Genomic DNA, 144,179 nt, shown 5'->3' with positions numbered 1-144,179 from the left:
CAGAGCTGGGGGTGAGGTGAGGGGAGAGTTAAAAGTTTGAGAAGAAAGGAAAAGGTTAAAAAAAAGGATAGGAATGAAAAACCTAGGGAAATAGAGTATGATTTCCAGGCAGTGTTAAACATTCCACTTCACGTTAAAGATCATTTGGATGTAGGATCAGTCAGCTTGCTTATACTTTTTCTTCAGCCTCATGAACTCTGTGGGCACAGGTCTTGATTATGTGAAGAAATAGATCAGGTTTGAGAGTTTGCCAAATGAGTACCATATAGAAGGGCAGGGAAGTTGAGGGCATGTGGACCAAGTATTGACTATGGTAATTAAGCTGAGTAAGAAGAAAAGTAACTCCCAGTGTTAGGGGAGTGTGGGAGACAGTAAAGTAGTATAGGATTAATGGATTGTAGGTCTCCATGGGGTCGGGGGAATGTTAGAGTGGGGATTAATAGAGGACATGATGGGTAGAAAGAGTAGTTGTCAAAGTAGGATACTTGGAAATTAGTTTTTGGGTAAATACCAAAGGCAAGGAATGCTCAATCACAAGAGTAAGTAGCAGAGGTAGGGGACAGGGATAAGATCATTAGAGAAGAGGAAATCGAGGAACTGAGTTTAAGGAAGGGTTATCTAGCCTGACCTGTGGTGGCACAGTGGTTAAAGTGTCAACCTGGAACACTGAGGTTGCTGGTTCAAAACCCTGGGCTTGCCCGGTCAGGGCACATATGGGAGTTGATGCTTCCTGCTCCTCCATGCTTCTTTAACTCTCTCTCTCTCTCTCTCTCTCTCTCTCGTACTCTCCCCCCCCCTTTGTAAAATGAATAAACTTAAAAAAAATTTTTAGAGGAAGGATTATGTACATGGATAATGATTTTAGGGGGCCTTCGTAGAAATGCAGCATAAAATAATGGTGGCTTGGACCAGAATGTTAGTTGTTAAAATGGTGAGAAGTGGTGGGATTATGGGTGTAGTTGGAAAGTGAAGGTAGAGCCAAACGGGACTTGTGGTGTGTTGGACATAAGATGTGAGACAGACAGGAGTCTAGGGTGGTGTTTAGCCTGAGCAACCAGAAGGATGAAATTGTTTTCTGCTGACATAGGGAAGGAAGGCTGTGGAAGGACAGTTTCGGTGAAGGAGTTCATTGTGGCATTATGGACAGGTTAAATTGAGGTACTCATTAGGCATCTACGTGGAGATGCCAAGTAGACAGTTGACTATTTCAGTCTGTAGTTCAGAGGAGACGACTGGGCTGGAATGTAAATTGGTAGTCACCAGTATATAACTGTACTTGCAGCCATGAGATCAAATAAGATCACCAACGGAGTGAGTAGAGAATAAAGTAGAGGAGGGTGACTCAAGGGCTGAGTTGTTGAGAATCCAAGACACTCACCTATAAAATCTTTGAACATCTCTGTGCTGAAATTTAGTCTTGTCACAGCAGGGCCTGCTGGAGGCTTGCTCAGAGTTCTCCCCTTCCTCCTTCCTAAGGGAATTCTGATTGGAAGAGAGCAGTAATGTAACTAATGGCGTGGATGTGACCATGTGATACAATTCTGGCCAGTGAGTATAAGCAAAAGCCATGGGATGGAAGTCCAGCCACGTTGTCAGGGAAGAGAGGGCAGGCTCAGCGCTCATGTTGCTCCCATCCGTGGCCCTTGCACCCTTCCTGCTGCGGTGCAGATAGGATGCCGGGAGTGCAGGCAGACAGTGACAAGCACTCGATCGTGCCTGCTGAGCAGGTACAAAGTTCGGGAAGCCATCTTGGCATTGTGGAGTCACGAAAAGGCCCTGAACTGCCTATGCCAGACTTCATATTATGTGTAACAGAAGCTTCATTTACTTAAAAGCTATGGAGGATGGAGAGTGCTAATTTCTTTTTTTTTTTTTTTTTTTTTTTAAATGAAGCTAGAAACGGGGAGAGACAGACAGACTCCCGCATGCACCCGACCGGGATCACCCGGCACGCCCACCAGGGGGCAATGCTCTGCCCCTTGGGGGCGTCGCTCTGTTGCCACCAGAGCCACTCTAGCGCCTGGGGCAGAGGCCAAGGAGCCATCCCCAGTGCCCGGGCCATCTTTACTCCAATGGAGCCTCAGCTGCGGGAGGGGAAGAAGAGAGACAGAGAGGAAGGAGAGGGGGAGGGGTAGAGAAACAGATGGGCGCTTCTCCTATGTGCCCTGGCCGGGAATCAAACCCAGGACTTCTGCACGCCAGGCTGACGCTCTACCACTGAGCCAACCGGCCAGGGCCTGAGAGTGCTAATTTCTTAATAACATTTGTCTGGTGCCTGACTGCCCCCCACCCACCCATAGAAAAATGCCTAGCATGTGATAGGTACTCAATACATGTTGATTGATTAAATGAATAAATATAAGAGTTCCATAAAATGTTTGACTATAAAATAAATTTTCCAAAAACCCACAGTTTTTCTTTAATAATGTTAGACAATATGATGGGATAAAGGTTCCTATTTATTACAATATACTATAAATATCTAGAAACAACCTAACAAGCAATGTACAATATCAATATGAAGAAGTTTTATAAAACTTAGCTAGTGAAGATTAAAATAACAACAATGCATTAATGAATACCATGTTCCTGGATTGGAGACATGGTATCATGGAAAGATCAGTCCTTCAATAATTATGTGTATCTAGTTTTGCCAAAATTCCAATTTTTCAAATTAGTTTTGCCTTTGGTTTCTATGTTTGTTTGTTTTAAAAGTTAAAAATAAAAATTATTTAGAAGAGTATGTGAATAAAATCAAAACCTTAAAAGAATGATTTAGTTGGATGGTATGGGGGGATGTGTCCTACCAGATAACAAGTTACACTCAAAAGCTGCCATCATTTCAATAGTCTAGTTAATAGGAATAGACAAACAGAAGAGTGAAATAATAGAATTCAAAATCAGTGGGAATTTAATGTACGTTAAAAGGGGTCAAGTCATATCGCCACACTACGCACAAAAATTCCAGGTGGACTAAATATAAATAAAACTTTAAAAGAACAACAGGCAAACAGAAGGGCTTTGAGATGTGATCGGCTAGGCCTGGCATGGAATTGATGGAAAAATAGAGGAAACACAGGCCTACAGACCAAATCCTCACTCAGAAGACATTTATTTGGCACCTACCATGAGACCCGGTGCCAGCTGCAGGGGAGGAAAGAGGAATATGATATAAGGATGTCTGTAGCCTAGAGAAATTGGAATTTAAGCTGTAGCAAAGAATATTTGAAGTTAAACATCATGGACATTCTGGGGTTAAACCTGGCTGCTGTCTACTTGGGAATATGGTGTCATCCCATCTCACTTAATGCCACAAGACCCCTTGGAACGCTTGGTTTGGGATTAACGGAGTGCTGGTGCTGAGGGTCTATTCATCTAACCCTGACCTTAGAATTAGCACTTGTGTTAAAATTGGAGATAGAAAGAAGGGACAGGATGGAAAACCAAAAAGATACTTAGTCAATCTTTTCACCTTGGCGTCCTGCCTAAAATCAGTCATAATGAGTTGGATTTAAAGAGCAGATCATGGAGAACTCCTGAATGACTGGGCTCATTGCCAAAGCTGTCTGTTCCACAGGAAGAAAGGTATAGATTTCTTCCCATTTGTTTTATACGGTGAGAATGATTCTGTGCATAAAGGCTGGGTGGGCTATCTGGGGGGAGAGTGGGATAAGCAGACTCATCCCATCAGCACTAAAAATTACCTTTTCATAAATTAATTTAAAAACCATCCCCAGCTCTGGCTGGTTGGCTCAACATTAGAGCGTCGGCCTGGCGGATGGAAGTCCCAGGTTCGATTCCCGGTCAGGGCACACAGGAGAAGTGCCCATCTGCTTCTCCACCCTTCCCCCTCTCCTTCCTCTCTATTTCTCTCTTCTGCTCTTGCAGCCAAGGCTCCACTGGAGCAAAGTTGGCCTGGGCGCTGAGGCTCCATGACCTTTGCCTCAGATGCTAGAATGGCTGATTGCAGCAGAGCAACACCCCAGATGGGCAGAGCATCGCCCCCTGATGGGCATGCCCAGTGGATCCTGGTAGGGCGCATGCAAGAGTCTGACTGCTTCCCCGTTTCTCACTTGAGAAAAATACAAAACAAACAAACAAAAAACCCATCCCCAGAAAAGAGATTCTATTCTCTTACCTCATATCAAGAATCAAAATAAAGATTACAATATCCCCCCCCAAAAAAAAAAACTTTATTTTTAAGGAGAAAAGTCTAACCCTAAAGAAAGGAAATAAATTCATAATCTAAACACTACAGGTAAACCTCTCAGATAGCAGAGAATTTGTCACAACTATGTAGCTCATCTAATGTGGCGTGTCTGAAGTATTATGTAGCTAAGTCCTAGCAGAAGAATCTAAAGACAGAATGATGAAGGGAGAGATGAGGGAGGGAGAGAGAGCAATGGAAGAGCCCGTGTTGTTGGAGCACCACATTTTGAGAGTCTTGTTTTATCCAAGCAATTAGGCCTAATATAATTCTCCCAACATATTGCAGTATTTTGCAAAAATAACATGAAATCCTGATACTGATAGCTTCCCAGTTCTGTCAGACTTTCCACTTCCTCATGGGCAGGACCTCCTAAGGGAGCAAGCCTTGAGCTGTCTCCCTGGTCCCCAGTGACTGATTCTTGGATCATTGGGCATTTGCCCACCTGTGTCCCAGGCTAGAGTCTCCTGGAACTGAAGGAGAACATGACAGTGAAAGTCAAACCTAATGTTTGTACAAATTCTTTGTTTCACAGGGTTAAAATGATTCCATGAAGCTAAAACTCAAAATGCCAGGTTAGTCCGATTTGGTATAATTTACATCAGTAACCAAAAAAAACCCCACTGAATTTCTGGTTAGATAGACTGTCCCATCTGAAATGACACCTAGATCGTAAAAACTACAAATAATGAAATATAGAAGTCGGAAAAGAAAAGTCCTGTGTAATTTGAGAAGTAGTCACCTTTTAATAGTTTTTCTATACATATAACTCCTTCATAAATAAAGGTTTTTTAACAAATTGGGATCAGATTAGATAAATTGTTCTACCTTTTCCCCTTACAGTATAGCATGTATATTTTTACTACCGGCACCTTCCTATCCGCCTTAGTATGTTTCATCGCGTGTGTATAAACCATGGCACAGAGCTGCCAGGAAAGCCGTGGAGCAGTGTTCTGGTGGTATTACTCTGTCAGTGTGTATGCACCTTTAAATGTTCACAGCAATTATGAAAAGCCCTGCAGAATAAGGATAAATGTTGTCATGAAACTTTGTTTCATTTGTGTGTGTCTGCGTGTGTTGGTGCTGAGTTCAGATGTAAAATACATTCTTTGTTATGGGTTGAGATTTTTAAAGAAAGTGAGAGCCAAGGCCAGGAGGCACCTTTCTCTGTGGAAGCAGTCCTTTCTATTCCCAGCCTGAGCGTGTTCCCTCCCTCTCACTCAGAGCCTTTGTAGGTACCAGGTCATTCCTTTTGCCTGGAAACAGCATGTCCCCCCCCACCGCCATCTCCACCCTTTGTTGGGTCCCAGTGACTAGATCTTACCCCGCCAGGCATTTTCTCAGAAAAGTTGCTGAACTCCCAGGCTAAAGGAAGTTCTCTGTTACAGGCTCCTTGCACTATGTACTGTATTTCCCCATGTATAAGACGCTCCCATGAATAAGACGCACCTTAATTTGGAGGCCCGAAATTGGGGGGGGGGATATTACATAAAGTTATTGAATTCAAGTTTTATTCATCATAAAATTCATAGAACCCCTCACCACTGTCAAAACTCCCATCCATTAGCTTGTCCTCATCTGATGGATGAGGACGAATCACTGTCTTTTCAACAATGAGCGCAAAAACAAGCACGAAAAAGTGGGAAATGCAATTTTAAAAAATTCTACAACCACTGTAGAAGATGCACTCAGTTTTTAGACCCCAAGTTTTTCAGAAAAGGGTGCGCGTTATACATGGGGAAATAGATAACTTCACTTCCGGCACATAGTTTATGACTGTCCATTTCCAAGTATGACAACAGCATTTAATCTGTCTTCCTCTGCAGATTGGAAAGTTCACAGGGACGGCCACCGTGAGGGCTCACCACTACTTGTGGTGATCAGGAACATCATGCCCCTTTTATTCATTCCTTACCTCCTGATTTGGACCCTGTCTTCACCAGACCTGAATCTTTCATTGTTTTACCTTGATTCCCCCAGATACAGCGTCTAGCTTTGGTCCTAGCTCAGGTTCTCTAGAAAACAGACTGTGAGAAAAAGTTTACGTACTCCGATTTCTTGGGGTTTATAATCCCAGGGAGGGAAGAGTAAGGGGGGAACGGTTGGTGGATCCAGGAAGATGAGAAAGCAGCAAAGTGCTGTGTGCAGCCACATAAGGAAACACTGCCAGTCTCTTAGTCATCAGGTTGTCCTTGAAGAAACTACAGAACGATGGTGACTCAGGGTGACTCAGAGAGAGGAGGGAAGGCAGGGAAGAAAAGTTTTATCTGCTGTCTCCTTCCTGTCTCCAGTTTCTTTCTGGTCACGCTTCACCCTACCAGACATTGATTTCCCATTCTCCCAGGTTTAATTACTTGACTTTTGTGGACAACTGTTAAGGACGTGGGTCCAGTTGGATCAGACCCTTGTGCGGTGCTACTTTGGACCCACTGCAAAGGTGTGACAGAGGCCACACTGAATTCTGGACCTTCTCCCCAAGCCCCAGCAAGGAGCAGGGACTGAGAAGCAGCCAGGCTTGGAGCTGCTGGCTGAAGGTGGAGGTGGGGGTGACAGTGAGGCGGGGAATCCGGGAGACTCAGGTTCAGTGCAGCCTCTGCGGCACTAGAACTGAGGTTCTGCCCAACCGAGTCAGCTTGCTCACTAGATCGTAAAGGCCCCCGCACCCCCGTTATCCTTACTTCTCTTCTGTACTTGTGGAAGTCAACTCTGACCCAGGCTACCCAACCAGCTCTCAGGGAAACCAGCCCCAGAACCTGTCTGTGCTTCCCTGGCCTCACCATTTCTAGCAGCACTGGGGGACCTCGATGCTAAAACCTTTCTATTTCTTCATTGTTTACAAGTTCTCTCGGATCACTTCCCTCCCGCTAGACCTCTAAGGACATGGAGCAGAGGCTGCACACTCATTAAAGAATGAAAATTAGAAATTCAGAGCAGTGGGGCGATCTCTCTGCCTCATGGGGAATTTGGCTCCTGTATGATTGATACTGGAAGCTGTTGGAGTTGAAAATGGACATGAGTCAAGGGCCAAGAAAACTAAAACTGACAATTAATTGGCCCTTAACCCATTACATCTTTCAAAGAGGAAAACATACCCTCCATGCTCCACCCTTATCCCCAAGATAAAAACATCAAAAACCCTAGGAGAGGGTAGGCAAAACCAGACTGTGTCTGATTTGACAAAGGCTTGTTTGAAAATAAATTGCTCAAGGCAAAGCACAGATGAGGAGCATTCCTTTGGGCTTTGGCCAACTCTTCACTAATACAGTCTGCTGGCCCCGGTGACTAGAGCCAGGACCAAAGAAAACAGTCTGCAATCAAACATTTTGCCTCTGGAAACTATATCTTGCTCTTTGGGTTTGGGTTTTGGTAATAACTTTATTGAGATATAATTCACCATTTAAAAGGTACAAATCAGTGATTTTGAGTGTATTCAAACTTCTACAACCATCACCACAAGAGATTTTAGAGCGTTTTCGTTATCCCTACAAGAAACCCTGGACACATTAGCAGCTGCTCCACACACCCAGCCCTGGACAACCGCTAACCTACTGAATGGATTTGCCTCTTCTAGAATGTTCGTATAAATGGAACAATACACTATGTGGTCTTTTGTGACTGACTTCTTTCACAGAGCATGGTGTTTTCAAAGTTCATCCACTTGTAGCATATGTCAGTACATCATTTCTTATCGCTGAGTAATCTGTTGATGGATATTTAGATTCTTTTCCACTTTTGACTATTATAAATTATTTCTGTCATGAACATTCATGTGCAAATTTTTGTGTAGATATATGTTTTCATTTCTCTTGGGTATATATTTATACTTAGGAATGGAATTGCTAGGTCAAGTGATAACTCTGTGTTTAACCTTTTGAGAAAATGCCACAATGTTTTCCAAAGTGGCTGCACCATTTTACATTCTCACCAGCAGTGTATGAGAGTAACTGTTTTTCCACATGCCTCATCAACACTTGTTATCTGTGTTTTTTATTACAGCCATCCTCATGGGTAAGAAGTGGTTTCACATTGTGCTTTTAACTTGTATTTCCCTCATGGATGATAATGTTGAGCATCTTTTCATGTGCTTATTGGCCATTTGTAGATCTTCTTTAAAGAAATGTCTGTTCAGACTCTAACCACTTTTTAATTAGGTTCTTTTTCTAAATGTAGTAGTTCTTTATTTTAGATATAAGCCCCTTACTGGATATATGACTTAAAAAACTTTCTCCCATTCTATGTGGGCTTTCTTTTCACTTTCTTAACATTGTTCTTTGAAGCACAAAATTTTTAACGTATGCTATCCAATTTATCTGGGTTTTTTTTCTTATACTGCTTATGACATTAGTGTTATATTTAAGAAACTATTGCCTAATCCAAAGTCATAAAGATTTACACCTATGTTTTCTTCTAAGAGTTTGATAATTTTAGCTCTTACATTTAGCTCTTTGATCCATTTTAAAGAAATTTGTATATGGAGTGAGGAAGCATTCCAAATGATTCTTTTGAATGAGGATATCTAGTTATCCTAGAACTCTTTTTTGAAAAGACAATTCTCTTCACATTTAATTATCCTGGCATCCTTGTCAATAACCAGTTGACTACAGACAGATAGATAAATCCTATTCCTTTGACCTTTATGTCTATTCTTATGCCAGTACCATACAGTCTTGAGCACTGTAGCTTTGTAGTAAGTTTTGAAATTGTGTGAGTCTTCCAACTCGGTTCTACTTTTTCAAGATTGTTTTGGCTCTCGTGGATCCCTTGCATTTGCATATGGATTTTAGGATCAGCTGCAAAGAAGCCAGCTGAGGTTTTGATGGGGATTGCATTGAATCTGTGGATCAATCTGGGGAATATTGCCATCTTAGCAATATGCAGTGTTCCAGTCCATAAACATGGGATTTCTTTCCATTTATTTAAATCATCTTTAGTTTCTTTCAGCAATGTTTGGTTGTTTTTAGAGTTTAAGTTTTGCATTTCTTTTTGTTAAATTTATTCCTAAATATTTTATTCTTTTTGATGCAAGTATACATGGAATTTTCTTATATTCATTTTTTGACTGTTCACTACAATTGCATAAAGATACAATTGATTTTTAAAATATTGATCTTGTATCCTACAACATTACTAAACTCATTTAATAGCTCTAATAATTTTTAGTGGGTTCCTAGAATTTATACACACACACACACACACACACACACACACATACGTTATGCCATCTGTGAATGGAGATAGTTTTTCTTTTGAATCTGAATAGCTTTTATCTAATTTTCTTGCTTCGCTGCTGACTAGAACCTTCAGTACAATGTTGAATAGAAGTGGTGAGAGTGGGCATTCTTATTTTGTTCCTGATCTTAAGAGGAATGTGTTCAGTTTCATCATTATGATTTAGCTGTGGAGTTTTTGTACATGCTCTTTGTCAGGTTGAAAAAAATTTCTTCTATTTCTAGTTTTGTTTTGTTTTTTAGTGTATTTTATCATGAAGGGGTATTGAATTTTGTCAAACTGTTTTTCAGCATATATTGTATATGCTGAAACCCATATGATCATGTAGGTTTTGCCTTTTATTCTATTAATATGGTATATTACATTAATTAATTTTCAGGTGATACACCAACTTTTCATTCCTGGGATAAATTATTCTTAGCCGTGGTATATGTTTTGGGTTGAATTCTGTCCCCAAAAGATTCATATGTTGAAGTTCTCCCCCAGTACCTCAGAATGGGACCTTTTTTTGCAAATGGGTTTATGGCAGCTATAAGTGTTTAAAATGAAGTCATACTGAACTCAGGTCCCTAATCCAATATGTGTGATGTCCTTATAAAAAGGAGACACTTGGGCACACACTCACACAGGGAGAATGTTATCTGAGGATTGGAGTTATACTACCATAAGCCAACCAACTACCAAAAGGTAGGAGAGAGGCCTGGAACAGATTGTTTCCTAGCGCCCTCAGAAGGAACCAACCCTACCAACACATTGATCTCGGACTTTGAGCCTCCCAAACTATGTGAGACAATAAACTTTTGTTAAGCCGCCCACTGATACTGTTACAAGAGCCCTAGCAAACTTATACAATGTATACTTTTTTGTATGATTATTTTTATATGTTATTGGATTTGATTTGATAGTGTTTTGTTGAGAGTTTTTGCATTTGTATTCATAATAGATGTTGATCTGTAGGTTTTCTTTACTTGTGATGTTTTTGTCTGGAGTTACTTGCATAGTGTTTCTCCAGGCTTACCAGATATGTCTTAACCAGGACCTACTTCAGATTTATAGTTACTTTTCCCAGTGAGATTTGGAAACATGATTCCTATATAACTCTATTCCCGCTCCCTCTTTTCATACTTATTGATATGTTATATCATATATCAAATTATAGTAATGTTACATCATGTCTATTACAAACCCAAGAATGTATTGGTGTAATTACCACTTTACATAATTTTATCTTTATTAAAGAAGCTGATAAAAAAATTAAAATAAGTATATATTTATAGAGTTTGTTGTGGTTAGCCTTTTCATTCACTATTCCTAGTTCTCTTCATTTGTACTTTATTTTCTAAGGAAAGAGGATTCACTGAAAATTGTTGGTGGAGGGAAGGGGATGGCCAGCATTTAAATATGTACAGTGATATTTGAGGATAGTTGCTCTGGCAGACGTGTAAATGCACTGGGGTGGTGTGAGGGATAGAAATCAAGGATATAAAAGACAGTTGCACAGCCGAGGTCCAAATTCATGGAAGGCTGGGCCTGGCTTGATTTTGGCTCTGTTGCCTTGCATTTTGCCTTCTGAACTGGGAATGTCTGCATCAGTGTGAATAGTCACGGACTCAGAGTCCACCATGGATAGGTACATTCATCAGGACTTGTTGATAAACTGAGGTCAATCTAAGGATGAAGCCTACATGGGGAAAAATGCCTTGTCTGGCGATTTGAGGCGGCTCAGAAGGAGAGATTTTTCCCAGGGCAAACCTCTGTGGAGAGCACGATGCCTAGCAAGTAAACCCCACCCAAGCTGTCACACAGTTGTGTGTGAATGCAAGGGTGGAGGAGAAGGGGGAGAGAGATTCTTCCCTTGCACGTGTCCCCGCAGCTGTCAGGGATGAGGTTACAGACCCTAGAAGAGAATGCAGAATTCCTTTTCCCTTTCCCAGGGCAGATGACCTTTCAGAAATTAAACAAATCAATTCTGTGTCCCCCAAGGAAGCATGTTTGACTGCCTTGATCAATGGGCTCTATTGTTTCAGGTGAAGCCAGGTGATTCAATTCATCGTTGATATCCTCTCTAAGAGGTTTTGTCTGTGAATCTTCCTCTGGAATAATTCTGTAAGATGTGGATTAGATAGGCCTCTGCATAGTTCAAAAAACAAAGGACAAAAAGCATGCTACCCTGAGTACAGAGACAACACTGGTGCAATTGATAGTGCATAGTGGTTATTCCAGTACAAGCCAGAATAAGTTAGTAATGGCCAAGGTTCACTTGCAAAATGCTCATCACGGTCATCAGGGGTTGCAAAAAGCAGTAATAACAAATCTTTGGAAGTTTAAACATGTTCCTAAATAATCCATGAATCAAAGGAGAAATCAAAGTGGAAGTCAGAAAATACTTAGAACTACAAAAGAAGAAAAATACCACCAATTAAAAATAAAAATGCTCCTTAGCACTGCTGCACTCACACTACCTGCACGCTCCCCAAACCCTCAAATCAAAAATATTTTGTTTAAAAGGACTTTGGCCCTTTGGCAGCTGCTGAAGGGAATGCAAGTCTTTTCTGAAGGAGAATTTTCTCAGAAAAATTCAAGAAATATGATATCACAGTCAAAAATTTAAAAACAAACAAGCAAAATGAAACCAAAGCAAGAAACAAGCCATTATGAGTAAGAGACAGTAGGAGAAAACAGCTGACTGAGAGCCACAAAGCCTTTCCATATTGGAATTGTTAGACACAGATTATAAAATAAGTATATATCATACTTAAATGAAAGAAGGGATTGGGCACATAAATAAGGAGAAAGAATATTTTTAAATGATCAAGTCGGTCCAATAAAAAAACTAAATGAGTATTTGGAAATGCAAAATAGTAAAATTAGAATATTTTGTCACAAAATAAAAATTTTTATAAAGTCCAATACATCATTTCTGTTACCTGTATGTTTATTTTTTTTAAACATTTTATCTAGAATTTAATTTAGTGTGAGAATCCAATTTCATCTTTTCCAGATGGCTACCTTCTTAATACTATTTATTAAATATATCATTTTACCCCAATGATTTGAAATGCCGACTTTATCAGGAACTAATCTCTGTATATATTTGCGTCTATTTCTGGGTTATCCTGTTCAACAGATCTTTCTGCTCATGTGTTGACACTAAACAGTTTTAATTACTATACTGTTTTTTCCTCTCTGCTTCACTCTGAACATTTTCTATTGACCCATCTTATAATTAACTAATAATCCCTTATTCTCTGTCTAGTCAGTTTTTAATTTCTATTCAATTTTTAATTTTAGTGATTTATGTTTTTTAGTTTGAGAATTTACATTTGATTCTCTTTTTATTATTATTGATTCTAGTAAAAGTCTCCGTGTTGCCCTCTATTGTTTTGAACATAGTAATCACAGTTATTTTAAAGTCAAGCCTGATAATACCAATCTCTCTGTATCATCTATGAGTCTATTCTAGAGTCTGTTTTCTTTTTTGGTTTTAGTCAGTTGGTCCTATCTCTTGGCATGTCTTATAATTCTTTTTTTTTTTTTTTTTTTTTTTTTTTTTTTCTGAAGCTGGAAATGGGGAGAGACAGTTAGACTCCCGCATGTGCCCGACCGGGATCCACCCGGCACGCCCACCAGGGGCGATGCTCTGCCCACCAGGGGGCGATGCTCTGCCCCTCCGGGGCGTCGCTCTGTCATGACCAGAGCCACTCTAGTGCCTGGGGCAGAGGCCAAGGAGCCATCCCCAGCGCCCGGGCCATCTTTGCTCCAATGGAGCCTCAGCTGCGGGAGGGGAAGAGAGAGACAGAGGAATGAAGGGGAGGGGGTGGAGAAGCAAATGGGCACTTCTCCTATGTGCCCTGGCCGGGAATCGAACCCGGGTCCCCCGCACGCCAGGCTGACGCTCTACCGCTGAGCCAACCAGCCAGGGCCTAATTCTTTGATTGAATGAACGCTAGGCATTATATATAAAAATTGTAGATGTAAATTTTTATTTACAGGCTCTGGCTAATGTTTTCTTCTTCCAGAGAAGATTTACCTGCCACTTGGCAGGCAGAGCAGAGCCAGATCACTTTAATACAATCTTGGATGAGCTCATTTGAAGTTGGGTTTCAGGATTTTTTATATACTGTTCTATTTCCAACTTAGCTATATCCCTACAGTGATACTCTTCCACAGTCTTAACTATCTGAGATGTATACAAGGGCTCCTCCCCACCAGTGGGTACTGATCTCTGATTTCTGTCACCCAGCTTGAGAGGTTGCCCCAAGATCGGGTTGGCCTCTCAGGTTCTTACCTGCTACTCTCTGTTTTGTTGCTTTACCTCTTAGACCAAGATCATTTAAAAATTAGCCAGTTTATTGAAAAGAAATGTTTACAAAAAGGATCACCTTCTCTTTGGGATTCTTTCACCTCAATCTTGTCAATGGTTGCAGCTTCTACCTTAAGAAACTAAAAAAAGAAGAGCAAATGAAACCCAAAGTAAGCAGAAGAAAGAAAAGAATACCACAAGGACAAAACTAGATGAAACAGAAAACAGGAAAAAAATGTAGAAAAAGTCAATAAATCCAAAAACTGATTTAGGGGATGAGAGGTGGGAGAGGGGTAGGTCAACCTCTACCCAAAATGATCAGGAAAAGTAAAACCAAAAAACAAGTTACCGTAATTAGGAATGAGAGAAGTAACTACAGAGCTATTCATATGAAAAATAATAGAAGAACAACTTTATGCCAAATCAATTCAACAGCTTAGATGAAATGGACAAATTTTTCTAAAAGCACAAACCACCAAAGCTAAAGATAATTTGAATTATGCTAATCTATTGGAGAAATTACATTTATAGTTTAAAATCTGCCTGCAAAGGAGACTTCGGGCCAAGATGGCTTCACTTGGGAATTTAGGCAAACATTTAATCAAGAAATAATACCAATTCTTCATAAACATTTCCAGAATACTGAAGAGGGTAATACTTCCCAACTTATTCTATAGTCTAGCACTACCCTGATACTGAGACCATTTTAAAAAAGGATAAATATTGACAATGTAAAACACATATTATCTTGAGGTGTTTAAAATATGTAGAAATAAAATTCATGACAGTAATAGCACAAAAGGCAGGAGCAGAATAAAGGAAATTAAAGGGTGCTGTAATTCTTGCATCGGTGAAAATACAAATTTATGAGCGATTCTAGCAAATCATAATGATTGTTGTAACATCTAGGTTAACCATGAAAAGAAAAGTAATGTACAACTAAAAGAAACTCATCAAAAGAGAAATGGAATCATAAGAAGTATTCGATTAATTTTCTTCTAAAATGCAAGAAAGAAGAATGAAAGAAGCAAAGAAGATAGGACAGGGAGAAAACAAATAATAAGTCGGTAGATGTAAAGCCTAATAAATACAGCAGTCATAACACTAAATATGAGGACTATGATTAAAAGGCAAAGACGATTCCTTCCGGCTGAAGGCTGTGGAGCTCCAGCAGGGGAGCAGGCGGAAAGCAGGGGCATTCACTGCCTGCAGATTGCAGGACAGCCTGCCTCCTGTGTCTCAGAGTTGAGGGACGCATCCAGAAGTGTAGGACCTAATCCTATGTGCTCAACAACAGAGGGAAATGCATCGGCTGGTAGCAGAAGTTTCCCCGAATCTGGCTTTGAGAATCTGAAGGAGATGCACTACACATGGAATCACATATTTCAGTCGGACAGAGTGTGCTGCTGATGGATGTTTAGCAGTTGGCTCTCCAGCTGTAGCTCCGACGTGAATTCTGCTTGATATTTTTGTAAACACTAACAAGTCAGATGAAACTGAAACAATGAAGAGGAACTGGAACTTCCCTCATTCACCATTTGTGAATGGCATGTGAGACAGATATCCTTGCTGGATGAGATAATAGTTTTTGAATACTGGAAGGATAGTTTTTTGTTTGTTTTGCTTTTCACAATGCAGTGGCTACAGATATGACATTTTTAAAAGTTTCATCTGCATTATTAATATTTTCTCCATCACTTTCTTAAGTCTAGACCAGGTTCAGAAAACTAAAACCCAAGAGTCACATTAAACTTAGTTCACATAACTCTTTTCAATAATCCGTTCATATCTAAAAATCATATTCACATCTCAAATACTATCACAATGCTTTGATGTGCACCAAATGTATGAATAAACTCTTTTTAATAGTCAAATATTAGATGTCATTTTTTCCTTGAACTTTTCTTTCTACTTCATATGCTAGTGCAATATCATTATAGTGACTTTTTTGTTGATTATCATATTTCTGCAAAAAAAATATACAAATTACAATTTAATTAGTTTTAATATCCTATGTCCATAAGGTTTATAAATATTACTTTTTACACTAATGGAGTTATGGCAAGTATTAGAAGTATACAATTAAACAAGATAAATCTTACAAATTGTGATAAGTAGTGAGTAAATTTTAAAATGTATTAGGAAATTATCACTTATTGATACTGGATGTTAGTTTATATAGCTACAGGTAAATATTTCAGTATGATTTATTTTCAGAATGAGACAGGCTTAGCATTGATTTTACTCTTCCTTTTAGTATTTATAATCTTTATGGAAGTAAAAGCAATTTTATTTTTTAAAATGTCACTTGAGGCTAGGAAATCCTTTTCAGTTATATGTCCAAATCATGTAATCAGAAATTATTTTTAATGACCTAGCACTGATAACTTGATTAGATTTTTCCTTAATTTTGTTGAAGTCTAGAAATTAGAAACCATCCAATTTGCAAAATAATAATAATAATAATAATTGTTTCCTAGTCTCTGAAGCCATTCACCTTCTCAGTTTCTGATAATTTTGCCACAAAGCCTTTCTAAATTTCCCAAATTACTATTATTACCATTTTTAGAGAAATGTCATTTTTGTAGCTTCAGTTAGTTAAACTGAGATTTGCAAAAAGAATAATATAATATTGAAAATTGTACACCCTTTGTGAACAGAATATAATTGACTTTCAGTTTACTAGGAAAGGCAGGGCAGGTGGACTGGGTTGATGATACTTGTAACTAGAGATAAGTTAGTAATTTAATGACTGAAAAGGAGCATGTTTATAATTATATGTTTGATATTATTAGAAAGGCACATCAAAATTGGAGGAATTACCCCTAATTAAATAAGTTGGCTTTGTAAAGTTCAGGATATTATGTTCCAGGTTATATTTTAGGGACATTTTATCTCACACACCTGTACAGAGGTATATGTTCTATGTTTTTAATAGGCTTTATTTGTTAGAGCTGTTTTAAGTTCACAACAAAATTGAGCATAAGGTACAGAGATTCTCCATAATACCTCTTGCTCCCAGAAATGCATCGCCTCTCCCGGTATCGACATCCCACACCAGAGGGGCGCATTTGTCCCCATTGAAAGAACCTGCACTAACACATCAATCACTATTACCCAAAGTCTATAGTTCTTGGTGTTACACATTCTTTAGGTTTGGATGAATAATGTAACATGTACCCACCACTACAGTATCGTACCGAGCAGTTTCCCTGACCTAAAACTCCTCTGTCCTATGCCAGTTCATCTCTCCCTCCCCTTTAATCCCTGGCAACTGCTGATCTTGTTACTGTCTCCATGGTGTTACTTTTTCCAGAATATGAGAGACCTGGAATCATAGTACACAGCTGTTTCACATTGGCTTCTTTTACTTAGCAATACCCATTTGTTTCCCCCATGTGTTTTCATGGCTTGACAGTTACTTCTTTTTAGTGCTGAATAATATTCCGTTGTCTGGATATATCAGTTTATCCACTCACCTACTGAAAGACATTTTCCTTGCATCCAAGTTTGGGCAATTATGAATAAATCTGTTATAAACACCCGTGTGCAGGTTTTTGCATGGACATGAGTTTTCAATTTCTTCAGGTAAATAGTAAAGCATGGGATCGTTGTATTCTATTGTAAGAGCGTGTTTAGTTTTCTAAGAAATTGCCAAACTGCCTTCCAAAGCACTGTACTGTTTCACGTTTGCACCAGCACTGAGTGAGAGTTCCTGCCACACATCTTGGCCAGCATTTTATGTTGTCAGTGTTCTGGATTTTAGCCATTCAAATAGGTGTGAAGTGGCACCCCGTTTTAATTTCTATTTCCTGATGGAAATAATGGGCATCTTTCTGTATGCTTATTTCATACACTTATTTTGCCATCTGTCTATCTTCGGCTTCTTTGGCTAAGTATCTGTTAAGGTCTTTGTCCCATTTTTTAGTTGGGTTGTTTATTTCCTTATTGTTGAGATTTAAGTGTTCTTTGTTTATTTTGGATAATGGCACTTTATCAGATTTGTGTTTTGCAAATATTTTCTCCCTGCTTGTGACTTGTCTTTTCATTTTCCTGAAAGATGTTCTATTTTAAAATTTTTATTTACTTATAATTTTAAGATTTTACTTATTGATTTTTAGAGAGAGAGAGAGAAGGTGGGGTAAGAGCAGGAAACATCAACTCAGAGTAGTTGCTTCTCCTGTGTGCCTTGACTGGGCAAGCTCAGAGAGAGGAAGAAAGAGAGAGAGAAACATAGATTTGTTGTTCTACTTGTACATGTTGTTCTGCTTTCATTCATTGATTCTTTTATGTGCCCTGATGGAGAATCAACCTGCAACCTTGGCATAGTCAATGATACTCTAACCAAAAGAGCTACCTGACCAGGGCCTAGATGTTCTACTTTTAAGAATGCAATTTAAACTACTTTGTGGAAATAGTAAAAGGAAAGTGTTAAACCATCAGTAAGTGAAGGACTTACCAAAGTTTATTAATAATTGTTGCTTGTGTGTTATTTACAGTGGGACCTACCTACAACATATTCCTGTTCAAACATAACAGTAATATAAATATATAAATAAAAACAAATATAAATATGCACAAATATATTTTATATAATAATATAAATCTAAAAACTACATAATGAAAAAGAATAATTGATCAGCAAGTAGATATATACTCAAATAAAAAATAAATATTAGCTTATAGTACCCCATTGCAGGAATATGCTATGAAGACATGCAGAGTTAGGAAGACAATTAGAGAGAGTGAGGCCCCCCAGGGTGAAAGCCCTGAGTGGACGAGAGTCCAGGGCCTCTCTGACCCGAACTGAAAACAGCAAAACAGCCGATAACATTCAGCAACAAGAAATGTTTAGGCTCTCAGAACAGAGATTAGGAGTCAGCATGTTTCTTGTCTTTTACTTCACCCCCTGAAAATTTCTGCTGTCTGTTTCCTTGAGTTATTTGTACTGGCTAATAAGTACCTGAGCAAGGCTGGGGATGAGGCCTCTGTCCTTGGATCTGCTGACTGGGGCCGTTGCCTCCCTTTGGCACCTGGAGCAATTTCATTTGGTTTCTGAGTTCATTGTTGCCATGACACCCCATTATCATTTGGCAAGAGTTAATGAAAATATTTCCCCCATCAGTCTGAATAAATGTTCAAGAAAATGTAAAACCCTAACTTAGATGGATGTTCCATTTCTAGATGTAACACTAATCTGCTGGAACCATTGGAAATTAGTGTTGAACTTTTCACCTTCTTCTCAAAATCATATAGATCAGTGGTTTTCAACATTTTCATCTCATAGCAGACAAACTAATTATTAAAATTCTGTGGCACACCAAAGAATGTATTTTTTGCCAATCTGACACAAAAAAATAAGTATAATTTTGATTGACTTATACAAAAGAATATTAGTAATTACTTACACTTTTTGATCCAAAGTGACTTTTTTGAGAGAGAGAAGCATCAACTCATTGTTCCACATAGCTGTGCATCCATTGATTGCTTCTCATACATATCCTAATCATAACTCCAAGTGCAAATTTTGGGGTTGAGCCAGCACCCTCCAGAACCAACAGGCAACCCTGGGATTAAGTTGGCAAGCTCGGTGTTCACTGGACAATGTTCTATCCACTGCACTACCAGCCAGGGTCCAAAGTGAATTTTTTAAAAAACCAGGTACTACCTTGGCCAAGTACCTCAGTTGGTTAGAGTATCATCTTGATATGCCAAGGTTGTGGTTTGATCCCTGGTCAGGGCACATACAAGAATCAACCAATGAATGCATTGAATGAGTGGAACAACAAATCAATGTTTCTCTCTTCCTTCTTCTCTCTAGAATCAATAAATTAAAAAAAATTTTTTTTTAGTCAGGTGCCTATACTTGTATATAAGGATTTTTGCTACCAAGAATTAATCAAATGCAACCTTATTATGTGACATGACCAATTAGATGCAACTCTGTTATATGACCTATATATTTATGGTTCAAGACAGGACATTCACACTAGATGGCTATTGTTGTGTTGTCTGTTGTCATTTTTTTTTTACTTGACAATCTAAGGAAAAAGAGGTCAGTGTCCCTGACTAATAAACAGTCAGGTATTGCATATTTGAAAATCTTTTTATGGCACATGGTTGAAAATTGCTGATGTGGATAGATGGGCCAAAGCATGGTCCATACCTTGAATGAGAGTATTCTCCAAATGTCATCACCAAGAATAAATGGGAATTCAGAAAGAAGGATTTATGGCAGATTGATATATCGTTTTGAAACATACTAATACTAAGATTCTTAGATTAATGGATATGTAGATAAGATAGATAAGAGCCAGATCTTGTCATGAGTTTGTCACTTGCATGCTCTCACAAGACTACCCCTTAGGGGCAATGTATTCTTGACAATGGTTATGGATGGGAAGGAATAATAATAAACAAAATTTGTCTTCCCTTCTGCTGCCTCACTTTATAATAAATTCAAAACATGCCAACACAGGCAAAATACACAGTTTCTAATTCTTACTTCAAGCTTAACATAAATGTATTCAAGAGAAAAAAAGACAAAAAGCCCTACCGAGGGGTAATGGTTCCTTGATTAAAGGAAGTTTCACTTACATCAGTGATGTTGAGTGATTGTGAAAGGGATGATGGGGATAAAAAGCACCTCAACCTCAGTTGTGTTTTCTGGCAAATCAAATTTTGGAAAGAGTACATATGGAAATTGAGAATATGGAAGTTGCTGCTCTTAAAACTACATATGCTTGTATATCCCTTAGAAAGTCTTTGCCCAGGGGTATACATTTTTAAGACAACACAGAGACTAGAAATAAGAAAAGATAGTAAGATGAATTGAAAACAAGTGACTGAGTTGAGGCTTAGAGGGGAAATAATAGGTATGGTAGACAAGCCTTCAGAGATGACAATGGAAGCAATAGACAGAAGAAATATTTAAATATATGCTTCAACAAATTTTTCCCTGAACAAGAAGAAAAGTATGAACCTATATATGGAAATGGCACAGTGGGTAAAACTGAGCAAGAATAATCAATTGAGAGAGAAATTGTAAAATTACTGATACTCAAAGAATTCTTTGGGAAAGTGAGCACAACAAAACAGAACAAAATGAGTATCTAATAGGAGTGAAGTCAAACAAGCCTCAGAGTGATTAAAAGACAGAACATACTGTATTTTTCGCTCTATAAGACACACCTGACTATAAGACACACCTAGGGTTTTAAGGAGGAAAATAAGAAAAAAAAATATTCTGAACCAAATGGTGTGTTAAAATATTTAATAAGATACTGTATTTTTTGCTCCATAAGACACGGGCATTTTCTCCTCCACTTTTAGGGGAGAAAAGTGTGTCTTATGGAGTGAAAAATATGGTACTTTCTTTTCCTGAGGAAAAGAAATTTATTCCCAGCCAGACTATCATCCTAACACTATATTATATAGCATACAACAAATGGTTTTAAACATGCATGAACATGATGGATGGGGCATTGTTTCATTGTCCTTTTTGATGAATAAGAATATGTACTTCAGTTACCAAAAAGAAGACGGGAAACTACATTGAAGCAATCTAATGGTAAGTATTGAATCTGTTTAACAGTAGGGTCCAAATTGAAACAAATCTGAGGGTTTTTTAAAATTAAACAGAGAGTATAAATATTCTAAACCAAGATATTGTGAAAAAAATAAAGTAACAGAAGTTAGGAGGAGAAGGGATAAAGAGATGTTAGTGTAAGTATAGCAAAATCCTTAAAAGGTAGGTCAAAATATATCATTTAATAATAGAAAATAAATATCTTTTCTATAATGATAGTCTTTGACAGAGAGAGAGTCAGAGAGAGGGATAGATAGAGACAGACAGGAAGGGAGAGAGATGAGAAGCATCAGTTTTATTTTTCATTGTGGCATTTTAGTTGTTCATTGATTGCTTTCTCATATGTGCCTTGACTGTGGGGCTACAGCAGACCGAGTAACCCCTTGCTCAAACCAGCGACCTTGGGCCCAAACTGGTGAGCCTTGCTCAAACCATGTGAACCTGCGCTCAAGCTGGCGACCTTGGGGTCTTGAATCCAGGTCCTCTGCGTCCCAGTCCGACACTCTATCCACTGTGCCGCTGCCTGGTCAGACTAAGTAAACTTTTTAGTGGAAGTAAAACATACTGATAGAAAAATACAAAATTTTAAGTGTACATACTGTTGAATTTCTCAAAGTAAACATTGAATATACCCATATTAAAAGGACTTATATAGAGAAATAGAACATTATCAGCACCCAGTGCCTTCCCTGTCTCCTTATAACCACTCAAGGGCATCCACAATCCTAATTTCTAACTGAACATATTAATTTTGTCGGTTGGATGTAATTGGATTCACATACTATAATGTGTCTGGGTTTTTTTGTTCAATATTATGTGTTTGAGAGTCATTGATGTTGTTGCATGTAACAATAGTTCATTCATTGTTATATATATAATACATAAAGTACTCAGTTATGCAAGTATATCACTATTTATCGACTCTACTGTTGATAGACATTTGGATAGGTTTAGTAGGCTATTATGAATAATTTTGCTGTGAACATTCTTGTACTTGTCTTTTTATTGAACATATGCTTGCTTTTCTGTTGGGAATAATTATTTGAAGGGGAAAATATATTAATTTAATATTTGCAAAAACATTACCCTTGTCATATAAAATGTAGACTCTATTGATTTAACCAAAAATTCAAAGAGAATTATAAAACTTATTTAAGGTAATTTTCCTGTCCACAAGATTTTTTACTTAAAAATTGAAGTATTAAGATATTGTTTTAAAATATGATGGGAATGCAGCATAATCAAATGTCAAAATAGCCTAGAGATGTTTTCTCTGAATATATATACCCTGATTTATCAATGTCACTCCATTAAAATTAATTTTTTTTCCATTAAAATTAATTTTTAAAATATGGAGATAAATGTCAAAGGACATTGCCAAAATAATTGGAAGTAGTTATCTGGGACTTCTTTTTGTTGTAACTCTTGTAATATTATTCAGCTTTTCTCTAAGCGCCCTGAACTGTTTGATTTGTTACCATGTACATATATGTATATTATTCTAGTAAAATTAAAGGTTTTGTTGATTTGGTTGGGTTTGGTTTTGCACAAGGACAATCAGTGATAACTTAACCTGACATAGAAGTGATTGTGACTCATATAAACATATCTGACCAAACCCAAACTAAACATATCTTCAACTCAACCTCCTTATAGCCAGACCATAAAAGTGCCCTAGGCTGCTCAGGGCCACCCAAAATGAAATAAATGAGTGAGAGGAAAATTGGAACGAACAGAGACAGTGGTTTTTAACTTCGTTCAGCATCTTCCTTCTGCAGATTTTACAGAAATGCATGGCCATATGGACATAATGTGAGGGCCCTTCCAGAGTCCTGGAAGAAAAGCAAGCATGGGCCTCAGGCTACAGCTCCTGGGAGCAAAGGCAAGAATATAAACGAAAAGGCCCAGATTCAAGCTCAAATCTGCCTTTCAGGAATTATAGAACATCAAGTACTTACTCAACTTCTCTATACCTCAGTTTCCCAATCTGTAAAATGGTGACAATAGAATTTCACATGTTGTGTTTGGATGCTAATGAGATATTGATGACATCATGTTACTGAAATACCACTAGCTTCAAAGTCAAAAACAGTTGTCTCTCCCCCCCACCCCCGCCCCCAAAAAGCAGTTGTCCAGATCCCACAGAGACTCCCGGATCCTCATATCTGTGGTGCCATATAAATTTGGAAACCTCTGGTTATCACTGAGGTATATCCTTCCTAGTCCTGATCCAAATTGTTTTAGAGATGAAAATATAAAATTCCAAATTATAGCAATTTTTTTTTCATGTTTGGAAAAACATATCGAGCCAGTCAGATTACTGGAAAATTGTGTTCCAAAAATCAGGCCCATCTAGGCCATGATGTTCTAGCTATCTCCCACAAATCACAGTGAAAGGAGCAACTTCTCTTTCTTCCTCCCGTTTGTTACCTCTAGCAGTAAGAAGGCAAAGCTGACCTATCCATAGCCGGTCTCTTAGAACAAGCTGTGAATTCAGCGACGCTCTATAAAGTCAAGGTGTAGGCAAAGGGATGAAAACCCAAGGCTGTGCGCCGATTATTTGGAATTCCTGAAGCAGCTTTACCAGGTCTGTTTCACTGACCACTTTGTAATAAAACCATTTTGTATTGTTGTCTTTCATGCTTATGGCTCTGTGATTTCAGGATGTGTATTGTATCTTTTTCATTAATTCATGTTCACACCATATACAGGAGTTTGAGACTCTGCTAGGCCAAGGACAAGAAAGACGATAACTCATTTCTCTATTCCGAAGGAGCTTAAAATCTAGTTGAGGCATAAATTCCAGTGCTAGGAATTGACCCTACACATCTACTCTCAAAATTTCACCAAGTTATGTTACAAGGACGTTCACTGCAGCATTGATTGAATTGGGGGAAGTGTATGTATGGTGGTGGCGGGGGGGGTGCAACCTCAATGTCCGTGTAACACCCTATCAGCCTTTCTTAAGCAGGATCCTCACCCAACCTCCAGAAAACAAAGCGCTTTGAATGGCTATTTTCTACAAGACTAGTAGCATTTTGGATGCATAGGAGAGAAGTTAATTCATGACACACTTTGTGGCTTTGGGGCATTAGGACTGAATTCTTTCATGAGAACAAAATAATAGGGAAAAATATCTGCAAGATGTAGGATAAAGTGGGGAAAGCTATAAAGTGAGAAAAGCAGGATGAACAACAAAGTGCTTAGCTAACCCCTTTTGTGTATATAAAAAAAGGCATCTACCTGGTTGCTTATATATGCAGAGAGTTAGGTGAGCAAAGGCTGGCCACTGGGCTCCATCCAGAGTGCTGAGATGGGCACCAGGCATGGCCTCAGTTTCAGGAAGTCCAGTGGATGTAGGCCAAAGAAGCAGGTCTTCTGTCCTTGGCACAAGCCTGTTCTGGCCTTCTTTCTTGCCTTAGACCCTTTTCCATGTCTTAGAATGGGGCCCCTCAAATTTTTCAGTTTGAGGATGGATTTAGCGCATGTTCCACAGGAATGATATCAGTAGGAAAATAAAACTGAGAGAATTTCCATTTGGTCCTGACTCCTGCTCCACATGTCCCCTGACCCAGTGGCCTGGCTCTGGGATTGTGTTTCAGGCTGTTCCTGTGCATTCACAAATAAAACCAGGCTGCTCTGGGCTCGCTTTCTGAGGTGATGCCTGCAGCTTGCACGCTGGGGCCAGAGATTGATACGGTGTGTGCATGCCTGGCCTGATACAACTCTTTTGATCTATTTCTGAAGGAGGCTTTTTACCTCCTGAATCGGGTGATTGATTAAGTTAGGATCTCTTTTAGGAATTCTGTCCGCTCAGGCCTCCTCGCCGGCTCACAGCGAGCCCTGCCAAATTTGACTTTCCTTTTATGCTACAGATTGTTCTGTTCCAAGTGAGTAAATGGAAACTGTGTTCTTAATATGCAGCCAGGTCCCCAGCCCTTTACATGCAATCAGTTACCTTGGAATTCCTGGTTTGCATTCAGTGTTGTACGGGCACCCTCTTATCACATCATCAGTCATGTCTCTAGCAGAGTTTGGCCTTATCTGAGGGAGTAGCTTGCTTCAGAGCCCTCCTTCTCTAGTGTGTCCCCGCCCCCCATTTGGGTGTAAGAATCACTGGGGGGTCAAGGTGACACCATTTGTTTTACAACAAGCCCACGCACATGTTTGTAGACTTTTAAAGACCATGGGGCGTAAGTGGACGCATGTGATGGTCTTCAGGCCTCAGCCAGAGAAGGGGGTCTTGGGGCAGTGGGTACTGGTGGGATGGAGGCTTGAGGTGTTTCCAAAGCACCAGCTTTCCAGTCGTCCAGACCTGGTTGCAGCCCTGCTCCAACTGCAGGGGTGCTTGCGAAATGAGCTGTGCTTTTTCTCGCGCGGGAGTGATGAGGGAGACTGAGGGACAGGGTAAAGCATGAGTGCGTCCCCATCCCCGTTTCTCAGACCTGCTTCTGCCACGTGGACCTTACCGACACGGTCTTTTCCAGAGTGGCTCGTCCTGTCGTTGGCGAGCCTGGCCGTCGTGGAATGTCCTATCTGGAGCGCTTCTTGCTTCTTTTCTGTGGGCCCCGCTCACTATACTCCGAGCCTTTCCTTCAGCTTGTCCAGGCCCTGGCTAAACCTTGTTTAAATAATCCAGTCTGGTCTACCTCTGCTTTGCGAAGTTTGAGCTGGGATGAAAATAGTAGTGGTTCAGAGCCCTCCCGAGGGAGGAAGGTCCAACCATCCTTTTCTGATCTCTCATAATCTGGATTTTGCCTTATTAAGGGAGCTAGAGGTTCTCTATGCTCTGCGCAGTCCAGGGATCAACCCCAGTATTTTTCTTTCTTTTGGGGACCATTCCCCCCCCCAAAGAAATCCAGTTTTAAAAAAATTACTCCATGACAGTGATTGTGTACAATGATCATGGAGACAATAATGTTGCATTAGTTTATTATTTATTTATTCATTCACTCATTTACTCAACACATATTTATTGAGTGCCTTTATTGTGCCAAGTACTGCTCAGGCACTGAGGATATAACAGCGAACAAGAGACAAAATCCCTCCCCGTCATGGAGCTTGTATCCATGACATCAACAACAACAAAATGCGTCGTTTCAGGCAGTTAATGTGGAGATGAGTGAAGCAGGGAAGGGGGCTCCGGGGAAAGGGTTGGGGACAGGAAGGATGTTCTTAAGAAGGTCGTTCGGTGGAGGCTAGCGTGGAGCGGGCAGGGAGCTACACCAAGACTCCAGAGAAGGACACCAAGGACGCGGAAGGACACAGGATGGGGGTTCCAGGAAGAGCAGGAAGCCCCAGGCGGCTGGCGCCCGAGGAGGGCTCGTAGGAAACGAGGCCACCTCAGGTAGGGCGTTGTAGACCCTGGCAGGGATGTTGGATCCTACCGTAGGCGCAAGGGAAAGCCAGGAGGGGGTTTTGAGTAGTGGAGCGACGCGGTTTTGATTTATGACTTGGAAACATCACCGTGACTGCTGCGTGGAGAACAGAGTGGGGAGCAGACGGAAGCAGGAGGACCAGCTTGACGGCTGCAGCAGTTCAGGCAAAAGAGGCTGGCTGGCTTAGAGCGCCAGTGTAGTGATGGAGGTGGTGAGACGCCATCAAACTCAGGGTATCTTTTGGCCAGAGCCAACAGAACTCGCTGAGGGATGGCGTGTGGGGTGTGTGGGAAAGTGAGGACTCAAAAAGGACTCCCAGGCCTTGGGCCTGAGCAGTTGGGTAGACAGTCGTGCTAGTTACTGGGAAGGGGAGAGGCGGGGGCCGAGCTGACTCGGTACAGGAATCAAGAGATGTGTTGGGGACACGTGAACTTTGGGACACTGATCAGACGTCCAAGCATCTGGAGCTCAGGAGGAGGTTGAGATGTTCATACGGGCATCATCAGCACATTGACAACATTAGGGCCTTGGGACTGGATGGAATTGAGGTGTGAGTGTGGCTGGAGAAGAGAAGAGGTCCAAGGACTGAGCCGTGAGACACTCCAACACTTAGAGGAGGAAAGCTACCCTGAGCTCACCCATCCAGGTCTGGAAGTTTTGTGGTTATCTCCACCTGGTTCCCTGGGCCTCCCAGGCCAGAACCAACTCTTATACATCGGTGGCTAAGGCTTCTGTCTCACAGCGACCTTGGGGATCTCATGGATCTAGTCCTGGTTCAGGTCCTGGTGGCCTCCTCCTCTCCCAGGCGGGTTTCAGGACTGCAAGCAGCCTTCTCAGCCCCCTTCACCAGCAGGCAGCGCAGAAAGAGCAAACTGAGCGGCACCCCCGCTTGTTTCCATTTTGTGTCTGAGGCAGAGTTGGTTATTTTGTCTTAGAGAGAGAGTATGAATATGTTGCCATTTTACATTTTATCTGTCATGCATGTGTTTTGGGGATGTGGGGCAGGCCACATAGGAGACAAGAAACATTGCTTTTCTAACTGGGGCAGAAGGGAAGTATGGCAGGCGGGGGAAGAAGGGAAATGCATGCAGGATAGAACCCTGCTCAGGAGGAGACGTGATCAGCCTGCGAGGGAGGGCGATGCGTTAGGGGGCAGCGGGTTCACTCGATGTTGCTCTTCAAAGCCAATTTAGGGCCCAGAGGGGAGGACTTCCCCTGCCACTGCTTTCCTCTACTGAGGTCATAATTCGTGAGGAAGGGAAATCTTAATGTCCTTCAAGGTGGAGTGAGAAGAGGTTCAGTGTTTGAAAGACCTCACAGGCGCAGCAGACTGGAAGATAGAAATATGGTGTGGGGAAACCCTGTGCCTCATGGGGCCACGGCCCATCCCTAGAGCTCTCTGGTGTGAGTGGAGCACTATGTCCTTCCTGGTGGCCTAGCTGATGGCCCCTCAAGAGCAAAGCAAGCAGCCAAAGCAACGGTCGCCTTCACACTCTTGTCATGAATGGTCATTCAAAGGTTTGCTAGTATTATTAATAGTAAAATAGCTCTTACTTTGACAGCATGTTCCAGACTACAGCTTAAAAGAGCTTCCATTTACTTCTGTCTCTCAGTTCTCGCAACTCTGCTATAGGCGTCTGATTCCCACCCAGCAGAAGGAGACGGACATTTTGAGAGTGGCCCCAGGACCACTAATTGGCAAGGCCCCAGCAGTGTGTGCCTCAGGGCTCTGAAGCATCCACCTGGGGTGACTCGGGCAGTCCAAGCACTTGGGTGACCCGTGCTCTTGTTAGCCTTTCCTGGTGGAAGGCACAACAAGAGGGAGGGAGGTGTGACAATCTCTAGGACTAGGACCCAAATGGAAATAGAGGGAAAGGGAACTGATGGAGTTCTAAGGTGTCTGTGGTTAGCAGAGACATGAACCCATCATGCAAGACTGGATGGTGTCAAGCTGTGTCCTTTAGACCTCAGATTCTGTGCCTCGTGGGCTGCCACCGAGGGGCAGACACAGATGTTCACAGTGCAGAATGGAGGATGGTGCCAAGGCTATTCTTGACCGTGGGGCAGAGCAGGGACCTGGACATTGAGAGAGAATTGCACTTCAACAGTTTACACGCCCGTCCTGCAGCCACAGGGACCTTGGCTCCCGATCAGCTTATTTCCTACCTCACAGGAACACAATCCCAATTCCAAACAAATGCTCAGTTTACCAAACAGAAACGGAAAACAGTAGATGACAAGAAAACAAAACAATAAGAAGCCTGCTCTGAGCCATCTTTGTTCTAGTATCATATTTTCATTCCGAAAGAAGCATCTTTACATGCAAATCCATTTTTGTATATTTTGACTGATTGCTGGCAAGATAGAGAGACATAAATATTTCTGGAAATGGACATGGTGTAAACATATCATTAGCCGGGCTGCAACGCCGTGCGTGTGTGCGTGTGTGTGTGTGTGTGTGTGTGTGTGTGTGTGTGGTTTGAAAAGATTTTATGGCTAGTTCAGTCAACAGACCCTCCTCATCTCTCTCTCATCAAGTCACGAAGGACTGGGAGCGTCAGGCCTGGAGAGGGTAGACAGGAAAGTTTCTGGGCACTAGAGGAACATTCCAAATTTTAAGCATTAATTAAATTAAAAACCATCTGCACGCTTGCTCATAACCCTTCTGATTATCTTTCTTAATTTTTAAATGTCTAAAGCGTGTTTAGTTGTCCCCTATGACACTGATGTTGCTTTAGAAATTCCAGCTGTTGCGAAGCTCTTCTTAATGACATTACTGGGCAGCTCAGTCACTGTGAGGGGGAAGGTATTTGTGACCTCAAACTCCAGCAGAGAGCTCAGGCCTGTAAAAAGCCATGTAAAGAGGCAACTGTAACTCTTTCTTTAAAAAAAGAAAGAAAGAAACAGAAACAGACCTGGTTACAGTGAGGCCCCACTCCAACACTGGAGGATTGAGTGTAAAGACGTTAGCAGCTGAGTTGAGATGGCAGCGTTTTCTCGTCTGGGATATATTGCTTTGTCTAACAAGGCGCCCCAGCAGGCTTCCAATTGTGGTCTCTCTGCAGACCCTCCCAGCTGCACGGGCTGATTGACAGACTGTGGGCAGATGCGGTGCCAGACTCTAATAAAGAGAGGGCCTTGGGAAAATATAAGGCAATTATTGATGGGCAGCAATCCACTAATCAGCCAATTTCAAAATTAATCCCATATTCCCTTACTGTATTAGCTTTCTTTCTTGTTTGTATTTATATAGCAAATTCATGACTTCAGTGAAAATTCTTCCCTCCAGCCCAATTATATCTCTCCGAGGGCATTAAATTAAAAAACAAGAGATATTGAAAGTGGCTTGCAATTAGTTTCTTTAGTTAAAGGTGCTGTGCGCACTCAGCGACAGTGTGGTTCATAACAGGATGCATAGTAATAAAAGTAAACACTCATCTATTTCTTTTCCTGTCTTGACAGGGTGAGGGCTGGTAAGAATAATGTGCCCCGCATTACTCTGGATCAGTGATAATGAGTTAAATAATTGTGATTTGATTTTGGAGCTGATAAGATTTGCATAAAATCTTACTCAAATGTCTTGACAGGCTCCACACAGCTCAGGACACTCCGCCCTCCTCCTGTGCTGTGGCCCATCCTGGGGCCTCGTTAAGAATGTGCATTTTTGACAATGCACCTATTCAGAGGAAGACGGCCAGTTTCTGTTACAGGTTCACATTGCAGGACTACTATCCAAGCACTAATATGAGACTTTTAAATTTCCACAAAGAAATTTCAAATATTTTACCAGTTACTGTGATAGATGTCCACCCCTCTTATTACTATTTCCATCCTCATTTCATCTCTCTTCCCCACCCCAACCCCCAACCCCACTTTTTTTTTTTTTTTTTTTACCTGAAACAGATGATATTTTCTTTTTGATCATGGTAAAAATGGCCTCTGCAGAATGCTTCCTGAATGTGTAATATTACCACCTAAACTGAGCAAAGTCAAGTATCTGCAGGATTTGTGGGACTTCAATGGCTCCAGCCTCCTGCTGGGGGCCTGAAGACTGTGCTGTCCCAGCCCTCCTGCCTCCCAGCCTTGGCATCTCTGTCCCCCACAGCTGTACAGGCTCAGCCACACTGCTGTCTGCTCCGTACGTCTTGTGCTCTGGTGGAAGGCGTTGAAGCAGCTCTGGTCCAACAGCTTCAAGTACCATTTGATGCTCTCCCCATTCTGGCCCAGACCAGTTTCAGCAACTGACCTTGTGGCTAGTTTGGGAATACTCTGCATTCATGCCCCAACTCTTTCCTCCTATTCCTGGGGCGACATTGGTAATCAACCTTGAAACTCTTTCCTTAGAATCAGGATGAACCAGGTGTTCGGGCATCCAACCAGCTGGGCCAAGAAGAAAAGCCAAGATGCGAAGAAGCTGAGAAAAGAGGGCAGTGCTTTCCATTCCATATTGTTGGGATGTGGAGTGAGAGAAAAGGAAGAATAGGAAACCAAGGAATAGAGTGTGTGAAGGGAATCCTGAGGAGGCTAGCCAGCCCGGAGCAAAAAGGGCAGCGAGGTGGCTGGACACACAGATGGGAACCGGAATCTTGTTCAACACAGTGCCCTTGGAGTCACTCCCAAGCAGTCAGAGCCAGTATGCAGCCTGGCCAAGACCAAGCCCCCCACCCAGACCCAGACCTGGAGCTCAGCTCTCTGTGCCTGTGTTCTGTACCGATGGCCTTCACAGAAAACCAGTCTCCTTAAGACAAGGATCCTGGGCCTGAAGCTTGGCCACCTGCTGCAAAACTTCCCTAGTGCTGTCTGCTGGCTTTCGGGGTATTGCTGGTTCCTGGATACCCATCTGTAGACCTGTGAGTAGCTCTTCCTGGACCTTCACTGTTGGACCAACTCCTTGGCAGCCACTGCTCATTGTTTCCACACCTTTCAGATGTGACATTCTGCTCCTCTACCTGATTTTCTCCCAGAACCTACTATCTCCAGCTGATGGGTGCAGTGTTGGGTCCTCATTGCCACTTTCATCCATGCATGGTTGCCACTAGATCTAACACTTGAGGGCGGGCGGTCAGGAGCAGGTAAAAGCATGCCTGTACTAAAGTTTTCTATGCAATGCTAACCTATGGAAGGGAAGTTTAGAAGTATCTTAAAGGAAATAAAAATTGTTAACTTTTTCTTTTCTAAAACGTAAGAAATGAGAAAAGAGCAAAATGACTAGGATGATTTAGATCCTCAAATTAGTATCGTGTAAGAAATACAAAGAAGAAAGGAATCGTTGAGCGGGTGTTGAGAATATGGTAGATGGCTCAGCCTTAACATATTGAAGGGTTGTCATGCAGAGAAGGGACAGATGTGTTTTCTGAGTTGCCCTCTGAGGTGGAAGGCAGTCAACAAATAGAGGCCTCAGGAAGTCAAATTTTGACTTTATCTGAGACATACGTTTCTAAAAACCAGACATTTCTAAAGTCTTAGAGGCTTGTCGACAGTTTGGCAAGGATATTACTTCAGAACTTCCACTGCACATGGAAGTGTCAACAACTTCAAGGTCACTTTCAGCCCTAAGAAGAAACGATTTGGTGTGACTACAGGAAAAAGTGATGAGGCCATTATCTTTGCACCTATTGAATCTAACCAGTGCTGAAGGGAATCAGCTCCTATATCCAATGAGGCATTGTGGGTGGGGGGTCAAATGAAGACAAGAGCATTGGGATTTCATGACCTTTCCCCAGCATCTCAGAGTTAGTTTCTGTTCAAACGTTTCACACTCCGTTAGTTCCATTCCTCAGAAAGCAACCTCCAGCTTGATTACGTAAACCTTCTTGGCCACCCACAGAAACTGCATTTGAAGCCTATAAGCAGGTGTTTTCTTTTTAATGGCTTTTTCATATGGACAATTTATACTGTGGAGACTTATACAAACTCTCATATCAGGCCCCACTCCAGAAGTTCCAATGGCCCCCCCTGACTGCTAGAGCGGCCTTCCTCCTGAGCCTGGTGGCCTTGGCCTTTAAGTCTGGTCTCCACCTGCTTGCTCAACCACATTTCTGATCTTTTTTGCTTTGGGCAGGCTGTGCTCCTCAGGGTTCCCTCCACACACTGCACATTCTCCACTCTATTCCTTGGTTTCTCTTTCTCCCTTCCACTCACTCCCCATCCCGACGATCTGGAATAAAATGCCCTTCTTCCTCCTCCCAGCCTCTTCACGTCCAGCCTTTTCTTCACGGCCCAGTGATTGGATCTCCTAACTCTTGATTCACCTCTGTTTGCAACAGCCTCTGAACTGTGTGAGAAACCTTGCAAATGGCATAGGATTTCCATGGGGCAAAGAGGAAACAGAAACAACTGAAAGCAAGGACTTCCTTACCACCCCTTGTCGGTTTGAACTGTTCACTGTCGACAGCAATGGGATCCTGGGAGTCTGCCTTTGTGTGCTAAGCAATAATGAGAAGCGACTTTTCATCCAGATGGCAGCTGGATAAGTGGCGGTGCTGTGGGTCAACACCACCAGGAATTGGGGGACAGACCTGATTCACAGGTCCCATTGCGAGAGTCTGTCTCTCTGACCTGTGGAATTTACAATGTGGAGGCCTGGAACGTGATAGAGTCAGGACTGCCACACAGTTGAGGCAGAGGGCTGAAGTCATAGTTAAGTCAGGACTGTGTGGAAGTGGCTCACCATCACAAAGATCTAAAAGCATTGTCAGCCTGACCAGGAGGTGGCGCAGTGGATAGAGTGTCGCACTGGGATGCAGAGGACCCAGGTTTGAAACCCCGAGGTTGCTGGCTTGAGTGCGGGCTCACCAGCTTCAGTGTGGGGTCGCTGGCCTCAGTGTGGGATCATGGACATGACCCCATGGTCTCTGGCTTAAGCCCAAGGGTTGCTGGCTTAAGTTCAAGGTTGTTGGCTTGAGCAAGGGGTCACTCACTCTGCTGTAGGTCAAGGCACATATGAGAAAGCAATCAATGAACAACTAAGGTTCCACAACAAAAAATTGATGCTTCTCATCTCTCTCTCTTCCTGTCTGCCCCTACTCCCTCCTCTTGCTCTCTCTTGCTAAAAGTAAATAAATAAAAAACAAAAGCACTGTTGGTCAAATTGTGTATCATCAGGGAAAACAGAAGGTTTTAGAGTTTGAAAACTTGACTGAGTTCACTTCCAAATCTTCCACTTTTAAGCTGAGGAATCTTTGCCAAGCTGCTTCATGTGTCTGAATTTCAGTTTCCACATCTGTATGACACCCTTGAGAATTCCTATCTTCACGTCTTCAGATGTAATGTTAAAGTGAAAAGGTATAAGGATCAGATTAAAAGTAATTTGGAACTAGTAAAGTGTTAGAAAAAGTGTCATACTAGAGAGGCTTCCCCTTGAAAACAGTTGTGGTGTCAGACAACAGGTGATGATGATGAAGCCTCCTGCCAGGTACCTACTGATGAACGCAGTGGGAGCGAGTGCTGGGTATAGCCCATTGGGGCCCTCGTACAGTCTGTTGTGGTTTTTATTGAGATATAGTTTACAGCATATAATATTCACCACTTTAAAGTATACAATTCCGTGGCCTTTCATATACTCTATGATGGGCAACCATCATCACTGTCTAATTCCAAAATATTTCCATCACCCCCCCAAAAGAAACCTGTACCCATTAGCTCTCTCTCCCTATACCCCACAGCTGTGTAAAGTGGGTAGCCATAGCAACGACTAATGTACTTTCTGTCTCTATGGAGTTCTCTGATCTGGATATTTCATTTAAATAGAATCATATGAAATATGGCCTTTTACGTCTGGTGTCTTTCACTTAGTATAATGCTTTTAGGGTTCATCTATGTTGTAAATTTCATTCCTTTTTATGGCTGAATAATATTCCATTGTATAGATATATCTTATTTTGTTTTTATTTATTAGGTGATAGACATTTAGGTGGTTTCTACTCTTTGGCTATTGTGAATAATGCTGCTATAAACATTGGTATAGAGTATCTGTTTTGAGTCCCTATTTTCAATTCTTTGGGGTATATGCCTAGGAATCAAATTGCTGGATCATATGGTAACTCTATGTTTAACTTGTTAAAGAGCCACCAGACTATTTTCCATGGTGGCTGTGGCACTAAACATACCTACCAGCAGCAATGTCTGAGGGTTCCAATTATTTTCTGGGTTTTTAAAAAATTATTATTATAGCCATCCTAGTGAGTGTGAAGTGGTACCTCATTGTGGTTGTGATTTTCATTCCTTTAATGCGGGAGCCTAATGCAGTCTTAACAGAATTGAACAGTCTATAGAACAAGATAGCTTAAAAGCTTCCCAGGAGACCTTCCTACAGAAATAGAAGCTCTGAGGATTATCACCTTCACCTTCACTACCACCATCTCTGCTCCTAGTAGCCAATGCTAAAAGTGCTTCTAGGCCAAAAAGTATGCTATAGGCTTTAAGAATAACTGCTCTATAAATGAGGTGCTTTTGTCCCATTTTACAGCCATGGAAACTGAGGCTTGGAGGGCGCCATTCACTCACAGGCATAACTTGCCCAAAGTTGGGCAGCTAAGTGGTGAGACCACTAAGACTCAATTCCAGATCTGTCCAACTCCTTAACCAAGCTCTTAACCCCAATGCCATAGTGATCCCTGCCAAAGAAGAAAACCAGCAGACAGACTTTCCACTCTTTCAAAATCCAACAAATGTTTTCCGAGCGCCCGCCATGTGCCAAAATCCGTGCTGGGCAACGTGGCCACGAGCAAAGCTGCTCTGCGGGACACCTCACAGACTGGGGAGTTCTGTCTGAGTTCGCTGCTGATTTTTGTAGAGTGGAGAAATGAGTTTTACAATTTTTATTTGATTTAGCCCCCACGTGGTTAATACCTCCAGTACAGGGGCTGGGAAGAGGGTTGTCTATAAATATTAGCTCCCAAAGTAAAAATGACTCTTTCATCCCAGTAGACCTAATGAAGCTGTTGATTAGAGAGGGATCAACACCTCCGTCTGTAACAAAAGCCAATGTCTGTCAACGGGAGGTTCTGTCGGGGCCACTGCTCCTGCAATTTAGAACATTGGGAAGGACAGAACCCAGGCAACCCAGAGTGTCAAAAGGGACAGGTCTTGCTTCACTAAACTCCCTCCCTGAACAAACACACACACACGCACACACGTGCACACACATGCACTGCCCTACTCGAAACTCTGCAGCCTGCCACCTGGGAGGCATTTAACGTCTCTTTTACAGAAATAGAAGTTTCAAGCAATAGAAAAACTTACTGACAGAATCAGTACAGCTTATGGGGCACAAAGGGAGCCTGCAGCTCTGGAATATCTGCGTATGTTTGGAGGACCGAGGTCCGCCCTGGAGGTGAGTGGGAAACCAGGCTCTGCTTGTCCCGGCGGGGTGGCCAGAGAAGCCAGCCTTCCCCTTCCCCTTCCCCTTCCCCTTCCTTGAAGCTCACTGGTTATCCGCGAGGATCATGCAGATGTGAATACCCTCTCATGGAAATAGTTGTGAGAAATTAACTTCCCTTAAGTTCTTCATTGCAAAGAACAGGTTTTTTCTGTGGGGATCCCAGGAGTGGACCTTTGTGTAACGAACAGGAGTGGAGACATCTCGCAAGGAAGCCTGTCTCCCCAAGCGTGTTGATCTGCCGAGCCAGCCAGCAGCAAGGCCTTACCGCCCTCCATCCCTCCGCACTCCAAGGCCAGTCATTTTCACTGAATGGGCCTCCCTGGGTCAACAGCACTTGACAACAGCCATCCAAGGGAGCAGCATAGTGTGTGTTCAGGGGTGGCGGCAGCGAGGGAAGGGACAACAACTGTCTCTGTGGGAAATGGAGAAGGCCACTCTGAACTTATAATAATAGTGGTTGCGATTTATGGAGTAGTTACTATGGGCCAGGTTCTGTTCTAGCCACTTTTCGCATATTAACTCATTTAATCTTCATAACAACCCTGTGAAGTAGGTTTTGCTCACTCCAAATTACAGGTGAACAGACTGAAGCACAGAAAGATTTAGGAAGTTGCCTGAGGCACACAGCTGACAAGTGGGCATAGGCTGCTTCCAGAGCCTGTGTCCCCAACCACCAAGTTGTAGATGGTGGGCAGTAGTCTGGGCATTGTCCAGTCACGTACATGGCTCAGATGAATCCTTTGTCTGTTTATCAGTCTCCCCTAGATGATGTGAGATGGAAGGGTGCTGAATGTGGAGACATTCTCCTCAGGGAAAGGGAGGAAGCTAATGGGATAATTCACCCCTTCATTAACCATGTTTTTATTGAGCAACTACTATATGCCAGTTACAGTCTCTGAGCTCATCAAGGAAACCAAATCAACGAAGATGTTTGGAAAATTTTACACTGGGATCCATGGAGGTAACGAAGGGGACTGAGATAGAGGAGGGTGGGGCTGGAAGGAGAAACCACTGTTAGAGCATCAGGGCAGGCTCTCTTCGGGGGGGACAAAGAAAGCAGAGACAGCATTAGCCCTGTGAGGAGCAGTGGGAAGGGCATCCCAGGGGCGCTGGTAATGCAGGCTCTGCGGGGGAGAAGGCTGGTAAATGGAGTCTCTGACAGACCTGCAAGCAAGCCAGAGAACTGAGCTGGGGAGCGGCTGTGTGGAGAAGCTGGAGAGCCGGGGGGGGGGGGGGGCCCTGACCGTGCGAAGGTGAAGACTTTGGATTTGGTGCTGAGAGCAGTAAAAATCCACTGATGGGCTTTAATCAGGAAAGTGATATAAAAGGACTGTGGCCTTTGTGAGAAGCATGGATTGGAGGCGGCAAAGGGAGCAGGTGAGACCAGTGAAGAGGCCGGGACAGCAGTGTGACCTCAGGGCACAGAGAGTCTAGAACAGTGGGCCCCAACCCCTGGGCCGCGGACTGGTACTGGTCCGTGGGCCATTTGGTACTGGTCCGCAGAGAAAGAATAAATAACTTACATTATTTCCGTTTTATTTATATTTAAGTCTGAACGATGTTTTATTTTTAAAAAATGACCAGATTCCTTCTGTTACATCCGTCTAAGACTCACTCTTGACGCTTGTCTCAGTCACATGATACATTTATCTGTCCCAACCTAAAGTCCAGTCCATGAAAATATTTTCTGACATTAAACCAGTCCGTGGCCCAAAAAAGGTTGGGGACCTCTGGTCTAGAAGGATGGGAGGCCTGGGAGCAGCAATAGAGGAGTTAGCTTTGGAGGCTAGAGCTCCTGAAGACAGGGCAGCCACCATACGAGGTGGTCTCTCCTCTAAAAGGCGTAACTCTGTTGCCAAGATGAACAATGAACATAAGTCCTGGAGTTGCCTGCAGTTACCAGCGACAGCAAACACCTTTGAGACTAGAAGGGCTTTGCAAGCTATTTTCTGAGATAGCAAAATGCAGGCAAAATCAGGAGGCATGTGCCATGCCCCTCCGGGAAACCAGAAGGGAGATTGGGGTGGTGTCAGGGAAGGCCAGGGAATCTATGCTGGAAGTGACCAGAAGGGCTAAGAGGGCGCCATTCACTCACAGACATACTGAGATATACAGGCTTTTGGGAAGCAGGGGAGGCTTCCTGCTGGAGGTGACCTTGGGGGTAAACCTGGAAGGCTGTGTAGGGGCCCTGCAGGTGGAGGACAGAGCACAGGCTTTCCGGACCAGTCCCTGCAGAACAGAATGATGCTTTCCAGAACCCAGCGGACAGTGCACAGGAGACAGTTCCCTGTGTCTGCAGCCCAGCTAGGGAGGAAGGAGGGTTGGCTGTGGAACAGACTGTCAAGAGCTTGAGCAGAGAGTTTTCCGCTGACTGAGTCCTGAGCCACCCTGCCCACCGTGAAGCAGTCATCAATGGGGAAGGTGTCTCAACCTGGCCTGTTGATGTAAGCTCCATACCTCCCCCGACCACATGCCCAGGGCAGAGATCTATGCTGCCCACTCTCCACAGCCTGCCCACGTGGCCACCTCATGCACTATGTAGCCAGGAAGAGAAGCAGTCACGTTGCATCTAAATGTTAATAAAAATGAAATCCCTGAGCAGTCACTGAAATTAGCCTGGGTATGATTGAAATGCCAAGGCAGGTCTTGTTATTTTTATGAAGCTGTGAATAATATAAGTATCCAATTGATAAAATGTTATTAAAGCTGACAGCCCTTAAGTGATCTAAGTGGTAAATATTGAAATGAGGTCTCTGGCACACAGTGCCCTGGGGCCCGCAGCGGTAATAAGCATTGAACAATGGTTCCCTGGGCTCTGGGGAGCTGCAGAGTTTGGGGGAAGCAAAAGCACTCTTCCTAAATAATTAAACCAGGATTCTGGGGATGGATCGCAGACCCTTGTAGTGGTTTGTTCAAGTCCAAAGGAGCTGGCTTCAGGCAAAGCCCCTGTTGGGCCATCCCTCTCCCAACTGAGGTGGGAGGGACTGGCTCCATGCTGCCTGGATCCCTAAGGAGCCTGCAATGAGCAAGCAGCTTATTTCAGCCTTTATTTATAATATCAACAGACTGGTGCCGCCTGAGGGCAGCTACAGCTGAAGAGCAGTGGGGCTGCCAGGTGGGTTAGAGATTTTATTAGCACTGTTTAGGGAAGAAAAAAACAAAACCCACCTGGAGAGAAATTTAAAATGCAGTGCCTTCCTGATAATCAGATCATTTAATATGTGGCTGGGAGCATCTTTCTTTTCCTTGCTCTTGGAAAGAGGAACCCGAGGATCGCTAAAAGCTGGTATCTATTCCATCACTAGCTAAAGGCCAGCTGTGTGGGGAAAATCTGGACCTCCCTAAGTTTGTCTAGGGAGGAATGAGACCATTCACAGCCTCTTCTGGGGCTTTGGGAGGAGGATGCTTCTTTGGTGGCCGGTAGGGACTCCAGTGCCATCCATCTATCCCAAACGCCTGTCAGGTGCTGGTGTGCCCGTGGGAACGGGGAGGGCAGCCTGGCTGTAGACCTGTGGAGCTGGCCCATGCCTCTTCGCCTCTGGAGTCAATCCCAATGTGACAGCGGGAGACATGCCTCGAGGCTTGTCCTGCTCGCTTGGTGCCGGCAGCAAGAACAGTGAGAGTCGGGGCACAGGTGGAGGAAAGCTCTCTGGCGATCAGGGAGGTCAAGAAGCTGTTCCTGGAGGAGATGCCCTTTAAGGTGGTCCGTGAGAGACAGACAGGGCAAAGGAGGGAGGTGGGGCTGCGGCTAGCGCTCTGTGTGACTCCTACTATGACAGAAGGGCAAGCAGAGGTGACAGAGCTGCAGGCTCTGGTGCTGGCCTGGCTGTGTCAAGCATTGGCCAGGGTCTGTCTGGGAACTCAACAGGACTGGGAAGGAAGGAGTTAGTCAGCAGTCTGGAAAAAGGGACATGAGGCCCCTCTGATCCCAGGAGCCATGCCGGAGGTGGTGGCAGTGCCGGCTGTCAGGATTTGGGGCAGGTAGGGAGACAGACTATCCTTTAATTCATCCCTTATGAGTCTAGACATTCACACCAAGAGCTTGGGGTCTTCAAGTTGAAAAAAACGGGCCCAGTCTGCCCCGGGGACGCAGGGTTGAGAGCCTGGCAGGGTTTGTCCTGTCTCTGGGACGGCTCCAGACTTCCCTTTCTTCACATCCCTCCTTAAGGCCAGAGCGAGAACACTGGAACCCCTTCATTCATTAAAGGCTTAAGCTTTTAGGTGAAAAAGAACAGAAACAATAATGGTGTGATAATGGGTTACACAAGAAGTTGCACTTTAGAGAGTTTTGTACCTTATTCAGACTCTGTATTATGGATAAGGAAGCTGTGGTTCAGAGAGGTTGAGCAACGCGTCCTGGTGAGACAGCAATGCGGACGCCTGGCTCTACAAAGGAACACTGCTGACTTTTGGCCCAGGGAAGAAAAGCTTTTTAAAAATTGAAACTCTGCTCCCCCATCGGGATTTTGCTCTTCATTTGCAACCAAGTGCTGCTTTTGTAGCTTCTTCTGGGGTGGGCTGGCTCTGCTTCCTGCAAGGCCTTGGAGGAGAGGGCAGAGCATGCTGGTTCTGCTGGGAGCTGGCCGGCTCCTGCCCAGCTCACCCCGCAGTCTCTGCTCGGCCGGCCCCTTCTCTCCATCCTCAGTGTGCTGCTTGCTCACAGCTTCCATCTCCAAGGTCTGCGAATATAGAAATTGCTCCTTCCCTGCCCTCTGGCCCTCCAACTCCGGGCAATAAGCTACTGTCACATGTATTAATCTGCAAGTGTACCACCTCCTTACATTGGCCCAGGTTTCTCACACCCATCAGCACATTTAGGCTTGCTGCAACCACAAGATGAGACGGGCAGGTTTTCTCATGTAATTGGGAGAATTGAAAATGAGAGCAACAGAGGTGAATTTAGCCTAGCTCACCAAAACTTCCTGGTGCCAAAATACCCCTTCTGTCAGGACCTGTTGATGGCTGATGCTGCAGGAGATAAAAGGCAGACTGGATGTCGATCAACAGGCACGAAGGCCCAGAAAACACGCTTTTCCCGGGAGAGAAGAGCCTTCTGATGAGGATGAGCTGATGGCATGGGCCTTGCCTTAGCATCCATTTGGAAAGGAGAGATTATGGGATACTTTTTAGAAACAGATGCAAGAGCTCTTGGCAGTGGGCAGTGGCTTTGACTCTAGCTGAGGAAGAGGGAGCGGTTGACAACTGCATTAGAGATTACTGAAACTTCCAAAAGCTTCACTTGTACGTCTCGGCGCCTCGTTGGGCCTCTGTAAACAGCAAATCGATTGAGTGTCAGGCTTGTTTCCATAGCTGTCCTGCACACTGGGAGTATTAGATGAAGCAAGCCTTTTATTTAGTTCCTGACAGGTAATTAAATTTGCCTCTGCATTGGTTTGTGATCCAGCCAGGGAGCCAGGGGTAGCATTCTGAATGGCTGTAGCGATTTGCTGGAATAGTACAACTTAATTTTCCTCTCAAGTTGCAAGTAGAGATCTTGATTCAGTGGAAAGTTTGACTCAGGGTCGGGGCTCCAGGTTGCAGATTTCATTTTTTCCAACAGGAGTTTGCTCTCTGTCTCAAACATGTGAAAGCCCTATTTCCACATTTTTTCCAGAGTGACATACTGTGGGAAAAACTGGAAGTCACAAAGTAGAGAAGGGAGGGAATCCAGTGCCTTCCAAAAGACCCGTTTCTCTGGGAACCAGGAAAGACATTATTGCAGCAACAGAATGTTCTGGATTCCATGTTCCTCAAAAAATGCCAGAAAGAGCTACTGAGGTTCAGAAAGTTTTTATAAAGAACTTGTGGGACTGGATGCACAGGAGGAAGCTGATAGTCTCAGTGTCCCTGGAGCAGCCGGCGAGCAGAGGCATCTCTGTGCACCGGGCTGGCCGCCGGGGAGGAGGGCAGCAGCTCCTTCTTAGTGCTGGGGCCAATCTTGCTCCTTATTCTGGAGAAGTTACCGCTTCTAGGCCTGAGCCTTCTGCAGTTTTCCTTCTCTGAGTTCTAGTGGGGCAGGAAATAATTTCCCCCTTACTGTGCTGCAGTTTCACTATGCTATGTCCAGGCATTTTGCTCTATCCTGAGCATCCTGGACTCAGCGACAGCTTTCCATCTGAGGAGTTGTATCTCTTTGATTTTGGAAAATTCCTATCATCATCTCTTGAGTGTTCCTTCTGTTATTCCTTCTAGTCTTTTTTTTTAAATGGAGATTCTATCAAATATGTGTTTGAGCCTCTAAACCTATTCTCAGGTCTCTTAAACTGCATATCTATCTATCATCTATCTATCTATCTATCTATCTATCTATCTATCTATCTATCTCTCCCTATGCTGCATTCTGTGAAACATGCCTCAATACTATCTTCCAATTTATTATATCTCTCAATAACTGAATTCCATGCAGAATTTGTTCTATTAAATTTTTTATTTCCTTGATTTCATTTTTGTTCGTTTTATTTCTCTCTTCTTCTGTTTTATCATTTAAACAATATAATTGCTATTTTCCTCTATTTCTTTTAGCTCCTTTAACCAAACATACTTATTCTAAACTTCTTTTCAGATTTTTTTATTATTTTCATTTCATTTGGAGTAAATTCGTTTCCTGATTTTTTTTTTTTTTTACAGAGACAGAGAGAGAGTCAGAGAGTGGGATAGACAGGGACAGACAGACAGGAATGGAGAGAGATGAGAAGCATCAATCATCAGTTTTTTGTTGTGACACCTTAGTTGTTCATTGATTGCTTTCTCATATGTGCCTTGACCGCGGGCCTTCAGCAGACGAGTAACCCCTTGCTCAAGCCAGTGACCTTGGGTCCAAGCTGGTGAGCTTTGCTCAAACCAAATGAGCCCGCGCTCAAGCAGGTGACCTTGGGGTCTCGAACCTGGGTCCTCCGCATCCCAGTCTGACGTTCCATCCACTGCGCCACTGCCTGGTCAGGCCGTTTCCTGATTGTTGATTTTTTTTTTTTTTTTTTTTTTTTTTTAGACTTTTCCTCAGATGGTTAGTTTTCCTCTTGTGTTTTGGAATTTTTCTTTGCAAGCTTATCTGGAATGGAGTTTTGCTCTTTCTCTTTCTACCAGTTAAACAGTTTGTTTGTTTCTTTATAGTTTCAACAGTTTTTCAGAAATCCTGACAGTGTCCAGTAATCACATCTAGGTCCAGGCCTAGTGTTTGTAGTTCAGGTCTCCTATCCTGAGCCAGTGGGCCTCGGGGCCCAGCCCTGGCTGCAAGGCTGCACTGTTTCACCCTGCCCCTCCAAATATACCAGAGCCTTAAGCAGCACTGAGTTCTTCTCCATATCGTTTCATAGGCAGGGAAACCCCTCCTGACCCCTAGTTTCAGCCCAAGAGTCTGTATCCACCTCTGTGGACGCTTCTAGGCCCTGCCCTCCTTCAAGGGCCGAGCTTCCTCCTGTCTGCTAGCTCTCTATTTGGCTTCATATCCTCAGAGGTGCTTATCTGGTTTTGACTGTGTCCGTGTAACTTTCTCATTTTATGTTTTAGCTACTGTTGCTATGATTTGGGGTGCAGGAAGTCCTACACTAGCAGAAACTAATGACGTCATGTCGATGGGAAGTTCTAGGGCATGGTCTTGAACCTTTGCGGGGAGGTGTAGAGGAGCTTCGGGGGCACAGCATTCCCCAAGAAAAGCTGGTAAAGGTCAGCAGGTGCTTGGTTTGAAGGGTGGAAGAAAGGAGGCATGTGACTAAAAAAATGAAATCAGAATCATAGAAACCTCTTCGTTGAGAAGGGTATTAAAAATCTTCAGGTCTGGCCCTTTGCTCCTCTGTTCCATGGTTCTGTCTCTCTCACCACCACAAGAGGCTGTCCACCCTAGGTTTGAGCAGCTCCAGTAGTAAGGAGCCACGGTGCAGCGAGGCAGGCGTTTGCTTCTCTGCATAGCTCTGTTCTTCCCTTTACAACCAGAGATCTGTCTCCCGTTAGCTTCTCCCAGTGGGTCTCATCCCTTCCCTGGGAAACAAAGAAAAGGTCAGTCACCCTTCCGCCTGGCACATGTAAATGCTCAGTAACTGCTGACCACAATTATTATTCAGAGCACCAGTATTTCAGCCAGGCTCCATGAGCACTCTGTGCCCTGTGGATCATAGCTCACCCCCAGGCACGATACGGTTAGGCAATCTAGTTCTGCTGCCTGGAGTTTCCTGACACTATAGTAATACCACTACTGAGTTTCTCAGAGTGAAGACTCTGTATCCACCTCTGTGGACGCTTCTAGGCCCTGCCATCCTTCAAGGGCCGAGCTTCCTCCTGTCTGCTAGCTCTCTATTTGGCTTCATATCCTCAGGCCCACTCCCTCCAGCCTGCACAATGGCATGTGCTCCTTGCTCACAGAGGGTACGATAGGCCCCTAAATCTATGGGCTGAGGCACCTAACATTTCTTTCTCTGAGCCAGTGCAGGTAGGGAATCCTGGGCTTCAGGAAGAAAGCAAATAGAGCCTACAGTTCAAGAGAAGATGGCTTGACATTATGCAAGTAACAGTGTCCCCAAAACCCTGAATTCCAGCCTCAGGGATGAGTTGGACTGCTGTAGGTCATCGGGAACTATATTCAGGGTGTTTGGACTTCAGATTGGGGCATTCTGGGTTTTTCCTGGTCCATCCCACTGCTTCTGAAAATAATTTCTGAGCTCTAGGCTATCAACCAACCAGGAAAGCTCATATATCTTTAAGAAATATGCCTCTACCATACTTTGGGTCATAAAACTATAGTGGAAATGTTTTGAGGATATAGAGTCAGAAGTCCTGGGTTGAAATCCTAGTTGATTCCATCACTTGCCATGTGAACCTTGGTATGTCTTGCAGCCTCTTTGATTCTTTTTCTGTTTTGAGCCTTAATTCCTTATCTACAATGGGGGGGGGCTAATTATATCTGCATCCTACATTCTTCAGGATTGTTCTAAAGAATAAATGATTTCACATTTGAAGCGCTTCCTTAGCATGCTGCCATGCACATCACTCATTAAATATTTTTTCCCCTTGGTCCCCTTTCAGTTGCTTCATCGGTATTGGTAAGAATAATGTTTAGTGAACAAGATTTTTAGGACCAAATGAATTCACCTATAAATCATCTATAAAACAGCAGTACATGCTGTTTATCACCATCATTATTATTTGCAGAGGAACATATTAAGTGATTCTAGTTGGGACCAGAGATAGCGGTTGGGCTATCTTTCTGCCCCAATTCGGGGCCAAAGCTCAATGACCACCACTTTCCTCCAGAGGCTAGTGAGGGAGATATCACCAGACAATGGTTCAGGTTGTCCTATAAGGAGGAGAGGTGGCTTTGATGCTTCTCCAAGTGGACAGACTTAGAAATGAGTTCTTTTTTGCTCATATATTTATTCAGAATATATTTACTGAGTGCCTCTGAAATCCTTTTAGGCATGTCTCGTACCAGCATTTTGGCAAAGTCTTTTGGATACTGAGAAAGTAAATTCACCCCAGAAGTCAGCTCAATGTGGGTGGGTGAGTATAGAAGTTCCATAGATCTGGTCATTGCCTGACCATGCTATAGGGAAAAGATATTTCTCCTTTAGTGTTTGAATGCAAGAAGGAAGGAAGGAAGGAAGGAAGGAAGGAAGGAAGGAAGGAAGGAAGGAAGGAAGGAAGGAAGGAAGGAAGGAGAAAGGGAGGAAAAAAGGAAAGCAGGCAGAAGGGCAGGAAGAAAAAAAAGAAAGGAAGGAGGAAATGGCTATTTTGGAAGGTCTTTAAAAAAATTCAAGGATTGATACAGTCTCACAGAATTGTAGCATGACTGGTTGTTAGGGCCATAAAAAAGGAAAAGAAAAAAAAGTCTCAAAGCCAGCCCTCAGTGTGGATATCAGCAGGACTCAGCATTCCTGGCAAGGGGATTTGAGGGACACTGGGTATGGGGCCCTAGGTCTTCTGGGGCTCTTGTAAGAGTAGTGCTTTACTGGGTGGTGCCAATCTGCGAGTCACCACAGGCAGGAGTGACTGGCGCTGCCATTTCTCTAGGGCTGGAGGTGCTGGGGCTGCTTATTGCATTTGCAGATTCATAAGGGACTGTATGTGCTTTATAAATGGAGCAAATACCTTATGTTTCTGATTGATGGACCATCAGTTGCACAGTTGTTGGGCAGTGATTGATTTTCCAACTCAGCTGCTCCAGCTGTGCCACAGATGGTCCTTGTCTGAAGTCAAAGGGCTGGTGTTGTAAGCCATGGAGAAGATCCTAATTGGAGTGATCCCTGAGAAATCGGCCATCATAATGGCTAGCAGCCACTAATTTGGGGCTTTACGGGATGGGTGCCATTTTGAAACTCACAATGACGCTGGTGAGACCTAGCTGAAACTTATTCTTTGACAGTTTGCCAAACCAAAATTCTCTTTCAAAAACTATCTGTTAAAAAAAATTTATTTATAAAATTAAATTTAACAAGGTGACAGTGATCAATAAGAGTACATTGGTTTCAGGTAAACATCTCTATAGCATATGAACTGTTGATTATGTTGTGTGCCCTTCACCCAAAGTCCAATCATTTTCCGCCACTGTGTGTTTGTCCCTTTACTCCCTTCCCTGCACCCCTCCCTCACATCAGCCTTCCCCTAGTAACTACTTCACTTTTATAATTCAAAAGTAACACGGGCTCGTTTTAGAAGTCTTAAAAATGTATGGAAAGGTACAATGAAAAAATGTTAAACCACATTCTCACTGTCCATAGATAACCATGGTTAATATTTTGATGTATTTTATTTTGGTTGTTTTAGTCTGTGTGAATGTGATACACATGCTTTTTAAAAGTTGGAACATACTTTAAACAGAATTTTATATCATGCTTTTTATCTTTATGTTATAATTAGAAACACAATGTATGCTTTTAAATTAAAAACAAAATTAATGAATAAACTAATGGTATAAATTTGATTACAGCCGGGGAGAGAACTGTTTAATAGCAATGGTGTGGGAATGAGACCATGGCAGATACTCAGAAGACATGGTTTACAGAACTTTCTGCCCGGGTACTACTTACACAGGTGCCTTATCTGTGAAACAGTGACATTATACCTGCCTCTCTTATCTCGGGGGGTCGTGAAGGGCCCTACTGTGCACACACACTGACTCAAGCATGTGATGAAGAGAATGCATTGTTATTATTATTTAAGAAAGGGAAAAACTCCCCAAGCCGGTCAGCTGCACGCATTCGCACAGAGTCTGGTAACTAGAAATGGCTCTATTTTGTGAGAGCAGACCAATGGACAACACATCAGTTCTTCCTGTGGGATTTTACTGCAGAGGTAACATGGGGATAAGAGCACCTTTCCTGCCTGCAGTGAGGGCTTGGACCAGGTGCTCCCTGGAGGCCTCTGCCAGCTCCTACTCCTGCCATTTGTTATTCTTGAAAGTGTTAGTATAGGATTTTTTTTTAAACACTGTGATGGAAAACCTTTCGCTGCTCCCCAAGTTCTTCTCCCTCCTGTCCATAGAGGAGTGACTTTCTGGAGTTTCTGGAGGAGTTCTCTCATCTACCTATGGATGGGGCAAACTAATTCAAAGCTCTTAGTTGCCCTTGAGGCCTGGAGGGATGGTTGACCACACACACAGGTGCTCCCCTGTCAGGGAGGCTGCCTGGGTGGTATGGGTCCCCTCCAACTTGGAGCTCTGGGTAAGGCAGCCTTTCTGGTTGCTGCCTCTGCTGCCCAGGAGGCCCCCTAAGGATGTTCGATTATTTCTGTGGCAGATGAACTCATCCAACAACCAGGCAAATACTGGGCCCACTTCTATAAAGAAGCAGACCTATGTAAGACTGGTGATAACCTACCTGTAGCCTATACTTTAGTGCCATTTAATTTTAAGAGACTCCCCCCCCCAAATCACTTTCAGGGTTTTACTTTCTTAAACTTTTTATTTCAGGGGAGGAAATGAAACTCTCAGGAGCTACCTCTTGAAGTTCTGGGTTCTGGTCCCTGAGTCACTGCAGGGACTTGTTTGCTTAATAAAATGCTCACAACAACTGGGTCAGGGGTTCCCAACCTTGTCCACACATTAGAGTCACCTGAGGTTCTATCTCAGTCCAATTAGATGGGAACTTCTGGGGGTGGCCCAGGTCATGGTTTCAAACTTCCTCAGAGGACTCAAATGTGCGGCCAAGGTTAAGAACCATTGCAAGAATGGGATAGCGTCAGAGAACGCAACCCAGTGCCCTCATTTTCAAAGTGACAAGACTGAGGAGGTACCATGACATGTTTATTTGAGGCCATAGTTAGATGGAGAGACATATAGGTCTGGGACTAGAGGCAGCTGTGAAACCAATGAGCAGGACTACTGAGCAAACCACTTAGTTGTACAAAGAGGAGACCATCTTGCTGTCTCTATGCCCTGGTGCTGTGGTTGAGAAGGCTGGTAGAGTGACCCTGGGAAGGAGCCACGACTTGGCAGAGACACTTAGGGAAGAACCGGGGGGAGGAGGGGAGCAGGTCTCCTGACCTGCAGGATGGGCGGCTGGCTGGACAGCAAAGAAGGTGGGAGAGCACCTTCCCCCAACTCCTTCTACTGGGGGCAGGTAGGGGTGCAATGCTCCCAGCCCCCCCTTTCCCAACTGCAATATTGATCTCATTTATAATCTGAAGTTTACAGCGTGCTCTGGGGAAACCTCCCCTCTGGTCCACCTGTGCTCTGTGGACTCCTCCTGTGCACCTCTACTTTGCAGGTGGAGCACAAATGCTGAGAAACGTCACAGCCTTCACCACAGGGTGAGAACATCTTACAGCCCACCTCTACCCCTCTAGTGTTTTCTGGAAGTTTCCAAGAGGAACCTTGTGTGAGCCCATAAACCAGATTGTTGGTTTCAGACGCCAAGGGTAATTCACTGTCCTTCCCGCCCAGCTTCGGTGCAGGTGGGCCTCAGCCCCCAGGGCCAACGCCTGCAGTGTCAGCGCTGAGGGCTCCTCCCCGCGTGGGCCCAGGATGCCCAAGCCCCGCAGCCCACCCAGCCTTGCAGACCTCTGTTTGGTCCTGTTTTCTCAGTTTCTTCTGACGCCCTGTAGCCACCCGCCCTCAGCGGTTGGGTGTTCCTTCCAACCCCAGCCTTGTCTCCTCCTGGGCTCCCCGTGGCCCTGAGCTGGTAAGTGAGGGGAAGGTGCGTGTGGGGCGGGACCGCGGCAGCCACTGCCCACCACCGCCTCCTGCTCAGCGGCTGGGGAACCTGGGCGCTCCGTCCCCCGGGAAGTGAGCTGCGCTGGGACGAAGGACACCTCCACGTTCTGAACTCAGGCCGGTGCCAGTGGCGGATGGTAGCTGCCCACTGACGGTCCGGGCCGGCGGGCAGGGAAGGCCCGCGTCCAAGGCCGGGGTGCCTGCAGGCGGAGGGTGAGGGTGAGGGCGCCCCGCAGGCCGCTGCCCCGGCTCCAGGCCCGTCGCGCGCCGGTGCGGTGGTTCGTTTACTGGGCCCCGCGCCCCGCCGCCTCCCGGAGGCGGGAGGCCTTTGAAGCGCACAGCCTGGATTATTTAATATAATGGAACAGTGTTAAACTCGACCCATCAGAGACATAAATTTCCAGGTGTTTTAAATTTGTTTTCCCGTCAGAATGGTAAACGGTGGATAGTAAAAATTGGCACCGGGTTGTGGCTGTCGGCGCAGAGTGGGCAGGTCTGCGCTGGGTGGGCAGGCGGCCCGGGTGGGGTCCGTGGGAGACGGCCCAGCCCGTGGCTTCCCGGGACGGGTCCCGGAGCGGTGAGGGATTCCAGGCCAGGGCTGGCTCAGGGTCCTGGGCCTTTGGATTACGGAAGGGTCTCAGGGCACCTAAATCTCCTGCCCACGAGGGTCTGTCGCCCAGACATCTGTGCATAGAAACCCACAGTCCCTCCACCCCCCAGGTTAATTGGGGTGCGAGGGCCTGTAACACCTATAACGAGGTTTCTGTTGCCCTTGCCAAGTTCAATTATGGGTGCATCTGCTTTCTGATTTTTCCAAGATGGTTTGATTTAAAGGGGGAAAAGAAAAACAAACCCGAACTACAAAGGAACAGACTGCACAGTAGCTTTTTGCAGAAGGTAAGAAATTCTGACCACTTTTTCCAGACTCCTGCTTTTTGAGATGTGTCAGAATTCATAGGGTGGCTGCTGAGGACAGATATTACTCTGAGTAATTCTAGAGAAATCCGACCCTTCAGCCCACTCCGCACGAGGACCTTCACCCTTTTCCCTTCAAAGTAATAAAGGACGTCTACGTTTTATAAGGCGGGCTGGGCTCCCCTGCCTGCTACCCAGAAACCTACTGTGATCCGTCACTTTGAATGGAGAAATCATTTGACATTTATTTCCCAAACAGGAAGCACTGGCTTAGAGAAGGTGGAAACCCCAGAAATTAGTTCAATTTAGGAGATGAAAGTGGGGAAGGCAGTTGCTCTTTACCAATAAAGAGATTATCAGTCTCTATTTGCTTATGGGCAGGGCCTTAAGGGTCTGGGGGAGGCAGAAGCCCTGATGAAAGTTATTGTTGGACCGGGCAGAGTACCCTCTGTCTGTCAGCACTGCATGTGTAAGGTGTGAGTGTTGGTGGGGGAGGGGGCCGAGGAGAGAGGATTCGGAACTGTGGAGACGTTTGAGGTTGGCTTCTCCTCAGAGAGCTTACACAGTGGTTTCTAGCAGACATGCATAGTTCACAAAGCCGTGTATGAAAGGTGCCAACGGAACAGAGCAGAGACGATCATTGGGACTGAAGAGTTCAAAAGCCAGAGATGGGACATGTTCATTCTGTGGCTTACTTGATGAGGGGGAGGCTTTCTGGAGGGGCTTGAAAAGCTGGGGCTAGGAAAAGGCAGTGGGAGGGGAGAGCCTGAGCCAGGTGAGCAGATGGGGGTCAGGGGACAGACAATGAGGGATGGCTGGGAATTCAGCTGGGACAGGACCCCAGGTGTCCTCCGAGAGCTGGGACTCCCCTTATGTGCCCTGCTGCTGTGTTCTCAGCCCTTAGCTTCTTCCTGATGGCATTCCCTCAAGAGCAGGAGGGTCCTTCAGGGGTCAACTTCTGGAAACAGGAGGTGGTGATTAGCGAATCAATTAATTAAGGGTCAGTGATCCATTGGATTCCAAAGAGCAGTTTTTTGCTAACTGAAGACAGACCCTGGCCCCTGACGAGAGCTCTGATTCTTTGAGAAGGCTGACCAAGACAACATACCAAAGATGCACACAGCCTTACCTATGTGTGAAATTCCAGCAGCCCAGCTCTGCTGGTGACAGAAATGACCGTAATAAACCAGGGAGGCCGCAAGTCAAACAAATAATTTGGTTGACAAATAGGAGTATAAACAAGACCTTGATTAATGAATTTCCTAATAGTTCTCTGTTTATTGACATTAGCTCAGCTTGGTCATTAGCCCTGACATTGCCCATATATGTTATATGGTATAATATGTTCCCTTTGTTTTCTAAGACTGCTTTGTAGCTTTTTTGTTTGATGTTTGATGTCTGTAAGTCCTGTCTCTGTGACTGGACCACGAGCTCCTAGTTCTGAGGACCCATGTATCTATTGAATGAAGAGTAAGGTCACAGAACTTCCTATGAGCGATAAGTAGAAAAGCGAGACGAGTGAGAAGAGCCTCAATTTCAGCATCTTAAGCCCTTGTCGTTGGGTTGGGAACTGGGTTCTAAAGCCCTTTCACTGTAACTTTTGCTGCCTTTTTAACTAGTCCCTTGATCCTGTTCTGCTTTGATTGCTCTGTCCTTTGAGGGAGAGAGTCATTCCAGACGACTTATCCTTCTCCAGATGTTTCAGGTCTTAAAAAGAGAGCACAGAAAGAGGCAGTGGATGAGAGAACACACTAAATAGAATGGAAGAATCCCATACAACAGGAGCGCCCCCACTGGCTCATCTAGGCCATCACTTCTGACAGAGCTCACCTTACTACAGTGTTTTAGGAGACTTCAGCCATGGCCTCTGGCGGCCAGAGCCCAAGACAGGGTTGTCCTGGGAAGGTGCCAGGGTGCCTGCAGTTAATTGCCAATCCCTAGCCAATGCGTGCCAGCAGCCACTGTCCTTGTCAACATTCCAGCCCTGGCGACCCTGGCTGCCGTTTTAGAAACTTGGTGAAAAGTGAAGGCAGGAGGACTTGAAGTTGTAAATGCCAGCTGTATTTTTATTGGTCATCTGCAACTTCAAAGGTTTGCTTGCTTTAAAGGAGGCGCAAGCAGGTATCCAGTTGGCTCTCCAAGCTCCCAGCCTTGATGCCTTATTGATTTTCAATGTGGCTTGACTCCCAGGTGGGCAGACTTCAAAACGGTCTATATTTTTCTGCTGTCATGTTTCCATCCCTGTTAGTTTCCATCTCCAGCAAGATTCCGGATATGTTTGAGGGCAGCTTTTCCTTCTTCAGCTTTCTCTCAATAATTTTCTTCTGGGCAGGATTTCAGACAGCCAGGGCCACTTCTGCTGGGGTGTGTCTCGCGTTGTTTGTACAGAGCTGGACCAGCTGCTGGCAAGTGTGAGGGAGAAGACGCAGTCCTTGCCCTTAAGGGGGTCAGTCTTATCAGTCCACCTAACACACTGAAAGTCTCAGTGTGTTCTGCATGTGGCATAATGGAAGGTGTGGCCGATGATGGAAGGTGGGACCTCCTAGTTTAATACATGTTCTTCATAACTGAGCTCTAGCCAGCTCACTGGTTTATTGAGCTATTGTGTGCCTGTCCCCAGGACCTGAACCACAAGCCAGGCTGTGAACTTCACTAATATTTTCTGGTAACTTTCCTTAAATTTCATTAAATTCCATACTGCTCTGGGAAGCATGTTGTTCTTAGCTCCTCTTATAAATAAGGCAGCTGTTTTTCAGGGGTTTGATAACTTGCCCAAGTTCACTTAGCAAACAACAGGCCGAGCAGGATCTGACCCCTGGGCTGCTCTTGCTACCACTGCAGGCCGAGCTGGGCGTGAGCCTGTGTGTCCAGGTATGTTGTGGGGAGAAGGAAAACCCCCGGGCAGCTCATCCTCTCATTGGCTAACAAATACATTCATGCGGAACAAACGAGCAGGATGAGGTTTATGTGTGGTGATGACAGTAACAAACACTTCTATAGCATCTACCGAGTACAGGGACTAGTCAAGTATTTCACCAGTATTAACCAACCTCTATGAGAAACCTGAGGCACAGAGAAGTTGGGTAGCTCTCGAGGTAACACAACTGAAAATATCTGAGTTGAGGTTCAAACCCAAAACCCGGAGTCTGTCTTATACTTTATCAAGTCTCGGGACAGCCAGAGAGGGATGCCACCCCTGTGGACTCAGCAATAGGAGGATGTTTCTGCCTGCTCCCCATATGTGACCTCTTCTAAGCCCCCAAAGGACAGTAAGGCAGGCAGCCAGACTTCATGTCTCCCCCCTGAATAGATGAGGCACAGACATATCAAGCAGATGCCCAGGGTGACTCAGGCCTCAGCTCAGCCTCATGTCTTGTCATTGGGGTTTTCTATAGGAAAAAATGTTGGGACATTGAATAGATATTTGATCACAAGTGTCATTCTTGCAAACTAGGACATACATACAGGTTCACGAACACAGTCTCCTAAACAAGCAGCTCCTCCCCATCTGCTCTGGTCACAGAGCGAGGTGGGAAAGTGATATTCATGAATACAAAAGAAAGAGGTAGGGCAGGCTGAGGAGAGGCTAGGTCTGGGTCCAGGGGGATTCCCTGTGCCCTGGGCACAAGGCCTTCTGCTTTGCAGCTTGCCTGGCTCAGCCATGCAGGAAGAGAGGCCTTTGAAGTCACAGACCACCAATAAAACTGCAGCTGGCACCAGGGCTTACCGGGCTCCAGGCGTGAGATTTTACACCACTGAGGGGCTGAGCCAGTGCTGACAGGACTGGAATGTGCCCCGGACTCCCCTTTCCTCAGCAAGAGCCACCAGGGTGCCTCAGACCCTGGCCACCCTGTCACCCAATCAATCAAGGCTGCAGTGAGAGCCCATTAGCCACCACAGGGAAGTGAGAGAAGGAGCAGTTGTAGTGGAAGAGTGGCCCCAGGACCGACGTACACGCAGCAGATGGCCGTCATGCAGGCAGGCTGGGAATCCAGGCTGGTTGTGAGCACACAGGCAGTTCTCTGCTCAGGGAAGGTGGCGGCCTGAGAGGCCACGGGCAGGGAGAGGGATGAGGGCTGGAGTGGTCGTGGGGCACCCTCGTACGTTTCAGCGTGGACAAAGGCATGGGTGCTGGAATAAAAGGGCGCTCATCCTCTTCCCCCTCTTCCTCCCTCTTTCCTTGGTCACCTTTAACGTACTGTTTATGTCTGGTCCTGTGCTGGGAGTGGTCCCCTCCCTCCCCTCAGGAGTTCATAGTCCGGGGTGGGCAGCATCCTTGGGAATGCATTTTGGATCAGGACCTGGAGGAAGAAGGTAAGGATAGGGGAACCTGGCCAGACACGGTGGTGTCTCTCGTAGCCATGAGTGCAGTGGGGGCATTGTCCTTGCCCCTGCTCAGAGTTTTCTGGTGCCCTGCACCCTTCTTCTTGGGAAGCAGCCGCTGATTCAGCCTCTCTGAGGTGTTTGGTGATGAGTAGGTTAACTCCCCTCAAGGATGGTGAATGGAGGGGTCCCAGGGATTGGGCTGAGTAGGGAGAGCCATTACTTGGAAGTTGTAGCCAGGGACAGATGCTGAAATAGCGAGCACACGCACATAGGGAATGGGCAAAGGATGAGCAGGGGAGGCTGGCGGAGGAACGAGGAGATGCCATAACTTCAGTGTAGGTACTCCCAGAACATGGCAGCTGTCCCGCTTGGGCATCCGTACTTCAAAGAAGAAACTGATTAATCCAAGGAACAGAAACCTTAATGGGAGACCATAGAGTGTGCAGGAATGAGAGACTTGAGCCGAGAGCAAGAAGCATTCGGGTGTCCCCGCGCTCCACGGGCGGCGGGCTTGTCTGCTCTCCTCCTCACCTGCCCCACCCCCTTGGTCTTTCAGGAAGGTCCAGACCGGGGAGATGACAGTGCCGAAGGAACTCTGGGTATTAGGGGTGGGGTTGGCTCCTCCAACATTTCCAGGCTTTTGTCACCACTGTTATCACTTGTCGTAGAGACATAGACTCATTTCTGCGGCTGTGTGACGAGCGAGGCCCAGCACCAATAAAGAAAGGGAGGAGCCCTGGCCAGTTGGCTCAGTGGTAGAGTGTCGGCCTGGCGTGCAGGAGTCCCGGGTTCGATTCCAGCCAGGGCACACAGGAGAAGCGCCCATCTGCTTCTCCACCCCTCCCCCTCTCCTTCCTCTCTGTCTGTCTCTTCCCCTCCCGCAGCCAAGGCTCCATTGGAGCAAAGATGGCCCAGGCGCTGGGGATGGCTCCATGGCCTCTGCCTCAGGAGCTAGAATGGCTCTGGTTGCACAGAGCATCGCCCCCTGGTGGGCGTGCTGGGTGGATCCCGGTTGGGCGCATGCAGGAGTCTGTCTGACTGCCTCCCCGTTTCCAGCTTCTAAAAAATGAAGGAAAAAAAAAAAAAAAAAAAAGGAAGGGAGGGTGTAGTGTGGAAGGGCTGGTAGAGCCGACTGGCCACAGACACCCATCACCTCTGCATCATCCACGACGGTTGCTGTACCTGACTTGCCACATCCTGTCTGGGGCCCTGAGGAAGACATCATCATTCTGGTCAGACCATAGGAAAATGGAGAATTGGGGGACATTTTTTTTACTTTGTGCTGAGTGTTGAGCTTCTATACTCGCCATCCAATCAGCCTTAGACATTTCACTAGAACCTCATGAGAAATGGATGGACCTACCTGCTGTGTGTAGGCACCTTAATACACGATATAGGTAATCTAGCTAAGTCCATCCACCTTTTGTTAATTGTTGAGAGAAAAATCTCTCTCTAGGAACATTGAACAGGAAATTAACAAGTGTGACTAATGCGATCACGAGGCAGGCAGTTTAAACTTTTACAGAACGTGCACAGTCAGGTGAGGCTCGTCGCCTGCAATGCAGTCACCTGGCAAAGCCAGCCTTCATTGGGATGTGTGTGCTTCACTACATACCCTGCCTCATTCCAAAAGGAAGTCGAGGTCCCAGTCAGTGAGGATGCAGATATTGCTGAGTGACCCTTGTTGTATGTGGCAAAACATTCTGTAAAACCATGTCTGATTTCAGAAGGGAACTGCGCTGCCTGAGGTTGGAGCACTGGGAGGGAAGTTGAGAGAGGCTCAGAGTGTCAGTGTGTGTTGGGTTGCGTCTGGTTGCTTTAACTGCATCTCAGAAGGGTGGGCTGAAACAGGCTAGCACTAGCTTGTCTGCAGGAACAGTTGGGAGGGTACGTGGCTTTGCTAAGGTGCCGCTCCACTGCTCGCAGCTTGAAATTGAAATTGACCGAGAGTTCAGTAATTTGGAGCCTTGCTGGGTTGAAAAAGTGTGATATTGTGATTTATAATAAGAAATACATATTTCTTGGCACAGAGCTCCTAAAACTCTTGGAATTTCCTAAGTGGTGAGAGCTATGAAGGTGTCTTTTATGCTAATGAGTGACTTTAGGAATGCCCTTAGGTCACCCAAGGGGAACCGGCCAACTGATTAGAGGGTTGAACTTTCATTCTCAGCCCCCTCCCCCACCTCTGGGGGGGGGGGGAGAAGGGCTGGAGGTTGAATCTGTTGCCAATCTATCAAGCATACTGGTGTAAACAAAGCTTTCATAAACCGCAGAAGGACAGTTTGGAAAGCTTCCGGTTGGTGAACAGGTGGAGGAGTCCCTGGAGAGTGGTGTGCTTGCAGAGGGCCTGGACCCTCTGTGCCCTTTCCTCATACCTCGCCCCATCTGTCTTTTCATTTGGCTGTTGATTCATCTCCTTTAATATCCTTTATAATAAACTGGCGATCTAGGGAGTAACTGGCTTTCGTGAGCTGCTCTAACAAATTAACCAAACCCAAGGAAGGGGTCATGGGAACCTCTGATTTATAGCTGGTTGGTCAGAAGGCTGAGTGATAACCGGCACTGGCCGTTGGCCTCCGAAATGGGGCGGGTGTGTGTTTGTGTGTGTGCAGTCTGATGGGACTGAGCCCTCAATCTGGGTTATTTGATGCTGTCTGTAGATAGATAGTGTCAGAAAAGAGTTGAATTGGGTAATTAGTGTTGGAGAAGTCCTTGGATGTGTGGAAAAAATCCCAAAATACATTGGCGTTGGTGATCAGAAGCATTAAAAAGCCAATTGCTTCTGTGCCTCAGACTGAAGCAGAGGGTGAGTGGCATTTGAGAAGCTGAGGAGCTGGCAAAGGATGAAGTCCGTGTTCTGCTGCACAGCGTGGTCAGCCTGCCGATCCAGGAGGATACAGGGATGTTGCCTTCCCACCCAAGCCTGCTGCTTCCAATGGACAGTTGCCATTGAACTTAGAGCTCTGGCAGAGCCCAGCAATCTCTAAGTGAAAGAAGAGCATATAGGCTGTAAAATTATGCATAGGCAAGAGTTTTAGTGGTGGTTCTTACACATGGAATGAAGAGAAGCAAAAGTATTTGAAGAAGTGATTTTACCAAAGGAACCATAATTCTGGCTTTAAATACCTATTCAGTACTTAAAAACTATGTTTTGATACCTAGTCCTGAACTAGCAGGAAGGAGCCTGCAAAACTTGTGTAGCCATCTGAGAGATCTTACTCTCCAAAGACCGTATGGGTATGGCCATGAAGGACAGGATGAAGGAGTCCTTTTCAGGAAGCACAGGGCTCTATCAGAAGACTCTACTCTGGAGTGACAATTCTGGAAGCAAAAGCCCTCTGTTCAGAGTAACACACACTTAATGCAGAAAATCTAAAATGAAGATAAATATCTTTCCATGGTAACGTCCCTCCAACCTTGTGTTATTCTATCACATTATATGATTTATGTGTGAGTCAGGTATTTTTCTAGGAACATCTATTTTTATATTTACTTGATTATATAAATATGTATGAAATCGGGTTATGCTGGGTATTCACTGTTTTATATTCTCCTTTTTAAACTTAGCACTATGTTATATCATCTACTTTTCTTATTCTCAAACATCTTTTAATGGCTGCATAATATTCTACTGTGCAAAGTTCATAAAGTCAGACATTTAGGTTATTTGTCCTACCTGAGGATAAATTCTTTCACAGGGAAATACCTGGGCCACTAAATATAGACTTTTACAATTTAATACAAACTGCGTATCACCTTCTAGCATGTTTTTGTTTGTTTGTTGTACCAGTTTGCACTTCCTCTAGCGGGGCTGGAATGTGCTGTTTCCTACTTGCTCTACCACACTGGCTGTCAGTCATTTTCATGTTGGGGATGGTAAGGTTTCAGACCAGCACTGCTTCTATACTTCCTTTCCTTTTCCTTTTCCCTTCCCTTCCCTTCCCTTCCCTTCCCTTCCCTTCCCTTCCCTTCCCTTCCTTTCCCTTCCCTTCCCTTTTCCCTTCCCTTTTCCCTTCCCTTTTCCCTTCCCTTTTCCCTTCTCTTCCCTTTACCCTTCCCCTACCTTCCCTTTTCCCTTCCCTTCCCTTCCCTTCCTTTCCCTTCCCTTCCCTTTTCCCTTCCCTTCCCTTCTCTTCCCTTCCCTTCCCTTCCCTTCTCTTTTCCCTTCCCCTCCCTTCCCTTCTCTTCCCTTTTCCCTTCCCCTCCCTTCCCTTTTCCCTTCCTTTCCCTTCCCTTTTCTCTTCCCTTCCCTTTTCCCTTCCCTTCCCTTCCCTTCCCTTTTCCCTTCCCTTCCTTTCCCTTCCCTTCCCTTTCCTTTCCTTTTCCCTTCCCTTTTCCCTTCCCTTCCTTTCCCTTCCCTTCCCTTCCCCTTTCCCTTCCCCCTTCCCTTCCTTTCTTTTCCCTTCCTTTCCTTTCCTTTCCCTTTCTTTCTCTTTCCCTTCCCTTCCCTTTTCTCTTCCCTTCCCGTTCCCTTCCCTTTTCCCTTCCCTTCCCTTCCTTTCCCTTCCCTTTTCCCTTCCCTTCCCTTCCCCTTTCCCTTCTCCCTTCCCTTCCTTTCTTTTCCCTTCCTTTCCTTTCCCTTCCTTTCTCTTTCCCTTCCTTTCCCTTCCTTTCCCTTCCCTTCCCTTCCTTTCCCTTCTCTTTTCCCTTCCCTTCCCTTCCCTTCCCTTCCCCTTCCCCTTCTCTTCCTTTCCTTTCCTTTCCTTTCCTTTCCTTTCCTTTCCTTTCCTTTCCTTTCCTTTCCTTTCCTTTCCTTTCCCTTCCTTTCCTTTCCTTTCCCTCCCCTCCCCTCCCCTCCCCTCCCCTCCCCTCCCCTCCCCTCCCCTCCCCTTCCCTTCCCTTCCCTTCCCTCCCTTTCTTTTTTTAACCATGGTTTTAGCCACATGGGAAACAGTGTACTTTTTCATATTCTCACTGAACACCTTCCTCTGGTCCTCTTGCTGGGCCTGTGGGTATCCATTCATGTGATCTCTCTACCCTGTACCTCATCATCCAGGATAGTTCTGTGGGTCTCTGTACCTTCTGCAGAAATCCTAGCTGCTCCCTCAAGGCAGATACCCCCCAAAATGCCTATGGATCAGAACACATGGAAGCAGGAGTCACCCAGCAACACACCCTCAAGTGCCCACAGAGAGGCGAGTGCCATTTCTCAGGAGTGCTGGTTCTCCAGGACTGCCAAATCATGTTTGTCCAGGCCGGTGGTGTCTGGTATCACCAGCAGAGATTTCTGATCATACAAGTAGTCCTTGTTCTTTGTGGATGTTTTTTTAAGAAAGAACAAAATAAGTCATACATGACCTCCAAAAACAAAAAACAGCCCAAAAGCACTGACGACATTTGTTGTATACATTTCCAGAGTTTTCTTCTCTACATGTTTTTCTCAGAATTGAGATTATGTAAATGCACAACTTGCTTTAAACATTATAGTTTCAAAGTTATTAGAACTTGTCATAAACATTTTTAATGGCTGCGTAACAGCCAAATGTGTGGTGTTCCCTAGCTCCTTAGCACATTCCCTACTGGTACACCTTTAGGTGTTTCCAGTTCTTTTATAACAAAATCTGCAATGCCTCCTAAATAGTTTTCTGTATAAAGTTTATCACTGTTTGGATTATTTCTCCATAATTAGTCCCCATACATGGGACGGTATGTGTTCAGAGGAAAAGATGTACAGCCATAGGCGAAATGGAGGAATATTACTGGGGAAGGCCATCTGCTGCCAACCCAACCCCACCAGGTTGGGACAAAGGATCAGCCATATAAGCAAATGTGTTGTTCACTGTGAAAGGCTGAATAATGGACCCCAAAAGATGTCCACGATGTATTTCCCTGAACCTGTGAATGTGTTATCTTATATGATAAAAAGGAATTTTGAAGATGTGGTTTAGTTAAGCATTTTGAGATGGGAGATTGACCTGGATTATTTGGCTTGGATAATATAACCACTAAGGGGGAGGCAGGAGGGTCAGAGTTATAGAAGGAGGTGTGATGATAGAAGCAGAGGTCAGAAGTAGAGAGAGACCTGAAGATGCTACAATGTTGGCTTTGAGGAAGGAGGAAGGGGCCATGAGACAAAGAATGCAGCTGGCCTCAGGAAGCTTGAAAAGGTTAAAGAAAAGATTCTCTCTTGGGCCCTTCAGAAGAAACAAGTCCTGCCAACACCTTGATTTTTTTTTTAAGATTTCTTTTTTTTTTATTATTTTTTTATTCATTTTAGAGAGGAGAGAGAAAGGGAGAGACAGAGACAGAGAGGGAGAGCGAGACAGAGAGAGAAGGTAGGGAGGAGCTGGAAGCATCAACTCCCATATGTGCCTTGACCAGGCAAGCCCAGGGTTTTGAACCGGCGACCTCAGCATTTCCAGGTCAACGCTTTATCCACTGCGCCACCACAGGTCAGGCCCAACACCTTGATTTTTAACCCAGTGAGACTGAATTAGGGTTTCCCACCTCTGGAACTGTGAGATAAGTTGTACTGTGTTAAGAATAACAAGTGTGTGGTAATTTGTTAGAGCAGCAATAGGAAATTAATATAGTCACTAATGTATTATAGGAGCTAAAATGTCACAGAAATAAATGAAAAAAATGTGGTATGGGTCACATTTTCACACACGGTCTTCAACCATCAGCGGTTAACACACAAGGTTTACTTCTCACTCATACTAGTCCCGGCAGTTCTGCAAAGCAAACATCTTCTATGGATCCTCAGGGATCCATGAGGGTTGTGTGTCTGCAATATATGGCCTCCTTAATCAATGAGGTAGAAGAAAGAGGGAAACCCACGCGTGAGCTTTGCGCTACCTCAGTCTGGGAGTTACTTTCTCTCACAGCTTCACCCTGTCCCTTGACTTCCCATCCAATCATCCCCTAGATCCTGCTGCTTCTCTTTGATTGGCCTCTGATCACAGCCCCTCCTCTTCCTGCCTCCACACCACCACCCTCCTCCTTTCCCTCCTGAATAATTGTAGCTGCCTCCTACCTGATCATCCCACCCCAACATGGCAAACCAATGAACACTTAATGATTATTATTAAGTGTAGCTCTCATTGGCCACTTTTCTGCCCATAGCCCTCCCACATCTCCCTACTGATTTATGAACTTACTTCAAACTCTTGAGTGGCATTCCCAGATCTCTTGCTGTGACCCAGTCCACCTCTCCAGCTTCATCTCTTTCTCAGTATCTTCCATGGCAGCCGAGCTAGATCCTAGACACTCCTCCACCATGTCCCATGCTTCTCCATCGCTGGGCCTTTAATGTCACTGCATTGATTAGATTCCCTCTTCTTTCCCCCACCTTTTGGCCTCTTGAAGTCCTATCTGTTCCAAGGTTTGTCCAAATGGCCTTTCTTCCACAAAGCCTTCTCAGTCTCACTTGAAAGTTGGTTCTTCTATGCATTCTCTTGTCCTTTTAAATTATCTTGAGGCTTTACCAAACTTGCCTTGTGTTGTGCTCATTTATGTAGAAGTCTTACCTTAACACACTTAACTACAAAGTCCCTTTGTGGTTTTCATCTCTGCAGGTACCAAGGGACCTGGCAGAGGCCTTTTGCACACGGTGCCAGCTCAGTATGTTTGCTGAATTGAGTTGGTTTCCCATCCAGCATGCACACAAGCTGAGAGGCAGAGAAATTAAACCAGGTCAGACACTATGCCCACAGCCTCAACTGACAATGCAGTCTTTCTTTCCATGACTCCAATATTGACTAGAGACTTGGAAGTTCCGTTGCGGGCATTCAACAAACATTCGTTGGTGGTAACTCTGTGTCTGGCCTTGGGTGCTGGGGATACACCGGTGAACAGGACAGTGCTAGACCCTGCCCTCATTGAAGCTGAGCCCAGCTAGGGAAGTCAAACTTAAATACGTGTAATTAAGTGCTAGAGGGGAGAAGCAGAAGGTGCTAGAATAGCATAGAAAAGGGGGCTCTGCCTAGACTAGAGGGTAGTGAGGAAAAGCTGTCCTGATGTACTGCTGTTTAAATTAGCCAGTTGAGGACCTTTCAAGCAGGGACAACAGAATATGTAAAGGCCCTGGGGGCAGGAAGTATCAAAGACTAAAAGAAGGCCAGGTGGCCTAGTATAGAGAGGAAGGGAAATGCTGGCAAGAAATAAGCCTGGTTAGGGAAGGGTGTCTGATGGCAGAGAGACTCAGAGGCCATTTAAAGGCCACTTATAAGAGTACTTGAAATGTTGAGGGTGGGGGGGGGAGAATAATTCTGTAAAGTATATTATTTTCTATCCACTATGCTGCACACCTGAAACTAGTACAAAATAATAAATGTCAACTCTAATTGAAAAATTAAATAGGCCCTGGCTGATGGCTCAGTGGATAGAGTGTCAGCCTGGCGTACAGACATCCTGGATTTGATTCCCTGTTAGGGCAAACAGGAGAAGCGAACACCTGCTTCTCTCCCCCTCCCTCTCCCATTTCTCTCCCTGCTCCCCTCCTGCAGCCAGTGGTTTGGTTTGAGCTTGGCCCTGGGCACTGAGGCTAGCTTGGTTAGTCTGAGCCCATCAGCCTCAGGTGCTAAAAATACCTCTGCTGACTTAAGCATTGGCCCAGACAGGGTTGCCAGGTGGATCCAGTTGGGGTGCATGTAGGAGTCTGCCTCACTCATTCCCCTGAACTCACCTAAAGAAAGGGATCATTTAAAAGAGGGGCTGGTTGGAAGTGGGGTGTGGAGAAGAGGGAAGACACGAGTGCAGGAAGGAGGTGAGTGGGAAGATCGCTGGAGCTTCTGGCTGTCATTTTCTGAACCATATAGTGAAATCTGTTATGCCTCTCAGCTGATGCCAGTAAAGCACTTTAGATTCTTGAACAGAATGGCTCTCCAGACATCTTCTAAAGAGAGACTGTCCTTTACACTGTCCTAGTTACTGCTTTCCTCTGAGGAGGGGGTTCCATGGACAAAAAAAAGCTAAAATAAAAATAATAAAAATAAAGCATTTGGAAGCTGTAGAAATTTCTCATTGCAGAGTGGCCTTTGCAAGGTGGACAAACCCTTGCTGTTTGAAAAAAAATGTAGCAGCACTCATTGGATTAAGAGTGTAGAAAAGCAAACGTGTTCAAATCTTAAACACATCATAATTTTAAGCATCCACAAGTGTTTAAAAAGTGTTAGCTGCTATGAGCACATACATCCATTCACTAGTTAAACATCATAACCTGTTTCTTTTCTAAACACATGGGTAGGAGAACAGAGGACGGTTAACATGTTAAACACACTGACATGTTTACAACGTGTTGCAAGAAGGTGTTTAACTTTCTGTGTTCCAAAGCTAAACACTTTGGAATTAGAGGGTTGGCTAATTCCACCTTCAGTTAGTATGACTATTGCCTAGTGGTCCCCTTGGCTTTGGGCAGAGGTCCCTTTGGAAACACAGACAATCTAGTAATAACCTGGATTTCATAAAGAGCAGGACTAGGCTGCTTACTGCAGAATTTTGGGTGCAGATGAAACGTTTGTTTCTGGAAGCAAATCATAAAAGGAATTAGTTCTGAATACATGAATTCCTGGACCCAGCCCATACTCAGGGTTAGCGCGGCCAGTTTCTTCTCTCAGGTGTTCCTTCTATGCTGTTGGTGGGAGCTTTTAAAGAGGCCCCAGACGCAGGCTGGTTGGGGCCTTGGTTTCTGCTCCACCCTGGCCAAGACTTTCATGGAGAATAAATAGATCCCTGGAAGCTAACATGGAAAGAGAGGGATGGAGAGAAGAGGGAGGAATGAAAACAGGGTGAATATTTGTTTTCCGAGGCTGCTGTAACAAACTTCTGTGGAGTTAGTGCTTAGAAAATCATAAATGTATTCTCTTACAGTTCTGGAGGTCAGACATTGTACATGGGTCTCTTTAGGCTAAAACCATGTGTCAGCAGGGCTGTGTTCCTTTGGAGGCTCTAGGGAGGAATCCACTTCCTTGCCTTTTCCAGCTTCTAGAGGCCGCCTGCATTCCTTGGCTTGTGGCATTTCTTCACCTTCAAAGCCAGCGATGGGTGGTAGAGTCTCTCCCACATTGCATCACTGACTCTGCCCCTCTCTCCCCTCCATCCTTTACTTACTCAGGCACACCTCAGATATATTGTAGGTTCGGGTTCATATCACTGCAATAAAGCAAGTCGGAATGTTTCTGCTGATGGAGGGTCTTGCCTTCAACTTTTAAAAAATGCAACTCTCATGAAACACAGCAAAGTAAAATGCAATAAAACAAGGTATGCCTATAACAGCCTTTGTGATTACGCTGGGCTCACCTGGATGATCCAGAACAACTCTCAAGTCAGCTAATTAGCAACCTTCATTTCCCCTCACCATGTAAAAGCATTCATGGGTTCCAGAGATTGGGACATAGACCTGTCTGGGGAGGCATTATTCTATCTACCACAGGGGGTTGTAACAAGAAAGGGAAAGATAGAGAGAGAGAGAGAGGGAGAGAGAGAGAATAGGAGAGCAGGAATTACACTAAATTGAAATCCTATTTATGCTGGAATTAGAGATCATGTCAGACAAGCACTAGATGGTGGTCTGGGAATGTGGACTCCTATACTCCAAAGAGCAGGGACTGGCACTTGATAATTATGTAAGTTATTTCAGGCGGTCCAGTTCCCTCTTAAAATTCATTGTATCAGTGAGGATATGGGCTAAGCTGCTGTAACAAAAGAAGATTTTTTTTTTCATGTTAATAGTGGAGGTAGGAGTCTAGGGCTTTTATGATATCTTTACCATCCCTAGTTATTTGGTTTCTGTTTCTTAGGTCCAAGGACGTTGCTACAATTTTCTTTAATTCATAGCCTGGAGGAAAGGAAAGGACCAGAGAAGGAGATGCATAATCCTTTTATGGGCATGATCTAGAATAGAGTTTCTGAACCTTGATACTGTTGACATTTTGGGCTGATAATTCTTTTTTGGGGAGAGGCTGTTCAGTGCATTGTAGGATCCCTGTGCATTAGCAGCACCCCTGGCCTCTCTACCCACTAGATACCAGTAGCATCACCAAGTTGTGATAACCAGAAATTTCTGCAGCTGGGAGGAGCTACCTTCTGTTAAGAATTACTGATCTAGAAAGTGAATATCTTACTCATGGTATTGTCCTGTTGCCTGCAACTTAGTTATATGGTCGTAACAAGCTGGACCGTCATATACTCATCTAGGGCTTGGGTGTTCTATTATAAAGAAAAAGAGGACGAATGTTTGTGGACAACTAGCAGTTTTGCATCCATTTTAGGTATCTGGACCACCAAATTACTGAAGTCATACCTTATATCTGAGATTCTGGCCTGGAATTCACAATGGGAGGGAAGAGATTAAGGGTGGTCACCAGTAGGAGGGATTTCTCTAGATGGTCATCTAGCACCCATCTGGGCAAAGGTGCCTGAAGGAGCTGGGCTATCATTGGAGCCTGGCTTCCCAGAGCTGGGGGTGGGAACCAAAGACATTTCTGGGGGTCAGGAGCTTGCCATTCTCTCATACCCATGCATCATAACATGTGGCTTGACTGGGGAGGGATCTGGCCTGGGTGCTCAACCTTGTGTTCTGTCTGCAAGAGGGCCAGGGTGACCTTGAGATCTCACTGGGTTGGACCTATATAAAGTAGTGGGTTTAAAGTGACAGAACTACATTCTAGTTCTGTTTCTGTCATATTAGCTATGTGACTCCTTGGCACCTTAGTTTTCCTTGTCCGTAAAATGAGGACAGTATCCCCTCCTGCAATGAAGGAGGTTGTTGGGAGAATTAAAATTTGATCATGTGTGGAAAAGACTTAGTGTCATCCCTAGGACTTTATAGGCACTTGATAGTTGGTGCTCATTCATTCTTTTGCTCCCCAATTGTTTACTGAGTACAGTAGCTTTTTCCCCTTTATCTGCAGTTTTGCTTTGCATGGTTTCAGTTACCTGTGGCCAACTTTGGTCTAAAAATATTAAATGGAAAATTCCAGAAATAAACAATTTTTAAATTTTAAATTGTGCACTGTTCTAAGTAGTGTGATGAAATCTTGCACAGTCCTTCTCCGACCCGCCTAGGAAGTGAATCATCCCCTGTCCAGTGAGTTCACGTTGTATACACTACCTGCCCCTTAGTCACTTAGTAACCATCTTGGTTATCAGATCAACTGTTACAATATTGCAGAGCTTGCATTCTGGACACCCTTAATTTACTAAATAATGGCCCCAAAGCATAAGAGTAGGGATACTGTCAATTTGGATATGCCAAAGAAAGGTCTTAAAGTGCTTACTTTAAATGAAAAGGTGAATTTCTTGACTTAAGGAAAAAAAAATTTGCTGACGTTGCTAAGATTTATGGTAAGAATGACTCTTCTATCTATGCAGTTGCCTGGTTTATAAATATGTATAGAAAAGCCATAGTATATATAGGATTTGGCACTGTTTGCAGTTTCAGGCATCTACTGGAGATCTTGGAACATATCCCCTATGAATAAGGAAGTAGGTACATATATATACTGCTCACAAAAATTAGGGGATATTTCAAAATGAATATGAAGCAATAAAAGAAAGAAGTGTTTGATTTTTTTTTTATTGAACAAGAACATCAGAAAAGCAAATGACAAGTCACAGAAAGTTGTCTGGTTGTGCAAATGAGATGCAAAACTCACTTTTATTTCATCGGTGAAAATGTACTATATAAAAGGCTGAAAGTACTGGAGTATCTGCATGGTCCCTGGTCCCCTAACACTGGGGAAAAATTTTTTTTTTCATTTTCTGTTGCATGAGGTTTTAGAACTGTTTCTATATATTTCTGCATCGCTGACTCCAAATCTGAAATCTGTTTTTTTGTTCCTGCTCAAGTTTTTATGCAATTTTAATTTCTTTTTGTTACAGTTAATGACATGCATTGCTTTTTAAATTGGAGTTAAAGGGCAACAACTCTTGGCTTGAACATAACCACAAGGCAATTAATGTTTTGCAAACATCACTTTTACATAATTGTAGTTGTTTTTAAATGTAAAAAATTATTATCTGACAAAAACACCCTCTTATTTTGTTTTAAGATCGAATCATAGCTTCTTTGAGTAGGAGTAAATGTAAGAATAGTCCTGACACCTTCTGCTATATATGTGGCTGTTACACACTTCAACGTCAAAGGCGCAATATTTCATCATTTTTTTTTTTAAGATTTTATTTATTTATTATAGAGAGGGGAGAGAGAGAGAGAAGGGGGGAGGAGCAGGAAGCATCAACTCCCCATATGTGCCTTGACCAGGCAAGCCCAGGGTTTTGAACCGGCAACCTCAGTGTTTCCAGGTTGACGCTTTATCCACTGCGCCACCACAGGTCAGGCAATATTTCATCATTTGTGACACGTGCATATATTGCCTATTTTCAAGTTCCCCTTGGCGATCAAGACAAGAATTGGGCTCCTCATATTGTGTGTCATAATTGTGAGGAAATGCTTTGTGACTGGACAAAAGGAAAACATAAAGGAATGCCTTTAGGTATTCCCATGGTTTGGCGTGAACCTAAGGACCACAGCAGTGACTGTTATTTCTGTCTGATTCATACAAAGGGCATTGGCAAGAAAAAACGGCATATGATCGCATATCCTAATATTCCTTTAGCAATACGACCTATCCTACACTCTGCGACACTCCCGGTTCCAGTTTTCAATGGTTTTATTTCTTCTAAGGATGAAGAAAGTGAACATGGTGATCAAGTGTATTTTGATAAGATGCATGAGGAAATGGTTGTAGAATCTGAAGGGTCTTCTTCTGAAGCCAAGCAGTCATTAACCCCTCAGCAGTTTAGCCAACCCGAATTGAATGACTTAGTAAGAGATTTGGGCCTATCAAAGAAAGCTGCTGAGTTATTAGCCTCCAGGCTTCAAGAAAAGAATGTACTTCACCAGTCAGCTAAAGTATCCCATTTCAGGAAGTGTGAACAAATTTTTGTGGACTTTTTTTCTGAAGACAAACACTTTGTTTACTGTCATGATATCAGTAGTCTTCTCAACCAGCTAGGTGTTACCACTTACAGTCCAACAGAATGGCAGCTATTTTTTGACAGCTCTAAACAGAGTCTGAAATGTGTTCTCCTACACAACGGTAATGTTTATGCATCCATTCCAATTGGTTATTCAACTCATCTGTGAGAAGATTATAATTACAGAAAAATTGTCCTCGACTTTCTGAAGTATGAGGAGCATAACTGGATCATTTGTGTGGATCTTAAAATGGTAAATTTTCTGCTAGGACAACAGAGAGGTTTCACGAAGTATCTTTGCTTTCTGTGTTTGTGGAACAGCCAAGCTCGGGAGAAACACTGGACACAGAAGGAGTGGCCAAAACATGAAGCTCTAGAACAGCGGTTCTCAACCTGTGGGTCGCGACCCTGGCGGGGGTCGAACGACCAAAACACAGGGGTCGCCTAAAACCATCGGAAATACATATTTTATTTAAAAATGTATTGTATAATAAATATGTATTTTCCAATGGTTTTAGGCGACCCCTGTGTTTTGGTCGTTCGACCCCTGCCAGGGTCGCGACCCACAGGTTGAGAACCGCTGCTCTAGAAGTAGGGATGCAAAATATTGTGAATGAACCTGTAGTTAATCAAGACATTTTTCCCCCACTTCACATCAAACTTGGCTTAATGAAGCAGTTTGTTCAGGTTTTGAATAGAGAAAGTGAATGCTTTCAACATATTATTTCTGCTTTTTCTTTTTTTCTCTCTCTCTCTTTTTTCTTTTTTTGAAGCTGGAAATGGGGAGAGACAGCCAGACAGATTCCCGCATGCGCCCGACTGGGATCCACCCAGCACGCCCACCAGGGGCGATGCTCTGCCCACCAGGGGGCTATGCTTTGCCCTTCCGGGGGGTCGCCCTGCTGCGACCAGAGCCACTCCAGCGCCTGGGGCAGAGGCCAAGGAGCCATCCCCAGCGCCCGGGCCATCCCCTCTCCAATGGAGCCTTGGCTGCGGGAGGGGAAGAGAGAGACAGAGAGGAAGGGGGGGGTGGAGAAGCAAATGGGCGCCTCTCCTATGTGCCCTGGCCAGGAATCAAACCCGGGTCCCCTGCACGCCAGGCTGATGCCCCACCGCTGAGCAAACCGGCCAGGGCCTATTTCTGCTTTTTCTGCCTTGTCTTTCAAGAAGATAAAAGCAGGTGTATTCGATGGACATCAAATTTGAACCCTCATATGTGATGAAGAATTTGCCAGGAAGATAAATAAGGAGGAGAAAGCAGCATGGCAGTCTTTTGTGGCAGTTACAAAGAACTTCCTTGGCAACAAAAAAGCAGAAAACTATAAACTTCTGGTTCAAAGGATGCTGTTGGCTTTCCATGACATTGGGTGTAACATGAGCATTAAGATTCACTTCCTGAACAGTCATCATAAGTTTCCCAAAAATCTTGGAGCTGTTAGTGATGAGCAGACTACTGCTGGAGCATCAAACGAGATTGTCCTCAACAAGTACACAAATGCAAGAGCTACAAACGCAAATTTTTGCCTGAATAGAATTTAAATAAGTTTTGCACAAATTTTATGATTAAAATAAGTGTTTTAATATGTTCTATTTTGAAATTGTAGACAAATTCTGATGCAATCACATCTTTTAGTGTATTAGTGTATTTACCGCATTATATAAATTATTGTATTTTCACAAAGATGATGCCCAAGAAGACATTCTACTTCATTATGTTAAATTAAATGTTGAAAATTTTACAATAAGATGAAAACCTAAAATCTTTAATTGCAAAAGAAAAGTAGCTTACAGAGAAAAACTAATGTCATATTTGAGATCAGCATACTTGAATTAGGTAAGAACAAGTGTTTTTGTGGATGCAACAAAAATTTTGTTCCCCAGTGTAATTTTTGTGAGCAGTACCTACTATAGTATACAGCTCTGTGCTGGATTCTGGGAACATGAACATAGCAGTGAGCTAGTAGACTAGGTTCTTAGTTACTGCTGTTATTATTATCATCATGATTCTGCAAATAGGCCTAGAGCTTGACTATCTGCCAGAGGGTTGGTGTGGCTGAGCCAACAAACCCTAGGGCTGAGTATGTAGGAAGGAGGCTGGCTGGTGGGGTGGGTGTGCAGAGGTCTAGTCTGCATGTCTGATGGGACCAGTGGGTGGGGAAGAGTAGAGAGTTGACTAAGTTGGAGCAGCAGAGACTTGGTCATATGAGCCAGAAGCGGAGATTCAGAAATCCCTGGGAATCCAGAGGACAGGAATGGTGGTGGGGCTGCAACCTGAGGAGTAACAAATGGGACAGGGAAAGATCAGCCACAGACGGGAGGCAGGAGGACAGGGACCGGCAGCTGCACGGTGGAGCTGGGAGACCTGGGTGCGGTTAGAGGGACTTCTTGGGCTGCATTCAGTAGGCCAGCCTTGCCCGTAAGGCAGGGAGGACTGTGTCTTTGGGGTGAATAGGGTGCTTTATTGGCAGCGTAAAAACAAATTTTAATGACTACTGTGGACCCTCGCCTCCCTGTTCTACTGCCAGCCTCTGCGTTGTATCACATCTCTTGCCAAGCAGGTCATGAGGGCAGGTTTGGGAGGCAGGTCACCTCCATTAAATCCGCCTCAGTTAATGATGGCTCCAGGGTAGCAAGTCTCAGACGTTTTCCATCTACAGCTCACTCTTGGCAAAGTAAAAGACCTCACATGTTCCCAAGTACTAAAATGGAAACCCTTCTTTCTAAAATACCATTTAAATTCCATGGACAATCATTACAATCACTTTCTTGTACCTCACATTTCATTGTTACTGTCTTGGCAAAACCACAACTAATGTTAAAGCCAACTCTCCACTAATTCCACGCCTGTTTGGGAGGCAAAATACAACCATACTGAGTGGTCTCACTTTAAATTTACACCCATAATTTTCAAGGATGCCTTCGTTTGGTGGCAGGCCGTTATCCTCTGTGCCCCTTGTCCACTCACTCTCCCACTGTCCTGGACGGCAATGGTACAGCAGGCCCCTAATGCCTTTGTACCGTATGCCTCTCCTTCTCTGCTGATGACCTCTTTCCCTCTTCACCAATGATGTTGAAGTAATCAGAAGAGAACTTCCCTAGAGTTTACCACCACATCTCCCTGCCTTCCAGCATGTGCCCTCACATCCTCACATCCTTCACTGTAACTTGATGGACTTTCCACACACACCTCTATAGAGCCAGTGACTCCACCTGCACACCGACACCATCCTCTCCCGCCTACGCACGCCCAGGGCGCCAGCCATACTGCCCACTCTCTCCTCCATCTTCAATTGTTCAGGATCTCCCGAATCATTTCCATCGGCATACAAGTATGTGATTATTTCTTCCATTTTTTAATAAAACATTCTCTTGAACCCACTTCTGCAACTTTTTGGTTGCTCCCCATTTGTAGCAAAATTGCTTCAGAAAGTTGTCTCTACTCACAATCTCCAATTTGTTTCCACCTACTCTCTTTCTCCTAAACAACTTTATTAAAATCTTCGACATATATAAATTACTATATTTAGGGTATACAATTTGATGTTTGTTTATACACAACACACACACACATTGTGAAGAGATCACAGTAATCAAGCTTAGTAACTTGTCTTAACACCTCTCCATAGTTACCATTATATGTGTATTGAGAAAATATAATTTAAGATCTATCATCTTAGCAAATTTCAAGTACATAATACAGTATTGTTACCTATCATCACTGTACTATTCATTAGATCTCCACCACTCATTCATAATACATAACTGAAAAATTTCTACTCTTTGATTAACATTTCATTCTCCTCCCCATGACCTGACAGTCCCTAGAAATCACTATTTTATTCTCTGCTTCTAGGAGATGGACTATTTTAGATTCCTCCTATAAATGAGATCATGTAATATTTGTCTTTCTGTGTCTGGCTTATTTAACTGAGCATAATGTCCTCCAGGTACATTCATGTTGTCAAATAAGTGGGTCTTCCTCTTCTTCTCCTCTTCCTCCCCTCCCCACCCCACGCATCCTTTCCCCTACATTCCCCTCCCCTCTCCTCCTCTCCCCTCCCCTCTTCTTTTTTGTTTAAGGCTAAATAATATCCCATTGTGACTCTGTGTGTGTGTGTGTGTGTGTGTGTGTGTGTGTGTGTGTATCACATTGATTTATCTATTCATTCTTCAATAGACCTTTAGGTTGTTTCCATACCTTGACTTTTGACCAATAATGACCCAGTTTCATTCTTCTGCATGTGGATATTCAGTTTTCCCAGCACCACTAAGAGAGTATCCTTTCTCCATTGTGTGTTCTTGCCATAAATGTGTGGATTCCTCTCATTCTCTCTTAAAGCCATCTGATCAGCTTGTTGCATCTAATATTCAACAGACTGCTCTTGTCAACCTTCATATTCTGGGTCCAGTGGTCAAATCTCAGTCTTGACCACTTAATTGATCAGCTACATTTGACACAAGTTAACACTTTTTCCTCTTCAATATATATTTCCCATCCTACTTCCGAAACAACATGCTCTCTTTGTTTTCTTCTTGCCTCACAACTTGCTCCTTCTTGGTGTATTTTGCTGGTTCCTCCTCATCTTCTTGATCTTTAGGGCTGGTATATCCCAGAGCTCAGTCCTTGGTCTTCTTCTTTGTCTGCGTTAATTCTTTTCATGATCTCACTGCTTTGCATAGCAAATGTCCTTGATGATGCCCAAATTTAAGTTTATACTTCCAGACTTCAAATCTCTCCTTGGACGTTATCTCAAGCTAAGCATGCTTTCCCACCCCACAGACCTGCTCTCCCCCTAGCCCTCTCCATCTCACTTGATGGCAACTCCAGGTTTCCATCTCCAGGCTCACCATCTCCATGGCTATCATCCTGTTTGGAGCCTCTATCATTTGTCACCTGAATTACTGTAATAACCTCCTAATTGCTTCTACCTTTGACCTTCTGCTATCTCTTCTCAAAACAGCTGCTGGAGGGAATCTTAAAATTTAAATCAGATCACGCCATTCCTCTTCTCAAAACCATTCACTGGCTCCCCGTTTCCTTAAGGACCTCCAGGAGCTGCCGGCCAGTCTTACCTCGACCTCTCTGAGCTCACCTCCTTCTGCTCTTCCTCCTGTTTGCTCAGGGCAGTTCCTCAGACATGCCAGCCATGCTTCACTCTGCAGACTGCACTGCTACCTCTCCTGGAATGCTCCTTGCCCACTCCGTCACCCCCTTCCAATCTTTGCCCTGATGTCACCATCACAATGAAATCTGCTCTGATTCCCGCAGACACTGCAACCTGTCCCTACTCAAATCCCAACCCTCTTTACCCTATTCTACATTTTGTTTCCATAATGGTTATTACTTTCTAACACTATGAAATTACTTATTTTTTATGTTGATTGTTTATAGGTCTCCTCCAGATAAAATATGTTTTAGGAAGGCAGACATTTTTTTGTATTTTTGTTCACTGATGACTCCCAAGGTGCCTAGAACAGTGGCTGGCGTTTGGTACGTGCAGAGTAAATAGTTGTTGAATGAATGCACAGAAGAACTATTCTTGCTGTGGGAAGACCTCCCTGAAAGACGCCTGCCATTCACCTATCTGTGTGTCCGTCTGTCTACCCGTCCAGCCTAATCATTCCCATGTGTGTTTTGGGCACCTGGTCATTTTTTTTTTCTTATGTTTGGTCTGTGGACAAAACGGCGTCTACCCTAAAAGAACTGCAATAAAATTAGGGGGAAAAAGTCCAGACACAGGAATCATGAAATAGAACTTGTTGACCTAAGCCAGAATTAAAAGCATAGACATTGTCACTCTGGAGGGCTGGTGACAGGGTTGGTAGCACACTATTTATGGCCAGAAACTCTGATGGGTTTGAGGGCCTAAAGCTCAAAGAGTCTTTGAGGACCCCACATATTGCATGTGCTGGGGACGCTGAGGTCTGCTGGCAGGGGGCGAAGCGATGGCCTTGGACAGTCCTGGGAGTGGGCAGCCTAAACCGGGAGCCCTGAGGTTGGGGCTCTGCCCTGCCTCTTTCCTCTGGGCTTTCTCCCCAAGAGAGGGAGGAGAATTTTAGGCCCCAGGACAGGGAGCTGCCTCTACCGGACAGGCAACAAGCATCCTTGACACTTGTTGGGGAGCTAGAATTCCCAGTGGCAGCCGTGAGAAAGGAGGGCTGAGAGGCCAGGCCCTGGGCCTCCTCAACCTGGGATCCTTCTCCTCACCCCTGACTGCATCAAACTCAGAAAGGAAAACAGTCCTAATCCTGTAGCCCCAAACCAAACAGCTGACAGCTGGCCAGCTCACCAAAACAAACCAGCCAGGCCCCCTGGACCTGCAGCACCAGAATGAATGTGTGACACCTGGCCCCTCTTGCTCCTCTTCTCTGTGGCCAATGAAGTCTTGTGAGGAGGGGAAAGGGGGGAGGTGGCAAAACTTGTAAACACATCTGGAGGTTCGGCTGCAGCTCAGGGAAGGCTGCACTGAATAGGGAGGGACTCAGGGGAGGAGGCAGCTTGGAAAATCCCCCCCCCAGCCCCCCTGCTTGGCATCAGCAGCATAACTCAGGTCATGCAGTCCTGGTGGGAGGGGTGGGCCCGGGAGTAGCTCACCCAGCTCTTGACCTCTCCACGAAGAGCTCTGAGTGGGACTCTTGCACCACGTAGCTGTTTACACGTGGGCAAGAAGAACGCAATCCTCAGAGCATGCACTGGGGGTGAGATCACTCAGACCGCACTCACTTTGTCACAGGGCTGGCCAGTTTCACTGCCGCTGTGTTCAGCTTTCTCCTCTTAGAAACTCTTGTCCTCCAGGCTCTGAATGAATCCGTGCTTCCTTCAAACTGTACAGTATTTAGTACACATGAGTCATATTATTATTATTTATTTTTTTTTTTTTCCTTTTCATTTTTCTGAAGCTGGAAACAGGGAGAGACAGTCAGACAGACTCCCGCATGCGCCCGACCGGGATCCACCAGGCACGCCCACCAGGGGCGATGCTCTGCCCACCAGGGGGCGATGCTCTGCCCATCCTGGGCGTCGCCATGTTGCGACCAGAGCCACTCTAGCGCCTGAGGCAGAGGCCACAGAGCCATCCCCAGCGCCCGGGCCATCTTTGCTCCAATGGAGCCTTGGCTGCGGGAGGGGAAGAGAGAGATAGAGAGGAAAGCGCGGCAGAGGGGTGGAGAAGCAAATGGGCGCTTCTCCTGTGTGCCCTGGCCGGGAATCAAACCCGGGTCCTCCGCACGCTAGGACGACGCTCTACCGCTGAGCCAACCGGCCAGGGCATGAGTCATATTATTGTACAGAGAAATTAAAAATTCCAATTACCCATGATCCCTTCCCCTCCCAGCCCCCACCCGGAGACAACTACACACACACACCCAGCCAGACTGATCCTATGTACACACACACACACAAATTGTCAGATAATTTGCTGTGCTGTTTGCTCAGGTGGGTTCCCCCTGCCTCATTCTCTACCCTTCTCTAAGCTCTTGCATTCCTAACCTGGGAGCTTCTGGAAGAGGAGGCAGCAGCAGGAGTCTCTCCTTTCTCAAGAAGTCCCACGCTTGCTGTAGCCCCATATTATGGCAGGTGCGCATGGTGGTGATGGAAGAGGGAGCAAGACAGTGCTCAGCGCTGTCGGGGATGGAAGCTGGTGGACCCCAACTTGCAGGGAACCTCACTTGTCTTGGCAGCACCTGAAGAGGGGGCACGACACTTGAGGGAAATGATTGGCCTGGTCGTCCAGCCTTGCTGAAGAGCACCATTGTACCCCCCTCTCGTGAACAGCCTTGCACCCACATGGGGCCTGTGGACTTGACCACGAGGATGTTGGTGTAGCCTGGAGGGGTGGGAGGTTAGAGGCCGGCTCTGTTTTCTGGGCACCATGGTAGCATGCAGGGTTCTTGTGTGACACTGGGTAGGGAAAGAAACCCCCGTGCCCTCGTTATACCAGAGAGTGAATCTCCTGGCAGCCCAGCAGGGTGAAACTAGGAGTCAGATATGAGCTGATTTAAATAAAATAACAACATGTGATACTTCTTGTATCTCTGAGCTTGCAGGGTATGATTTATACATGGTACGTGTATAGACTTTTAACATAAGTGAGCCATCCTGTTCTGTTACCTGTTTATTTCACTCAGCACTGTATCACAGATATTCTTTCATGTGTATTCATATACATTCACCATTATTTATAATGGTTACATCACATTCCATCACACAAATATATCAATTTATTCAACAAACTTGTCTAAAAACCCTCTAACCCAGTCTCTCTCCCAGATCCAAATCTTCAAAGGGCTGGAAGGGAGGGAGTCTTCCTCTTGCTGCTGCCGTCAGGAGCAGTGGGTGGCTCCTCAGATCTTGATTTTTCAGGGCTTTCCACCTGAGAATGACTGGCAGCAGTTGTGAGAACATCACCCCCAGCAATAACAGTAATTAACATTCACATAGCTCTTGGGGCCAGGCCCTGTTCCAGGCACTGCATACATATTATCTTATTAATCTTCACCATGTTTTCTGAGGCAGTACTATTTTTATGCCCATTTCACAGTTTCTGATGGGGAAATTGAGGGATAGGGAGAGTAACTTGTGCAAGGTCACACAGTAAATGACTGGGCTGGGATTTGAACCCAGATGTCTGGCACCAGCATGGTGCTTTAATTACTAAATTAATCTGTTTGGTTGGAGAGTTTTGGCTGGTTATTAGGAAGGAGCAGGATTTATTTGTTTGTCACCTTTTTCTCTAAGTTTTGGCAAATTATATTTTGAGGCTTGGGATATTTTTTTAACCAAGAAAACCTTTTTTATTTTTCCCCTAATGAGTTCGTGAGCCCATACCCTTTGGACCAGTCATTCCTGGGTAGACCTCTGCTAGGCCACGGGTCAGTATTTTCAACAATTCTGGATAGCATGGCCTGACACGTCTCTATCCCACCTTGCCAAGACTGAAATGACCAGGCCAAGGGTCACCTGCCAGCCTTCTTCATACTGGACCAATCTGTTTCCAGGTAGAGGCTGGCTGCCTTGCTGGGTCAAATCTAGTGGTTCTCTCAGGGGGGAGCCTATGGGGCTGTTATGTACTTTTTAGCTGTGTATGGTGACCCTGGGCACACACCAGAATCACTGAACCACTTTTGCAAAGTGCAGTGGCCTTCGGTTCAGACCTCTAACAGGAATTTCTGGGGATGGAGTCAGGGCTTGTTTGTACCTTTGGAAAATGGCTGCCAGTGAATCTGCTGTCCAGCCCAGGCCCAGGGCTCCTGGGGCCTGTAAAGCCAGAAGGCAGGGCCAGGGCCACCATCACAGCAGCGTCCTGGCCCATGCAGGTTCGCATTGAATTCGGGCAGTCGGTAAAGAAACAACGGAGCCAAAAACTGGTGGGCCATAGTCTTTAATCCTAGCTTGCACCTGGCGGGCAAGTAAAAACATACACTGGGCTCCAAAACCCACTCACATTCAGTGCTCACAAAGCCACTGACTTATCCGAGTTTCCTAGAATCAAGGTTTCTAGCTCACCAGCCTTATTCTCCTCAGTTCCCCATCTCCTTCCTTATCCCAGATACAAACTCTGTACAAACTGGCGTCTCACTCAGCACTCCGCCATCTTGGCTGCTTTTCCTGGCCTCCTCCACGTGGCCTCCTTCTGCTGCTGGCTCTACTCTCTCTGCTCTCTCATGCTAACCTCAGAAACCAAGAGCCCCAGCTCCCGTTCTGCCCCCATTTTATATTATAGCTTCACAACCTTTAATCCAATATACAAAATAGGGAAGTCTCTAATACAAAGTCACTTCTCTGAGGCATGATTGGATTGTACCACCCCACAGCAAAAAGGGTGGGAAAGGCTTAATCCCAAAACCAAGCCCCAGGCTGCAACGATCCCCAACACACATTAATATCACCTGGGCAATGGCCTCACGTGGGCAGTGTTATCTTTTACAAAGTGAGCATAATACATTTTATCTGCCCAACAGGGCCCTGACTGGCCTTAGGTTTCCTCTGCCTCTAATGCAACTAAGAGTCGCCCACCCCTCCCAAGGATATCTGATTCTAAGGTTGAGGCTGTATGGGTGGCAGCCCTCGGGAGCCTGTTGTCTGAAATCTGTAGTAATTTTGAGTAGATGCTTTTCCTGCTGGGAGCCAGAGCTTGGAGCTGATTAATGTCAAAGGTTCTGTGAGTGTGGACAATTTGAGAAATACTATCATTGTCACTGGCATCAAAAATAGGTTTGGAGAAGCTGCATCTTGTCCTTTGCTCGGGGAACCACCCAGACGGACACGTTTTATAAATGCGCAGTTGAGGAACCAAAGGCTTTGCTACTCTTTGGTTTTTGTTTTACTTTCTCTTTTCCATTTTTCTTAAGGTGGATCAGAAAAGCACAGAAACAAAACAACAAAAACAATAAGAATGCATTATCTTGATCTGAAAGAGTTGAGCCACTGTGTTTAGTGTAAGGTGTTACCCTCAGGGGAAACTGAGTGAAGCCCCTGGAGGCCTAGTGTTTGGGACTCAAGGCAGTCACATTTCAAACAGAGATTGGGGGGAGGCTTCTTTCCATGCTGCGCAGGTGTAACGCAGACAGGGCGCTGGTAGAAGTTATATTCTCCAAAGGTCTGTTGATCCTGTGTCTCAGTCAGGGAGGGGCCCGTAAAGCTCATCAATGGTCATGGCAGAGATGGGGGTAGGGGAACGCCTTGTCATGGTAGAAGATACTTTAGGAGTAAAATGAAAAAAAAAAAACCCTGAAAACTAGGAAAAGATACATAAAAAGCAGCAGCATCAGCAGAGGAGAAAGAGGAAGAAGGAAAAGGGTGGGGGGGAGGAGAGGAAGGGGGGCGGGGAAGGCCGTAGAAGTTTGGTGAGTTGCAGAAGGGTAAATGCTATCTCTGGGATCAGACTGCCCGCCTTCCCCACCCTCTCCACCTGCCTTCACCTAGGGCTCCTTCTGTCTTTTGGACAGTTAATAATGTGAGATGTCATTGTGACAGGCAGCTGTAAGGAGCCCATGCGGGGGGCGTGGTAGGGCTGGAAGCTGCACAGGAGGGTGTGGGCTGCCCTCGAGCTCTGTTGGAGGCACTTGGAAGCAGTTCAGGGGCAGAGGGGTCTCCCCATCTGTTTGAGAAGGTCAGATCACATGCTTCTCACACTAGCATGAGTATCTACCCTGAGCCCAGGGACAGTTTGCTGGCCAATTACAGAATAAGTGAGGCACAAGCAAAGCGTCAAGGGGTAACTAAACAGCTACTTTGTGCCAGGAACTAGCTGTGCTGGGTGCTGGAGACACTGTTGACGAAGCGGAAGAGTTCTTGCCCTCAGTATCCCAAAGCAGTGGTTCTCCAAGTGTGGTCCCTGGCCCAGCAGCCTCAGCATCCCCTGGGAACCTGTGAGAAATGCAAATTTAATCAGAAACTCTGACGGTGCGGCCCCATGTTTTGTGCTTCAGCAAGATCTTCAGGAAGTTCTCAGGTGTGCTAAATGCTTGGGAAGCCCTGTCCAGATGCCATCCCCTGTGTGGAGTGGGTGCTCAGTGTTCAGGAATCAGCACAGTGTTACCAGCAGCAAGAAGTAGGACTCTGGGCGCAGTTCCCTCTCCCTCCCCTTCCTCGTCCCCACAGGCTCCTGGTCAGTAAGGCCCAAGACAGCACGGCAGGTAGAAGGTAACTGACAATGGAAACCCCAGAGATCTCCCAGGTGCAATAACGTTGATAAAACTAGTAATACCAGCTGTAACAGCTGATGTGAGAGGAGCACTTGCTGTGTGTCAGCCATGGCTCCAGCTTCTTGCGGGACTTAATCCTCACAATCCTAAAGCAGGCATGACTATTATCTTCTCCATTTTACTGAGGAGGAAGCAGAGGCCGAGGGAGTTTGCAGATCTTAGAGGGTATGCAGCAAATGAACGGTGTAAACAGGGATGTGTTGAACTGGGGTGAAGTAAGTCATCTGGATGAGTGGGGAGGGTTGGGCTGGGCATCCTGGTGGCAGGAGGACAGTTCTGGGGTGAGTGTGGGTAACATTTGAGATGGAAAAGCCAAAAGCCATGGGATGCCTTCTTGCCTCCCTCTGATTTCCCAGAAGGCATCATTGTCCAAAGGCTTCCACCATTAAACCCTGTCCTCCTGAATATTGTTATCTGTGGTCACTCCTCCTCTGTTTATCTGGGAGCTCAGGGGAAAGTTCCAGGCCAAACCATGAATCTCTAATTAAATGAGGGTCCTTAAAATATGGGGTGTCATTACCCCTGAACCTAGGCTTGGTCCACATGGCCATGAGGATCATGGAGCTGGAGTTCTTTCTGAGGAGCAGTGGGTAGAAGGTGAGGACACCTGAGCTGGGTGTGCCCAGATGGTACGGGCTCTTGAACTCCTCTGGGGAAAAATAAAAAGATATTTTCTTGGTTAAAAAAAGTCCAAGCCTTGCCTGACCAGGCAGTGGTGCAGTGGATAGGGCATTGAACTGTGATGCGGAAGACCCAGGTTCGAGACCCTGAGGTTGCCAGCTTGAGCCCAGCTCATCTGGTTTGAGCAAAAGCTCACCAGCTTGAGCCCAGCGTCGCTGGCTTGAGCAAGGGGTTACCTGGTCTGCTGAAGGCCCGCGGTCAAGGCACATATGAGAAAGCAATCAATGAACAACTAAGGTGTTGCAACATGCAACGAAAAACTAATGATTGATGCTTCTCATCTCTCCGTTCCTGTCCGTCTGTCCCTATCTATCCCTCTCTCTGACTCTCTCTCTGTCTCGGAAAAAAAAAAAAAAAGTCCAAGCCTCAAAATATAATTTGCCAAAACCAAGAGGAAAGGATACACGACAAACAGACAAACAAACCCAGAGCCTCCCGAGTCCTCTGTCACCAGGGCTTCCCCACCACGTCCCTACTGCTGGGGTTGGGGAGGTGGGCTCACCCTCTGAGAGCCCTCGGGTTGTTCCCGGTCCTCTGGAGCAACAGAAGAGAAGGCCCATCCTCACGCTGCTTGGAATCACACCTCACATGGAGCACGGAAGCTGCAGCCTCCTCAGCTGCCCCCTGAACCCTCCCCAACCCATTCAGAGTTCCCCAATTGTGCAAGACTGCAAAGAGGTTGGAGAGCACCAGACATCATCGGGACAGAGCTGGTGACAGGAGGACTGGGAGGGGGACAACCATCTGAGTGTCCTAAGTTAAGCTCTGCGGACCTCACACATTTTTTTGAGGCTAATTTTGCTCCCTTGAGTGTCTCCATGGGGATAACAACAGAATGGGGTATGTCTTTACTATGAATTTGCTCCCAGGTTTCAGAGAAGAGTACTTTTGGAAGGAAGAGGGGAGTAGTTTGAGAGTGAACCGCAGTGGAGGCAGCAGGTGTTGGACTAGGCCCTGAGGTAGCCAGGAAGAGCCCAATGAAGGGGCAGCGGGCGCCTTGCCGCTAAGCCAGGTGTCCCCCACTCACGACCAAGCTCCCCGGACAGTAAGCACAGGCCGAGCCGGGGTACACGGAACAGAGTGGAGCAGAGAAGTTGAAAAGTAGTCCTTCTCCCAGAGGAAAAAGGTCTGACTAAGCCTGGGAGACTTAGAGGTGGGCAGGGATTCCAACAGGTGAGCACCCTAGAGGGTATGCTTTCCAGGCAGGGGCATCACTGGGGGAAATGTGAAGGTAAAAAGGGACATCAAGAATGAGTGAGCCCCCCATGCTGTCCGGCCCCGGGGCCCTAGGCTGGGGTGTCTACACACGTCCCATCTGCAGTAGGCTTCCACAGGGGCCATTAACTGCAGCAGGGGAAACACCTGCTCCTGGCCCGCGCCAGGATTTTTATGTCGTCTTCATTGCTTCATGCTTATCTCATTTATGATTATAGAAAAGATTCTTGGCAGCTGTCATCAAATCCTAACAGTGCCTTTAATGTGCCTCATATATCCTGAATCTGTCAGTAATTCCACATGGCACCTGTGTGCGTATCTTTCACCTGCAATAAAGGATTCAAAAAAATGGGACTTCAATGGAAATGCCTGTGAGGACAATAAAAAGCATAAACACTCACTGTTCTAATGCTGGGGGTAGGTGGGTGCACATACCTGCAAAGGGCACGAACCGAAGTGGTCAGGGCCCGGACATCAGGGGCCGGAAGGAGACGTCAGGCCGTGGTGTGCAGAGGCTTGGCGCACGTTGGAAGGTGAGGCATTTGTGTGATGGCTGGCGGGCCTGAGCTGCCTCGGGGTTAGTCTCTAGGCACCACAAGGTGCTGTGGTTACCTCTCACCTCTCTTAGCTCAGTTACTATGTTCTTTGGCTTTGATTATTGAAATGATATGCAGAGGCCCTGATACTATGTGTCTGTTCCTTTCCTATTGGGATCGTGCTTGGGGCTCAAGCTCAGGTCTACCTGTAAATTTCCTATTTTGAACTAGGAATGACTAGGAAGTAAGACTTGAATTTTATTCTTCTCTGAATCCTGGGCCACCCAGCAGGTACCCATTTGTGGATTTGAGATGACTTGTGATGACCTCGTTTGTCTCTGGAGGCTACATGTGGAGAAGAGGTTCTAGGCTTTCGGGCCAAAGCAGGTTCAGCCTTCTGAGATCACTTGCTCTCTGCTGAATAAGGATTTGGAGGCTGTTTCTGATTTGAAAATTACAGCCAGAGTGTTTTTGGTGCCGTTTTCCAAAGTCAACATTCCCAAGCACAACTGGGGTGGAGAAGAAACAGTGCCCCTGGACCTTAGAAGAAAGGGTCAGTGTGGTTCCATTATTTAATTAGGCTGAAGAATGCTCATGGGTGTGTCCTGAACAAGAGGTGGGAGGGGCCACAGGGAACGAGGATGATGCACGTTATTGGACCAACCTCTGGATCCAGAGAGGGATCCAGTGGTAGGAGGGAGAGCGTGGGGTGAAGGGTCAGATGCTGGCTTCAAAGATGCCACAAGTAGTTTAGTCATTTAGGGTCTCAGTTTTTCTCATGTGGCAAATGTCAATATGTTATTTCCTAGAATTATTGTGCAATTCAATTTAGGCAATCTTTATTTAAAAAGCTTTAAAAAATCCACTGTGGTCTAATGAAAAACACACTGGGCCATTCATGGGCTATGTGGTCTTGGTTAAATCCTAACCTTCTCTGGACCTCAGATTCCTCATCTGAAAAAAAAAGGCTTCAGATTGGATTGTCCTACAGGTTTCTTAGAGTTCAAAAAGTTTGCTTTTCTGATCAACAAAAGCCCAGAACACACACACACACACACACACAATTAGTTTGCAATCGAGATATACTGGTTGGTCATTATTTTTGTATTAAAAAATCGCTGCCATTGTCAGGCAATAAGTGAACATTTATGAAGTGTTGTGTACCCTTCCTGACCTTGTGCTTCTTGACCTTTTATTGTTTGATTCTTGTCTTATTGCACTGACTTTGTGTGGGCACATGTCTTGTGGTCCACCTAGACCAACACTCCCTGCTGTGTATTTTATACTTATAGCCTGTTTCAATTTTCATAAGTGCTCATCGGCCACGTGGCTATTGGCTACCCTTTAGACAGTGCGGGTCTAGACTGTAAGCTGCTTGAGCATTTTGTGGTATTTAGTACTTGGTAATAATGTTAGAGTTTGCAAGCCCTTTCTGACACGTCATCTCCTTTGATCCTTACTATTGTCTGGTGAGGTTCATATTGTTATTAATGCCAATTTATGGCTGAGGAAACTGAAGCTTTGGAGAGATGATTTGCTTGCTTGAGGCCATGGCACAAGTATCACAGAGCTGAGATTTGAACCCAGATATCCTGGTTTCAAACGGGGAGGGAGCTGTAACAGGGAAGTTACCTTCGTTTACTTGTCAGTTAATCTGGGTGGGTGGAAGCTGTGAGCCTCCTGCTGACGTTAACCACGCATTATCCTCTTTCTTTTCAGGAGTAAACAAAAGTAGTGATGGTTTCTTATTATTTTCCTTCCTTCCTTCCTTCCTTCCTTCCTTCCTTCCTTCCTTCCTTCCTTCCTTCCTTCCTTCCTTCCTCCTTCCTCCTTCCCTCCCTCCCTCCCTCCCTCCCTCCCTCTCTCCTTCCCTCTCTTTTTTCTTTTTCTTTGCGTTTGAGAGGTTTGAGAGGAAGATGGGTTTGGAGGATGACTCCAGCACTATTGTCAGCATCTTTATCTTCTTATCTGCATATCTGATTCGCTGTGTCTGTTGAACCAGGGCCGGGTACATTCCTGTGTGTGTACCTCGTCAGACTGTGTTTCCCTTGCTGTTATCTCCCCGTTCTGTGGGTCCCCTGCCCAGCTCTTCTTTCCTCCTCGGTCTGTATCCCCTCGCCAAGCCTGGAGATGGTTATCACGCATACTCTCCATTAGACCTGACTTTGGCCAAATTAAATACATTCTCTCTCTCTGATGTGGTGATCTTAGCTCATTGTTTTTAAGAATGAACACCGTCATTTACTTTCCTGACAGGGAGTCTCATTCTGGAAGTCTGAGGCCTTCCTGCTGCAAGGAAAAGTGGGTCCGTGCCACTCCGAAGGGAGCCTGATCATCCTAACAAAGCCCTTGGCTACACGCCACTCACCAGAGATGCTGGTGACAGTTCTAGGAACTTGAGGGCAAGTAAGGGAGATGCTAGATGTAGAGCCAGAATCCATGATTAAATCTGGTGTTCATTCAGAAATCCCCAGATGAGAAGGGAACAAGGGCAGAACAACTCCTGAGCTGAAGTAGATGCTACCACAACCAGGGCCCTAGGTTGGGGCTAAGGCTTGAGAATGAGAGGCCTGACATAGGGAGGGACCATGACCCATGTTCTGTGTGACCCCCTGGAAGGAAGGAAGGAAGGAAGGAAGGAAGGAAGGAAGGAAGGAAGGAAGGAAGGAAGGAAGGAAAATAATAAGAAACCATCTCTACTTTTGTTTCTCAGAATCCTTGGGAAGAAGGAATCTTATAGATCAACTGCTCTGATCCCTTACCTGAAGCCAACATGGCCCACAGTCGTGGGTTCAGTCAGTGCTCTGGGGAATCCTAGTGGTCCTTGGGGGTATCTCAGGGGTAGAGCTGTCACATTTTATTTAGGACATAATTATACTAAAAAATTATTTATTGTTTATCTGAAATTCACATTTAACTGGGTATCTTATATTTTTATTTTCTCAATTGGGCAACCTCACTTAGGGGTTCTGCCTGGGGAAGAAAGGGGTACTCAAGGAGCAGAGACTTCCACCATCCACCCACTGTTTTCATAAGACCAGCTCGTAGGGGTGATAATTAAAACTAACAAAACAAATCCCTCCCCTTCTGGGGTCTATGGTCAAGGAGGACTTCTAGGAAGATATTTGGGCATAGTGGCCCAGGTTATTAACTCTCCCTAAATAGGTCAAAGTCATGTTAAAGGAGGAGTATACATTTCTCCTGAAGACCAGCCAACATATTTTGTTGTTGTTTTGTTTTTGTAAGGAATTGATTCTCACGATGATGAGTTATGGATGAGGAGAAGGCAGCTGCATCCAGGAAGGGATGACTCCACTGTCCTCCTGTCCTCAAGTTGCCCAAAGACCTTGAGACTAGAGTGTACCCTCCCTCATTTCAAGTACTGGCAGCTACTGGGCTGGGAAAAGGTACCAGGACAGTCATAGGATGCTGCTAGAGTGTGGAAATTTGCAAGATATGGGGAGGGACCTCAGGGGTTAGGAATTAATACATGAATGAAGAGAGGTTAGACCACCAGGCAAAAGGATGGAGTTGGTTATGGACCCCACTCTCCAAGCAGGAAAGGGTTAGAGGGAAGTGAGGGGGAGAAGAGGAGAGTTGGGGAATGAGGCAGCATCTTCATTACCCCCTTTCTGTAGATATATCAATACTTACCAACACTTGTTCTGTCCTGTGTCTTTTTAAATATGGCAGCTATGGATATGAGATAGTATCTCATTGTGGTTTTGATTTGCATTTCCCTAATAATTAATGATGTTGAACATCTTTTCAAGTGCTTATTACCTATTTGTGTAGCTTCCTTGGAGAAATATCTATTCAAGTCCTTTCTCCATTTTTAAAATTAGGTTGTTTGTGTTTTGTTTTGAATTATAGAAATTCTTTATAGAGCTGGATATTAACCCTTTTATCAGATACATGATTTGTAAATATTTCCTTCCATTTTGCGGGTTGAGTTTTTACTCTGTTGATTTGTTGCCCTTTGATGCACAGAAGTTTTTCATTTTGATATAGTCTAAGAAATTGTGTTTTTCTACATGACCATGAATTGGTGACCATGGCCTTGGTGACAGGAGTCAGGGTCTGGGTCAGGAAGCATGAGGCCCAGAAAGGTGGCACCCCCTGGAGCCTTTTCGGTTCCTGGAAACACCAGCGTTTGGGAGAGCTTCAGCACGTGGAACCTGTGGTGGGAAGCTGCCACCTGCCAAGCATGGTCCTTCTCCTTGGGGCTCATGCCTGTAACCGGGCACTGGGCATGGAAGGCCCAGACACGGTTTGAGGGGCAGCTCCTGGCAGCTCTACCAATTGCAGTAGCTGATTCTGTAGGACAAACCTTTTTTTTTTCTACCAGAGAAAAGGGGCAGTTCAGGAAGGGCTGCATCCTCTGTTCGATGCTGTCGATTGACTATCCTTGGGGTTCTCAGAATGGGAACAGTGGTAGGTCTGCACTTGAGAGAACTTCAGAAAGACTCAGAGTCAGTACCCAGGCTGGGGCTGGAGTGTGGGCTTCCCGGGGCAAGGGTGTGCCCTGGTCATCGTAAGCTGCCAGCAGGTAGAGGGAATCTGACCAAAGAGGCCATGGGGCTGCTCTGACCTGGCCAAGGGAGACTTAAAAGGCCCGTGTGGCTGCTCTTCTCTGAGGGTGCTTCAGAGCATGCTCTCTGTCCAGCTGTGGACAGCGGGCCCTGCCTCTTTCCACGAGGCCAGCAGAAAACAGCCTGGCCTAGTGTAGCCAGTTGTTGGGAGCCTCCTGTTCCTATGTCAGCCGGGCCACAATCAGAGACAGTCGGTACCCTGGGCAGGCTGCCATAGTTGGAACCACTTCTGATGGATTTTCTTCAAACGCGTGTTCCCTTTACATTTGGGAGAGAGGGGGCTGCTGTGGGGGAAAGGACACAGAGGAGCTTAAGCCTGGCTCCAATGTAGGGTCCCTTCTCAGAAGAGCAAAAGCCCTCAAGTGCATTGTGCCCTTCAGTGCAGTTTAGAGACCATCCACTGTTACATGCCCACCACTCCTTCTGTCAAAGTATTCATTCCAGACAGAAGTAAATGTAGTTTTCTCCATCTTGCTATGTGATTGCTCAGTTTATCAGCTCTAATAGATTGGGCCACTCAGCTGCCCAATATATGGCGCTGGCTCTGACAAAGGTATCTGACCTCCAAAGAACAGAAGGATGAGCCTTGACAGGTCTTCTGAGTTGGGGATTCCAGTCTCACCGGCATGGTGGTGGGCAAGCCTGGCTCCTCACCTCTGTTAGAAGTGAAGTGAGTGGGAGGCGTGCAGAGAAGCCCCTGCTGGACAAGGGAGTGCTTCCAGGTTGTGGCTGCTGAGCCTGCTGTAGGGAGTGGGGAGGCCGGCACTCTGCAGTGGGCCTGGAGGGCGGGCAATCTGGATCAGACAAGAAAGGGGAGAAAGTTATTCCAGGGCAGAAGAGCTTCTCCGGGACAGGGAATAGTTTCCAGGGAAAAGGTGATGGGAGAAGAGGCTGGAAAGGCCTAGAGTTTAGAAAGCCTTGAATGTCATGCTGAGTGTACTTGGAGCTGAGATTTTAAACTATTGCTTTATACAAATGGCTCTTACTAGATTTACCTTACAATGCAAAAACAAAACAAAACAAAAGAAAAAAACGACATTGCACACTTCCCTGTCTTATGCCCCTTTCTCACTCAAAGCTCCTCAGCAACCTGCAAACCTGCCTTCTGTCTGAGGCTGGAAGAGACTTTGGCATTGCCCATGGCCCCTGGGAATCCAGATGTTCTTCCTGCTGGGAAGGAGCTCATTTTAAAAAATTCAATAGTTTGTAATGATATGCAATTTTCTCTTGAAAGCAACTATGTCTGCTAATTTCTTTGCGCACAATTGCTTTCAAGAATAAATTCCAGGTTCCTTACAGTATCTCATAAACCATCACAAAAGACATCTTTCTCCTTATGCGTTTTATTTTTAAACAGGTTCAGAGAAGGGTCCCGAAGTATAAACACATTCCCTCCTCACTGTAGATATGAATTTATATATGGAATTCCAGATGTGATTAGAATCCACTCAGTGTTGTTGACAGACTAGTCAGTGTTGCTAGCAGCAAACTCTGCTGTCATTTCCAGGTGAGAGACAAGTGACAACGTGTTGGTGCTTCTGGATAATCTGGGATTCTAAATGGAGTATGAGAAGTAGTTAAAATGAAACAAAAGGCCCTGGCAAGGTGGCTCAGTGGATGAAGTGTTATCCTACTGTGCTGAGGTCACAGGTTCAATCCCTGGTCAGGGCACATACAAGAAGTAATCAGTGAGTACACAACTAAATGTAACAACTGAGTGAAACAATGAGTTGATATTTCTCTCTCTCTCCCTTTCCTTCTCTCTCACAAGTCAATGTAAAAAAAAAATTATTTTAATGAAGTGAAACAAAATAGGGACAGCTAAAGGAGGCTCACCATGTGGGTTTGGCCCAGCCCATCTATGTGGTGAGGAGAGGAGGAAGAAAGGAAAGGGGTGGGGAAAGAGAGGTAACTTTACAGCATGGAGCGGCTTGATGAACGAGGGGGTGGGAGAGGACATAGGGCTCATTCCGAAGCGAGAAAGCCAAGGACCTGAAAAGGAGTCCCAGAAGTGCTTAAATAGAACAGTGGTTATTTCAAAATTCTATCTAAACCAATCCTGCATCAGAAAAGAGGGCTGTTGTACTTTGCAACCCAGAATTCATGTATTACCTTTTTGCTAATATTATGGGGTACATGGTATATCTAGATTAGCCAGATAATAGACCAGGAAACATAATAGAGCTTTGCTGGGAGATTTCTTCTCAGTTAACTGACTTCTAGGCTGAGAGGACTTGTAGCCAGGGCTTCCCTAAGCATGGTATGTCCACATTCAGGCAGACCCTTCTCGGAATGTGATGTTGGGACAGGAAGGTAGTTTTCTCAGGATTTAAATTCAAGCATCCAAAATTATTCTCCTTAGTACAACTATTGAACAGGAGAGTCCCAGACACACTCAAAGATTTACCTTCAACATATTCATACATTCATATTCGCAGCAACATCCTTTACAATAGCTAAACATGCAAGCAACCCAAGTGTCCATCAATGGATGGTATATATATACATACAATGGAATATTATTCAGTCTTAAAAATAAGGAAATATGACATATACTACAATATGGATGAACCTTGAGGATATTAGAAAGTGACAAATACTGTGTGATTCCACTTTCTAAGTGCAGTACTTAGAGCTGTCTAGGCAGACATGCAAAGTGGGATGGGGGTTTCCAGGGGCTGGGGGAGGAGTGAATGAGAAGTTGCTGTTTAATGGGTGCAGGATTTCCATTTTATAAGATAAAAAGTTATGGAGATAGTTGTACAACATTATGAATAGCCTTAACACCACTAACTGTGCACTTAAAATGATTAAGATAGCAAATTTTATGTTATTTGTATTTTATCACAATAAGAAAATACACACAAAACAGGTTTATCTTCAAACCACCCATACCTGACCAGAGGTGAGGATCTCTGAGCCAGAGGAGTAGAGAACCTTGCAAGTGGCTACCTAGGCCCCTTGAAGATTCTTCAGGTATAAAACTGGAGCAATGCTTAAATTAGAAACAGTGAGAAAATTCAATTCTACTTCTGAAAATACTATGTAGATAAAAGTTTTCAGGTCTGTGCTGTGCCTTTGGTAAGAAGGGAAGCTCGCCTAAGCAGAAATTCCCCCCTGGACTTACACAAACCTAGATGAGCCTATTACACACCCATGCTACCAGGCGTCCCCAAACTACGGCCTGCGGGCCGCATGCAGCCCCCTGAGGCCATTTATCCGGCCCCCACCGCACTTCCAGAAGGGCCACCTCTTTCATTGGTGGTCAGTGAGAGGAGCACTGTATGTGGCGGCCCTCCAACGGTCTGAGGGACAGTGAACTGGCCCTCTGTGTAAAAAGTTTGGGGACCCCTGATAGCCTATTGGTCCTAGGCTACAAGCCTATACAGCATGTTACTATGCTGAATACTATAGGTAATTATAGCGCAGTGGTGGGTATTTGTGCATCTAAACATATTTCTAGAAAAGAAACAGCAAAAATATGGTATACAAGATAAATAATGGTACATTTTTATAGGGCATTTACCAGAAATGGAGCTTGCAGGATGGGAAGTTGTTCTGGGTGAGTCAGTGAGTGATGAATGAATGTGAAGGCCTAGGACATCACTGTACATGACTGTAGACTTTATAAACACTGTCCACTTAAGCTACGCTAAATTTATAAAACAACACGAGATTAAATCAAACACAAGAGAAAATAATACAATCAAGAGACACAGTAAACAGGAGATATAGGCGGCTGCTGTTGGAGTAACACAGCATACTGTTCTACTGAAAACCTTTTTATCATAAGTAGAAAGGTACTAAAATATGATGAAAAGTGTAGTATAGTGAATACATAATGGCAACACAGTCATTTCTCATTAAGTATTATGTACTGTATGTAATTGTATGTGCTAGACTTTTATAAAGCAGCAGGTCTGTGTACACCAGCATCACCACTAACACATGAGTACTGAGTTGTGCATGACATTAGAATGACTACAATGTCACCAGGTGATGGGAATTTTTCAGCTCCATTATAATCTTATGGGACCATCATCATGCATGTGGTTGATCATTGACTAAAATCTCTTGTGGCACATGCCCTTACCCAAAACCATAATGGCTTACAACAAGTACTTCATACTTCTGATTCTCCAGGTTAGCTGGGCAGCTCTTCATGTCTGGGTATGCTCGGCTGAAGCCGGAGAGTCTACAAGGGCCTCACCCCTGTGCCTGTGGCCTCATTTGGGATGGATGGAACAACTGGAATCTTGCTCCACATGGTCTCTAACCCCCAGAGGGCTGGCCTGTGCTTGTTCACATAGCAGTAAAATGATTCAGAGCAGCAAAAGAGGGAAAATCCTGATGCACAAGCGCTTCTGAAGTCCCTGCTTGCATTGTGTTTGCTAACACTCCATTGGCCAAAGCAAGAAGATAGTTGATATCAGATTCAAAAGATGGAGAAACAGACTCCACCTATTCTTGGGATGAGGTGCAAAATCTGGGGGTTTTCTGTGCAAAAAAATATATATATGCAAAGAAAATCTGATTTTTTTGAAATCTACCACAAAGAACTATAACAAAACCTACCTCAGTGGGCTATGGTGAGGCTCATATGAGATATCACATAGAAATAAAGCTCTTGGTATGGTTCTCTGGCAGTAGTAGGCCTTCTAAGAATGCAAGTTTTCTTTCTTCTATCTCTTTCTTGATTAAGAACAATGTCCTTATGAAAGACATGATGGATCTGTTGACTCTAATTCCATTCTCTTTCAGAGCACTTGGAAATTGAAGCCATGTGGAACTTAACAAGAGATCAAATATGCCTCCAACATCCCAGAGCAGCAGCTCCATCCCTAGAGCCTGGGGCGGCCCCTGTGATGGAGCCTGCCCTGCCTGGCGCTCTGGGCCCCTCTTCTCCCAGCCTGCTACAGGCCAGTCTTTCTTTTCATTACAAATTGCTCATAAGCACACACAACCCCAGATGCCCGCATAAAAGCTGGTATTAAAGTTGTGTAATGGTGTTGTGAGCCTTGTTATGATTAAGGCAGCAGTAAGCTGTTCCCCAGAGCTCGGTGTTCTAGTGAGAGAAGTCCTGGGAAGCTGCGTACACTTCCTAGTACAATATGACACCAGCCCATCCCACCCCCAGAAGTCTAGAGGGAGGAAGAGACGAGGCCATGCAAGCTGATGGTGAATCAGTTATAAAGGGAGTGAGAGCTTGTGAGGGACAAAGATCTCTGCAAAGGTAGATCCCAAGTGACAGAAAAGAAGCATTGAGATCTTAAAGGATTCTGCTGATGAGTTTTTCTGAGGCAGACACTAGAGTACTTGGCATCTGTCAAAGTAGACAGTGCCTTGCATTTGGATGGCACTTTACAGGGTTCCAGCCTTCTTGCTCTTTCTCGGTCCTCTCCACAGCCCAGTGAGCTTGGGCAGGAGCATTAGCCCAATTTTATAGATGTGGACACTGAGGTTTTAAACCCCGTGTTGTCATATGTTTCCTAGGAATGCTCTTTCCTCTGCATTTGGCAGCCCGTCCTGCTCCTTGATCTTGAATCGGTTGTATGCACTGATGATGATAGCACTGATGAAACATTAATTAGTGACCGCTGGAATATGCCCTCTTTAACAAGCATGAGTGTGTGTTGTGTTGTCATTTTATAATGAATGATAAATTATTCTGGGCTTCTTGCCATTGTAGCATCCAGAGTTCTTACAGTGACTGATGCAAATCTTGTGATGAATAGTGAGATTGGCGGAAAACAGACACTACAAAAACCTGTGGAGGTTAAAAGAAGTTGCAGGCTAGGAAATAGGCCACTGATTCTTAGAACACTGGTCAGAATCAGAATGGAAGAGAAGGCAAGAGACCAGGCTGAGGCCAGCATTGGGAAGACCAACGTAATTATACTGAACATTTATTAAAACTTTTGTGAATGCCAGAAACTGTGCTAAAGGTTTGCACAGACTGTTTCCTTTCCTTGTCACCAGCACCCCAGTAAGTGTCATCATCATGTTTTGTACTCCTTCGTACCTAGAAGCAGGTTGGCTATGTTTCCTCACCCCCTTGCTGGAGGCAGAGTCATACAACAGTTTTGACCAATGATTGGTGAATGAAAGTGGTGTGCATCACTTCTGGCCTAAGGCATTTAATAATCTCTGCAAGGCCCTCCAGAATCCTATTCTGACTGTGAAAGTATGTGATAGACAGGGTTTGTACTTGGTTGAAATGACCTGGATCATTGAGCCTGGATCAAGTTGGGGACAACTGTCTTGGGAGGTCCTTACACCTGTGGACAACTTTGCTTGGTTGAGAGATAAATATTTGGGCCCTGGCTGGTTGACTCAGCGGTAGAGTGTCAGCCTGGCATGTGGAAGTCCCAGGTTCGATTCCCGGTGAGGGCAGGAGAAGCGACCATCGGCTTCTTCAATGCCCCCCTCTGTCTCTCTTTCTCTCTCTCTCCCCTTCCTTCCCACTGACAAGACTCAAATGGTTCAAGAAATTTGGCCCTGGGCACTGAGGATGGCTCCATGGCCTTGCCTCAGGCACTGAAATAGCTCGATTGCCGAGCAATGGAGCAGCGCCCTGATGGGCAGAGCATCACCCTGGAGGGCGTTTGCCTAGTGTATCCTAGTCAGAGCACATGGGAGAGTCTGTCTCTCTGTCTCCCTGCCTCCCTGCCTCTCACTTAATTGAAAAAAAGAAAGAGAGAGAGAAAAAAAAAGAAAAGAAAAAAAGGAAGAAAACTTTTTTGTTGTTTTAAAATTTTTTTAAAGATTTTATTTATTGATTTTTTTTTTTTTTTTTAAGAGAGAGGAAAAAAAAGTGGAGGGAGAGGAGTGGGAAGCATCAACTCATAATAGTTGCTTCTCATATGTGCTTGATCAGGCAAGCCAGGGTTTCAAACTCGCGACTTTAGCATTCCAGGTCAACACTTTATCCACTGTGCCACCGGTCAGGTTAACATTTGTTGTTATAATCCACTGAAACTTTGGGGTTGTTTGTTATTGCAGCACTCCTAGCATATTCTGCCTAGTGGACACCCTTATTTTATAGATGAGGAAACTAGGGCTCTGAGAATATCAAGAACTTGCCCAGGCCAAACAGATCATAAGTGGAACACTAGGATTTGAACCCAGATATGGCTCCAGAGCCCAAGCTCTTAACTGCCATGATATGATTGCACACGCAAAAGATATGGCCATTGGTGAATCATGAAAGGACTTTCAGACTGGAGGTGACCTGTTGATGGCAAGGTTTATGGGAGCCTGACCTGGCTTAGACATGAAGGTAGGCTGGATAGGGAGACAGAACACACATTCATGACTTGTCACCTGCACTATCTGCTTCTCTAGCTTGTGCCTAGAAGGAGCAGCATCATCACCCACCAGGTACTGTCACTCCTGATATTCCGGTGTCTCTGAAGAGAGGACAGCACGAACTGCTCTGCCTTGGGAGCGGGGAGGGACAGGCTAGGAAGGGACAGCTGTCGTGGAGCAGGGCGAGATGCTGCCAGGGAGAGCCAGGTCAATTCCCTATTTCACTCCAAGCTGGTTCACTACAGCCCATGGAGTGACGGCTTACTCAGTGCCATCCTACCCTGACCTTCTGGCAAAGACCTCCTCTGGAGGCCACCACACAATGCACACAATGAATGCTGCATACCCAAGGTTGGGACTGTCATTCTAATGGAGTTTTATTGTCAGTTTAGCCAGATGGTTGTGGCGTGGGCTTATGGAAGTGTTTCCAAAGCTTATCTGGACAAAACATCACCTGGGACCACCCTGTACCCATATTCTGATGCAGTCAGTGTGCTGTGGGGCCTTGGGCTCCAGGCACTTAAGCCCTTCAGGAGACTCCTACCTCCTGTCGAGGTTTAGGAACAGTGACTCACGCAGTGCCCAGTCTGGCTGAGCTGTTAGGGGAGTGAGGCTAAGGGTTGCTTTGGCATCCTGTGTGCAGCATGGAGCCCTTATCCCAGAACCCTCCTTCAGCCAGAGTGATTCATTTGCCTATTTCATTTCTTTCATTGTAAAAAAAAATAATTTTTAGTTTGAAAAACAAGCATAATCCAGTTTTTTGTTTTTCTTTCCTTTTCTTTCTTTTTATTTTTTTATTTACTGATTTTAGTGAGAGAGGTGGGAAGTGGGGAGAAAGAGAGAGACAGGAACATCAATCTATTCCTGTATGTGCCCTGACTGGGGATCGAACTGGCAACCTCTATGCTTCAGGTTGATGCTCTTAACCAACTGAGCTATCCAGCCATGGCTTTCCTTCTTTTTTTTTTTTTTTATTGAGTGAGAGACAGGGAGGAAGAGACAGACTCCCACATGAGCCCCGATGGGGATCCACCCAGCAAGCTTCCTACTGGGCAATGCTCTGCCCATCTGGGCCACTGCTCCGTTGCTTGGCAACTAACTTATTTTAGTGCCTGAGGCAAGCCATGGAGCCATCTTCAGTGCCCGGAGCCAACTTTGCTCAAATCATTTGAGCCATGGCTGCAGGAGGAAAAGAGAGAGAGAGATGATGGGGAGGGGAGGACAAGCAGATGAGTGCTTCTCCTGTGTGCCCTGACTGGGAATTGAACCCAGGCCTTCCACACCCCATCTGATGCTCTACCACTGAGCCAAATGGCCAGGGCCTATTTTTATTTTTCAAGATGAAAATCACTGGCTTACTATATACCTCAGTATTCCCTTTGAGAACCCAAGGGAAAAATTGCTTTGAAGTCTCCCTCCTGGAATGATCTACGATTCTTCTGAGTAATGTTTGTGTTTTACCTTAGTGGCATGTGGCTCTGGTAGTGGACAGTATTATCCTCTGTGTTCTGGCATCTGGGAAGCCCACAGCCAAATTTATTATTCTCCTTAGCAAAGATTTTATGTAGCAACCAGGATTCATCTTGTTTTTCTACCCTCATTTCTCAGTCACTTGCTATAATATCATTTTTTTCTTCATCTTATGTTCATGTCTAGAAACTTCCACAAATCCTATTTGGAATGAGCTGAGATAGATATAAATAAAGATAATTTTTAGGAAATAATCTCACAGAGTCATCAGCTCAGAGTTTTAGCTTATAGGAACTATAGGAGCACAGAGAGAGGAAGTAGAGCTTCCCTGGCCCATCCTGAGGTACAGAGAGGGGACATGAACCTCCTGGGGCCATGGGATAGAAGGGGGCAGGTTGAGAAGGAACCCATGCATTCTGGTGCAGGGAAAGTTCCAGAACATTCAGTGGGCAGGGCTGTATGGGCGGTGGGGTGCCACCTCCAGCAGAGTCCCCTCTTGCGCGGAAACAGCTTAATTATCACCCAAGACATTCAACAGTTGGGAGTTAATTCTTTTGGGTCTTGATAACTCTTAATGTTTCAGGGTCTCAATGAAAGTTCAAATATCCCTGAGAAGGGCACATACCTCAGGTGTCTCAGAGAGTTCCAGGGAACTCTCCAAAGGGGATGGAGGGCCCAATTCCTGGGAAAGTGAGTGAGCCAGACTGTCCCAATATCTGAGGGGTATGTGACAGGGGTACGTGAATGTTCAGGGAAGAGGAAGCAAAAACTCAGGCTTTTCCCCAAGGCCCTGGGCCCAATGTGGGCCTCCTTCAGCCTAGGACTATAGTCAGAAAAGAGGAGAAGAAAAGTGGAGTAAAGGCCCACTTTCCAGCTTTGCCCCAGGCTGACCCGGCAGAGTCCCCATGTAATTCTGTGTGCTCTGGGGAAAACTGTGCCCATTTTAAGCTCTGCTCCTGTCCTGCTCAGGTGAGCCCTCGTTTCCACAGCGTGAGGCTGTGTGAGGAGGCCAGAACAATGAGCCGTGGAGGGAAACAGTCAGAGCAAGCTCTCCGAAGCGAAGAAATCCCCTAATTACAGTCTCTGCTCTCGTTACCGCTCTGGCTTCTTGGCTCACAGGTCCCACGACTGTTGAGACTCGAGCCTTGTGGTCCAGTGGGACCCGACCCTGCCCTGGCCTTTCATGAGACACACGTGTGCATGCGTGTGTCTGAGGGTGAGGGTGAGGCCTGGTGGGCATGCAGAGGCCCGCCGACGTCTATTACATGGAGAAACATCTGTTTTCTGCAGAACATCCACAGTATCAGATGTTTTACTGCAAGGAACCCATTTTTTTAATAAAATGAAAATGAGACATGGAAATCAAGGTAACCACATTTTAAATGTTTATGGAAGATAAAGGTTTAACCACAAGTCTTTCATCAAATGGAGGACAGTAGAAAAAAGTTCAGGGAATGCCCTTTGGCTGTCCTCGCCTGCGCGGGGAAACCTCGCAGTGTCTCACCTCATACAGCACGGGCCTCCGGGCAGCTGGAAGTGTTTAGCAATGTGTCTAAATGTTGTAGCACAGCAGCCCCACCATCGGGCCTGTCCGGCCACGGCTGTTGGGAGGGAAATATCTGCTCAAATGAAAAGCCCAGACTCAAGTGTGATGGGCAAATGGCACCCCAGGGTATAGAGCAGCAAAAGGCAGGAGGCCCCCGCTGGGAGGACGGGCTCCTGGCTGATCCCGAGCCAGGAGGGTGTGAGCGGATGGAGAGAGGAGGACCCATCCCACTGGTCCTTTCTCCCCGGTTTCCTGGGGCCGGGGTGCGGGCTCAGAGTCGGAAGGCCCCTCTGTCAGGTCTGAGGCTCTCTCTGAAGGCACTGCGGAGGACTTTTGTCTTCTTAGCTCTCCACCCCCTGTGGACCTTTAGTGCAACTCCCAGTCCTCTCATCATTCCCACTCAGGAGTCACTGCTAGTGAGCAAAATAAAGGCTTTTCTCTCCGGTTACATGGTCATGAGGATGGAAAACAACCTCTTGCCCATTGCAAGGGTTCTTCCTCCCGAGGGCGAGTGCGTATTCATACTTGATCTTATTTTCTCGGAAGAAAGCTATCCCTGTGTTACACACGAGAGAAGGGGGGACTGGACATCTCCCAACACAGCTCGGAGGCTATGTGGAGCACAGAGAAAGGCCACGTCTCCCAGATGGGGTTCAGAGAGGAAACGAGCGCTTGCGAGGGGCCCCGCCGGGGCAGCCCCTGCCCCCCGCCCCTCTGCGAGGTCTTGAGTGGCTCGCTTCTCTTTGGATCTGAAGTAACTTTTCCATTTTAGAGCAATCCCTTGTCTCAGCCTCATCGGCAGGGACTTATCTCTCTCACCATCAGCCACGTGTCCCCCTGAGCATGTAAATTGTAGGATGGAGTGAGGGATCAAGTTGAATTATGTGACCTGCAGTTTACGGTGGGGGCCCTTTGGACATCTGATCCAGTGTCTGAGTTCAGTTACGTGGCTCTTGCTGCCGGGTGATTAGACCTTCCTGAGAGGGGTGCAGATCTTGAGGGAGAGGATGCGTAGGGTGAGGGAGGGGCGGAGAGGGCTGTGCGTGCCGTTTGGCAGCTGATTCTGGGCATGCTTCAGGTCTCATGGCCTCATTGCTGCTCAGATCCCCGAACAGTTCCAGCGATGGTTGTGTGTGTGGGGGGGGGGGGAGGGCGGGGGGTGGAGGAATGAAGTGAGATGGGGCTGGGGGACTGCTTTGGCGTGCCAGTAAACTGGGTTTAGGCACAAGAGGTATCTTCTTCCCCACCAGCTCTAATCCTGGCCGTGTTCCTCTTGCTGAGTTAGCAGGAACTAAGACGTAAAAGGGTTTTCAACTGGAGCAGTGAAACCAGAGGTATTTCCTAGATTCGCAAACCCCTTAAGCTATCAAATAAACTTGAGGATTCTGCTTGGCCGTGAGCTCGGTCTGTTGAGAGCTGCCATGGCCCAGCTGTTTGGCAAAAAGTCACCCGTAGAACAATGTTCTGTTTTCTTAGCATATGATACAGGAATATTTGCAAGGCCCTGAGACATGCCATTCTGGCCAGGGTCCTTTTCAAGGGTCCTTGCAGCCGGAGACTCTGATTCTGGGAATTTGAAGGTACGTTAGGCTAACATGGGAAGGCCCGAGGAACCCTGAAAGGCTTCTGGCCCCAGGCCTTAGCATGAACCAGTCCCGAGGTACAGTCTCAAGAATTATTTGTTCAGTGAATAACTTTGGATTGGAATCAAGAGACTCAGATCCTGGTCCTGGTTCTGTTATTTGGTAACTTGTTTTAAGTAAAAACGTGGAACTTCTGAACCTCAGTTTCCCCTTCTGCGAAATCCCTGTCCTGGACACCTTTGAGGGCTGCTCTGAAGATCCAGTGACGGTGAAGGTTAAAGTGTACGTGCCGAAGGGTCTTCAGATAGACTTCCACATCGCCCTGTTGCTTCTATTCTCAGAGGCTCTTCCTGATGACTGGCCAGGACCCTCGTTCTCACGAAGACACCCAGCCTTCTCGGACTGGTTTCTGTTCCCAGCCAGGGCTGACTGTTCAGGGAAACTGCTCTCCCAGTTCTCTTCAGAGGTCGATGTAGGGCAAGCTTTCCTGTGAGCCTTTCTACTGCCTTCTTGAATGTGTGTATGTGTGTGTGTGTGTGTGTGTGTGTGTGTGTGTGTTTCTGTGTGAGCGTGAGCGAGAGAGAGATGTGGGTAAAAATAGGATGCAGCCTGATTGAAGAGGAGCCCTTCATCTTCAAGATCTTGATTCCTCTCCACATTTAGACCCGAGACCTGTAGCATAGCCCAGACGGCCGTATCTGTCTCCACACCACCCTCTGCTGCCGGCCAGCCTGTGTCTGCTTCAATTCTCCAGACACGTGGAGTTCCACTTCTTTGCATCTAGCCTCATCTTTGTTGGTAATAATAAAATAATGATGGCTCATCTTGTTCTAAAACTTTCCACTTAGGAACCTTTTCTCAATAAAATTGTTAACAAGGTCATAGTCACCATTTTAAGCACTTTATATGCCATAAATATGTGACCAAAAAAATGCTCCATTGATAAGGAAGAGTTCAATTATATAATATAAGAAGAACTCTTCCAAAAAAAAAGATAAGTGTCTCAGAAGAAAAGTAGACAAAAGACAAGAATTACAGTTTTCAAAAGAAGGAATACATTAATCTCATTACTTCTCTCCACAGGCCAGTCCCCATTTAATGGATGAGGAAACTGAGGCCAGGAAAGGTTAAGTAACCAAAGTTACACCATTGGTGATTCCAAGCGAGAATGAACCCTAATGGGTTCAGAACACAGGCAGGGGTTATTATCATGTTATAGACGAAAGGCTGAAGTTCTCTCCATTGACATATGAACCCACACTACTTAGAGATATGATTGTCCACTTCTGTCATCCTCTTTGCCAACTTGCTTGTTGTCTGAAAAAGTGCTGGGTATGGAAATTTGGGAACTAAAATCAAGGATTGGGGAAGGTCAGAGCTGGGGGTGCTTGGATGGACTGAAGTTAAAAATGGTTACATGTGGTTTCTGCTTCCTCTGCTGGTGAGTGACCAAGCTCGCCTTCCCGCCAAGCCTTCTGAATGCAGAGTTGACACTCTCAGTGCTGTGCCTTGTAACTTAGCCCTCCCTGGCTTTGGCCTCCCCCTTGCCACGGCACCCTGAGATGGGCACGGAGGACGCAGCGAAGAGGAAGTACAGCTTGGTTTTTGCAGCCAGCTGAGGTATGGTAGATATACAACCTGGGGAGACCCCTGATTCCTTGACTCCAAAATTAGCCTGTATGTGCCAAAACCCAATAGCTAACCAGAGACAAGAACTCTAATAACCTAATAAAGTTTAATGGTTTTTCTATTTGTAATCTGAAATGACCTGGCTGAGCTGCTGGGGCTTGGGCCAGGACCCCTCTTTCTTTAATGTGTGTTTGCTACCAGCTGCTGAGGAAGACTTCCTATTTATATTATTAACAAGATATAGGCCTTTGGTTTCCAGTGTCATCTCTTTGGAATTTTTGTCTCAGATCCTGTGCAAATGATCATAATTCCCTGGCAGGAATGGCGTTTTGGAGTTCTGGCACTAGACTGGGGACCTCCGGGTTTTACATGAGGAATGCCAGATGCCGTCACTCTCCACTGGAAGAATCGCCCCCTGCCTGTCCCCCACCATTAGGGTCTAGTTTAAATCTGGAAGCCTTGGGGTGCTCTTGCTGGAAGGTAGGACGCTGCTGGATCATGGGGACTGTCATCCAGTGACTCTCCCAAGACAGAGGATAAAGATACATTTTCTAAATATCTCAGGATAATGAGAAAAGATTGGGGTGAGGTCACAGATCCCCTTTCTAATCTTTTGATGAGCAGGACAAATCTTCACTCTTTAAATGAAACTGCTATACTTCTCACACTTTTCCAAATCATACTGTACATACGACAGAATAACTGTTGGCCATCCCAAGGAAAGTCAGCAAGGCTACTTACAGCCGAAGGAAGCTGCTGGTCTAAGGACTCTGGCTGCCCAGGCAGCTGAGCGGATACTATCTCAGACCACAGTAACCCATCCTGCTGAGATGCAGCTACTGGCAGCCTGGGAAGCTCTGATGGGGATACGGGGAATGGCCTCGCCACAGACTGTCAGGCGGCCTTCAATTATTTTTTGTTCTCCTCACAAACATTTTTGAGCAGTTGCCCTGTCAGGCATCATGCTCAGTGCTAGGGATGTATGCTGGATGGGCAAAAGCAGGGACATCTTGTCCCTGGCCTTAGGGAACTGAGGGAGACAAACCTATGACTGAGTGGTTCTGTCACTGACTGGCTAAGTGAGCTCAGGCAAGTCACTTGATTTCTCTGAGCTTCATTTTGTTCATCTATCACATGAGAATAAGAAGCATATACTTTATGGGACTGTTGTGAGGATGCGCGGAGTTTTATTAAATAGCGTGTTTATTAAGCAGCCTTGCTTCGTGACCAGCCGGCAGGAAGCACTTGGTGAGTGATAAGTGGTAAGAGGCTGCCGGGGGCTACGAGAGTATTATTCCCACCTCTTAGACTGCATCGCCAGATGGTATTTCACCGTGCTTTCTCTGGAAGCGATCTTTAAACTGTTGCTTAGAATCATCTGGTAAGAAGTAGGGCTGGGAGATGAGGGGCTGTTGCTAAATGCACTGATTATTCTTCCCTATTCCTAAAACTTCCTAAGAAAAGTAGACAAGGCCTCTAAGCTCGTAGACTCGGGGACTATTTTTTCCAAGTTTTCCAGGGTATGTGGATGCGCAGCAGGTTTGAGAAACACTGGTACGGTTAACAATTTGGGGGGGTGACTTCCTGTCTCCCTCCTACAGCAACTGGTCACGAACGTCTCCTGCCATAGGTCTTCTGCCAGCCGTGTGGGAGCTACTCCATGCCCCGCGCCCCCTGCCGCAGCCGGCCGATTAAGGGGTGGGTGCCTGACTCAAATAGAACAATCAGAATTCCTTCCCTGAAAGTCTGGAGGACAGGCAAAGAGATTTCATTCTTGACAAAAATGGAATTTCTCCTTCAAACAAAGGAGAAATAGAAGTTGAGCACCAGCAAGGGGGCTTTTATCTACTATGTCAACTGAATTAGCAGAGAGATAGGAATGAAGTCATTGGGAGAGGAAGACAGAGGGCCTCCTGAGTTCCTGAGGACCTTCCATAGTCTGATTTTAGTACCTTCCTTAGGCTCAGCTGCTCTTGCCCTCAGGTTCTGTGAGACCCACACGCTTATATAAATATTTAAGTCAATGTAGGGGCCTGACCAGGCGGTGGCGCAGTAGATAGAGCGTCGGACTGGGATGCGGAAGACCCAGGTTCGAGACCCTGAGGTCGCCAGCTTAAGCGTGGGCTCATCTGGTTTGAGCAAAGCTCACTGGCTTGATTGAGCTCAAGGTCGCTGGCTCGAGCAAGGGGTTACTCGGTCTGCTGAAGGCCCGCAGTCAAGGCACATATAAGAAAGCAATCAATGAACAACTAAGGTGTCACAATGAAAAACTAATGATTGATACTTCTCATCTCTCCGTTCCTGTCTGTCTGTCCCTGTCTATCCCACTCTCTCTCTCTCTGTCTCTAAAAAAAAAAAAAAATGTAGGGGGTTTCTGTTTCTTGCAGCCAAAACAGTTCTTTAAAAGAAGGGAAACTTCTTTAGGAAGAAAGCAGAGGGTTTGAGGATTAGGTGATTAAACCAGGAGTCTGGGATTTACTTAGTCAAGTTCAGGGTGTTCGATCTCTTATTATCTCACTCAAACTGATGTTTAGCACAGAGTAGTCTCTGTGTTGCACCTGAAGCTTTTATGACCTGCTTCTTATACCTGAGAAATTGAGTGTTCACTCAGCTTCATCCAGATGGCAACCTGGAATGATGATGATGATGCTTTAGACCTGTATGTGTCTTATGGTTTACAAAGCCCAGCTCAGATTTGTAGGAGACCATGAGCTCAATTGTTTAATGTTCTTCTTCTCTTAATCTGCTATGTGCTGAGCATTGTGCTATGTGCTATTTAAAATTGTCTTTAAGTCACAAGAGGTCCTGCTAGAAACTTTACAATCAGCATTTTCCCTCTGTATGGATGATAGCAACAAAGAAAATTGGTTTAAATTAAGAGAGAAGGTAGCACAAATCTTCAGTGGAGGGAGAAGCAGTGGGTGATAGGAGTGGGCGGGGAGTGAGATTATGTGCCTGGAAATCTTCAAGAATAGAAGTGATATGATCAGGACATATGCTTGTCTGATGGCAGAGGCTGAAGCTTTGACTCTTCTTTTTATCCCCCCAGCCCTAGACTTTTATATTTCTTTCTTAAAAGATTTTTTTAAATTAATTGATTTTAGATAGGGAGGAAGGGGATGGGAGAGAGAGAGAGAGATGGAAACATCAATTTGTTGTTCCATTTATTTATGCACTCATTGGTTGATTCTTATATGTGCCCTAACTGGGGATCGAACCTATAACCTTGGCATACTGGGACAATACTCTAACCAACTGAGCTATCCAGCCAGCACTGGGCATTTATATTTCTAAATGGTGAAGTTGTCATGTGAGAACATGACCCCAATTAATTGTCTCTGAGTGATCAGTTACACTGCAGGAGCCCAGTTTTGGTTCCTGAGCTCTTTCCTCACCCATGAAATGAGGTTGATAACCCTATTGGTATGTTAAGTTCTCCAGAGAAACAGAACCAACAGGATCTATCTATCTATCTATTATCTATTATCTATCTATCTATCTATCATCATCATCTATCATTTTTATATATATGTAGAGAGACACATATACATATGGAAAGAGAGAGAGGTTGATTGATTGATTGTAAGGAATTGGCTCACATGACTGTGGAAGTCCAAGTCCAAACTCTTCAGGGTAGGCCCGCAGGGTGGAAACCCAGGAAAGAATTGCAGTCTGAGTCCAAAGGGATCTGCTGATAGAATTCTTCTTGGTTGGGGGAGGTCAGTCTTTGTTCTGTTAAGGCCTTCAACTGATTGGATGAGGTCCATCCATATTTTGGAGGATAATCTGCTTTACCTGAAGTCTACCGATTTAAATGTTAATCTCATAAAAAAAAAAAAAAAAAAGACTATCACAGAAACATTTAGAATAATGTTTGACCAAATATCTGGGAATCATGGCCCAGCTAAGTTGACACAAAAAGTGAACCATTACAGTTGCTCTCTATAAGAACAGGCCTGAAGAGTTAATCAGAAGATATGAGAAGTGTTTTATAAATGATAAACTGCTCTATATGGCTGAGAAAAGGAGGAGCTCTGCTGGTCCCCCACCTCTCCCCCAAACGAGAGGGAGCCGGCCGGCACAGGGAGGGTTAAGGAGCCTCTCCACCTGCTGTCTGCACCATCCCTGCTCCTCCTTGACCCCCAGGTGAGGAGGGACCGGAAAGGGGCCTGAACTCGCCTGACACCTGATACTTCCTTCCTGCCTGGATTAAAGTCATATTGTCAATATCATGTCAGTGCTTACCAAATTAACAAATGGACGTCAAGTTAAACACTGGGCAACTTGTGAGAGAGATTAAAAAAAAAATGTGACCAGTCTCAGGGGATTACTCACAGGTGATGGGTTGTTTGCCTGTTTCGTTGGACTCCTGGCCTTTAACTTCATGTCACTTTAAATTGCTTTTCATGGAAAACTGCCTCCCTGCCATTCCTCAGCCTCGACTGAGAGCCTCTGGGCAGGCATTTCTGTGCGCAGCTGGGGCCTTGCCTTACTGTGGGGCAAACTTCTTTCTTCTGGGCCCAACAGGGACAAAGCTCCTCTGGTCAGTGGTTCCACAGTGGAAAATAAAGTGTGTTGAAACTCTTCGCTCCCTACCAGTTTCTACCAACAGAGCACGGCTGAGCAGGGCTAAGCGGGCCAAGCAGGGCAGGGAACTTCTCGCCAGCCTTTTACAGTCTGCTAATGAGTGACAAAGACAGCAGAGGTTTCTCTGTGAGCTGGGCATGACGCCAGCCTTGGTCTGGGTGTTCCTTTTGCATCAGGATGTTGGCATCATGTCTACAGCAAATACCCAGTGACGTGACTGCGTCTCTCTGGGCAGTCGGGAGGCTGCCTCCACAGGTCCAGCCGGCTCTGCTTGAGGGATGCCCTGGTGGAGGGCATGGGAGACACTCGGTGCTGGGAGACACCTTGACCCCAAGGAGACAGGCTGCTCATTGGAGCGGCCCTTCGGTGCACAAAGTGATGAATGTCTTCTGTAGATTTTCATACTGAGTTTCACTTTGTAGCCTATTAATTTTTAAATGCTATTTATTTTGGAAAGACGTTAAAAGGAAAGAAAGAAGTGGGTTTCAGCAGCTCTACCACGTGCCATTCTGCAGGCTATTCTGTGAGGCAGCAAAGCTGCCATTCAAAAAGTGAAAGACTTAGGTCAATTATTTTTCTTTCCTTGGCTTACCGGACAGCAAAAAAGCTGGTTTAACTGAATTGACCAGTTGTTTGATGAATCAATCAATCAGCAAATATTTGTTCAATGAGGCCTGTGAGCAAGGCACTCACTATTTGATTAAGTTGTTTGATGAAACAGAACAAATAGACCTGTCTTCCAGGCCCCTTGTAGACACAATCTAGCTGTGTGCAGCTAATTACCTTACCACCTCTAATTACAGATACATGCTCAAACCCAGCTCTTTTCCTTGAACCAAAAGTTAATCCTGGAAATCTGGTAATGCAATTACTATGCTTGTTTCAACAAGTGAGAGAGAGAGAGAGAGGGAGGGAGGAAGGGAGGGAGGGAGGGAGGGAAGGAGGGAGGGAGAGGAGGAAGGAGAGAGAGAGAGAATATGAATATGCCCATTTATGCAGCCCCACATGAGGGAGAGTTACAAAAAGACTTTTATATCCAAGAAAAAACGTAGGTCTGTAATTGAGCATGATTTGGTGTCTAAGAGTTGGCTTTGAAAAGGAGCCGGAACCAACTTCCCTAAGTGGCATTTAATGTCCTCCCCATGGGTTTAGCTTTTTCATTAGCTTAGTTTTTAATTGATGTCACAACTCAAAGTCAGGACCATATTTCAAGGGGGAAAGAATGAAAACACTCAGGAAACACACAAAACAACCAAAAAACTCTAAACCACAACAGTGAAAAAATGTCTTTCTTCTAAACACCATCTTAGTATGAAGTAAACTGATCTGTCAGATATGCTTGTCACATCCACATATTTTATAATACAATATGTTCAGGCAAGAATTTTGGCACAACCTGCCAAAAAACCTGAACTTTTCTTGACACTTTAAATAGCACGTAATATGTTGAGGGGAGGGTGTCAGATTTGGGGAAGGCCTTAACCCTTTCATTCATCATCCAAGAGTCCTTTGTATAACTATTACCCAAAAGCAGCTCCAGGACCCACCACAGGCATAGGTGTTGACCAGCCTTGAGCTCTGAGAGTGGCTATGTGGCTACAGCCCCTGCCTGTGGCCACTCCCCAACATGTGAGCCAGGAAGAACTTTAAACCTAACCCGCTCTCAGGGATGACCTCACTTGGAATACCATCCAATTCAGTTCAATTCACTAAGCCACAGAGTTGCACAGGGTTATTTTTGATGATCTAATTCATGGTTCTCAGTCTTGGCTGCACAATGGAATCACCTGGAATACTTTAAGAACTGATGGGAGACTGAAGTTCAGCCCCTCCCAGCACTCTTCAGACAGAAGCCTGTAGACAGGCCCTGGCTATTGAGACTTTTCTACGTCTTCAGTTTACTCTAACATGATGCTGGGGTTGAGACCCACCGTCCAACCTCTCATTTTATGAGTGAGGAAACTGAGGCTCCAAGATAGTGATGACTGCCAGTGTCAGGGCTAGGACTCATATCCAGGTGCACGTCAATTTGGTTTGGTAGGCGGTTGATGAATACCTGCAGACCGTCAGTCCTGCCCTGGGAACGATGAGCTTACAAGATGAACCCTAAGCCTATCCCCTGCCCTCGAAGAGCGTACAGCCTTGGTGGGGCAGCAGAACTAACAGGGGAAGCAGTCAAATGAACACTATAGGTAGGGCAATGTCCAGTGAAGAGTGGAGCTTCCTAACATCCAATGCCAAGTCCAGACTAAAGTGTTCTGGGAGACGTGTGAACAACATTGGTTAAGTAGAGGCAAGCATTATGGACCCTGGAAGCATAGGCAGAGCTCAGGACGGGGAGATGTGACCAGCAAAGGGAGAGGACACTTTTGAGAGGTAAGAGCTTGGGTGACAACTTGGAGATTGGAACGAGTGATGTGTGGGTCATATGCTTTGGTCGTCGTTGCTGGAAGGAACCTAGGACTTGAGGGAAGCATGTGGGATATGAGAAGTCAGGGCAGAGAGGCTGGTGCTGCTATTAGGAAACATCCATAGAAGATAAGTTAGCTGGTGACTGTCTGCCCCCCATGGAGGGACATTAGTGAACGTTAAAACTAACAGGTGCAAGGGACTCAACATGAAGGTGTCTGGTGAGAACCTTGCTCTGATTGGTTGGTGCCCCAGTTGCACCAATAATTAAATATTTTGAAAACCTCCCTTGGTCAATGGAGCCAAGTCCTTTGGAAGCATTATCTGGAGCCATGTACCTTGGGGAGTCCGGTGCTGCTGCACAGAAGAGGTAGCTAGAGCTCAGTAACTGTTCATGGCGGTGGGGGTGGTAGGCATCCAGAGATAAGCGAGTGAAGGGAGGCTTCCAGGCAATGCCAGTAAAACTCCTTTCTCAAATATTCAGCCCGTTGTCCCTGCTGCATCCATAGCAGTCTATAGAGCATGAGACCTGTGGGGCCTCTCCTTCCTTGCACACATCTTCTCAACAAAGTTCCCCTGCCCTTCCCTTCTCTTCCCCTGGACCTCTTGAGTAGTTACTTCCTCTCTTGATTCAGTAGATCAAGCCTGCGTTTACTGTGTTTTATATAAGAACGGGCCGGAGGCAGGGTCTGGGGCCGGCATCCTGGGTCAAGTAGTATCTTTTGGAAGTGGGAGAAAGTTGGGGTTTCAGCACCAGATGTCCCTTCCTTCAGAGCCATTTTGCTCAGAGCCCCGTAGGAGTCCACAAGAAGACAGGCATTTCTCTTGAGTCCACTCTTCAGCTATGTTGCTTCCTTCACATCATGTTTGTCACTTGATTGTTGTCTCCTCCATTGCTTTCTAAGTGGGTGTGGCTACAAAAAGGCCACCCTCATTCTGCAGAAGGCAGTATTACCTCGGCACTGTGTATGCTCTGGGAAGCCCCTGGGATTCTGGTCCTCCGAGTTCACTTCAGGAATCCTTCCTGATTTCCTTTTGCCTAACTTGATTCTAATAGTGAAGCCAGTTCAAAATGCCCACACACCAAAAAGTGAGGGGGAATGAACAAAGGATGAACTTCTCTTTATTTTATCATGTTCCTTCTGCCTTAGCTCTCAGAATACATAGCCGAAAGAGACCTTCGAAATCACCTGACCCAACCCCTTCATTTTATAGTCAGTGTTGATGAATGGCTAAGGTCTGCTATCTTATTAACTGGGTTGTGTTTTTGTTTGTTTGTTTTAGATTTTATTTATTCATTTTAGAGAGGAGGGGAGAGAGAGAGAGAAGGGGGGGGAGCAGGAAGCATTAACTCTCATATGTGCCTTGACCAGGCAAGCCTGGGGTTTTGAACCAGTGACCTCAGTGTTCCAGATCGACGCTTTATCCACTGCACCACCACAGGTCAGACTTAACTGGGTTTAAAATCTTGGTCCCACCACTTTGAAGTTGAATGACCTTGGGCACATCACTTAACCTCTTTGAGCAGTTATAATAATAGGTCTTGTTTCATTGGGTAGCATCCATATTTGAAGAAGATAATCCATATGAAGTACTTAGGATAGATGCTGGCATATAAATATTATGTTATTATTCTTTCTATAAACAAAGAACTTAAGACATGGACATATTCTGTAGACGTGTTGGAAACTGGATACTGAAGACCATTGTGTAAGTTGTCATGTTAGTTAAGTGGTTCTTAAACTTTTCACCAAAGTATCCCACATATCAGAATAAGAGTAGAAACATAAACCCAAAGAATCTAGGGTCTTAGAGCAATTCCAAAAGAGTTAAAACAGCTTGGAATTTTATGTTATCTTTAAGAAATGCATACAAATTTTGCATTTCATTTCTTAATGGACCTGTATTATTCCAATATAGCAATAGTGATTTCCTCTCAAAGTCTTTATCTTTATAAAATCAATTTCCTAAACATAAGTGATGCGTATTCATTGTATGGTAAACATATGTGAGTATGTATCTCCAGTTGGAAGGATGTGAAGTTGGTGCACAGAGCATCTTTAATAGTTAGTGACTGTTTCAGTGTAGAGTGGGGCTGTGGTCTCTTACAGAAAACAGGATGGAGAAAGTTATACATAAGCAGTGCCTTCTCCCTGGGAAGGAGGTGAAGCCGGCTAGTACATGAGATGATAACTTTCTCCCCCGAAGCTGGCAGCTTTTTGTTCTTGGCAGACCCAGAGGCCCCTCTGTGCGACTCTCTGGGCTCCAGACGGGGGCTCTGTTTGTGTCATACCCTGGGGAGGCCACAATCTGAAAGAGGTAGCGTGACTTGGTGCCTCCAGGCAGGCTGTGTGCTGAAACGGAGGCGAGACAGACCATCAGCGTGGAAACCATGCGGTGACAGCTTCCTTCACCCTCCAGACCTGTCAGCTTGCGGGAACTGACAGGCCTCGACTAATAAGATAAACAAAGGCTTTAGAGCATGGAGGAGGAATGCCCAAATTCTTTCTTTAATGTTTCCCTATTCATAACATGTCACAGACTTAATGCCTGGCCTGGTGGAGGTAGCAGTTCCTGGCTTTTAAGATCTCCCAAGGGTGGTGAGTGGAGAGGCCGGAAGCCCAGAGGCAGAGCTCGGAGTCAGAACAGTTCTCTAGTTGCTGGGCCAGGCATCTGGCTGCTTTCTTAGCAAGTCCATGGCTTCTGAGGTTGCATGTTTGAGGATAAACTCTAGACCCTAGCCTGGTGGTGGAGACCCAGTGACGGCCATGGTTCAGCGTTGTCTCTCCCCACTCCAGCGCTCATCACCCTCACTCTCCTTTCCCATCCTGGAGGTTCAGTTCCAGCTCTCTGTGGCGATCTAGATGACTTCTGGAATAAGCCACCTCAGCTTTTCCTTCTCAGAGGTCTAGTCAGTGTGCCCATTTGGATCTAGAAAAGTCACTAGTTTTTCTGGATCAAATCCCTCCCCACCCTGGGTGTTACTGCACCTCTCTCTGGTGCCCCCATCTATACTCCCCCTTGCAAGGCAGAACCCTTCCCAAGGCTAAGATGGCAGTAAGACAGTATTTATGTGCCATTACTTAAAAAGACAAATGGCCTGTTCACTTTTTAGGATGTAATTTAAAAGCCATTTGTCTAGTGGTAATAACTGGAAATGGACTTCCGCTGTAGGCCGGTATGACTTCCTCCAGGAGCGAGAGATTGGCTAATGGTGACCAGTTGGCTGTGGCTGTTTTCAGACTTTCCTGCTGCTTCCAATGAAAGGCAGGGGCGGGGGGGGGGGGGAGGGGGGGGCGGGGGCTTTTGAGAAGACTGAGCTCACAGAGCACTTTGGCGAAAGGCAGACACCTTTCTCTGCAGCCACGCAGCTGCCTTGAGAAGACCAAGAATAAAAACAGGTTCAGAGGAGTGCGGGTCATGATGGTTTAATAGCCAGATCTCACCAATCAGAACTGTTGAAATCTGGAAAGGTTGGGCTTCGTCTCTGTCCTCTCTTAAAGAATCTGCAGGTAAATTTGATTTATCTGGCTTTGCTGCATCTCAGAAGTGACATTTCTCAGACAACTGAAGCTTTTTCCTGTAGACAGCAAAGCTTTTATTCTAGACATTCAGAATAGACAGTTTTCAAGAATATATTACCTGCGCCTCTTCTTCCCCAGGATTCTGGCAGAGACGTTAAGTGTTCATTGGAAACACAGGGCCATTATTTTGAGTGTCGGTTTTAAAAATTTTGTCTTCTCTTTGCTATTCTTTTGTTCATTATATGTTATTTTACAATTACATCACCTCATCTATCTTGGTGCTTAATATATATCTACTCCTAATATAGTAGGAAAAAATGATGAAACCATCCTAAATGGTAAAAGAAATGACAGCCTGCTCACTCAGTGGGTACCTCTGTGACCTTTGAAAACAATGTTGAGGACTATTGATGTGGAAATTGAAATATTGGAAAGAAGTGAGTACTATATCACTAAGTGATGCAGCAGGCTGCTAAACAGCCTGTGCACTAGGGTGGCCCCTACGCCTGGGGGTCCTGCAGAGCTCGTTCTGGACTGTTCAGATCTACAAATGAAGACATCAAAGCACTTAGTCTTAGATGCTAGTTCTGTGCATTCAGTTAAAGGATTCCAGGCAAAGGAAGCCACATTCACTGATCACCTACCATGTGCCAGACACTATTTTAGAAGCTTTCATAGGTGACCTCTGTTGATCCTGATGATGCCTTTCTGAAATCATCCTTGTTCAGTAGGCGAAGACGCTAAAGCTAAGAGAAGTTGTGTAACCTGCTCAGGTTCTCAAAGGTGTAAGACAGCAGAGCGAAGTTTTAAATATGAATATAACTGACTCCAAATTCCAAGTTCTTTCTGCTATACCAGGGGTCCCCAAACTACGGCCCGCGGGCCGCATGCGGCCCCCTGAGGCCATTTATCCGGCCCCCGCCGCACTTCTGGAAGGGGCACCTCTTTCATTGGTCGTCAGTGAGAGGAGCATAGTTCCCATTGAAATACTGGTCAGTTTGTTGATTTAAATTTACTTGTTCTTTATTTTAAATATTGTATTTGTTCCTGTTTTGTTTTTTTACTTTAAAATAAGGTATGTGCAGTGTTCATAGGGATTTGGTCATAGTTTTTTTTATAGTCTGGCCCTTCAATGGTCTGAGGGACAGTGAACTGGTCCCCTGTATAAAAAGTTTGGGGACCCCTGTGCTATACTATACCAAATATCCATCACCTCAGTAATGCTGCATGATGCATGACAAGCCATGAAAAACCTCATGGTGTGCAACAATAAATGCATATTTCTCTTTACTCTGGGGTCAGCTGGGAGTCGTCCAGGTGCTTCTGCTGTTCTTGGCTGGGCTCATTCACATGTCTGGTGGTTGACTGGCCTTCGGCTGATCTACGCTGGTCTTGTCTGGCGCAACTGAGGTGACTAGGTTCTGCTCCACTTGCCTTTCACCTTCAGCCGCCAGCCCAGGCACGTTCTCCGGGTAGTGACAGGGTGAAAGAAAGCAAGTGGAATCACACAGGGCCCTTAAAGCCAGGCTGGAAACTGGCACATGGTCATTTCTATTGGCCAAACCAAATCACATGACCAAACAACTTTTCTTCTATGGAAGGAACCTGCAAAATTATGTGGCACAGGGTTTGGATACAGGAAAGAGTGGAAAAACCAGTGTCTTTAAAGCTTCTGCCAGATATAACAAGTAGCCTTATTCAAGCAGGGGTACTGAAGGCTCCATTTAGACATTGATTTACCATTTTTGAGGTTTTGGTAAAGTGTGTGTGCGTGTATATGTCTGGTGTGAGGACAGAAAAGTTGGGGGAGGGGCCAAAAGGAGGAAGGAGAGAGATATGTGTTTAACTAAAATAGTATGTTATTGGCTATACTGAGCGAAAACTATTCCATCCTTAAATAAACTTGGGAGATGCCGAGTAAATCAGAGTTAAGGTTTATCTACTGCAGCATTTGTCAGTGCCTTTAATATGTATCTCAATGTACATTGTGACTATCATATATAAGGTAGTATTAAATATTTTTCAAACCAATCTGACCATGGGATACCTTTTATACAACCTATGAACATCTCTTAGAAAAAAATGTTCTGGGATACCCCAATAATGGAAACACTGGACTGGATGATTTTAGTAGATGACTTTTAATACCACATTCTATGTTATTTTGTAACATAGGGAGACACTATGAGACTATGAAGAGAAAGTAACGGGTTTTTGGTTGTTGTTTGTATGTTTTTTTCCATCCCTACACTAAATGGACCCCGGCTCATGACCCAGAAAGAAAACAGACAGAAAAACTGTTTCCACAGCATGTCCTTGGCCGTCAGCAGGTAACGTGTTACTGCCGTTAGTGTTTTTGCTGTGAGGCTCTGCCTCTCAGACGCCCCATCTGGGCAAGGGCTGAAGGACATGTGTTTTGTGAAGAGTGCAACGCGTGGGCTTTGTGAAGCTGATTGGCTTCTCACGTATATTTTGTCTCTTCCCAGTGGGTACCATGATACCCTTGTATCATGCTCTGTGTGCTTCAGGTTCTTGCAAGTCTTTCCTTCAGGGAACCGCTATCTCATAAACACAATGGCAGGAGAAAGGGAGTTCAGTTCAAGAACAGTTGTCACACATTGTAGGAACACGTGCTTGAATACAGTCAACCATGTGAATTATAATACTTCTTGATTTGGTAAATGGGGCCACGTGATTTCTACTTGTAGCTCTTTATGTACAGGAAAATATCAGTGCAAGATTAAAAAGAAAGAAATCTATAACTCAGACTTTTCACAAGTGAAAGTGGTTTGATATTTCTAACGGGTTTCATCAGTGTGCTGCCTCACCCCCAGCTAAACACAGGTGGACGCTGCCAAGGCTCTGCGGCTCTGTGGCTCTGCGGCTCTGCATCACGCTAGTTTCTGCCCACCCTGCCCTCACACCAGGGAGCCTGTTCAGCCAGGACTGAAAGGCGCTGACACTACTTTGGTTCCCCTCTGCTTGCCACCTGGGCAGTTGGAACACTGGACCCTTGGACTTTGTTCCTGTCCCCATCCCCCACCACCCCCCACACCTTTGGATCTGCACCCATTGATTTCTGGCTTGGACCCTGCTACCTAGAAGTTCCAGCCACCCAGCCTGCTAGGAGTTCTTGCAGGGAGTGGGGAGGGGCCTGTAACAAACTGCACCAGACAGCCTACTCCTGCTTCCCTCCAGAGGCTTAAGGGAAATGATTGTAGCTGACGTGGCAGGGCTAGAAAGGTCCTGTCATCCCCTGTTGCAGTGATCTCTGCGTCTTAGTACAGTGCTTACTCTTCTGGGACTCACACCCACTGCGTGTACATGGTAGTGTGGGAACTAGTGCTCTTTGGAGCTTATGGCAATTTACATAACACATTTCTCAGGTGCGTCTGTTATACATGAGTCTGTGTTGTCAATCATTTGAAATTTAATTTGAATATGACAATTTTTTCCTATTCATTTTTTTTCCTTTCTCGCCCACTTAAGTTCATGTGACACTTCAGAAGCAATGTATGTTTCTTTTCCTGACGATATGGGGTTCCTGACTTTCACTTTAATGGTGGAGTGCTCAGCGGCACAGGCGGGGTCAGGGATCTTGCCTGAGGTGACTTAATGAGCAGATGGTCTATCAGCCAAGGATCACTGCCACAGGCTCTTCCTCTTTCCCCACCCTCTCTCTTCAGGCTTGGCCGCCTGTCTCTGCCAGGAAAGCTAACTGATGAGGTGGCCAGGCCATCCCTACCTAGACTGTGCTGGGGCTTCTGAGGGCCTTTCCCAGAATTCCATTAGGCTGGGGCTCTACGTCAATTAATGTCCAATGATTCTTTTCCTTTGCCAGTTAGAATTCTCAAAGGCTGAGAAGGGTTCTTTCTTGCTCACCAGAAGGTGTGAGGTGAAGAAACACAGAGGACAGAATTCTAATTAGTTCTCTTCAGGGTTTCCCCCACGGGAATCTGGTTCCCTCCTCCGCCAGCTCCATCCCCTCCTCATGTCTCATGACCTGAGCGAAAGGCAAGTTCAGCTCCCACAGGTGCAGAGATCCCTCTCTCTGAAAGGAGGGAGGAGAGAAAAGTGATGAGAGCTGATATCCCTGCTCCCGAAAACAGGAAGCAGGCTGGATAGATTGACTTGATAGGGAGCTATCAGACTGCCGCTCAGCTCACACTGGGACTTTTATCACCGCCAGTCATCAGCACTCTGGCAAGCTCATGAATAATGCATTTCCCAGTGATTTCCTTCCTTATTTGCTAGCTCCAGGCAATATTGATTAAAAATAAAGGTCTACAGAGCTGAGCTGTATTATGGTAACATTTATTTAAAATGACTTGGGAGACAGAACATGCATGTGTTTACATATGTGTGTTGGTATCTGTTGTCTGTGGATGATAACATTTGTTTAAGGAGCCACCGTGGTTATTCAGCAATTTTTCCAAATCAAAGTTTGGTTCACACTGAAGCCCTTGAAACAGCTGTGCAGTGTGTTGGACAGGAAGGTGAGGCAGAGCAGACTGGGAGGCATTACAGGCAGGGAAACTGAGCCACTGCATTAACAGTAAGGTGTCTTGTTATTCAGTTTAGCCTTCCCCCCCACCCCCCATGCCCTACCACCATAGATGCAAAGACCCTCCTGGAGGGACCAGTCTCCATATCCAAGTAGCAAATCTGATGGTGCTGTGGGGGAAAGGCTCCTGCAAAGGGACCAAAGCCATAAAATATAACATATAACCAGTGCTGATGACCATGAGGCTGAGCTTGGAGAGAGAAGCTGTCAAGCAGGACTTCCGAAGCTCTAGTGGGTGGCTCGGTCCTCCCAAGGCTGCAGGAGAGTGGCTGGCATCTTCACCTGTGGCAGCCCTGTTTAGTTCCTGCAGGAGTCCTGGGAGCTGACGGAGAAGGGCACATGCCTGGAATCACTGTGCTCTAGGCAGGCTTGATGCCCCATCCCAGCTCACCCACCACCTCCGGGAGCCACAGACACACTTGCAGTTTGACAGGCTGCTGTGGCCTCCCACTTAGTCATATTGCCACACACAAGGATTCTAAGAGAGCCCTCTTTGAGGAAACTTATTTCTCCTCCAAACCATTCACTTAGTCTTCCACTCACCACACTGGTTTTTCCTTCTGAAAGCTGAAGAGAAAGTTCAGCAAGTTCCAGACGCCTGCTTGGTGTTGAAAGAGGGCCTAACAGGAGGAGTAAGTGGCTCCTACAGTAATTCTCCATCACAGCCTGATCTTCCAGGTACCCGAGGTCTGAGTCTGCATCTCCGGGGGGGGGGGGGGGGGGGAGGCAGTGGTGGAGGTGGAGAAGCCAGTCTGCAGAGAACCCAGGATGCTGTGGAGGTCTGGCCAGGCAAGGCTCACATGTCTTCTGTCCAGGGACTCAACACTCCTACCACTTACATCAGGACCCAATCTTATCCATATGGCCAACTACTGTTTTGAAGGTATTTTCACATATAGTGTATTGCTTAAATGACTCCAAAATCTAGAGGACTCTTCAAAATCCTTCATTCAGTTGTCTGATATCATAATAGTTTAATCTCTTTTTCCTCTTTCCTTCCATCTCAAACTTGTGAAAAAAAAATAAGGCTCCATATATCTTGCCTCCACGTTATGACTTTCAACCCTCCTCCCACATTGACCTGGAACTGCTTTCTTTAAGGTGACCACTGCTGTCTGGGTCTAATCCTGGGGCCCCTTCTGCAACTTCTCTGGCTCTGGTGCATTCCCCCCCCATTCCAGTCCACCCACCTCTTCCCAGCACATCCCCTCCCCCCCCCAGTGCACTCCCCCCTCCTCCCTATGTACTCCCTCCTCCTGCCAGTGCACCACCATCATCTACACCAGGGGTCCCCAAACTACGGCCCGCTGGCTGCATGCGGCCCCCTGAGGCCATTTATCCGGCCCCCACCGCACTTCTGGAAGGGGCACCTCTTTCATTGGTGGTCAGTGAGAGGAGCATAGTTCCCATTGAAATACTGGTCAGTTTGTTGATTTAAATTCACTTGTTCTTTATTTTAAATATTGTATTTGTTCCCGTTTTGTTTTTTTACTTTAAAATAAGATATGTGCAGTGTGCATAGGGATTTGTTCATAGTATTTTTATAGTCTGGCCCTCCAACAGTCTGAGGGACAGTGAACTGGCCCCTGTGTAAAAAGTTTGGGGACCTCTGATGTACATACTGGCAGCATAGTGAACCCAAAGAGATGGGTTTCCAATTGTGTCATCCACGTATCAGATGCAGACAATATTTTGGCAACAATGCTAGTGGTTCTCCCAAATCTTTCCATTTGAGCAACTACTGACTTGGCTCACATACAGAGGTGGCCCTAGGTCCCTATTGCTAGTGATGCTGGGAAGTCACCCAGCAGGAGTCCTACCTACTTCCTTTTCTTTGGTCCCCTGGTAGTCTTGGAGGCCTCAGTACTCTGTGTTTGGGATAGCTAATCCCCCATTTGCTGAGCAGCATATGGAACGGAGCATTCATATTCCCCCCTCACTGAGTCAAAAGCTTGAAGCTGGAACCCCTCTCGGGCTTGGGTCTTTGCTTTTGCTCACCTAAAAAGGAAGAGGCTGGAAGGGAAGGGTTCATTTCCTCTGCAGGGCGTGCGTGGAGAGCTGGAGCATGCACCAGACCACTCTCGTTTGTTTGAAATTGCTCCATGGTGTAAGGCCCTCTAATCGATCATTCCTCTGCACATGTCAATGGAGAAATGTGAGTTCCGTATTTATAGAGCCAGAGAAATGGGGGCTTGTCCCCCACCTCCCAGGTGTGTATTTATACACTGATGAATGACCCCAAAGTGGGTTTGTTATAGAAAAATTTCGTGCCAAAGGCAGGAACCTTGCATCTGGAAACACAGTCTGACAATTAGGCCTCTGAGCCCGGAGGCCAGTGCGCAGGCTTCGCGTTGGTTTCCTGGCTGTGACTATCACATCCTTAAAGCTGGGGTCCACCCGGGAGTCTTGGAATTTGGATCCTCATTGTGTCCACAGTACTGTTCGTTGAGGTTGCCTTTTGTTCTGTTTAGTTTTTGTTTATTTGGTTTTGGCCCTGGTGGTAGAGCTTTAACAATCTTGGAAGCCAACAAAATTCAGGGCGGGAGAATACAACTCTCACCCTACTTAATCTTGTCCTGCGAACAGTCATGAAGAATAAGGAGTTAACATTCAAAGTCTCTCTGCAGTAGTTAGATGGGGAGTTCCTCACAGACTTGGGGCGTCCAGATTGGATGAGCCTTTTCCAGGAGCCCAGTCCTCCCCAGCTCCACCTTGGGGAACACGCAGGCCTGTTCCAAGACGTGACCCCTGACTCTGCTGACTCCCGTCCCCTTCCTTTCTCCCCTCCAACCCAGCCTCTCCTTTCCTGCCCTCTAACAATGGCACTCTTTGTTTTAAAAAGAATGGTGAAATAGGAATCATAGACATTTCATAAAGGGACAGAGGTGAAAAATTAGGACTGGCTATGTCACAAGTGGTATGTCCTGCTTGGGCTCCCGCAGGTCTTTCTCCATTCAGAGAGCATCCCTGGGCAAGGCCTAGACAAGGGGTCCCCAAACTTTTTACACAGGGGGCTAGTTCACTGTCCCTCAGACCGTTGGAGGGCCGGACTAGAAAAAAAACTATGAACAAATCCCTATGCACACTGCACATATCTTATTTTAAAGTAAAAAAACAAAACAGGAACAAATACAATATTTAAAATAAAGAACAAGTAAATTTAAATCAACAAACTGACCAGTGTTTCAATGGGAACTATGGGCCTGCTTTTGGCTAATGAGATGGTGGTGCCCCTTCAGGAAGTGCGGGGGGGGGGGGGGGCGGATAAAGGGCATGCGGCCCGCCGGGCCGTAGTTTGGAGATCCCTGGCCTACACGGAGGAACACCTGACTGATGGGTGCCTTGTGTTTATACCCTGCTGAGGAAAAAAACAGTGGCTGTGAAAGGGTTAAAATTCAGCTCTCTTGGTCAGAGCCCCAAGCGACAGGCACGTTTAGTTTCAGTCAGGAAGAAAGACAAGTGTTTGGTTAGTAACTGGATCTGGCTGGAGCTGGGTTTTGGCCTCCAGTACCTCTGCAGGTTGAGAGTTGGGGATGGCCCAGTTCTTGCGGTTATTTGGAAGTGGAATTGGGACAAGAGGCCCTGGAAGGCAGGGCCTAAGAGTGCTACCCATCCCCGCCCCCTTTTACACAGAGGGAAACTAAGGCCCAGAGCAGGCTGGGGACTTGACCCCGGTCATCTTAGTGGCACTACAAAGACAAGAGTGGGCAAGCCCTGCTACCAGCCCCAGTGTCCTTTCTGCAGAGCGCTGGGTTGTGTTAGAACGTGGATTCACGTAGACACGGGCTCAGGGCGGGCTCAGCCTTTCTTGGCTGGGGTCCCTCCTGTTCATCTTTTCTCCTCTCCATCTAGATCCCTCATCTGTGAAGTGGGGTTCAAAAATAGCTTTTTGGCTGGTTTTGTTATTTTTGTTGTAGTAAATGAGATGGTATACAGCAGAAGCTAACACACTCAAAAACTGTTTGTTCTTGGAATCCCCTCAGAAATCCTCCCAGGCTCAGGACCCTTCAGGCAGATGGAACGGCCTCTTCCCAGTCAGTGAGGACGTAAGTGAAGCATCTGCAAAGCCAGATGTCTACGCTGAAGTCCTACATACTCTCAGCCCCTGGGCGGAGCAGTGACAGGTCGAAGGGAAAGGCAAACGGAGAGGGAGAGAGAATAAAGGAGCCTTTTCTGAGCAAAGGGGAACTCGCCCCAGAGAAGCGCGGAGTTAAGGATGCCCAGAACAGGCCTGTGAAGTTAGAGAGGCCCGGAGATTAGAAGGCCAGGAGGAAATAATGCTTTTCTTGTCTGGGCTGTGGTGGCAAAACGAGAGCAACAGCTGGCGGGCATATGCAGCCCGTTAGGGGCACGCTCCCACCAGACAGAAGGAAATCCTGCCTGGCGCTGGCAGGGCCGCCGCCGCCACTGGGGAGCAGGCGGTCTGGGGGTCTCGGGGAATCGGAGCCACGGTCGCCCGGGCTCTGGGCCCTGTGTCCCCCCACAGCTGCCTGAGCACGGGCCTCTCTCCCCAGCTGTTGGGCCCTACAGCCCTCCCCCTTCCCAGGAGGTGTCGGATCCAATGATGCTATCAACAGAAACTCCCCAGGAAGCCCGGGGTTTATTTTGTACTGACTTCAAAATGCCTGTGCCCCCCACCCCCACCTCTGGCTGTGCCCGGATGGGCAACTTTGGCCTCGTCTGCAGCCTGGAATCCTTCTCCTCTGCCAGCTAGACAGTGAGAGGCCCTCTTCTTCTTCCTCCAACTTTTCCTCGGTTTCTTTCACCCGCCAAGGGATCAAACTCCTAAGAAAGGGGCCAGGGCTGCCTGCCATCCATCCCCTCCTGGACCCTCAGCCTCTGGGCCATGTGACAAGATGCCCAGCATTAGCGTCTGTTAATTAATCGGAAAACTGGCTCCCTGTTGGCCCGTAGCTTTTTACAAACCTGAATTAAACGAAGTGTTTATGTGACAGATATGTGGGAGGGATTTCAGATATAATCACCATCAATCTGGCTGCAGCCAAAATAAATTCTGTGAAAAGTAAAACAAACTATTGCACAGACAAAGTAGGCCTTAGGGGTCTCCAGCAATAATCTGTGTTTTCTTATTTAGCCACGTCTAATATTTCTGCTCTCTTCGGTGGAGATAGGATCTCTGCACACAGGGCACTCTTGCTGCAGCTGACAGGGGTGGACACATGCTCCCTCCTGCTGAGTGGAGGGAGAGGGGAAGGGATGTTGCATATTTACATTTAAATTCTTAGTTCAAATAAACCAGCTCTGGAGGGGCAGAGGGTGGGGTGGGGGAAGGGAGGTGGGGTGGAGGAAGGAGCCCAGCTGAAAGGTGAAGGGCTTTCTGCAGTCTCTTCTCCAACCTCTGCCCGGGTTCAGGCCGTGGTCAGAGCAGAGGGTAGAAAACCAGACTGGGGGCCTTTCCAGACAAGGGCTGGGTTAGGAGGCTCTCAGGGTGCGCACGAGGTGTGCAGGCTTTCTGAATGCTCTTTCCTCAGTTATCTCAGCACTCCTGTGAGCAAAGGGAGCGAGGGAATTGAAGCTCTCACACCACAGCAAACACCCAGCTCAAGGACAGTGATGCTAGGCTTTGACCTGAACTCCAAGAGCCCTTCAGTCTCCCTCCCCTCTGCCTGGCTAAGTGAAGAGAGCCCAGGCTCGGCCATTCCTCTCTGTGGAAGTCTTTGGGCACCTGGGTCAGCCCTGCTGAGTTACCTTTTCAAACCGCTGGGACTGCTCCGTGCTTCCCCCTCTCCTCTCTCCCCCTTGGACTCACCTTGTCCCCAGTCTGGAGACCAGGCATGGATAAGGGAGGAGATGCTGAGGGTCTCCAGGTTAGCAGCTGTTTGTCTGGCCGGTCTGGGAACTGAGCATGGCATTAGCTTTCTTCCTGGGCTCCAGCTCATTTCCTTCATGAGTCCTGCTCAGGTGACCAGCCCAGTCCCCCCACAGCTCCCCAACAGCAAAGGCTCCAGCTTCTGCATACAGATGTCTAGGTGCTTGAAGCTGGCTCTCCCGCTCACCTGTGCCATGGCTTGGCATAACTGCTAAGATTTCACAATTTGGGGAAACTCCCCTCTCCCTCGACCTGGGCCTGGGTATGGGTATGAGCTAGAAGAAGCCATGCCCATTGAACTCCTTGCCTGCCCGTCTGCTCCGAGTCCCTGTCCTGGGGAAGGGTGTTCCAGGCAGAGGGATCAATCAGTGCAAAGACCCTGAGGCAGGACTCTGTCTGGTATGGTTAAGGAACAGCAAGAGGTCCAAAGTGGCCAGAGTGAAGAGAGCAAAGGGAGAAGCAGAGGGGGGGAGGTCAGAAGGATAATAGGGACCAGCAACCAGATCATAAGGATATAAACTTTTTCCTGTTTCTAGTCAAGTAAATTTATAAAGGCTAGTCTCTCTCATTCATCAAGATCGAGTTCAAGAAATTCAACAAATATTTCTTGAATGTGCATGTCAAGTCCTGAGGCATATATTGATGAGTAAGGTAGACTGCCTTTGAAAAGTTCTAGTATGAGCCCAGTGACTGTCCAGTAGGGTGCAGAGGAAAGAGCACTGGACTCGGTTAGGAGACCAGGCAGGTTCTTGTCTTGTCTTTCCATTTAATTTTGGCCATTTGCCAAACTTTAGCTTCCTGTCACTGGAGATAATTATCTGTGTCCTGGTCACCTCCTTGGTGCTAAGGTGATCAGATGAATTAAGGAATGTAAAGATTCCTTGAAAACTCTAGAGTCCTGTACAAACAGAGGAGGGGATTAGGGAATTCGGTTAACATGGGCACTGCCCTGTGTCCCTTTCCTTGGGCCCGGGAGACTCAGTCTGAGTTGTAATCTTTGCAACTCTCCGTGACCTCATTGGCACTCACTTCGCCTGATGAGAACCTCCCCTGCCATTCATTCAAGTTGATGCAAATCTCCAGCATGAAAAATACATCCAGGGGTGTCTGCTTTGCATCGGAAACTTACCCATTCCTTCTCTATTTCATGCTTCCCTGATCAGATAAAGCTGCATTTGGTGCTAACTTTTAAGTCAAGTAAGCATAACTCCAACCAACAATAACAAAAACAGGCCCACAGGTTGCCGAGCACGGTGAGCCTTTAAAATGCATTCAGACAGTGTGAGGATATTAATAGGGAGACACATATCTCATTTCAGGCTACAAAGCAGATCCCACAGTGGGACATGGAAATGCTGGGCGCTTCAAGGTTGGCTTAAACTGAAGAGAGGAACTCGGCCGGAATACAGACATGTCTGAGGCTGTGTCCCAGACACCCAGCTTCCAGCTCTAATGGCACAGTCTGTCAACTCAGCTCTGTTTTGAGTGGAACTAGATACCTAGTGATGGCCAAAAAACAGCAGTTGACTAAAATAATGAAGCTACGTGTAGACAGTGATGGAGGCAGAGAAAGATCGAGCTGGACAGGCCCTTTGGACATCATCTGAAACACTCTTCCTTTATTTTGCAGGTGAGGACACTAAGAAATGCAGGTTACATTGTGACTGTGATGATGACAGGACTAATGTCATTTTCATTGTGGGTGCTTTTGCCTCCTCTGGAGCCACAGCAGTGGCTATCCTAAATGTCCATAGCTATCCTTTTTTGTATGACAGTGGCCCTCTGGACCCAGGACTAGCCAAGTAGACAAGTGGAGATTTTGGGGTGCAGTGATGGGGATGGACATGTTGGTCGCAGTGGAAAGGGCACTGGATGAGGAATCCAAAGACCCGGTCTGAGGCCTGGTTCTGGATTCACGTCCTGGGTAGCACTCCTCTCCGTCTGTTTCCTTGACTGCAAAACCTGAAGTGTAGCTAAGACAGTGTGTGTTCACAGACCTTGCACACGGACACAATGCACGTAGAAATTTATGGTGATTATTTTTCATCTCTCTTTTCCAGATCCCAGCATCTCATCTGGAGGACATGGTTCTGACTTAGGGGTGGGTCTCTGAAAAGGGGATGTGGGGAAGCGGGCTGTCCCCAAATGTAACCTTGACCTTCCTGGTCACAGCATGCAGAGCTCTTCACAATCAATGCCTCCCCCCTGGTCCCCACCACTCTATCACACCCCAGTCTTCCCAGCCTTCTCATCAGTCCTCAAGTTTGTCCTCCAGTTTGCAAATGTCTCTTCTTCACCTGGGGAATGTCTTCTATTCTTTAAATGGCACCATTACTACCTCAATAGGACCATTCCCAGCCCCCCAGATGAATTAGTGATCTTCTCTGCGTGCGAGTGAGAAGAACAAACTCTGGAGCCAGGCCCTGTGGTCTCAGTCCCAGCCCCACCACCTACTAGGGACACATACTTTATCCTCTCGGTGTTTCAGCCTCTGCAATTATAAAACAGGGATAATGGAAGGGTTATTCTGAGAAATAAGTTAACTGGTATACATTAAAGCATTTAGAACAATGCCTGGGTTCATGGTAAATGCTACATAAGTATTTTCTATTATTATTAGCTGCTTAATATATCATGTGCAATATAATGGATTACATATCTGCATCCCTTACTCAGACGGTTAGAGCCAGAATGGTGTCCTATTCTTCTCTGTGCTTAGCACCACGTCAGGAACATATTAAGTAGTCTGTAAACACTTGTGGGCTAAATTATTGGGTATAGTCTATGTGGTTCTGTCTACAACATCACTCATAGGCTTTTTTCCCCCCAGTAAACATCATAAGACAAGCAATCTTTCAGCTATACCTCTGTGGCCTACATATGAATTGTCTTGTGGTTTTAAAAATACCCCAAATCCCATTTTTGTTTAAATAACAAAAGGAAGTTGCCTTGGAATTTTAACCAGTAGAACTACAATGTGAAATCAAGTGAAACTTATTTGGTAATAAATCTTTCCACTTGGAGTTGTGGTCCCAACCACACTGTTCTTGACATGGTTTCAAGAACAGAGTCTAGGGCTGGGTTCTATTTGAAGAACAATTAAAATAGAAGAAGATCCCCACCAAAGCCTTTGGGATCCTGTGGTGTGAGGGGTGCAAAAGACTTAGGTGGACACAACCTCCAGAAGGAAACAGACGAGTGAAGGATCACAATTTCCTGGAAGAAGTGGATTTTAGGCCACTGGTTCTAATTCCTGCTCTTAATATTATTGTTGCTATGCTCAATATCCTGAAACCGATACCAATTTGGGTTTAGGATGAGGGTACTGTAGGGAAAACAGCTATCTTCCTATTATACCCTTCATTTCCTCTGTCCAATTGTATCCTTAAATACATTAAAATACAGTCTCTCCAAGGGGCTGTAGGGTAAAAATCCAGCCACTTTATCTCATTCTGATAGTCACTGGTAAAGATAATAATCTAATAAATGACCATATTTGACAATATTTAAATATTAATATGACAGTGATGTAAACACATGTGTTTCTGAACAGAATATGCATGCGTTTATGCTTATATTAATATTTAAACACTTTAAATTAGGGATGGATGTTCAGGAATATCAACATATTCTCTTCACCTATTTTATAATATGATTTTCAGACCAGCAGACACACCACAGGATCCCTGGGTGAGCTGACTAAGGGTATGGTAAATTGTTTTAAATTGTTGGCAGAGATGGTCCCAACAATTCCTCCCTTCCCAGCATGCACAGGTCATGCCTCCCATCAAGAGGTGCAGTCATTTCTCCTCCCCTTGAACCTGGGCTGGATGGTGATTTGCTTTGACCAACAGAATTCTACAGGAACAACGCTGTGCCAGTTCTGAGTCTTATAAGAGTCGCTTAAGAGGCCTGATAGCTTCCATTTTCACTTTCTTAGAGCCTGAGCCACTATGTAAGGATGACTGACCACCCCGCTAGAGAGAGGGGACCAGCCAAGCCTCCACTGTTCCAGCCTCTCCAGCCCGGGTGCTAGACATACAAGTGGGAAACCATCCTGGATCCTCCAGTCCCAGTCAGGGTCCTCCCCCTCAACACCACTTGGGAAAGACATAAGCTCTCTCCCAAAAACCTGATCCAGACATGTGGTGGCACAGTGGATAAAGTGTTGATCTGGAACACTGAGGTTGCCGGTTCGAAACCCTGGGCTTGCCTGGTCAAGGCACAGATGGGAGTTGATGCTTCCTGCTCCTCCCCCTTCTCTATCTCTCCAAAAATGAATAAAATCCAAAAAAAAAAAAAAAAAAAAAAAAAGATAAAAAACCTGATCCAAATCACACTGTCATGAGCATGTGGCTGTTGTTTTAAGTCACTTCTATTTGGAAGATTTCATTACCCAGCAATACATACTTGTAACAGGGGATAGCACCAGTCTACATCCATGTCTGAGATTTCTTCCTGTGTGGTCTTTTTCTTTGGATTAGGTCAGGCTGGGGAAGAATCTTGAGCGCCTCTGTCCCATTGCTCATGGCAGACACGGCTGGTTGATACAGCTTTCTTCCCCATTCAGCCTAGACGCTGCCTTAAACTTTATTACAGAGCTCTACATAACAACTACTAAGCCATTGATGGAGGTTTTTAAACAGAAACGACTTTCTATTTTAGGATTAGTCATCATAATTTTAGAGTCTCTATTAATAAAGAAAGAGGGGAATAGTGTGCCCTAATAATTCATTAGCATCTCCTAGAATCATGGAGACAGTAGAACTTTGGAGATTGTCTTACCTAGTGGTTCTGAACCCTGGCTACTTTAAAACTTGGAGTGATGTCTGGGCCTCACCCCCAGAGATTTGGATTCATTGAGGGCCTCAGTTTTTTTTTTTTTTTTTTTTGTGTGTGTGTGTGTGTGTGTGTGTGTGTTTTTAAGAGAGGTAAGGAGGCAAAGAGACAGACTCCTGAATGTACCCCCACTGAGATCCACCCAGCAAGCCCACTAGGTGGCGATGCTCTGCCCATCTAGGGCTGTTGCTCTGTTGCTCAGCAACCAAACTATTTAAATATCTGAGGTGAGGCCATGGTGCCACCCTCAGTGCCTGGGCCAACTTGCTCGAATGAGCCATGGCTGCAGGAGGGGAAGAGAGGGGGGGGGAGGAGGAGGAGGAGGAGGAGGAGGAGGAGGAGGAGTGGAGAAGCAGATGGGCGCTTCTTCTGTATGCCCTGACTGGGAATCGAACCCAGGACTTTTACACACTAGGCCGATGCTCTACAGCTATGCCAACTGGCCAGGACAGGCCTTAATATTTTAAAATCTGCATATTTCTTAATAGTGAAGAAATTTGACTTTACAAGTTGGAGCCTAAAGGGGTAGATCCTTGCTGGCTGAGCCCTATTGAAGACTCTTGGGCTATCAGGCAGACAGTCCAAGGACTCTGAGCCCCAGCAAGCAGGTGGCTATTCCTAATGGGCAGCAAGGGTTCGTGTGAGGGAAAGTGGAGGGGGGAGGTGGCTGGTATTCAGGCACTCAACCAGTTCCTGGGCTTGCAGGTAGACATTCCTTCCTTTCTGTCAGGGAAAACTAATCTGGAAAGGCAGGTTGTGATATGTGTATGGCTCGCCATATGAGTGGAAAGTACAGTCCACATCTTGAAGGATTTGTTTTCCCTGTGGAGAATTTTTTGAACCTCAGACCTGACTGTCAAAAAAGACTGAGACAAGTATGAAGCACATGAGAGATGTGTTTGACGCAATGGGTCAGGAAAGTTCAAGGTACCATCTCCCTTGGCAACTTTGGCAGAAATACTAGAATGCAAGGGGACTAGAGACCTTGTGACAATAAAATTCGAAGGTGCATTTTTTGTGTGTCTGGTAAAATATGACATGCTGTCAGGTATATGAGTTGGTAGCTTTGATGCAACATATAATAAATCTCACCTCTTACTGAAATCTGAAGAAATTTCAGTGAGTGAGATAAAATGGCTTTTGATGATCTCACCTGGAAAGTGTTAGGAATGTTCAAACTGGTACCATAATTAAAGTGCTGTGCGATTTAAAAAAAAATCGTACTTGAATATCTCTCCACCTGCCCATTCTAGGCATTTCTGGGGAAAAGCACATTCACACCACTTTTATTTTGAGCCTAACTTTGTATCTAATTTGAAGAAAAGTTACAGCTTTTAGAGACTGCAGAAAAATTGTCCTGTAGTTGAAAACACGACTAACGATGAATGACACTAAACTTGCAAAGAGGGACCCATCTTCCCCTCACAGCCTCACCCAAGGGAAGGCTTCTAAAAAGCTCATCTGTGTGGGTGAAGGAGCTGCCCAGAGACCTTCCCTTCCTTTCTTGGGCATGCTTCTTAATCTCCTGTCTTTAGAGTCTCAGTGGAGAGTAATCCTTGCCTGACTTGTTCTTTCTATAGGTCTTTTCAAAAATCACCTGTTTTTGCTTTATAAAGCAATCACAAGGGTGATTCCACAATCACAGGCTAAAAATGGGAGAGGGATGGTTACCTAAGTGAATACCCCATCTGCTGACGCGTAGAGCATCTCAGTGGCTGCCCCATTGGTCATCTTGGTTCCACCCCCCCCCCCCCACTTCAGTTTATCCCATGCCATCTCAAGTTTAATAGTCAGATGCTTGGCTCTGTATATGCCACTGCTCCACTCAAAAAATTTTAAAGTGCTTCCTTTTTCTTACAGAATAAAGCTCAGACCCCTTAGCCTGGTCATTAAGACTCTCTACAATTAATCCAATTGTATCTCTGGCACTCACTTCACTTGAAACCTTGGATCCAGCCTTGCTACTTTACTTGCTCCTGTTCCCGTGTCTGGGACCTTGACTTCTATCCTGCCAGAAACATCTTCCTCCCTCTGGTACAATTCCTGCAAGGTCCAGCTCACATCTGCTTCTCTGGGAACCTTTCCCAGTAACTCCATGCAACTCCCTTGAGCTTTAGTGAGCAATTATTTGATACTTAGTGAGCACACACACACACACACACACACATATTTTTACAAGTATGCCTTATATTCCTCTCTAGATGGTAAGATTTTAATAAAAAAATATTTATTGTGAACTAACGATGTGTGAGGCTCCGGGCTCCATGTGGGAATGCTGCAGTAAGACAGATGTGGTCCCTACTCTACAGAGCTTACCACCTAGTGAGAGCAAGTGCAATGTGGGTGAGAGTACTGAGTGCCATGGAAGAGCCACTGCAGGGTCACTGTCAGACTTTGATCTCCCTCTGTAAGACCAGGAATAGGGAATTTTTATTTCTTATATAACATAAAACCCAGAGATAGGTGACTGTAGGGTTAACTCATTCAATAGTTCGATCATGTCAGGGCTTTTGGCCATGTCTGTAGGGCTCCCTTGGTTTTCCCTTTATGGTCACAAGATGGCTTCCATACTTCAAACAGCATATCCTTACATGGCAGAAAGGTAGAGAAAGCAGGTAGAAGGAGGCCATGGCCTCTTCCAGATACCTCTTTTTTTGTCATGTGGGGCCATCTTTCTCAGACCCCTCCCCTCCCTGTAGTCTTCACTCTAACACCATTGGTGTGGACTGGATCACATACCTACTTTTAAACCAGTTGCTGGGAAAGGGGAATCAGATTTTCATGATTATCTTAAACGAAACATGACTCATCTGTTGAAACTGGAGAAAGGCCCTGTCTTCCCTAAAGGCATTATCACCAAATACTTCAATGATATTGGAGTTTTCTTAGCAAGCAAGAAAGAAAAGATTACTGTTGGGGCAACAACCAACAGTGTCTGCCACATAGCATCTCCTAAACATGCGGACTTAAACCTCTATACTGAAGGCCTAGTAGATGGAAAGGCATGCTCATTTCCAGGCATAACAATAATTTGCATCAATTTTCACTGTCACATGCAAGGTATTTGGTTTTCAACAAAATGTTATGAAAAATACAAAAGATTAAGTTAAAAACCACATTGTCAATAGATAAGACAACCAACCTAATCAGACACAGATATTGGAACAATCAGACATAGAATTTTAAATAACTATGGTTTATATGTTAAAGGCTCTAATTGAAAAGATATACAATGCACAATAGCAGACGAGTAATTTCAGTACAAAGATGGAAATAAGAATCAAATGCAAATGCTAGAAACGAAAGACATAGTAACAGAGATGAAGAATGTTCTGAGTGGGCTCATTAGTAAACTTGATACAGTCAAAGAAAGAATTATTGAACATAAAAATCTACCTTCAGGAAATTACCCAGACTGGAGTGTGTGCACACACATGCATACACACATGAAAAATGAAATAAAAACAGAACAGGGCGTGCAAAATCTGTGGGACAATATCAAATAGTCTACATATGTATGAACTATAATTCCAGAAAGAGAAAAGAGAAAGAGGCAGAAAAAAGAATTTAAATGGCTAAGGATTTTCCAAAGTGAATTATAAAGTTTAGAGAACATCTAGCAGAATAAATACATAAACAAAGCAAAACCATCATATTCAAACCCTTGAAAGCTTGAAAGAGAAAAGCTTGAAAACAGTAACATAGGATTTTAAAAAAAGATTATATAGAGAGGAACAAAGATTAAAAAAATACAGGAGATATATTGTTAGAAACTATATAAGCCAGAAGATGATGGAGTGACGTCTTTAAAGTGCTGCAGACTGAGGGGGTGGGGGGGGATTGCATCAACCAAAATTTTATACCCAGTGAAAATATCTTTCAAAAATGGAGAAAAAAATAAGACTTTCTCAGACAAAAGTATTGTTGAACAAAAGTAAAATATGAGAATGGTACTCCACAATGTTTAATATATTACTGATGAGCAGTGAGGCTGACTTTGACTTTCTTACTGACTTGTAGTTTGTCTTATTTGAATTGCTAATTCATATCCTTCACTTTTTCTATTGGGCTGTCTTTTTCAGTAGGGGTTCTTAAATATTTTGAATGCCAATCCTTTGTTATACAGCAGGTCATCAAATAATGTCATTTCATTTAATGTCATTTTATTATAATGTTGATTAGAAATCTTAGAAACTTAACTCTTTTTTTTTTTTTTTTTGCATTTTTCCGAAGCTGGAAATGACGGGGAGGCAGTCAGACAGACTCCCCACATGTGCCCGACTGGGATCCACCCGACATGCCCACCAGGGGGCGATGCTCTGCCCCTCTGGGGCATCGCTCTGTTGCATCCAGAGCCATTCTAGTGCCTGAAGCAGAGGCCACAGAGCCATCCCCAGCGCCCAGGCCATCTTTGCTCCAATGGAGCCTCGGCTGCGGGAAGGGAAGAGAGAGACAGAGAGGAAGGAGAGGGGGAGGGGTGGAGAAGCAGATGGGTGCTTCTCCTGTGTGCCCTGGCCGGGAATCGAACCTGGGACTCCTACACGCCAGGCCGACACTCTACCACTGAGCCAACCGGCCAGGGCAGAAACTTAACTCTTGCTTATATAAATTAGCCCATAGTAAAATTGGTTCTGTTATATGCTATTTCACTTAAAGTCACAGAATTGATTGACAGTGGTGAGAACTTACTGTACATGTAGCAAATATCTTTTCATAATGTTACTTTTTTTTTAGTATGTTTATGGTGATTTCTGTTGACAGAATTTTACAATTTGACAAAATCAAACTTAATCACTTTTTCCTCTAAATTGTTTGCATAGACTTTCCCTATGTCACATTACTCAAGATTTTCTTCTAAGGTTTATAGTTTTGTATACACAGTTAGGTTTTTCATTCTACTGGAACTTATATTTTTGAATAGAGAAAAGTAATGAAGTAAATTTTTCCCAAATGATCAGTAAATTACTCCAGTATTATTCTTTGAATAGCCAGTCTATCCTTTCCTTAGAAATTTAAAATGCCACATTTATCAGAGAAACCTTCCCATACATTCATGGCTTAGTTGCTGGATTCCCTTATGTCCTATTAAGCTAATTTGCACCAATGTCACAATGCTTTATTTTCCATAGCTTTGTATTATGTTTTGATATTGCCTAAAATTTTGAAAAGGAGTTCTAGAAGAGAACATCCTCTTTCATATTTTTGAAGTAGTCCAGCGGAGAATATGCTTTAGGTTGATTTTAATAACCAGGCTTCACATATGGCCTGTCACATTGTCTTAGAGCAACCAAACATGTGATGACTGGTTATTATCATTTAATCTGTGTTTGTTTAGTTCAGTATGTGGCATTATAGCAATATAGCAAGAAATTGAGCCTGATAATAGGTCTGGATAATGCTGCTTATCATTATCTGGAGGGTTGAAGTGTTGTGGCTGGGACCTGTGGGCTCCAGAAAACACTGTTGAGGATTTCTTATCACCTAGTAGTTCCCCCTGGCAGGCTGACCATTGTTAGCACTCAAGCTTGTCACTCATAGTAGAATTAAGGTAAACCCAAGAAGCTATGCTCCCCAAGCTCTCCTGCTTGATGCGGTCTCTTATCCTTCAGGGTTATTCAAATGACATGCAATCTATATACTTTCTACAAACTTGAGTATTCCTTCTTACTTGTTTTTAAGTCCAACCTCTATTGGACTACTTCAGAAATTTAGAACAGCATGCACTCTCTTCGAGAACTTCTTTTTCAAAATTGCCTTGGATATTCATGCACATTTTCTCTTCTAGAATTTTAGAATTGGTTTGTAAGTTCTTTGAGAAATCCCACTGGGAATTTGATTGTGATTTCACTGAATTTATAGATTAATTTCCGGAGGAGTGAGCATCTTTATGATGCCAATTCTTTCCAAACAGATCTATGAATATTTTCCCCATTTATTTGGGTTTTCTTTTATGTCCTTTGGTAAAATTTTTATCATTTTTTTTCATGTAGAACTTGCAGATCTTTAGTTTATTTTTAGGTATTTGCAGTTTTGTGGCTTTTGTGAATAGGATCATTTTTCATAACATTTTGCAATAGTTATTGTAGAATAGAAGCAAACTATTGTTTTCGTAGGCTAATATTATGCTTGGCCTCCTAACTGAACTCTGAGAATTCTGATAATTTATTTTCAGATTCTCTTAGATTTTCCAGATACACAATTAAGCTGTCTGAAAATATCGACAGTTTGTTTATTTCTTTCAACTTTTTATATTATTCCTCTTCCTTATTTATAGTAATTGGCTAGCCTTCTGGGTCAGTGTGAAATAGTTGTGGATATCTCTATCTTTTTTTTCTTATTATTTTAAAGCTCGGAAAAATAAAACAAGGAAGGGTTTAGCTAAAAGAAGCTACAGGAGAGAGCCTAGGTGGGGGGTTGCTCTCACTGGAAAGTCAGAGAAGAGGGAGCCTTGGAGACAGCTTCAGAGCATTAGCCTGGCACAAGCTGCTGCTGCCCATGGCTCCCCTGGCTGCAGGTCTTGTGAAGGCCATTAGAGTTTAGGAGATGCATGCCTGTGGGGGAAGAAGAAAGGGAAGAAGAAGGGAAAGGGAAGGGTGTGGGTCTACTGCCAGGAGGGAAAGCACACGGGCATCTTTATCCTATTGATATAGGAATAATTCTCTTACTTCATCATTAGGTATAGTTTTCATTGCTCTAGGTTTCTGGTTGACATTCTTTATCAAGAAAAGGACATTTCCTTCTATTTCCAACTTGCTAAGAGTTTCTTGGAAATGAGTGTTAAATTTCATGCAAAAATATTTCTGCTTCTGTTGAGACAATTATATAATTTTTCTCTCCTAGTCTATATTCACTTAATATTTTGAAATGTTGAACCAACATTGCATTTGAAGAATGAAACTCTGTATGATTTTCCCAGTTGTGCTAATAATGCTTTTAGTTTGCTTATCAACACTTAAATGGGACAAGCGGCCTTTGGTTTGCCCGAAAGCTGACTGTTTCCGAGGTCTCCCCTGACCTCACTGCTCCGTTATTTTTGTCTCTATTTTGTCTTCAGTGATGAGCCAGTGGTCATCTTCTTCTGCAGATTATTTAGGGGAAATTTAGGATATTTGGGACAAATCTTTAACCTTTAAAAGTTGACATCATAGAGGATAGCCAGGGCATACCCACTGGCGATTGGTGCCTGTCAGAAACACCGTATGATAACATTGTATGTGTATAGTTCATTTTTGCGTAAGGAAACATGGAAAGGTACGAGTAGAGAAGATTCCTTCTTAGAGTCAGTCATTCAAAAATCCTGGATACAGCCTGACCTGTGGTGGCGCAGTGGATAAAGCGTCGACCTGGAAATGCTGAGGTCGCCGGTTCGAAACCCTGGGTTTGCCTGGTCAAGGCACATATGGGAGTTGATGCTTCCAGCTCCTCCCCCCGTCTCTCTCTCTCTCTCTCTCTCTCTCTCTCTCTCTCTCTCTCCCCCTCTCTCTCTCCTCTCTATTTAAAATGAATAAATAAAATAAAATAAAAAATTAAAAAAAAATCCTGGATACAGACAGAAGGCTAATGTTCTTTCAATTTCCATGACAACCAGAGGTGGATTTATCATAATGTTAATGACACTTAAGCTTCAGGGACTGTCACTTAACAATGGGACCCTTTCCAAGGAAGGCCCTGTTCCTAATTTTGTATTTGTAACTACATTCTTTCCTTAAAAAGAGACCACCAATTCCATAAGCCTTAGACCCCACACAACCTGCGTCTATCCCTAGTGACAACCACAGGCATAGATTTGCATATCAGCCACCAAGCCGGGTCCCAGTGTTCCAAAAGCCCTTCCTGGCAGCACTGATGATTCTCTCGGTTTAGCAATTAGAGTGGGTGGTAGATTAAGTTACCCTGTTGCTTCCCAGCTGGGCGAGGAGAACCATGGCCTGACATTGAAGCCGGTGGGTGTCACATGGAACGAGCGCTCAGCTATCTCACACTTTTCTCTCTGCAGGGGCACGTGACCAAATTCATTATTAATGCTGAGCTGATCTGGTTACCTTGATTGACATTAAGTGATTTCAGCCCGGGCTGTATTTGTCTTTGTGGGGAAAATGACGGCCGCGGAGCTGAAAGGTTATTTCCCTCTTCAAGTACATTTGGGGCTGTCACTGCAGAGTTACGCACCCTGACATCAAAATTGGACCCATGGGCTTTGGAAGACAGCAAATGACATCACGGGCAAAAAATGGTGTCAGCTTCGTTTTGTTTTCTCCTTCTCCTTCTGAACTTTGACAGGGAAGTAGTTTCTCTAGAATTTGCAGGGCTTTCAGGTGAAGAAAAGGAAGAATTAGCAGGAGCAGTACTTATTTTGCACAGAAAAATAGTTTCCAGGACACGTTTCTCTGTTCTCTTGGTCCCTCTTTGTTACTGTCAAGCTTAATTAATCTTTTTAAATTTATTAAGGCTTTGGTATCTAATTAATGAGACTAATAAGTCATTAACCAGCTTTTGAATAAAATTCTAACCTCTTAGTACAATAAAGTATTTCTTAATACAACACTTATTTTTGTTTATAGAACCAAAAAGGAAAATATTGCCTACAAGAAACTCTACCTTTAACTCTGATGCCTTTTCCCATAATTGCTAAGCATATAAGACAAGTCTATGAATGACCTAATGTTTTATTTAAAATGTTATTCTGAATGCGTGTAAGAAATATAGCAAACCCAGGGATATACGTGAAAATCAGATACTGCTATAGCCTATAAATTTCAGTTAGGAAATTTAAATTAGATTGAAGGGGAAATTCTAGCATAAAGAGGTCAAAATATAGTTATAGTGGCTTAAAGTGAACTATTCCTCTACCTCATAGGATTTATTATTTTGGATGAAGTAAAAGTTAATAAATTTAACAAGCAGTTGTGTTAATGGATGGGTCCTCTGGACTTGGAAATTAAAAAAATAATAATAAAAAAGGAGTGACAGAAAAAATCAAAACCCTCTACCTTTTGTATAAAGTGTTCTTGTTACAGTCCGTGCATTCGGTTCTCTCTTACCTGTTGGTGTAGAGAGGAGAGACTCGTCGCAAGGTCCACACCTGGTGGGCTTTGGGGCCAAGAAGCAATCAAGATTCTAACAAGGACCCATCCGTAGAATTAGTTCTTATACCAAACTGAGGCAGGGGAGTGGGGAGGCAAAGCTACTGTTTCCCTTCAAATCACAAAGTCATAATTACCTCGCCTGCCCCTCCCCTCTTGGATCTTGGCCTTCTGTCCAGGGCAATGACAATGAGATGGGCTGGCTTCCCGTTAGATGGAGAATGGGGAGGGAGTGTCCACTGACCTAAGGAAAATGGCTCATGAAAACATGGTTCCTTTTATATAGAGAGCCGTATAAAAAAACGCATGTAAACAAGCGTTTTTTATTTGAACATTAAATTTTATTGGTTCAGAGCATGTGTTTTGTTATACTAGTGACTAATGCCTCTTAAAAGCAAGATTCTGAAATGCCATTCTGCTTATGTAACGAGATAAAGAGCTTTTAGAACATTGTTCTGGTGCAAACCCCTATAATAATAGCTGATTAACAACAAGACAACTCGAGGTGCCAAAAATATTTTCTGCACAGCCCTCTATTAAGTGGCGGAAAGGTTTTTTGTTTTTTTTTTCTTTTAATGTTATCCAAATGGTTTTTGTCTGAGAAACCTCTGTAACTAGACTTCAAAAATCATCAGTTTGCAAGTATTGGTGTGCAAAACATATTTGTTTGCATTGGGATACCCTTAGTGGTCACTATACCCTTAGTGGTCACTATTTCTCTGTCTAAAGGGGTCAGTAGGAGAATGATTTATTTAAAAACATCTGGTTAAAAATAGAGTTATCTATGAGAGTTAGAGGAGGAAATATCCAGGAATAAAAATTAATGAACACACCCAAATATGCTTATACCAAAGGGAAAAAAATTATCTTTATGTCAACACTGGCTGTCTTAGGAAGCTTTGGTTATGACCCACAATCATGATTTGCCTTTTGTAGGATTATGAGGATGGTCATCACATTTAACAGAAAAACCCAAGAAACAGTAAACAAAGATACTTTCAAAAAGGAAAAATAACACATATTAAAATAATGAATGTGGTCGAAAACAAATATTTTCCCAGGTTGGTAATTTTCTTGCACAGTGAAGAAAATGGACAGCTGAGTCCTGGGTCACAGTCACCTGGAGGGACACGGATCAGCCTTCCTGGGTTCCGTGGGGTCCAGAATCTGGCATCTCAGAGAGAGATATATTGTAGCATTTTTCTCAACCTCTGGAGGATTTGGGCTTGGGCCATCGGGAAAAATGTTCCCATTTTCAGATTTCATGAGGATCCTAAGGTCTGCAGGGTATGTCATGTGTTGAAAAAGAAAAGTGGTTAATTCTTATTGTGATGAGGCAAACCCAGCACTGGTTCCACGGGAAATAGTGGGCTCATTCCCTCAGTTTTGAAGTTGACGTCATTAAGGGCAGCCTTGGTCTCCCCAAATTATTTCTCATTTTTCAGCTGAAGTGATCTGTGTTCCATCCTTTGACATAGCAAAGCACCCTTGACACGTTGTGCAGAGGGGAGCTGGTGGACTTTGAAAACTGACAGACTTGAGTTTGATTCTTGGTCCTTCAACTTACTAGCTGTGTAACTTTGGACACATTTGCCTCAGTTTCCTCACTTGTTAATGGGGACAATGAGATACTTTCTTTTCCCAATAATGTGAAGATTAAAAGAGATAATACGTGGACATCACCCCAGCACATAGCAGATACCTAACAGGTACCCCTCTCCGTTCCTCTGGGAAGTCCTTTCCTGCTTGGGCAAATCCTAACTTTCTGGAGGCTGAGGGCTCTTGGTAGTTCTTATGAACTCACAAAAGATTTTCCAGAATATTTGTCTGTTTCTGAATTGTCAGACCATATAGGTGGTATTTGGAGGGAATTTGGAATAGCTCTCCTGGTCTCTGTAGTTCATCCCAGTCTGAACAGTGAGGGAGGCAGAGCCCAGGATGGGAAGTCTGTGCGGAGTGATGCATTAACCTTCATTTGCGTGACCCCTTCTTTGGAAGAAGAGAAGCTCTGGTCAGAGTCAAGGTCATTAATTAATGCAACAAACATTTTTGAGCACCTTTTCCCCCAGGTTGTATAAGTTTTTTTGCCCATTGTTCCAAGAGCAACCACACTAAACCCACTGTTTACATCAAGATACTGATCCAGGGACCCAGGGACAGTTTCCAAGACTGATGAATGTCCTAAAACTGTGCACCAAACATTACGTGAATGTGTCTGTGCACTTCTGGGAAGAACATCCAGAGCTGTCATTAGCTTCCCAGGAAACTGAGGAGCCACGTATAGGGAGTGAACTGGATGCTCTCCCTGTACTCAGCTGGGGCCCAGAGGAATCTTGGCTCAGAGTCCCTGCTGGGACTCCAGATAGATAAAACATCATGATCAGGAGTGTGTTCACCGTTCCCCAGGAGCCTGTGCCCTGAGCACTGAGCAGTATTTGCTTGACTGCTTTCCAACCACTGCTGCCCGGACCCTCACTTGGTCACAGGCTGGTCTGCATTCAGCTGAAGATAAAACCACTGTCCAACCACTTGGAACGAAGCCGCACTCTGGGCTAACATCATAGAACAAGCGTGGAGCTTGGCCATGAAGGGTGGTGCTCTGGGCTGGGCTTGGTCTCTCTCTCCTATTCTCCTATTCACATGAAGGGTGTGAATGCCTGGCTGCAGGGCTTCTCCTCACCTCATTAGTGCACCCTGCACAGTGTCTGGCACCCAGGAGGTGCTAAGCTCATGCTCTTGGAGTTGAAGTGAAGAGGCACAGATAATTCCAACCTTGGGCTAGGAGTGGAAATCAGATCATGTAAATAACCAAAATGCAAGGTAGAAAGACATCCGTTCCATGAGAAAACTGCAGGTCGTCAAGGATTCAGGGACTGCGGCACAGAGGACGACAGATGATCTGCAATTTAAGGGCAGAGCAGGTTGATGGGGAATCAGAGAAGCCTTTTTATAGGAGGGGACTTAGAGGTGGGGCTTGAAGGAATGGTAGAAGACAGACGTGGCGATCTGGTGAGAACAGAGGGTACTGGAGGGAGGGAAGTAGCCTGAGCAGGAGAACATAGGCAGGTGGGTACAGGCCAGAGCAAGCAGCCTGGTAGGCTGGCACCAAGAGTGCCCTTGAAGGCGGTGGTCAAATTAGGTTGTGGGTGTGCTCTCTTCACCCACAAACTGAGTTATGACCCCGGCCACCCCCCTTGGCCAGTCTATTTGTGCTGCAGCTGGGCACAGCTCCTGCAGGCTTATTGGCCAAGCCCCCAGGCCAAGGCGACCCAGCAAGGCTCAGAGCCTTGTTGGTTATGCTCTTCACAGCTAAAACATCATCGATCTCGCTGGACAGTGCTCCGGCCTGTTGGTTCTCAGAGCGCACATAGATCACTATCAAAGGCAGGCAGAGAGCAGATCTATAATTACTGAGGCAGCTGATACTCTTTCCCAGAAGATCACGTTTCAGCTTATAATGTTGTCATTTGTAAGCACTGTTCATCTCTGGTAATGAAATGAAGTGGGGCAATGTTACTGGATTTGAGATAGAATGTTTTTTCTCTCTCCTCCCACTCCACTCCTCTCATCTCTTTCTTTCAAATTTCAGCTTATCTGAATGCACCTGATCTCTGACATCGTAACTCCTTACTACAGAGAGAAAATTCTGGGAGGCAATAAACATTGGGATTGTTGCTTACTAGCCTCCTGGAGACTCAACTCTCCTTTAAAAATTGGTTCAACTATCTCACTTCCTCCAGGCAGCCTTCCTGGAGTGCCTTTCCCAAAGATAATTTCTTTATGAAGACCTTGCTATTATATAGGTAGCTATGTTCTATTGTAGCTGGTCCTAAAGGAACGCTGTCAATATTTAAAACCCTTCAAAGCATCAGATCTCTTGAATCATGAGCAAATAGAAAAAAAAAAAAAGAGCATAAAGTCCTTTTATATTGAGAACAAGAAGGGCAGGGGTTCTGATGTCTCCTCTCTGTCTCTGTGTAGAAACTGTTTCCTCCATCAGCCTGGGTGTTTCAGTCTTCTCTCTTTCTCTCTGAGTACTTACCCAGGGCTCACTGGGAGGAAGGGTGAGCTGTGCAGTGGATGGTGCACGCATGGTGTGTGGCCCAAGCCCCTCAGCCCACTTCACCACAGAAAGCCAAGCATCACTGATGAGGGCAGAGGATAATACAGGGGTGTGTAGCCTAAAAGTCCTGAGGACCCTTTATCTGTGTGGGAAGCTCCTGCTACTGTTCTGAGTTCAGAGAGCACAGGCATGTGCCCTAAGGGAAGACATGGGACCTGCCTCTGCTTGGTTCTTGGAGAATGGTGGGGTCAAGAGAGCTCTGAAAAGCTGTGATGCAGACAGTGCATCGGGCTTTCTCATACCCACCATGTGCACCTGTCTCAGGCCCCTGTGCTCATACTATCCTGGTTAGGAAGGGAAGAATGCTCCAGATAAGAGGAAGGGCTAAGCCAAGGCAGAAAGGCAGCACGAGCACATTGACAGCTAAATATTTATCACAAATTTAAACAGTAATTGCAAAAAGGTGTAATTTCTGGCATACTGAAAATATGATAGTTATTAAACTGCAACATCAGTCTTTTAAATATATATATCCAGTGTAATATAAGTTTCATAGCAATTTGATACTCATCATCTTTAAAAATATATGGGCCCTGGCCAGTGGCTCAGTGGATAGAGCATTGGCCAGGAGTATGGACATCCCAGGTTCAATTCCCAGTCAGGGCACAGAGAAGCTACCATCTGCTTCCCCCACCAAACCCCTTCTGTCCCTCTTCCCTTCCACAGCCAGTGGTTTGATTGGTTCAAGTGTGGCCCCAGGCACTGAAGATAGCTCCATTGGAGGGCATTAGCTTCAGGTGCTAAAAATAGCTCAGTACTGCGAGTGGGTCCCGGTTGGGGTGCATGAAGAAGTCTGCCTCACTACCTCCTCTCACCTAATATATATATATATATGAACAAGCTTTTCTTTGCCATCAGAAATCTTTGTTCCTATTTCTCTTTGGATCTGCATTTTTATTCCACTTCTCCCATAGAATGTTATCCTATTATATCCTATTATATTTATGCTTACCATGCTCTCTGCAGTAAAAATGCACATACATATATATAATTAACTTTTGAGAATATGCCTGATCTGTGGTGGTGCAGTGTATAATGTGTCGACCTGAATGCTGAGGTCGCCGGTTCGAAACCCTGGGCTTGCCTGGTCAAGGCACATATGGACGTTGATGCTTCCTGCTCCTCCCCCCCTTTCTCTCTCTCTCTCTCTCTCTCTCTCTCTCTCTCTCCCTCTTCTATCTAAAATGAATAAATTTTAAAACATCTTTAAAAATAAAAAACTTTTAAAAATCTGTTATTGTAAACTTTAAGTGTTAAGAAAAAAGCCTCTACGTTATTCATTCAAATCATTTTTGTTATATAATCAGTCAAAATATCATAAATATAACACAAATTTTAATAAATATTTAATAAAAATATAGTGTTATTGGAAATGTCTTTCTTTGTGACATGGAAAGGCTTTCTTCTTTATTCCAGTTTTCTATCTGTGGACGAGTATTATTTATTGTTGAATGAGGTGGTGTTTAGCTTTGATTCTATTCTTATTTTTCCTTTCTTGTAGATATGCATGCTGAGAAGACAGTTTCACAAAAAAGTATGATGGGAGTAGAAAGAGTCTTGTGATATTCAGTTCTTGGAATTCCTCCTTCCCAGTTATATACCAAAACCACATGATGATCTATCATCAAAAATTATTTTTAATAATCTATCAGCTGACAATTCAGTTGGATCTTCCATCAATATAGAATGAATTTGCCTGATCAGGTGGTGGCACAGTAAATAGAGCATCGGACTGGGACGTGGAGGACCCAGGTTTGAAACCCTGAAGTCACTGGCTTGAGCGGAGGCTTACCAGTGAAGGGTCGCTGGCTTGAGCATGGGATCATAGACATGGCCTCATCTTCACTGGCTTGAGTCCAAAGATTGCTGGCTTGAAGCCCAAGGTTGCTGGCTTGAGCCCAAGGTTGCTGGTTTGAGCAAAGGGTTACTTGCTCTGCTGTAGCCCCCAGGTCAAGGCACATGTGAGAAAGCAATCACTGAACAACTAAGGAGCTGCAATGAAGAATTGATGCTTCTTATCCTCTCCCTTCCTGTCTGTTTGTCCCTCTCTGACTCTGTTTCTGTCAAAAAAAAAAAAATAGAATAAATTCAAAGAATGGACAATGAACTAATTGGAAATTTTATGCTTGGTCATCACACTCATTCAGTTTCTCATTTTCTAGAAAGTTTATCAAAAAGGCTCAATGAGGACTTATGGAATGATTATTAATTATAATCCTGCATTTTTTACACAAAAGTGTTTGATATTCTTTAAAACAGTTAAGATAATAAAAATGTTAATTTTAATGTATCTCATTAATATAGAGTTTTAAAAATAAAAATTGTATATATAAAAATATATCTCTTTATATAAATACACACATATACATACACTCTTCAAGCTGCAGATTTAGCTCATTCAACTTATGTATTTAACTTAATTAATAATATGCAGGAAACTGGTAGTAATGCAAATCATTCTTTACATTTTTTTTTTTTTTTTGTATTTTTCTGAAGCTGGAAACGGGGAGAGACAGTCAGACAGACTCCCACATGCGCCCGACCGGGATCCACCCGGCACGCCCACCAGGGGCAACGCTCTGCCCACCAGGGGGCGATGCTTTGCCCCTCCGGGGAGACGCTCTGCCGTGACCAGAGCCACTCTAGCGCCTGGGGCAGAGGCCAAGGAGCCATCCCCAGCGCCCGGGCCATCTTTGCTCCAATGGAGCCTTGGCTGTGGGAGGGGAAGAGAGAGACAGAGAGGAAGGAGGGGGGGATGGAGAAGCAAATGGGCGCTTCTCCTATGTGCCCTGGCCGGGAATCAAACCCGGGTCCCCCGCACGCCAGGCCGACACTCTACCACTGAGCCAACCAGCCAGGGCAATGCAAATCATTCTTGTGCATGCAAATGGGGAAAGATGGACGCAGTGAGGTAAGAGGGAGGTGTGATCACCTGTGGGAATAAAGAGTTCCCCAAAAGAGGGTTTATAGAATCCTACCTTTCCCAAACAACTACTGTTTTTGAGGACTAGCCCCATGCCTAGCAGAATGCTTAATTTTTCTTAGGAACCTTGATTGTCACTCTTAAATGATTCACTATGTCTTAGTGTAGCTTAAGCATTTGCCAAAGTGTCCAAGAAGAAAAAAATTGTTCCTGGAATTTTGATCTTTTAATCACTGCTCCAGACTGGTTCTGGGAACTGAGAGGCACCACCTGCAAAAGGCTTTTGGAGGAAATGGGGTGGGAAGAGGGGTGGGTGGAGGTGAACAGGAGAAGAATATGTTCCCAGACCCATTAGAGCGTCTAGTTCGTCGTGCCTCTGAACCAGGCAGCCACGCTGAGGAGAAAACCATTTTGTGGTGTCTTCACCAAGCCTAGAGATTCTAACTTCATTTCCAGGTCCATCCTTGCTATTCCTCCCCTAATTTATTTTGGGGGTTTTTTTGGCTGTAGTAACAGGAAAATCGGACCCCTTTTCAAACTAACAGCACCAAAAAAGGTAGGACAGGAGAAAATTCTCACTTAGAGCCTCGCCTCTAAGTTTCACAAGAGAAGCTGCTTCTCCACTCCCAGGTCTCTGGCCTGGTCTTCTCATAGCCTGGGGGAGGGAGGGAGAAAGAGAGACCATATTCTCAATGCATATTGGTGTCAAGTTCCACCTTCTATGTAAAGGTCTCCCTGGCCACCAGCCCACTGTCCTCTCTCTGTCCCCTATGAGCTAGCTCTTGCCTCACTCACTGACCCATCCAGTTTTATATGTAGTTCTGGACTTGGGTGAATTACGTGAGTCATACCATTTTCCAATATGGAATTCTTGTTTTTCCCCTCTATAAATTCCTTAACAGGAAGGACCCTACTCTGACTTCCCTTCTGTTCACCACAGTCCTTAGCATGAGGCTGGACTCATGGTAAGAATGTAGCAATTAACCTGAATTCAAGCCATTGCCTGGCCACTGGTACTAACACAGCACAGTTTATGCTTCCAAGGGTAGATGAAGAATGCTCAGAAGTGATCAGACACTGAGCTCGCCTGAAGCTGTGCATATTATCACACAGTCCCCTGGACTGTGTACTGGGAAATCATCCCACCCCCTATTGGAAGAGTTCACCCTACTTTATGGTAGCTTTCACGGGGCTTGGTCATCCTAGGCTAGTATCTTCCTTCCCCAATTTCTCTGTCCCATGCTTTCTTCATGGTACTGGAGGTTCTAGTCAGGGAAATTAGGCAAGAAAAGTAATAGAAAGCATCAAAATTGGAGAGAAAGAAGTAAAATGGTCTTTACTAACAGATGACATGACTTATATATACAACACCCTAAATGAGCCACTAAAAAACTATTAGCTCTAAGAAAAGAGTCCAGCAAGGCTATAGGATACATGATCAATATATAAAATCAATTCTGTTTCTAGATGGTAATAACCACTAAACAAATAAAATGAAGAAAACAATTCCACTTATAACAGCATAAAAAATAAGGAATAAATTTGAAAAAAAAAAGAAGTGAAAAATTTATAGTCAGCAATAACATATTGCTGAAAGAAATTAAGGAAGACGTAAACAAATGGAAAGCTGTCCCATGCTCATGGG

This window comes from Saccopteryx bilineata, chromosome 3, assembly GCF_036850765.1.
Source record: "Saccopteryx bilineata isolate mSacBil1 chromosome 3, mSacBil1_pri_phased_curated, whole genome shotgun sequence".
NCBI classification, from domain to species: Eukaryota; Metazoa; Chordata; class Mammalia; order Chiroptera; family Emballonuridae; genus Saccopteryx; species Saccopteryx bilineata.
This window is presented reverse-complemented; position numbering follows the sequence as displayed.